General features: G+C 41.3%; 3 protein-coding genes across 4 annotated transcripts; 1 reads left to right on the top strand and 2 right to left on the bottom strand.

Moving 5' to 3' along the window:
* Positions 1–1,608: 1,608 nt before the first annotated feature.
* On the top strand, positions 1,609–15,935 carry LOC124256529. Its single transcript, XM_046690515.1, has 14 exons — positions 1,609–1,691; positions 2,133–2,172; positions 2,698–2,797; positions 5,629–5,814; positions 6,416–6,545; positions 7,897–8,038; positions 8,561–8,670; positions 9,196–9,337; positions 10,388–10,541; positions 11,351–11,475; positions 12,525–12,645; positions 13,242–13,364; positions 15,666–15,762; positions 15,846–15,935. The coding sequence occupies exons 1-14, from the start codon at positions 1,640–1,642 to the stop codon at positions 15,872–15,874; spliced, it is 1,551 nt and encodes a 516-aa protein (XP_046546471.1). The 5' UTR covers positions 1,609–1,639; the 3' UTR covers positions 15,875–15,935.
* Positions 15,936–30,934: 14,999 nt separating this feature from the next.
* Positions 30,935–50,396, bottom strand: LOC124256510 (low-density lipoprotein receptor-related protein 4-like). Its single transcript, XM_046690499.1, has 10 exons — positions 50,262–50,396; positions 43,733–43,969; positions 42,905–43,073; positions 40,503–40,630; positions 35,654–35,813; positions 34,360–34,466; positions 33,635–33,700; positions 33,180–33,278; positions 32,543–32,627; positions 30,935–31,297 (listed from the first exon to the last, which is right to left on the bottom strand). The coding sequence occupies exons 1-10, from the start codon at positions 50,326–50,328 to the stop codon at positions 31,093–31,095; spliced, it is 1,323 nt and encodes a 440-aa protein (XP_046546455.1). The 5' UTR covers positions 50,329–50,396; the 3' UTR covers positions 30,935–31,092.
* A 6,027-nt stretch (positions 50,397–56,423) lies between these two features.
* Positions 56,424–62,587, bottom strand: LOC124256569. 2 transcript variants are annotated; one of them, XR_006892962.1, is made up of 5 exons: positions 62,442–62,587; positions 60,300–60,390; positions 59,560–59,682; positions 58,068–58,220; positions 56,424–56,992 (listed from the first exon to the last, which is right to left on the bottom strand). XR_006892962.1 is itself a non-coding variant. In XM_046690553.1 (5 exons), the coding sequence occupies exons 3-5, from the start codon at positions 59,532–59,534 to the stop codon at positions 56,667–56,669; spliced, it is 489 nt and encodes a 162-aa protein (XP_046546509.1). In that variant the 5' UTR covers positions 59,535–59,682; positions 60,300–60,390; positions 62,442–62,587; the 3' UTR covers positions 56,424–56,666. The 2 variants fall into 2 exon arrangements, 1 of the variants encoding a protein (XP_046546509.1); XM_046690553.1 differs by having other exon boundaries at positions 59,525–59,682.
* Between the last annotated feature and the right edge of the window lie 59,309 nt (positions 62,588–121,896).

The raw sequence follows: 121,896 nt of genomic DNA, 5'->3' as shown, positions 1-121,896 counted from the left end.
CTGGACAGAATGGAAATAGCAGTAGCATTTTTATATCAGTTCACATGTGGTCAGATGCATTTTGGATTACACTCTCTCAGTGAAGTACAGATTCTGGGTTTCCACAAAAATGGGAATGTGACCCCTGGTAGTCGGAATGACTTAATTTGTGCCAAGCATAAATTGGCAAGGCTCCCATTGCCGAAGCCAAGAATATACGATGGCTTAGCTGGCTAGATCGCTGACTTTGTATTCTGGCGATTAGGTCTGAGAGTGTGGGTTCCAATCTCGGATGGGAATCAACACACACTTATATACACACGCACGCACGCACGCGCTAGCGCACACACACACGCACATCTCATGTTGAACTGATATCTATAAGACAGAGTTCATCACGACATATTGTTTTCATATTGTGTCATATTCCATATTCATGCATTGTATATAATGACAGTAAACAAACAATGAATACACCTTTGTGCGCGCCACGGTGAACGAGGAGATTGTACGTTCGCTTCCGTTTTATTGAACTGTGTAGGCCGAGTATGAACCAGTTGTCAGACTTCCATATTGCGGTAATCCGCGACCTCCTACCCACAGAACAGTACTTGGTCGCTTATTTTGATTAGGACTGTCACAAATATTTTATCGTATCGTGGAATACGGTGGGGTAGCCTAGAGGTTAAAGCGTTCGCTCGTCACGCCGAAGACCCGGGTTTGGTTCCCCACATAGGTACAATGTGTGAAGCCCACTTGTGGTGTCCCCCGCATGAATATTGCTGGAATATTGCTAAAAGCGGCCTAAAACCATACTCACTCACTCTTTTCGTCCATTACTAACTACCGGGTAGCTATATTGTCTGAAGGTTGGCAGTTGGATAATGACCTTAGATTTTGCACGTTTTGGGGTTGTTTAGTTTTGTTTGTTTTATTTACTTCATTGTTCAACGTCGTACTCTAGACTGACTGTAAATAATCAGGTCTGAAGCCGACAATCCAGTGATTGATATTATGAACAACAATTAATGACAAGATATCAACCGAGTAACCGAGAGTGACCAGCCGGTCCAATACGTTTCTTACAACATAGAGATAATGCTTGAGCAGAATAGATGGCTTGTGACGACTTCTAGCCCGGAATACCCATAAGCTTATGTTTAACATGAATGCGTCAATGTACTATTCATTTACAGGATAGCATTTGAATAATTGGTGAATGGCGAGTGAAAAAGGTTTTACGCCGCTTTCAGCAATATTCCAGCAATGTCACGGCGGGGGACATTAGAAATGGGCTTCACACATTGTACCCTTGTGAGGAATCGAACTTTGGTCTTGGATGTGACGAGAGAGCACTTTAATCACAAGGCTACTCTAATTAAATTTGAATTAAAACTGATGTGTTGCACATATATTTTCAATGCATTGGAACAGGGAGGGTATGCTTCTTTATGCAAATATTGACCAAGAACTGTTTTAACTTTTGGACTTTAGCACCCAGAATTGTGTAAGGTTTTTTTTTTGTACACATGTATGGTTTCCACTCAGATCTGTTAGTATAACGATCAAAGAGCACACAGATAAAGATTCTGACCATGAACTGAGAACCTCGCACCTGGTACTTCTCAAGGCACAAGTCATTGTTCTTGAAAACTCGAACATGTCTGGGTGGGCAGTGTTTGTCCTGACGGTGGTGCTTCTATGGCACAATGGTAAGGCTAATACTACTTCTTCGGCAAGAAATAACACTAAGATGAATGTTCAGGGTCCCGATCCACAAAGTGTTCGTAGATCTACGGCATTCGTAGACCTATGATAAATTATTGAATTACGAAAGGTCGTAAAGTTACGAAGTCTTTGTGGATCGGAACCCAGACAGACAGGGAAACAGTAATACGTTTGCTACGCCGCGTTGATCAGTACAACTCCTCATGGATATATTCAAGTAATTCTGACCAACCAGGTCATGAACATTATTATGTGTATACAGGTGAATCAGTAACAGGTTGTTAAATGTAATAACGAAATAACGGTGACAATGTACCACGTGACAATGATTGTAAATGTCCGTATCTATGACACTGCCAGTTATCGGTCGTGTGGTATAGGAAGGTATCTGTGGTATGATCTGTTACATGATCTCGTCTTTGCAGGTGAGTCTGCATGTATATCTTGCTCCAGCACAAGTGGACGGTATGTGTTTTTTTTTATGTGTATGTGTATGTTACAAATACGAGCAACCTTACATCTGATATATACTGATCAACGTGTGATAAGGCCACACACACACACACACACACACAGACACACACACACCACAACACAACACACACATATACATTTTACAACACGTTGAGCAGTATATATCAGATGTCAGGTGCATAAGCAATAACTATATAAAACATAGTCCAGATATATTTGTGCTGGACTCAATCTTTTATGTATATAATTTTGTGTCATATACGACGAATGGATGAATGCATGTTGTGGAGCTCAAAGATTCATAAATGGCAGAGACTGTTATACAAAAGAGTGAAATGCATACTATTATTTATGTAATCGAATAATTAGAAATTTTACATTAAAATATTCACGTTATTAGATTATCCATAACTAAACATAATGCGAAATATCCTTTCCCAACTATGGCTCCGATAAACTTTATATTACACATTTACACAATGACGGATGTTGCAAGTTATTACTATCTGCTTACAGGCGACACACCTATAGTAGCAGTACAGACCATCTCGAGAACCCGGGCCGAGGCTTTGTCAACCAGGAATTCGGCACTGCCTCCAAATTTAACCAACTCACAGTATGTACACTACTGTCATCATTGATGTTCAAATATACATCCTAGTCATGTAGGTTTCAGGTCAAGTGTGTCAATGTTCTGGTCGCCGCGAATTGCTGCAAAATTGCCGATGTGGCGTTCAGCAATACTCACTCACTCACTCATTGTTCTGGTGAAGTGTGAAAGTACAGCAATCCAGAACCACTATAAACATAAATGAGCTCATGTGCAGGACGGTGTGTTACAACTTTTTCTCAGACATTTCATCATCAGTAGTAGTTTCTCTTTTACTTCCATATTTAACCATTATGGATACAATATAGTTTTCTGAAATCAGTGCAAGGACTGTTTGATAGCTAAAATGAAATGCCCAACTTCAAAGTCTTGAGAAATAGTCTCTAACCATTGCGTCTTTATCAAAGGTACACATCATGTTCATTTATGAGATGAACATTTACAGTTAACATCTAATAATAACTTTATTTGTTGTTGACAGGTGTATTTACGTTGTGCCATTGTCAGTACAGTGCTCCTGTGCTGCTGTATCTATACCCCCTCCCACCCCAACCCCCATTGTCACACCCACACCCCCTCTCCAATTAAACAAATTGAAGGGGGTGACAACCATTATTGGCATGAGTATATTTTCAAATTTTGGGTATACAGAAACTTTGAATTGGCGCTGAAGTACCGGGTATTTGTACCCCAATTCAGATCACTAGGGTCACTTGTAGACAGGCCATAGACCAAACGCAGCTAACTTTGTCACCGGGAGAGGTGAAGGGTTAACATAATATTTATACATATCTACATGTGTTATGATTAAAATATCCCTCCTCCAATACTTATATTATGTGATATTTTGGTGGAACCGCTAGATGTATCAATAATTCGGAGGTACAGATCGAACTTGTGAGATACAGTGTTTGGTGGTCTGGAGGGGTAGGTTTGTGACCGATATATTGTATACTTTATTTATAATGAATTATGTGGTGTGTGACTACCAGGAAGGAAGTAGAATTTATTTAACTAAACTTCAAACATTGTTCCATGTTCCAGATGCGTCCATAAAGCCCCCTCTGCTGAATATATCCGACAGTCTAGCCTGTGTATACGATAGATAGATTCAGAACAGACCAGGTCTTATCTCTGCTGAATATATCCGACAGTCTAGACTGTGTATACGATAGATAGATTCAGAACAGACCAGGTCTTATCTCTGCTGAATATATCCGACAGTCTAGACTGTGTATACGATAGATAGATTCAGAACAGACCAGGTCTTATCTCTGCTGAATATATCCGACAGTCTAGACTGTGTATACGATAGATAGATTCAGAACAGACCAGGTCTTATCTCTGCTGAATATATCCGACAGTCTAGACTGTGTATACGATAGATAGATTCAGAACAGACCAGGTCTTATCTCTGCTGAATATATCCGACAGTCTAGACTGTGTATACGATAGATAGATTCAGAACAGACCAGGTCTTATCTCTGCTGAATATATCCGAGAGTCTAGTCTGTGTATACGATAGATAGATTCAGAACAGACCAGGTCTTATCTCTGCTGAATATATCCGAGAGTCTAGTCTGTGTATACGATAGATAGATTCTAGTCAGAACAGACCAGGTCTTATCTCTGCTGAATATATCCGAGAGTCTAGTCTGTGTATACGATAGATAGATTCAGAACAGACCAGGTCTTATTCTGCTGAATATATCCGAGAGAGAGTCTAGTCTGTTTTATCTTACGATAGATAGATCTCAGAACAGACCAGGTCTTATCTCTGCTGAATATATCCGAGAGTCTAGTCTGTGTATACGATAGATAGATTCAGAACAGACCAGGTCTTTTCTCTGCTGAATATATCCGAGAGTCTAGACTGTGTATACGATAGATAGATTCAGAACAGACCAGGTCTTATCTCTGCTGAATATATCCGAGAGTCTAGCCTGTGTATACGATAGATAGATTCAGAACAGACCAGGTCTTATCTCGGCTGAATATATCCGACAGTCTAGCCTGTGTATACGATAGATAGATTCAGAACAGAGCAGGTCTTATAAAGTTATAAGATTCAGACTGTTAGTGTCCTCCAGTAAAGAGAAGAGAAATAAAAATGTAAGGATTTATAGAATTAAATCTGTTATTTAAAGTAGGAATCAAGATATTTCGAGGTTAAAATGTTTGTTTTGCTAACATAGCGGAATTTACCACAGACTTCACGGGATAGATTTAGCAAATTCTCCCAATTTTCAGACTCTGTATTAACAGCTGACACCTTTAGAATACGTATTTAGGTTTTTTCAAAGATGGGAAGGGCGGTGGGGTAGCCTAGTGGTTAAAGCGTTTGCTCGTCACGCTGACGACCCGGGTTCGATTCCCCACATGGGTACAATGTGTGAAGTCCTGGTGTTCCCCGCCGTGATATTGCCGGGATAATGCTAAAAGCGGCGTAAAACTAAACTACCTCAAAGGTGGGATTTTCTTACTGCCCTATGGTGTCCAAAATTATTTTGGAAAGCTATTATAAAATGCACTAAAGCTGTACAGTGTTACAACTTACTGCGTGCCATTGTGAGGACATGACAACTAGAGACTTGTTAAACAGTCCACGTTTTTGCCCAATGGCATCTGGAGCGTTATTTGACTGGAAATAAAGACAATGACGGTAGTTTTCTCAGTACTATTGTACCTTTTCTATTTTTACGTACATGTACACATTCTGCATTTGTTTTATTTTTTCTGACAATGCTTGAGTATCATAATTCATTAATATTAATTTTTTTAGCTGCTTAAATGTCACATTGCTTGAGTTTTAATCACCGATATTTCGTCATTGTCAGGTTTCCCACCTGGAGGGTGAGCGGCAGAAGACGGGTATGACGATGGTATGGCGGACATACATCTTGGACACGTTTAGAACTTCAGCCATCAGCTCTGACTTCCTTCACAAGATCAGAGGAGATCTCACCAATCTTCACTCTGCTGGCATGACAGTCGTTATCCGATTCTGTTACACTTTCCACAAGGTAAGTCATTCCCAGTTGCTGCTAAACGTAATTAAAGGAAGGAACGCAAAGCTTTGCTACCTCAGTGAAGTTATTACTCCTTACGACCCGTGAAGATCCGGGTTAGAATCGGGCTTCAGTAACCCATGCTTGCCGTAAGAGGCGCACGGAATCGGGTGGTCAGACTCGCTGACTTGGTTGACACATGTCATCTTATCCAAACTGATCGATGATCATGCTGTTGATCAATGGATTGTCTGGTCCAGACTCGATTTTGCGCTAAATGCCATCATGGCAAAACATCGTCCCAGTACATAAGTTCTTACTTGAACAATAATCGACATGTTCTGGTAGTTCATTATTGACGTAACACTTTTAAATAAATTTAAATGGATCAAGGAATCTTTATGATATTTATCATTTACAATAGGATGAGGATATTTAATTTTGTGATTGTAGACAAATAATCTAACGTTGCCAAAATATTGATACTTACAGACTATAACAATTGACTGCATTGTCATTGTTTGGATATTATTCAATATATACAGAATATAGATATACAATATGACAGAATTAAATACATTTTCGATGTTTAGAAATTATAATCCTTACTGTACAGACTTCACATGCTCCTTATGGAGACGCCACAGAGCATCAGATCCTGCAGCACATCCAGCAGCTGAAACCAATCTTCCATGAGTTTGAAGGGGTCATTACTTCAGTGGAGGCAGGCTTTATCGGTACCTGGGGTGAGTACTCGGTATTACATCAGTTGCCGTGGACTATCGGTACCTGGGGTGAGTAATGTATCATCTGTTCGGGAATATGGTTGCGAGGAGGTGGGTTTAACGAGTACTGTATCATCTGTTCGGGAATATGTCATCAGTTGCGAGGAGGTGGGTTTAACGTGGACTATCGGTACCTGGGGTGAGTACTGTATCATCTGTTCGGGAATATGTCATCAGTTGTTCGTGGAATATGTCATCAGTTGCGTTGCGAGGAGGTGGGTTTAACGTGGACTATCAGTACTATCGGTACCTGGGGTGAGTACTGTATCATCTGTTCGGGAATATGTCATCAGTTGCGAGGAGGTGGGTTTAACGTGGATATATCTAACGGGACACCTGGGGTGAGTACTGTATCATCTGTTCGGGAATATGTCATCAGTTGCGAGGAGGTGGGTTTAACGTGGACTATCGGTACCTGGGGTGAGTACTGTATCATCTGTTCGGGAATATGACATCAGTTGCGAGGAGGTGGGTTTAACGTGGACTATCGGTACCTGGGGTGAGTACTGTATCATCTGTTTGGGAATATGTCATCAGTTGCGAGGAGGTGGGTTTAACGTGGACTATCGGTACCTGGGGTGAGTACTGTATCATCTGTTCGGGAATATGTCATCAGTTGCGAGGAGGTGGGTTTAACGTGGACTATCGGTACCTGGGGTGAGTACTGTATCATCTGTTCGGGAATATGTCATCAGTTGCGAGGAGGTGGGTTTAACGTGGACTATCGGTACCTGGGGTGAGTACTGTATCATCTGTTTCGGGAATATGTCATCAGTTGCGAGGAGGTGGGTTTAACGTGGACTATCGGTACCTGGGGTGAGTACTGTATCATCTGTTCGGGAATATGTCATCAGTTGCGAGGAGGTGGGTTTAACGCGGACTAACGTAATGTTTGGCTTGTTTAAGATTGCTGCACTTATGTTGCGAGGTGCATGCATGTGTCTGCATGCTAGTGCGTGCGGGCGGGCGTGTGTGTGCCTTACAGAGATACCATGGGTCCTCACTAAGAAATAATATACCGACCCTGAGCAGACTAATCCTTGGTTAATCCCCAAAATACCAAAATAAAAAATAACAACAAAAAAGAAAATATAACGGGATCTGAAATCGACCCACCAGCCTTGCTTGACCACGGAGATGGTCCTCCGAAGGACATATGTATAGCATACACCCAATAGATGATGCCTGTGAGGAGTGTGCACGTCAGTTGTGCAAGTTAATTTCACCTGGACCAAACATCTTATTGGTGATTGCTGAAGAAATCCTATGTAATTGTATAACCCTGTTGAATTAGTATAGATTTTTGCTGCAGGTGAGTGGTACTACACAACGTATTTTGGCGACCCAGAACATCGAAACTTCAACCTCTACCCAGGCTATGGCTACACACCCCAGCAGTGGCAAGGAAGGAAGAACGTCCTCACTGCACTTCTGGATGCTGTGCCACAGTCAATGTAACAAAATACTATCCTTTCCTGTGCAAAATAATCGTAATGCTAACAATAACAAAGCAGATCCGGAGAGTGTACGGGTTCTCCGCCGGGAGCACAGCCCTTCAGACACTCTGGGTAATGCAGATGGCTGCAGTGTTGGGGAGTCTACATATTCTCCGGAATTTCTTGGTGGGTTCGACTAGGCAGCGCGCCGTTCCTGGGAGAAGTCCCATTCGCTGTCTGGGCTGCGTGTAGAGGAGGCACGGGCCCTGAGCTGATGATGAGCCTTACCAGCCTGACTGTGCCAGGATCACCCGAACCCTCTCTGCTGCATACTATATTTAATCTGTAAAACATAAATGGATTCCTATGGCGCCTGGTATCCAACTCGAAGTTGTTCAAGGCCGCATCACAAAGACATCTGATATGCCAAGCTGCCTGTGAGGCGCTAGAAGGTTCCTCTATCAACCGTAGATATTGTTCATCTTTAAAAAATGTAATTTAGAAGTCTGCGTATGTCACATTATGTTATGAATATTCCAGTCAAGTCCAGCTGCGGTATCCGGGACAGAAGATTGCCATGTTCCATACCTCCAAGCCAATCACATATGCTGATGTCAACAAGAATCCCAAGTCTTACATAGCGAGGATAGGTCGGTAAAGCTTCATCAAACAGACTATTGTCACATATTATATGTCACTATTATCAATAAAGGGTAAATGTTTCTGTTTTCAGCGATGTCGTATCATATCAGATCATACCCGTGAAGATCCGGGTTAGAATCGGTCTTCAGTAACCCATGCCTGTCGTAAGAGGTGACTAACGGAATCGGGTGGACAGGCTGGCTGACAGATGTCATGGTATTATAATTTACGCAGATCGATGCTCATGTTGTTGATCACCGGGCTGTCTGGTCCAGACTCGATTATTTACAGACCGCCGCAATATAACATGAAGTAAGCTGAATAAGACTCACGTGTAGGAGCTTTGGGATCATAAGCCGAATGAGTAGGAACTGTAGCAGCAAAGTTGTATCTGGAGTTTGAACAGGAGCCAGAGAGACAGCATATATACATGTAGTTTAAGCGAGTTAAGGCTGAGGATCTCCCTGTTACGTCATGAGCGTAAAAGTTCCATTTTAATAGTATATATAACTGGTGTTGATATTCCTCCTCAGGCAACCACAACGATTGCTTCCTCTCAAGCGACAACGACGTGGGCACCTACCATGATGCAAGTGTTGAGAGGCCGTATCTTGCTGCAGAGTCCCGCTATCTTATTGTTGGTGGAGAAACTTGCCGAGTCACCAAAAATGACAGGCAGGAATTATTGACTCATGGTCTACTACAGACAATTCATATTATAACAACTAAAGCTGAATTTTAAAAGTTTTATACCGGCATAATGTATTTGTGTAAGGAAAGTATAAAAATCGAATATGTTGCGGATTGTGTGAAGAGAATGTTTGTAAGACCATCATGCTGAACTGTGTATGTTACAGTGATTGAAAAATAATTAAACCAAGAAATCTCTGCATAGAAGGGTTCTATTTGAACCAACAAACAACAAAGAAATGTTATATGTTAATTATTGTATCATACCATTAACTATGTTTAGACATCTGTTCAAATTATAGTGCCAATACATAATACAGCGGAAGAACAACATTCAATAACAACAGATACAATGTCGGTATAACATATAGCAGAGGTAACAGCATTAAAATCAGTGATGATATTAACTCAGCGGTCACGCTACCACTGAACTGAACTGAACTTTATTCACACAGGCTGCAAACTGCAGCATAAGAGGTACATAAACAATATTTACATTTACACAGCATCCAACATAAAAAATATATACAAACGGTATGATAGAAACAATGTGCATTGGGCAAATTACATATTGAGGTTATTTCTTGAATACAGCCATAATTAATTTAGTAAATAATTGTAAGTTTCGTAAATGTCCTAGCTTATTGGTGTTAAATAGGATATTCATTTTATACATATTTGGTCAAATATAATACTTGTGAATATATATTTTCTCACACAGGCCTAGTTTGGATATCCAGGGTGAAAACAATGGCTGGCCTCAATGTAATGTGTGAAGAAAGAGACGGGGAATTCCCCTGATACAGTATTAAATAGTTTCCAGAAATTCTACCTAGCTGGATCAATCTATGTTGTTCAGGAGGCTTCCAGATTAATCCTGACTTCAAAAGCTTCTAATGCACAGCATTTCATACCACTGTCCTCGACTGAGTATCAACACAAAACATGTCACGTAACGATAACGTTGACTTGTAACAATTTTACTGCCACAAGAATATAGTTATGAAAATCAATAGAGCGACCATATGTCTGCAGAGACCACTGTCCTACAGCCCTGTCTGAGATGAAGACATACCACTGGACGTGGCTGAACCAGGGCTTCGACAAGGATATGTACGCCATCTGGGAGAGAGAAGGTTGCTATGAAGAGGTTCACAGAAGGCTTGGTTACAGAGTACGGTTAACTCAGGTAGGAATTAGGCAGGAAGGGGGCGAGGGGGTAACTTTAAACTTTGGCACAGCTAGTTCTATCACAGTCTGTGGACAAGAAGTGTTATAAGTAATAAGTACGGGGTGGGTATGAAGAAAAGACATCTTTGCCAGTAGCCAGAACGAATGATTTTGAAAACATGAACGTAGAAAGGGCAAAACATCCTTGAATTTGCATGTTAATAATGATGTATATGCATCTGCACTGGTTACCACTCCCAGCTAGGATAGAATACAAAATACTTAGCTTGACTTACAGATGTCTTAACAACGCAGCTCCATCCTATCTCTCTAGTCTTGAAAGAGAGTATGTTCCAACCAGGACTCTGAGATCAGCCAATCAGTCGCTGCTCATCATCCCAAATGCACGTCTGAAGACATATGGGCACCGACGTTTTTCCCACTTGTCAGCTATCCTCTGGACCAATCTGCACGTGTTTCTCAAAGAATCCCCCTCAATAGCCAGCTTCCAGTCTAACTTAAAAACTTTCCTGTTCAAGAAGCACTATGACATCTAAATGAACTCCTATTGTAAATATGTATATAGTTAGCGCCATGAGCAACCACTTGGTGATTGGATATAGGGCGCTATAGAAATGGACTTATTATTATGATTATTGTTATATTTGCAGGCTTTGGTGTCTTGATTTCCGCATACTGTGTTAAATTTATACAGACTAGCTGTAAAAGTGGGGTTTACTTATATGAAATCAGGTTGAAATGTTCTAATAATTTATCGCATCCAGTTTGCTAAAGTATTCATGCTATACTGGCTCATCCCTGCTGCAGGCGACTCTTCCAGACAGCGTACAATCAGGTGCAGACTTCTGCATCCATCTAAGTGTCACAAACGACGGCTTCGCTGCCCCAGTCAAAGAGATGGACGTAACACTTGTCCTGCTTGACAAGTCCAGGTGGGCAGAGTCTATATTCTTGAAGGACCGTGGATGGTCCAGTGGTTAAAGCGTTCGCTCGTCACGCCGAAAACTTGTGTTCCATACACAATGTGTAAAACCAATTTCTGGTGTTACCCGCCGTGACATTATTTGGAATATTATTAAACTTGGCATAAAACAATACTCATTCATTCACTCTCTCACTATGTCCCAGAAAAGTAAGAAGTTTTGTTTGCATGAATATGCATGGAGTAGGACTTGCTTAACAAATTCACCATTCCAATGTTCGGAATACATCTACAAGGGTTGAAATTGAGGCTTCATGACAAACTACCAGTCAAGACTTATCTTCATGAAATAGCATATGTAGTGCCGCCCATGTGTTCTTTCTGTACAAGTACCTCGTACCACGTGACCCCGCATCTATTTCCAAACCCTTTGTAATAATACTGGACAATGGAGCAGTCAGAAAGTGCTATTGAAATAACACTTTCCTAATATGACCCCATTTTCCATCAAACAATGACTCTAAAAATACTATTATTTTGTTTTATCTTTCATCGCCACTTAAAAATATATATATATAATGTTGAGCATAACAGATACTCAAATGGAAACCGGGCTCTTAATTGGTTCACGAATTATGTTCTGTTCCATAAACAATACGTTGCCATGGAAACATATTACTGAGTTACTGAGTGTCTATTTCCGTCGCTGTTATTCACGTAATAACGAGACATCAGAAATGGGCTTCAATTGGAGTCATGTTGGGAATCGACCCGGGGCAAAACCTTTACCTGCTAGTCTACCCCTTACCACCCTCAGATTGATGAAAGTAGGAACACCTAAATATATACTGTGACAGAAATGAGACGGTGGGGTTGCCTGCTGATTGAATGCTGCAACTTTATTATTTCAAGCTGTGTAATAAGCAGGAAATTGTAATCGTATGCTTTGGTAATTTTATGAGGGTTCCAGCTATTTATGTCAGTCACCAAAGGCAGACTGAAAACAGAGATGACTGTATTACTTACCAAACTCCTAATCCACGCATTGCATTTTCCCAGGTCGAAATATTACGGTGGTCTAATCTCCAATGTGGATGTTCGACAATGGCAACCAGGCCAAGTTCACACAGTTGCTACGTCAGTCAACATCCCTACCTCCATCCCAGCTGGACAGTATAATGTAAGTGACCAGCAGCACTCAGTCTCGTCAGTCCACACCATATGACAGTCCCATGTACACAACCTAGTCCTTGCACCAGTCACCCGATTGACTGGTGCAATGACTAAAAGAGTGGAAGTTTGGGGGTTCGACCCGACCCCATCATACCAAAAGACGATAAAATGTGGTACTTGACGTTCGTCAAGGCAGTGTATTGACTGAGTTGTGTATTCGTGTTAAAAATGTGCCATGGTGTCTCAATGGGCCTGAACTGTATTCGAAATAAACTATGCTTCCCTTGAAACGTCAGCGCCAGAGAATGCCTAAAATAACTTGACAATTGCTGTAATGATCCGGGTTAGAACTGGTCTTCAGCAGCCCATGCTTGTCGTAAGAGGCGACTAACAGGATCGGGTGGTCAGGCTCGCTGACGTATTGACGAATGTCATCGTATCCCAATTGATGATCATGCTTTTGATCACAGTGTTGTCTGGCCCAGACTCGACTATTTGCAGATCTCCGCCATCTAGCTGTAATATTGGTGAGCGTGGCGTGTACCAATAAACAAACGTAAAGACAACGCGTTCGTATATGACGTTATGATTTTCATTTGACAGTTGTACCTGGCTATTGGTGACAAGATCCTGAAGCATGAGTCTGACTACTACGTCCTCCTGGCCAACAGTGGTGGAGTGCCCGTCTACAAGGAAGGTCTCAATGACCTGAAGCACACCCTTCATGTGAGTCGTTATCATTACAGAAAGTTACTTATTAGTCTAATATTCATTGATACTGTAACACTAATACAAATCAACACTGTTTGTGTGTTTGTTTATATGTTTAATCTACCACTATTCCAGCCTCATAAATATTCGCTTTTGGACAAGACAATCTGGTGACTGACAACAACGGTCAAACAGCTAGCCAAGTCACCTAGCCTGACGAAGGGAAACTTATCTTAACACTGCATCTCCGAGGGTGTTCAATTTTGATATAACACTATACAAATCTAATGTGGTAGAATACTGCTGAGGTAGGAATAATCTCCAGGACCAAGTCACTCCAGAGTGATTTCATCCTAGGATCAAATCACTCCCCTCAGGATCCCCCTTTGCAGGATAAAAACACACCCCATAGAAACCCCGAGAAACCCTTATACTTTCTGCATAATGTATTGTACTGTATAGTTCTATTTTGGATATATTGTCTTCTTTTGATATATTTTCATGTGTCAACGTTATTTCTTATTACAGGAAGTCTGTTTTCCAAATACACTCACTTTGATGAAGAAGTACCCACTTAATGTGCACTGTTGTGTTATATGACAATGGTTGACACATTGCCATTATTTTCATGTGCAACGTTTCAATTTTGTGACCGTTTCATCAAACAATGTTTCTGATCATATGTTTAAAGTAAGCAAAGAAAAAACAAGACAATGAATGTAGTCATTATGTAGTTTAAGTAAGTATATAGAGTATAACGAAACGAGTGTCCTTCCTATTTATCTGACCGACGAAAGCGAGGCCAGATAACATAGGAAGGTCCGAGTTTCGTATAAGTACTGCGAGTGTATTATATTATTACCACGCTAATTAATGATGAAAATAGCGTATTTTTGTTAATATTTTGGTTTCAAACTTTCCCATTATCAGTAAATTGCATGACGTCGCTGCAAAATGACGTCATTGGACCGATCATACCTTAACGACCGGACGGATATAATGTATCACGATGCTTACATTCATCAATGGTATTTAAGTTGTTAGAATGAATGATTCACGTGTTTAGTTATGAATGAAAATATAATTCTTGAGAGGTCATCGTCAATCAATCGTTAGTCATATTGTCGTCATGTCATCGCGAGTTGACACGTGACGTAGAAGATTGGTATCTATTCGACCACGTGGGTAATAAAACGCTTTATTACCCACGTGGTCAACGTATGGGTAGGTGCATACTAATCCCGTACGTCACACGAGTGTCGTATCGTGTTGACCTGTGTCGTAACGACTTGACCTGAGATTCTAACGATTTGATTGGATAACCGATGACCTCTCAATTAGGTCACGTTGTGACGTAACTATATTTTCATTCATAACAAACACGTGAATTCATTCATTCTACAACTTAAATGCATTGTGGGAATGTAAACATTGCGAACGTTTGCCGTGTCGCTGTTTAATTGTGAGTCGAACTGAGGCATAAAATGCGTCGAAAAACATAAACGCAATGTTTTCACCAGTGATGTTAGCCGAATGAAGCAACTGCAAACTAAGGGACGGGGTGCTATGGAGAAGTTTGATGATCGGTTCATTACATAAGCCCTACGAAACTTGACCTTCCTATACTGACCTCGCTTCGCTCGGTCAGATACCATAGGAAGGACAATCGTTTCGTATAATTCGTATGTAACGAGACCTCGTGTAGTATTCCCTATTTATTACTCGCCCGTGTAAGATACTGCAGTGTAATATTTTTACGGCAGTATTACACTAGTGTAATACCGCTAAACGTATGACGTCATAAATGGTTACAGTTATGACGTCACAATGCTAATTCCTCTGTCACAATGGCATTAGATCTTACTTGACTCGAGGAAAGATGACTCAAGTCATCACACTCTAGACAGTTTCTATCAATTTATGTTGGAGAGTAATAAACAGAATACTAAACTCGCTTCCGTGAAATACCACTTTTATTAAACTCGTGAATGATTTAGTATCAGATACCAAATCATTAACTCGTTTAATAAAACTGGTATTACACGGAAGGTCGTTTAGTATCCTCTATGTATGTGATGTCCTACCTTAGTTAAGTTATCATATTCTCCAAGGCAGATTAGGGGCGATGGAGTAGCCAAGGGGTTAAAGCGTTCGCTCGTCACGCCGAAGACCCCAGTTAGATTCCCCGCATGGGAATAATGTGTGAAGCCCATTTCTGGTGTCCCCGCCATCTGGAATATTGCTAAAAGCGCCATAAAACCCAACCCACACATTCACTGAGACAGATACCGGTACAGCCTACCTTATGTTATACAGGTGAGTGGGTCACATCATTCCGGGGGATCGTCAGCTTGCACCAGGGTGGCATCGTGGACTGCACCAAAGAAGAGCAAGTACAACCGGGTGTTCAAAGGTCAGTCACCATTTAACGTCCACGTGTCATTGTATTCCAGTCAGTAATGTGCATTTCCTAACTGTCTGCCCTTCTTCTTTCAGTGTCATCATATGCACCAATCATTGGTTGAATGAAGTTTCTTTGCCTGTTTGTGTAAAATATTTATGAGAATAAAATAACGATGTGCGTAATTTTCTTAGTCATTCTTTGTTTGCTATTGCTTGGAAGAGGTGAGGTGAGGTGAAATTGGGTTTTACGTCGCGCTGGAGAATATTTCGCTCATATGACGACGTGCATGCGTGTGTATGTGTAGGTGCGGATGCTTGTACTAGCCCAGACTTAAGCTGGTTTTATAGTGCTAGCCCACTGAGATACCATGCCGCAGTGAAGCATGAATACCCCACTCAGACACATTATACTGACTCCGAGCCGACCAGTCCTTGTTGTACCCATTAATGCCGAGCGCCAGGCAGGGACCAACAAGTACCATATTGTAACGTCTTTTGGTATGACGCGGTCGGGGATGGAACCTGCGACCTTCCGCTCCCCGGGCGAACGCTCTAACCACTACACCACGGAGGCGGTCGTTTGGAAGAGTTTTACATGTAATGTATAGAGGATAATTAATGAGGTGATTCTTATTGACCTATTCTCCATTCCTCCTCTTACTCACGATGTCAAAGGATACACTTAACATGGCATTGAATTCCCTGGCACGAATACTTTACCATCATACTTGTTAACAGAACATTGAAACTTCTCACTGGTACCAAATGTTATCATAACCCTGGATTTATCTTTACCAAGGTTATACCTCTATGTCGGATCTGTCATACCAAGGTTATACCTCCAATTCGGATCTGACATTACCAAGCTTATACCTCCACGTAGGATCTGTCATTACCAAGGTTATACCTCCACGTAGGATCTGTCATTACAAATGTATACTTCCATGTCGGATCTGTCATTAATAACGTTATACCTCCATGTCGGATCTGTCATTAACAACGTTATACTTCCATGTAGGATGGGTCATTAACAACGTTATACCTCCATGTCCGATCTGTCATTACCAAGGTTAGACCTCCATGTCGGATCTGTCATTAATAACGTTATACCTCCATGTCGGATCTGTCATTAACAACGTTATACCCCCATGTCGGATCTGTCATAACAACGTTATACTTCCATGTCGGATCTGTCATTACCAAGGTTATACCTCCACGTAGGATGGGTCATTACCAAGTTATACCCTCACGTCGGATCTGTCATTGCCAAGGTTATGCCTACATTTCGAATCTGTCATATCAAGGTTTTACCTCAATTTCGGATCTGTCATACCAAGGTTATACCTCCATGTCGGATCTGTCATTACATTTGCCTGCAAACATTTTACACGCACACGCACGTACACGTTTACAAAACGATAACGTTTCTAGTAAACCGCGATCGTTGTTATCAGGCTTCGTCTAGCTTTGTATATAGACACGCTATAGATCAGTATCTGAAACCTGATTGTTGTAAAATATGAAACCTCTTTGTTTATCTGTAACCTGACGCTTGGATCAGATCACGTTCAATTATCCTATGATCGAGGTAACTTTCATCAGTTCAAACCTTGACAAGATGTGGAAACTGTGCACCAACGGTACCGCGGTAGGTTCACCATTCAATATCGTCCTAAAGCACGTATGCATACTGTTTTCAGATTACTGCCTAGCCATTCATAAATACAATTGATAAGGCCAGACCAATTATTATGCTTAATTCAGTTAATTCTCTGTTCATCATGCTAGTCCAGCGTCATAGATACAGTTAATATATTGTTCACCACACTCGTTTCTTAAAAAACACTGTATCATTATTTCAATATTTCTTCTATATAATATGTTGTTTAGTGTGCTAGACCAATGCTTGTTTCATGAATACAGCTTCATCGTTCATTACGAGAGACTGGCTCTTCCCTCATGAATACAGTAATCTGTTTTTCACCATGCTGGACCAAAGCTCGTTTCATACATACAGTTGAACATTCCAACATTCAACCTTGTTTAGCTCTAAACATCATGGTGATACAGTATTTATCTTGTTGGAGCAACGTCAGTTGTCTTCAGAACACAATTCAGTTTTACTCGAGGCATTGTGATTTCATTGACAACTGGTTGATCTTAAAAGTTATTGAAACAATTAGATTCGTTATCGTCAGAACGTACACTGGATCTATTGAAACTGTTCTACTGTGACTGTTACTGGTTTCAGTTGGTAAAAACATCCAAAACAGAAATTCAAAACATATTTAAGAGGCTACATTTCTAAATGATTCCATTGACATTGAATTTAGATGACGTCTCCGAAACCCCGTTCCTACTCCGATGTAGGCCTTCTCCTGCTGTCTCTGACGCTGTGGTCGGTCGTTGTATACATCAGCCTCACACTGTGCAACATGACGCCTGAATATGCCATAAGTCTGCCAGGCGGTTCACGGGGTTTCGAGATGAAGGACTATTGGGTTCCTCCACCTTGGTGGGGATTGCGTTCCATATGACTGACAAAAGGTGGTCCAACCACAACGACATATGCCAATCAGAGGAGAACTTCACGGCTACACGCATGGTAACACCTGGCAACCGATCCGTCTTTCTGTACAACCATGCCCAAGAGAGAGGCAAAGCAGAGGACCCGACTAACACGTTCATGAGAACAAAGAAGATTATCAGACTGCTAAACCAAAATCGGAGATCAGTATTTATTGAAGTGGGGGCAGGGACAGGGGCCTACAGTCTTGGAGTTGGTGCCACAAAGAAACACAAAGTGGTCTCTATTGAACCATTACCTGATAACGCAAGACGTTTATGTAGAGGTATTATTGCATCTGGACTTCGATGGCGGAACTACATCGTGACAAATGCTCTTTACAGCAGCCATACGGACGTGATCTTAACACCTGACAAAACAACACCAGAAAAGTACACAATAAAATCGCTGATGACATCAAAGAAGAAAGCAAACCAAGGTATCATGTCATTCTCAATATTGCTAGACGACCTTTTGAAAAAGTTCAATATCACAGTTGCAGGACTGCGAATATCAGCAGTGCACAATCCTTACAGGATTATGAAGGGTGGTAAAGAGTTTTTTGAAAAGGTAGACGTCATATTTGTGGTGATGGAGTGGCGGAGGAGTAAGACGTTCAACGGGAAGTACATTTGCCACTTTCTGACAGACTATAGTATGTTGCCCTTCTCCAACTTGGACTTCAGTAAAGCTCTAAATATAGAGGACCACCATAAATGGCCTTCAGTTGTAACATGGATAAGAAAAGGTACTGTTTAATAAGCCATATACATCGTTGAGACAATCAAAGTTTGTGAATTGTACTAAATTATAGGCACGAATTAACACGCTATCATGGTCTATGTGTGACGGGAGGTAGGATTAGGGAGGAGATGAGACAGCTTTGAGGGAACGGGTGGAGGGTGCGGTACTGGATTCGACCAATAATAGAAGACGTGGCAAACGTCAGCAATCTCTGTCACTTGTGGTTGTACTCTTATATTTAGCAGACACAATTATATATGCCTTGGAAAGTCAGTGGTCATCGACATAATACATGTACTACACAGTAATCAGCCATCAATGACTATCTCTGAATCAATACTTAAAGATTTACAAGGCTGACACCAGGATACATTTCAACTCTCTTTCTCTTGCTCATTTGCGTACACTCAGACGCTAATATCCTGGAATACGTCGTACATATATCGAATATATCGGGAACACAAGATTAGATCAATTATGTTTCATCTGAGAATGATTAAGCTGACATCAGGTCATATAAGTAAAATCTGTTCCAAGATATTTTTTAACCCAAACCGATTAATAGTGAGTGAGTGAGTTTAGTTTTACGCCGCACTCAGCAATATTGCAGCTATATGGCGTCTGTCTGTAAATAATCGTGTCTGGAACAGACAATCCAGTGATCAGCAGCATGAGCATCGGTCTGCGCAATTGGGAACATATGACATGTGTCAACCAAGTCAGCAAGCCTGACCACCCGATCCCGTTAGTCGCCTCTTACGACAAGCATGGGTTACTGAAGATCAATATTCTAACCTGGATCTTCACGGGCCAAACCGCTTAATAGGAATAGGAAATAATGTAATATTACTAATACATTTAATGCTCAACGAATTTCGTTGTTGATTATGACGATAGTCAACACTGATAAAGCGTGATTATGCTATGAATATGTTCAACTCTGAAACAACCGAAATATTCCAATGATATATATTCCAGTGAATATTTGACAAATACACTTGGCTTAATTTCAGTGTGGTCAGTACTTGGGTACTTCAATAAGAATCAAACTAACTGTGTCGTGTGGCTTCTAGGACATTATTTAAACGCAACGATGCGTATCTTCCGACAGTACTTATGTGAGGGAGGGTGGGAGGGGTGGTATAAGTAATAAATAAGTAATTATTATGTGTTTCATTTTACCGTAGTTAAAGTTTCCATTCAGAACTTCATTTTGCTCGTAACCTGCCTGGGTAAGGTAGATCTAAAGCTAGCCTTCTGGCCCTGCAATCGACAAGCTAGCGAGTGAGTGAGTGAGTGTAGTTTTACCCCGCTTTTAGAAATATTCCAGCAATATGACGGCCAGGGAACCAGAAATGGGCTCCACACATTGTACCCATGTGAGGAATCGTCAAACTAGCGACATTCCAGTGTTCGAAACATCCGTACGCCAGAACGCCCAAGACGGGTTAACTTTGAATCAGGCGTGAAAAAAGTTTAACGGACAGGTGATTATTTTAACAATAGTGTACAGTCCGTTTGATTTCATTTGAGGCCGTTGAATTGCTCACTAGCACAAAATCTAATAAATGCAGCAAAACCAACTTTTTCACAGTTTCATGAAATCAACAGACCAACTCGGATGATTTGTCTTATAATTATGGACACACGAATTAAAAAGTTGTTTAACAAACGGTCATTATTTTGTTGTCACTTTTCGCTATTTTTGACGAGGGTGGACCACTTGCTGGTAGAACAGACAGGTGTGAGCGTTGCACTTGTGAAATTGAAATGCCACTACACACGCTTGTTGATTACCTGGTGGTTCGACATGGTAACTAGATATCACTAGCTGATCTGGCAATGTGATTTGACCAAGTTTTATATCAGTAAGTCGATTGTGCAAAAAGGGCTTATAAATTTAGACAACAGCCAAATAGATCTTGGATAAACTACAGCAGTAACTTTGGGAATAGTTTCGAGACAAGGAAACAGACAAATACATGGATCAGAATTGTGTAATCATTCAAGCATATGTGTATTGATGACGTATGTGACGCATTTATCATGGCAAACGTGGGTTCTCGAAGACAGACTATAGCCTGGAGATGGTAATATACACGCTTTCGGTGGACACGAACATGACATGACGCTGCTTCTGCGCAGCTTCTATACTCACTTGTATACTCGAATCCTTCTATTATGACCATACTTTGATAAACCTGATGATTGTCTGCAATAGTAAGCCGCACATAAACACGCGAGGCTGATACATGGCCCGTGTTTACATGTTGGGGTAAAGGTGTCCAGTGACATGATGGCAGATAGTGGTATCCATGCCTGCCTCGAGATACACTATCAGGCAAACCGTGAGGCGATATTTATCGCCAAGAGCATGGCATGTACTTGGAATGACACAACTCACACAAGGTACCAGGACACCTAATGCAGGTAAGACAACAATTTCTCAACAGAAGCTTGATTTTACAAGCGTTATATTATCCTGACGATGTTTTCACTGATTCCAAGAGAACAAATATTGGTCTGTCGAGGCGAGATGTACGAAATACAAACACCTCTGTCACATTCCTGTAGTTCAGACGATCTAATGGTGTTGAGTGTGTATTTTTCATTTCCTCCGTTTTGTCTGATTCATAGCCTTGATCATGAATTCCACCAACGGGCGTTCTCCAATTGTAACCAAAATGAATTTCGAAGGTAGAAGAGAGAGTGAGTGAGTTAAAATGTAAATTCACATCGGCAGTATTTCAGCCATATCGTGACTAAGAAAGTTGTAAATTTATAAATGAATAAAAACAAACTTATAAAGTATACTTACCTGTCTGCAAAGGACAGTAAAAGAACTAGATTATCACAGGAATACATTTAAGACTAGTACTTAAATATAAAATATTTTAACTATAAATGACAATACAATATATAAACAGGCTATAGATTGCCAACAACTGAAGGTAGATCACCTTACTAGGGTCGAAGGTAAAAGAAAACACACTAACTTACATTATATTTTCAGACACCATGCGCACCTCCGGATCCAGACTGGAGAACATTTATAACTCCTGTCAAACACGATACCGCTTGCTATTACTCCTGTTGACAGCCCTGGCCGTATTTCTCATCATTACTGCAGTGAACGAGCGATCTCGGGCATCTACCTTTACCGATGAAGCCGTGTCAATTCCATATGACCCGATATGGTCCGAGAGGTCGCAAGGCAACTGGTCAGTCCTGGGTTCTGGGATTGTGATGAAGCGTCAAAATATGATCTGGAACACCATGGACAATCTATGTGACACGAATGACACTTTCATACCGCTGAAGGTCCCCGTTGGAGGTGTCGTAGTATATGTCCACGATGAAGATGATGAAGTTGAGTATGAGCAGAAAGATAGAAAGATCTTGAAACCTATACTGAATCTCATGTGGAAGGACATTGAGACGAGTTTCATTGATATCGGTGCTAATACCGGCCTGTTCAGTCTGACCGTGGCAGCTCTTGGAAACCCCGTTGTAGCTATTGAACCTTTCCGTGACAATATTCCAAGGTTCTGTAAAGGAATTTTAGACTCGGATTTGGTAGGCAAGTGCTACATCGTGACAAACGCAATATGGGATTCGAACAGACAGGTAAAAGTGACACCAGGTTTAGGGAAGTATAATCACAATTACAAAGTAGTGAAGTCCCGCAATCGAAAAGGTGAAACAACGAACACGATTCAGCTGTGGGAGTTGCTCGATCAGTTCCCTATGAAGAAAGCAGGGATAAAGATTGGCTCTCATGACAATGTAACCAGTGTGTTGGCAGGAGCGGTGAAGCTGTTCCAAGAAGTGGAAGTTGTGTTTGTACATGTAGACTGGCTGTATGTACTCCAAAAGCAGCATGCCAAATTCGTCCTGAGTTTTCTTCAAAGCCGAGGATATATAGCGTATGGTTACTGGAAGCACTTCAAGCTGCTGGATGACCAGTCTGACACATGGCCCCAGTATGTCTTCTTTATGAAGGGTGGTGGAGACAGCCCCTTGGGTAAAAAGCAGAAACATAGGAAAAAGAAGGCAAGGAGTCAGAAAGGCAATGATGACGAGGATTACAATGAAGGCTACGATGACGACAATAACGCATCCGGTGACCACCAAAACTACATAGCCTACGATGACAACTACGACTACGGTGACTACGAAGAGTACGAGGACTACAAAGACTTCAATGACTATGATCCATACGATTATCTTTATGAGGAGGAAGATGCCCAGGATGCCAATAGTACCTCATCCGGTTCTGTTGAAGAAGAGTGGGGCATCTGGTCACGGATGATACAGTCAGAAGGTGGGAGCGTTGTTGCAGCTACAGAGTATGACGATGTTGATAACGATGACAAAGAAGATGATTCCACCTGGTGGCGCTACATTGATATAGAAGCAGAGGTAGAGGACATTGACCTCTGGCTAAAAGACGACAAAGGACATACAGGATGATGCATTTACATCGAGGCCGCTGTACAGGAATGTTCTAATACTTCAATAGCCAAATGGATTGTAATACAGTTTATATATATATATACTTCTAGTTACAGTTGCTGGTTTAATTTGCATTTCCCTCAAAAGTTCTATATTTGGTCCGATTGCCCGATATAGCAAGAATACAATGTCATGCTTTTAGCTCGCTTGGAGAATATGTTTAATAAACATGTACCAGGAAGATATTGGGTGTATTACATATGTACATGTCGAGGAGTTTTTTGTCTACATCCATCGACTAATTTATATGCCGAATGTATCGGTTTTATAAGCTCCGCGCTTTAGTTAGCGTCTGTCAGGAGAGCGGAAGATAGGTGGTTCGACCCCTTGCCCTGTCTTACCAAAATATGGTACGTGTGGCATCCTACTCAGTGTTCAAGGTTAAGGTGATGAAACAAGGAAATGGGTTGATCTGAGTAAGTATAAGTTGTCTCAGCGGTCTGTCATTGTATAAGGTGTTTCGGTTGGCCTGTACAAGCAACCACCCTCTCGATCTATGTGCGGGTTACTGTTCAAGAGGTTAAGTACAGTGAAAAGCCCAATTTCACCTCACTCCCCACATACGTCACTGGGTGGGGACTCAAAGAAGTGAGGAAAGTGCTGAACGGGTAAAGCGTATTCGAAGGAGACTGCAAGTAAACACTAACCAGAGCTGAGCTTAAAATTAACACTGGAGACTGCAATACGAGCTGTGCTTACAAACACTGACCTAAAGTAAACACGGATCAGATCAGTTGAGTTGGGCTAAAAGTAAACACTGAGTTGGGCTAACAGCTGAGCTTAACAGTAAATCAGAGTTGGGCTAACAGTTAACACTGATCAGAGTTGAGCTTAAACTAAACACTCATACGAGTTGTGCCTTAATAGTAACAGGGATCCGCCGCAGTTGGGCTAAAAGTAAACAGTGATCAGAGTTGAACTGGGCTAAAAGTAAACACTGATCAGAGTTGGGCTAAGCAGTAAACACTGATCAGAGTTGGGTTAAAGTAAACACAGTGATCAGAGTTAGGGGCTAACAGTAAACACTGATCAGAGTTAGGGCTAAAAGTGTAAACACAGATGATCAGAGTTGAGTTAGGCTAAAGTAAACACTGATCAGAGTTAGGCTAACAGTAAACACCGATCAGAGTTGGGCCAAACAGTAAACACTGATCAGAGTTGAATTGGGCTAAAAGTAAACACTGATCAGAGTTAGGCTAAAAGTAAACACTGATCAGAGTTGGGCTAACAGTAAACAGTGATCAGAGTGGGGCTAAAAGTAAACACTGATCAGAGTTGGGCTAACAGTAAACACTGATCAGAGTTGGGCTAACAGTAAACACTGATCAGAGTTGGGCTAACAGTAAACACTGATCAGAGTGGGCTTAACAGTAAACACTGATCAGAGTGGGGCTAACAGTAAACACTGATCATATACTCAGCAGCAAGAAAACGTCAGCATGAATTCAAAATTAGATAGGCACTGTAATCAAATTACAGAAATGGACATAATAAGCGGATCCAAAACATTTTTTGTGTACAATATCTTGACACATCAATGAAGAACTCAGCACAATATCAAGACATTACGTGAACGTTTGCAGTCCATTCAGACCCTTGACTCCAGTATTTAGTGTGACCACCACGAGCGGCAATAACTGCTGCACAGCATCTATGCATGGAGTGCATGGAATCGATTGATGAAGGCCATTGGCACCTGATGAAAAGGCCTGGCGCTCTAAATTTCGGCCTTGGTATCCCATTATTCAGTCTCCTCTGAATGTCATCCCAAAGATGTTCAATTGGGTTTAAATCAGGACTAAGGGCTTGCCACTGCATAATGTTGACACCGTTCTGCTGTAGGAAGTCCCGTGTAGCTCTGGCAGTATAAGCCCGGGCGTTATCATGCTGGAAAATGTTGTTCCGGTGACGTGCGAAATGTGGCATGACGTGGGGTCTGAGAGCTTGGTCGATGTAGCGCACCGCTTTGATGCCGCCTCCTCTCCATGTACAAGGACATGGTTCTGGAACACCACAGGACTCACTCTCTGGTTCAGGCATAATCACCCCATACCATGACGCCGTCACCTCCCAATGAGTCTCTTTCAATAACACATAGGTCTGAGTAACGCTGGCCACGTTGTCGCCATATTCTTGTTTTGCCATCTGCAGTTGATACGCAGTACCGACTCTCATCTGTGAACAGAACAGTTCTCCATTGCCTGTATCGCCAGTTTTGGAGTTGTAGGGCAAACTGTAGACGTTCACGCCGATGACGAGGGGTGAGGATAGGTCTACAGCAATGGGGATTCCCGCTGTTCAGACGTCGGCGTACTGTATCAGTACTGATTGGTCTTCCGTGTGTTCCCACTGTCTGGCGTGCTGTTTCGGATGCCTACATGAAGGGATTCTATACATGCTGTCGCACAACATGGCGGTCTTGTCACCCTTAGTCTGCCAGTACGGGGGCGATCATTTGAGGTGTTGGTGGCCCGGAAACGTTGCTGCAGCCTGTAGATGGTCCGAACGTTGACCTGGAAGTGATTGGCAACGGCTTGTGCAGTGTGGCCAGCTTCAAGTCTTCCTAGCGCCTGGTTCCTCTGAGCTGTCTTGTTTAGCAGCATCCTGCTGACGTTGTAATATGAATGTTTCAACCAGGTTTGGGGGGGTGAGGGGTGGGGGGCATTTTATAGGGCTGGTCCATGTGACCAGCACGTGCAGCATGAGTTGCATGAAAAACATGGAGAACACCGAGATCAGGTGGCGTTTTTGAGACCATTTCCTGGGTTCAATTCTGAGTTTGGGAAGGAATGTCTTTGCTCAGGTAAAGTTGGAGATATTGTCAAAAATATAGAATCAAAACAATAAATGAGTTTACAGTTATCCGTTTCTGCGAAGGAAAATTCCAAGCTGACGTTTCTTTTGCTGCTTAGTATATAGTTGAGACTAAAAGTAAGCTGAAGGGATGTGAAGCTGCGAATGATGAACGCTGATGGACAGGGTCGGGGGTTATTATTATTATAGGATATTTATATAGCGCACATATCCACGCACTAGTGCATGCTGAAGGCGCTTGTAGTTTTTCCCTCGATCATTGGATGTCAATATCAACTGCACATCGTATTAGCAAACTCAACTCCCTGGGGAGTATACAACTCTTCTGCCAATGGTATATTTCGATGTAACAGGAAGGAAACGCTTTACAGTCATCTCAAACTCCGCGGTAAGCAACGTGGCAGCACTATGGCACGACCGGATCGCATAATCTCGAATTCAAGATTCACCCGGTTGGCGGCCACTGGTCTGAAAACAACACACCAATGAACGTAGATGACATTTCGCGATTGTTCAATATGACAGATGCCAAATTGTCGGGGGAAACGGGGTAAATTAATAATAGATGATACCATATCCGTGCTTAAGTCACTCTTCCGTCGTCAAGCCACTCCTTACTGTAAACAATTGAGTCCAAGTCATACGTAAAAACCCATCTCATCCACAGAGTGGCAGTCAGGTCACCTCTTACATGCTTGTCTAACCCTTAAAGCAATTTCAAACAAGACACCCTATGGGCGGGGGGGGGGTGGGTTGCTAATAGTACACGCTGCCAACGTTCTGCACACTCAACTGAAACACAAAGTAATACAAGATGAGGGTGAGTATTAACACAAATGCTCCAGTAAACGACATCCAGAGAGAGTTTCTCTACGCCAATTTGGAAAAAGAACTCCTGTCTCCAGCCAGATCGAAATATGGCACACTGTCTGATGGGGTTCATAAGCAACGCTGGATATTGAATGCCCGGTAAAATTGATGTCAACCCTGCAGACTCATCTCACTTAGAAAACTTTCGGATGTCATTTCCCTTGTAATACGTACATTCAAATCCGTTATGAAACAAAAACCCAGGACATTAAACTGTGCATGGAAACTACGATAGACATATATTAGGGCCACACTGTATTGTTATCTATGTTGTACAGTAAGAATATAGTTCTGTTGGTAACCCGCGACCTCCTATCCACAGAACAGTACTTGGTCGCTTATTTTGATTAGGACTGTCACAAATATATTAACGTATCGTGGTATACCTTGTGATGACGGGGCGGTGGGGTAGCCAAGTGGTTAAAGCGTTCGCTCGTCACGCCGAAGACCCGGGTTTGATTCCCAACTTGGGTCCATTGTGTGAAGCCCATCACTGGTGTCCCCTGCCGTGATAATGCTGGAATATTGCTAAAAGTGGCATAAAACCATAAACAGTCAGTCAGCCTTGTGATGACACACCCAGGACGGGATTATAAACTAGGTCTATGGAACCATCAAAGGCTAGTGACACACGAAGCAATTTCAGTCGGACAACTTCTATCTGCAACATAAACTGCCCTGTGTGTCGCCCTTTATGACTTACTTACACCTTGTTTGTCATCAGCTTAACCGATGGCAAGAGATAAATGGATTCATATGAACACCACAAACAACAACATGATATATCATATCAAATGTAGCTTGATCTTTGTCATGAAACTGTGCTGGTGAGATCAGGGTGTCATTAAGTATGAATACATTAATACCAGAAAAAAATTACAATTTTGTTACCAATCTGTGAGAGGGCAATCGAGTACAAAATATAATGCAGAGTCAACAAGCAAGTCGGCTGTGACCAACTTTAAAGATTTCAAAAGGTGTTAAATACATCCTTTTATATAATTTCTTTTCACACATAGCGATATAAAATACGGTATTGCTATATTTCGATTATCTCTGGTCAGCAGAATTAACAATGCTTTAAATTCCTGTTCACGTTGCAATAAAGTGGAGTCGGCGCATTCGTGAATATATAACGTTAACGTCAGAGAATAGCCAGCACCGACAGTCCACCGTGAGAGATTCCATAAGGCGTAATAGCGGTGACATATACTGATGGAAACAAATGGCAGTGTTCTATTTATTTTCAGATTTCCTCCCACAGCGCTATTCAAAGCTGGTGATTAAAACTGGAGCATATTAAAGGAACGCTTGAGTGATCTTTGTGTTGGACCTGTATGCACCATTTTGAAATTATGCTGTCTGTATTTCTACTAACTGAATGGCCGCTGTCCAATTATGCATCAGCCCTGTTGAATGTGTCTGTATTCCCAGGCCCATAGTTCCTTGACTGTGATGGTAGGATATTCCTCCAAGTGTTTCCAGTCTTCCCCGATTTCTTGATAGACATATTTCCCCGAAAACTGATTCTTATGGTAGTAAAGTAGATCGATCGAAACATGAAAATGAAACACGGCGCGGGAGCTATTGTATACATTATAGGGCATGGTAAGGAACTAGTTGATAGGGAAGTGATGTTATACATGTAGATAAAGGCTGCGAAGACCCAGGTTAAATTTCTTGATACACATATTTCCCCGAAAACTGATTCTTATGGTAGTAAAGTAGATCGATCGAAACATGAAAATGAAACACGGCGCGGGAGCTATTGTATACATTATAGGGCATGGTAATGAACTAGTTGATAGGGAAGTGATGTTATACAGGGGCGGATACAGCTTTCTGAGAAAGGAGGGGTGCACACTATTGAGAAAGGTGGGGTGCACACTTCATTATCACGAGAGTTTCAATGGTCATTTTTTTTAAATTTCAGGACAAAAGGGAGGGTGCGCACCCCTGCACCCCCCTCTGGATCCGCCTATGTTATACATGTAGATAAAGGCCGCGAAGACCCAGGTTAAAATTGGTCTTCAGCAACCTACGCTTGCAAGCGACGACTGAAACGTGGTCAGACGCACCGTCTTGGTTGTACATGTCATCGTATCCCAACTACGCAGATCAATGCTCTCGATGGCAACCACTGGAGTGTCTGGTCCTGACTCCATTATTTATAGACCCTGTCACATAGATGGCATATTGCTGAGAGTGAATTAACAAACATACAAACGAATGCTGTCACTAACCATACGATATTGTCAATACTCAACTAACTGTGGAATATTTACAAAACGCAAATGTCATAATATTAACTACTGAAACAACTGACAGTTCCTATGTTGTTTCATGACTGGTCTTCATGATCGTTATGTTGCATGTCTTTGGTGCGTCCCGTTCAAACATTTGCGATCAAAGAAAACGTGACTTCTTTATCATTTGCTAGTTTAAAACTGAAAGTACAAATACACACACCATATATTTTATTTGTTTAATTAATGAACAATTCAATGAATTTGCATCAACAAAAGGCATTTATGGTTTTATGTACACTGTGACTGTCTATTCTTCATCACAAAAACATGAACTGGTATGACCTTCTATTCGCTCACACATATCGTATATTCACATTCTACACTGACATCACAATGCTGACTAGCGATGGGATTTACCTATATTCCACTCATTCCCTAACGTCACCTCTAACTCCAGAATAGACCAGCCTGCGTTTATGATGCTGATATACCCGTGAAGATCCGGGTTAGAATTGGTCTTCTGCAACCCATACTTGTCGTAAGAGGCGACTAACGGGATCGGGTGGTCAGGCTCGCTGACTTTGTTGACACATACATGTCATCGTATCCCAATTGCGTAGACCGATGCTCATGCCGTTGATCACTGGATTGTCTGGTCCAGACTCGATTATATACAGACCGCTGGCATATAGCTGGGAATATTGCTGAGTGCGGCGTAAAACTAAACTCACTCACTATAATGCTGATGTGATTACGGTAAACAATTGACAGACAGATGCAAGCTACGGACGCATCCAGCAAACCGATTCCGCACTGGATACCCGGTACCATCATAGACTAATACATCCTATTGTTGTGAAATGATCTACATGAAATCTTTGATACTATGGTTAGGTCTTTTGTGACAATGCGAGTGTTAAATTCTCGTATCCTGTGTTTAAATGTAAACGGGTTGTAGAACTTCACCCTTGACTCACCCACCCATTCCCTTTGCACTTATACAACATCAGTTTCATCAGGTCCCACGTGACCAAAGCACAGGGCAGTGGAGATACAGTATATCACATATATTCATTTGTTTCAACACAAAACGCACATCAAGTCATTTTAGAGTCAGCTTATTTTTGAGAGCTGCATTTGACTGCACAGTCTTGATTTCCTTTCTCTGGAGAAGAGACAGTGTTCTTGGAATACAGTACAGTACTGTTCGACAATACAGGCAAACCACACTTATCCGGACAAGGTTTTAGTTATAGTTCGGATAAACGAAGCATTCGTTGTAGTGTGTGTTCCGTTTCACGTAAATATCGTCCGGTTGCCGAGGTTTCCGGATAACTGAGGTCCGGGTAAGCAGAGTTCCACTGTATACAGTTTTCAACAGGAAATCAGGTTTGCATAGAAATGTATTTACATACTATTTTCAATTGCCTTCTGCAGACCTTTCTCCATGTAGAATGTAACGGGTTACCGTACACAACGTTCAAGACTCCAGGCAGCACGTCATGGTGCTCTTTCTCCTCCAGAATCCACAGAAACACCATTCCTCCGTCCTATATGTAACATACGGAGTACGTTTTCACAATCAAAATTTCTTGGCGTCTCCGATTTCATCGTAGATGGGGTCGTCCTCTTTGCATCTCTTCAGCTCGTCACATGGGACCAGATACATCTCCGAGTTGCTGTCCATGGTGGCTCCAATCTCCATGTACATGTTGTTCGTGAACGGCCCCTGACCTAGCTGACGGTCCAAGTAGCAGTACGTTTCTTGACGTTGTTCTCTTCTTCGTCTGTCAAAAGAAGGTTCAGGTATAATTAAGTATTATAGCTAAAATACGTGGAATTATCATGAAACGGCCCTCCTATTATCAGAAATTTGCAGGCCGCTGGAAATGATATTGGACCGCTCAACCTTAACGACGGGCCACTATCAGTTCTGTTGTCAAGTGACGTCATAGTGGGTGCATGCATGGGCTTACGGTTCATTCGACTTTGGCTTTGGACTGGCAGATATTCTGGGGCAAACAAGTCAAACCAACCCGAATTCCATAGCGGTAATATTGTCTTTCTTGTTGGTGCTAACCATAACAATTGCACTATTAACGTTGTTGTTGGACCAAAACCGAACACTGAAAACTGACGTTATGTCTGACATAGTTTGACATGTTACGTTTTGCAGACCATGGTCTTGTCAAAGGCCAAGGTCGAATATCGTCACGTTCTGTTGTGACGTCACTTGAATAGTTCGATGAAGTAATTGCATTCGGTCAGTCAACCCCGTCAGAAGTTGGTTTTGAGTAAACTTACAGTCAAATTCCTTCATTGTTTCTTTTTTCTTTTCAAAACAAATTCCATGTATTTTAGCAATAATAACGGTAATGCTATTTTTGAGGGCATTATAATTTGCAGAAGCCCTCGGTCTGTTTCAACTGCCCTCCTTCGTCGGGTAGTTAATGGAAGACCTAGGGCTTCTGCAAATGATAATGCCCTCAAAAAAGCATTATCCTTATACTAGGTCAATGATAATGAGTGGTACAGACTCACATTTAACAAAATGTAAGTCAAGTGTCATTAAAGAAAGAAATTATGATTACCGATTGCCTGGTTTTGAGTTGGCGCCCCTGTTTTGTATGCTGTTTTGTATAGATTTAATGGATCTGAAGACGCGTGCAACATCATTGGACTTATATAGCCAGGTTTGTCTGTCTGTCTGTCTGTCTGTGTGACTGATTGTACAAGTCTGGACAAATATCGAGAGTTTAGTACATGTCCACTGTGATACAATGCAGCATTTTAACATGGACACTTCTCACAGACGCAGAATCCGACACAGAATCTGAGACGGAAGCGGTCTTATTCTTTATACCAGTCCTTATCTAATTGGGGATGCGGCCATTGTTTGAAACATATTGTGGGGAGCATAGGCATCTGTCGTTCCAGAAGTTACTCAAGCTGAGGACGTGACTGATGTATGTAACCGCCGGTGTATGGCCAGGTGTATGGCCAGGTGTAGTGGAGGCGGATGGACTACGTACCTGAGCAGATAGAAGGTGACGAGGAAAGCGACAGCGATCAGCAGGAGCACCGACACACACCCCAGCGCCACGAACATCGTTTGCACTAAGAACAACAATACTATAGCCATGTAAACAACGTAACGACAAAGCATCGTTTGCACTGACAGCAAGAACAGCCGTGTAAACAGTGTAACAACGTAACGACAAAGCATTGTTTGCACTGGCAGCAAGAACAACCGTGTAAACAGTAAAAAACAACGTAACGACAAAGCATCGTTTGCACTTACAGCAACAACAGCCGTGTAAACAGTGTAACAACGTAACGACATCTTAATGGAAAAAATGCAAACTGACGTATTATTGTAAACTTCACACATTTCCATTGTTGTTTAATGTTCTACTTAGACATATATTCCAGCTACGTGACAGCGGTCTCAATAATCCAGTCTGTACCAGACAATCCAGTGATTGACGACGCGAGCACCTATCGATGCAAACTGGAATCGATGGCACGCTCCATATACCTCTCCAGCGAGTCTGACCACCCAATCCTACCACTCGCGTCTTACAACAAGTATGTGTTCCTGAAGACCAGTTCTCACCTGGATAACGGGAAATTGGGAAAAGGTTGTGCAGATCTAACTGAACAGCTTACCAAAAGACAAGTGTATCCCTGACTGCTCTTGGGCACGTGATTCTCCAAGTGCAGGTGTGGCCTGCTCCTCCTTGGTCACCGTAGCGTCATCCCCGGAACCTGCAATATCACCAGTCTATTAGCGGAATATCGGTGTAGCGGGGAGTAGGCACAGACTCCATTATTCCAGCTATATAACGACGGGAGACATCTGAAAGGGACTTCACATAGAGTGATCATGTTGGAAATCGAACCCAGCATTCAAAGTGACAACGAAATGCTTTAACCGATGTGCCAACCCTAAGTACAAGAGAGAATATATTCTAGCACGACTGATAAGCGTTTTAAAACCGAACTGTTCGGTTTTTAAATTACATTTAGCGGTCTTAAATCAACGATCAAGGACCGCAAAATTGAAAACAAAGTAGCTTTATCTTCTAATTCAACATTGTTGATATGATGATAGAAGCATCTACCGTTTTCCTCCATCACCTCTGTTGTTAAAGGCGCCACTGCCGTCGTGTAAGATGTTACAATCGAAACTGAAAACAAAGAGGAGAATGTAGAGGAGTATTCACATACCTTCAGGTGGGAATAAAACATATACACGTCTACAACATAAGTGATTTGCAACTTTTATGTATCAACGACGTGGAGAAAGATTTCGTCAAGGAATGTTTTGTTTAAAAGCAAACGTGACGGGTGACCAATTGCCTGCATGTGTTTTTTTTCTATACTCTATATTTACACTTTTCTTGATGTGTTCCCTGTAGGTGTATTTATGACAAAATGAAATGTTACTTACTGTATTGTGATTAAAATATTAAAAGAAGTTTTGAGGATTGACAATTTCTTTATTTCAATTTATGAGACATTTCGATGTAAATGTTAACACCGTCATCAAATACGTCATCAAATAATTCATAAACCCTCTTTTTCCCAGACCAGCTTTTAAAGATGCTCTAGAAACATTTTATTCAAAGAGTAACCTGGTCAAGCATGTCTACACCAAAAATGAGAACATACCAATTTAGCAAAAAATTTAAAACAAGGAGATATAAACAACCCCGGTACGTTTTGATGTTTGCTAACAGTCATATTTAGGATCGTGTTAGTCAAGTTAGTTGTATGACAACACCTTCTGGAAACCTTTGTCTTCCAATCGGAGTGAGCTACATCTCAGACGTTGAAGATTACGTACCTGGCTCTGAGATGTTGGAGGTGACGTGGATGCCGGCGAGGTGGGAGAAACCGTTGGACTGAAGGGAGCTGACATTTCCGCCAGATGTCGGGATGTACAGAATAGACCTGCAACATGACAGTGGTTCATTTAGGACACTGCTTTGTGGTCAACCAGAGCAATCGCATCCGGAAGAATTTTTAGATATTGCAAAAACACCTCTTACAAATAGGGACGATGAACTGTGTATGTAAAATATAATTTATACAAAAATATTTAGAATTTGTATTGTTAATAGTCTTAACATTAATATAATACGTGTCATAATCATGACATGCCAATCTGTAGACATGCAGTGACACACACACCTGGAATTCATCTTTAATACAGTCGCCCAGATCCACTTTTTACAGTACTTTTAAATCTTTTTTCCATACAGAGCAATGCCTCCACGACATTAATCTTAGAAACTCCACGTATCATTATCCACATGATCTTATGATCGAGAAGGGCAGATATTATAATATTCAAAGAGAAAACAGAGTGTGCAAATTTTGTGAACTAAATGTAAATGAAGATGAGTTCCACGTTTTGCTGGTATGTCCTTACTAAACTGATTTAAGGACAAAATATCTACCACAATATTGCTATTCAAATCCTACCATGTTTAAATTTAATTTGATAATGAACTCTAATAATACAACTTATATTCGCAAACTTGGTATGTATATCCACCATGCTTTTGAGCATAGAAAACAACGTTTGCAAACATTGTGATTGTATGCCATTATTGTTCTCATACTTGTATAACTATAGGCCTGCGGCCTCTTCAGTAATGGAATAAAGAGTTGAATAGTATCCATTAGCGTTTTACCACTTTAGCGAAATCCCGGAGCGTGGATTCAGTGTTGACAAACCAAGAACCATAGTCAGGGACAGTCCAGGGTGCCGTTGTACAAAACAACCTTAGCGCTAAGGTTACCCTAAGTCTATGTTAAGGTATGGGAGTTACGGTCACCTTAGCGCTAAGATCGCTTTGTACAACGGCACCCAGGGGCTCCTTTCACGAAGCAACCTTTACTAAGGTTAACCTTAACTCCAATTCTTTAACATTGCACTAAGGTTACCTTAGTGACTTACGATCACCTTAGTGCTTTGTGAAAGGAGGCCCTGTGCAATACGGATTTTTATGTCAGGACAGGAACCCCGTGACCCTGAAAGGCTGGCAACTTCATCCTAAACGACCTGATGCGTGATAGCTGGTGGTTATAACATGCTATGTGCGATCTGCTGGGTGCATACTGAAAAGAATTACCTTTGTTTCTGCCAGTCTGTAAAGTAGAGGCGTCCTTGGTGGTGGAAGATGTCGAAGTAGTGGGCCGTGGACTCAGACAACAGAACCGTCCGGTTCCTGCCATCGAGTAGCACGGATTCTATGACCCTCATCTTGGCGTCACACCAATACAGTCGACCATCTGTCAATAATGGACATTTGTACACTTCCAGAGCAAGAAGGTATCGCATGTCATCGATGAGTGAGTGAGTGAGTTTAGTTTTACGACGCAGTCAGCATTATTCCAGCTATATGGCGGCGGTCTGTAAATCGAGTCTGAATAAGACAATCCAGTGATCAACAGCATGAGCATCGATCTGCGCAATTGGGATCCGATGACATGTATCAACCAAGTCACTATCACTGCACAGCAGTTTCACATGATCTACAAGATATAGCATCCAACACCTTCACAATATCACAGCACATCAGTCTCACATGATCTACAAGATATAGCATCCAACACCTTCACAATATCACAGCACAGCAGTCACATGATCTACAAGATATAACATCCAACATCTTCACTATCTCAGCACATCAGTCTCACATGATCTACAAGATATAGCATCCAACACCTTCACAATATCACAGCACAGCAGTCTCACATGATCTACAAGATATAGCATCCAACACCTTCACAATATCACAGCACATCAGTCTCACATGATCTACAAGATATAACACCCAACATCTTCACTATCACAGCACATCAGTCTCACATGATCTACAAGATATAACATCCAACACCTTCACAATATCACAGCACATCAGTCTCACATGATCTACAAGATATAGCATCCAACACCTTCACAATATCACAGCACATCAGTCTCACATGATCTACAAGATATAACATCCAACATCTTCACTATCACAGCACATCAGTCTCACATGATCTACAAGATATAGCATCCAACACCTTCACAATATCACAGCACATCAGTCTCACATGATCTACAAGATATAACATCCAACACCTTCACAATATCACAGCACATCAGTCTCACATGATCGACAAGATATAACATCTAACATCTTCACTATCACAGCACATCAGTCTCAGACGATCTACAAGATATAACATCTAACACCTTCACTATCACAGCACATCAGTCTCACATGATCAACAATATATAACATCTAACACCTTTACTATCATAGCACATCAGTCTCACATGATCAACAATATATAACATCTAACATCTTCACTATCATAGCACATCAGTCTCACGTGATCTACGAGTTATAACATCTAACACCTTTACTATCACAGCACATCAGTCTCACATGATCGACAATATATAACATCTAACACCTTTACTATCACAGCACATCAGTCTCACATGATCGACAATATATAACATCTAACACCTTCACTATCACAGCACATCAGTCTCACATGATCGACAATATATAACATCCAACATCTTCACTATCACAGCACATCAGTCTCACGTGATCTACAAGATATAACATCTAACATCTTCACTATCATAGCACATCAGTCTCACGTGATCTACGAGTTATAACATCTAACACCTTTACTATCACAGCACATCAGTCTCACATGATCGACAATATATAACATCTAACACCTTTACTATCACAGCACATCAGTCTCACATGATCGACAATATATAACATCTAACACCTTTACTATCACAGCACATCAGTCTCACATGATCGACAATATATAACATCTAACACCTTTACTATCACAGCACATCAGTCTCACATGATCGACAATATATAACATCTAACACCTTCACTATCACAGCACATCAGTCTCACATGATCGACAATATATAACATCTAACATCTTCACTATCATAGCACATCAGTCTCACGTGATCTACAAGATATAACATCTAACATCTTCACTATCATAGCACATCAGTCTCACATGATCGACAAGATATAACATCTAACACCTTCACTATCACAGCACATCAGTCTCACATGATCGACAATATATAACATCTAACATCACCACAATATCACAGCACATCAGTCTGACATGATCTACAAGATATAACATCTAACACCTTCACTATCACAGCACATCGGTCTCGGACGATCTACAAGATATAACATCTAACATCTTCACAATATCACAGCACATCAGTCTCACATGATCTACAAGATATAACATCTAACATCACCACAATATCACAGCACATCAGTCTCACATGATCTACAAGATATAACATCTAACACCTTCACAATATCACAGCACATCAGTCTCACATGATCTACAAGATATAACAGCCAACATCACCACAATATCACAGCACACCAGTCTCACATGATCTACAAGATATAACATCTAACATCTTCACAATATCACAGCACATCAGTCTCACATGATCTACAAGATATAACATCTAACATCTTCACAATATCACAGCACATCAGTCTCACATGATCTACAAGATATAACAGCCAACATCTTCACAATATCACAGCACATCAGTCTCACATGATCTACAAGATATAACATCTAACATCTTCACAATATCACAGCACATCAGTCTCACATGATCTACAAGATATAACAGCCAACATCTTCACAATATCACAGCACATCAGTCTCACATGATCTACAAGATATAACATCTAACTTCACCACAATATCACAGCACATCAGTCTCACATGATCTACAAGATATAACATCTAACATCACCACAATATCACAGCACATCAGTCTCACATGATCTACAAGATATAACATCTAACATCTTCACAATATCACACGCATCAGTCTCACATGATCTACAAGATATAACATCTAACATCACCACAATATCATAGCACATCAGTCTCACATGATCTACAAGATATAACATCTAACATCACCACAATATCACAGCACATCAGTCTCACATGATCTACAAGATATAACATCTAACATCTTCACAATATCACAGCACATCAGTCTCACATGATCTACAAGATATAACATCTAACATCACCACAATATCACAGCACATCAGTCTCACATGATCTACCCGGCGGTGTTACATGATCTACCAGTATTGAACCAGCTTCTTCACTCTATCACAGCACGGCAGTATCGTATGTACATGATAACCAACATTCTCTCAGTATCTGTGTCTTACAACCAGTACAAAACAACCAATATCCCGTTTTTAAAATAGAACATCTTGAAACGATGTAATTTAAGTGGCAGTCTGAACAACCTGAAGCAAAACTTTTCTTATAAAGAATTTCCTTGGAAACATTTTCTTTATAAAATCACCCCTTCCCACCATGTCTTCTCCTCGTCAATTATCATGGCTAGGAGACACATTTGTATTTCCTGAGACTAAGTTGTATTTTTCAACAACTTCCACAGACCACCAGCAGAACCATACATACGCCCTCCCGTCCCTACGACGCCCACCATCAACCAACACCACTCCCGATTATTAATTGGTACATCACAGATTAGGCAATTCAGGAAGTATATTACCATTGTACAGCTGACACTCACATACCCCCCGACAACGTAGTGATTGCATCCATTGTCAGAGTGACACACTTTCCAGATACAATAGAAAAGTGGATGACAAATTTCCCATGAGGGCAAATCGGAAAGGGAATGTGGGGATGTGAGTGGGTCGTTACGGGCAGTGGGGATTCTGTAAGAGTGTGGGAAATGTTGAGTTGGGCTTTAATACGGATTTACAGTGCCGCGACATAAGAAATACTCATCCATGGTCTAAAGTTCAAGGGGAGGTGGGGTAGCCTAGTGGTTAAAGCGTTCACTCGTCACTCCAAAGACCCGGGTTCGATTCCCCATATGGGCACAATGTATGAAACCCATTTCTAGTGTTCCCCGCCTTGATATTGCTGGAATATTGCTAAAACCAACCTCACTTTCCCTAAAGCCCGACAACTTTATTTGGGGCTTACTGATCATAATGAGGGCAAATCTGACCAAGGGCCATTAGGTCAACGATGATTGGAAGATACAGTTTTGTGCCGTGGAACACTATGCGTTACATGCGTCACGAGCGAATGAGCTTGGTTGTACGAGCGGACCGTGCATCATGGAGCCAGCGCTAGTGGCAGTGCCACATGTTACAAATTAAGCATTATCCCATCAGTAGTAGCTTGTTTTGGGTGAAACGTAACACTGCTCACATCTGCAACCGGATTCGCTATGGTAACTCAAATGTGAAAAGGATCAGCTATGGCGTCACATGAGACATGACGTCAAATAAACATCATGATACTTGGATTACGAGTAATGATACTGCTTATCCGTAGTTACTTACACATACACATATAAAACCCAAAAGATGAAGACTTATAACAGGACGAATCACGGAATGCCTGCACACATAGTTAAAATGTAATTTGATTATGTATTCAATGAATACGTAATAGGAGAATAACGACAAACCAGTTATGAAAGTTACTTTAAACTTCTCGACTTACAGAAAATAGTAGTCTGGCTTTCTTTAGATAATGCATGTGCTGACACACTTTGACCCGGAAGAGTGCGGATGATGCATATCGCGATGTATAAATTACTCGGATTCTTACTATCGAGTGTAAGGGAAGTTCTCAGTTGTAGCGAAGGCTGTTTCCCCACGTCAATATACAGTGTAAAACTGTGTGGTTGTTTTATATTCATTTGTATATATATTTACTTATATAGCGCCAATATCCAGATCACCTGCTCAAAGGCGCTTTGTTTTTCTCTCGATCATTGGATGTCAGTCCCAAACGGCACAATGTATTATCAATCTCAACTCGCTTGGACCAGGCAATCCAGTGATTGATATCACGAGCATCGATCTATGCAATAGGGATACGTACTTTGTTTGTCCAGTGTGATTCCATTTGGCCAGATTAGGTCGGTTGCCACTAGTGTTCTCCTGTCCGAACCATCGTATCTGGCCGTCTCTATCCTTGGAGTGGTGCCCCAATCGGTCCAGTACAATTGTCTATGTAGGATATAGAAACAGGCTATACAGGTTATATTCTATTCAACGGTCACATGTTGAATGTAAGTCTGCCTACTAAGAGCTGTATAACTGTATAGCTGTTTCAGTACTATATTTCGCTCTTTCAGTGGCCTTACATATTACAGTCGTATACGGGCATTACAGTGACCTGTTACAGTGGTATATGGACATTACAGTGACCTGTTACAGTGGTATACGGGCATTACAGTGACCTGTTACAGTGGTATATAGACATTACAGTGACCTGTTACAGTGGTATATAGACATTACAGTGACCTGTTACAGTGGTATATGGGCATTACAGTGACCTGTTACAGTGGTATATGGACATTACAGTGAACTGTTACAGTGGTATATGGACATTACAGTGACCTGTTACAGTGGTATACGGGCATTACAGTGACCTGTTACAGTGGTATATAGACATTACAGTGACCTGTTACAGTGGTATACGGGCATTACAGTGACCTGTTACAGTGGTATATAGACATTACAGTGACCTGTTACAGTGGTATACGGACATTACAGTGACCTGTTACAGTGGTATACGGGCATTACAGTGACCTGTTACAGTGGTATATAGACATTACAGTGACCTGTTACAGTGGTATACGGACATTACAGTGAACTGTTACAGTGGTATATAGACATTACAGTGACCTGTTACAGTGGTATACGGGCATTACAGTGACCTGTTACAGTGGTATATAGACATTACAGTGACCTGTTACAGTGGTATACGGACATTACAGTGACCTGTTACAGTGGTATATGGACATTACAGTGACCTGTTACAGTGGTATACGGGCATTACAGTGACCTGTTACAGTGGTATATAGACATTACAGTGACCTGTTACAGTGGTATACGGGCATTACAGTGACCTGTTACAGTGGTATATGGACATTACAGTGACCTGTTACAGTGGTATATAGACATTACAGTGACCTGTTACAGTGGTATAGGGGCATTACAGTGACCTGTTACAGTGGTATATAGACATTACAGTGACCTGTTACAGTGGTATACGGGCATTACAGTGACCTGTTACAGTGGTATATGGACATTACAGTGACCTGTTACAGTGGTATACGGGCATTACAGTGACCTGTTACAGTGGCATATAGACATTACAGTGACCTGTTACAGTGGTATATAGACATTACAGTGACCTGTTACAGTGGCATATAGACATTACAGTGACCTGTTACAGTGGTATATAGACATTACAGTGACCTGTTACAGTGGTATACGGGCATTACAGTGACCTGTTACAGTGGTATATAGACATTACAGTGACCTGTTACAGTGGTATACGTGCATTACAGTGACCTGTTACAGTGGTATATGGACATTACAGTGACCTGTTACAGTGGTATATGGACATTACAGTGACCTGTTACAGTGGTATACGGGCATTACAGTGACCTGTTACAGTGGTATCATTGTCAGATTTAGTCAGTGTGCACATAATAAATTTGTCGAAGTTTGAAAAGGGAACTACTTTTTCTGGCGATGGTGTAAGTTCAAGGAGTTATATGATTAACCTTTGACCTAGAGGAACTTTGACCTGGTTTCAAGTAATGAATTTCTTTCACGAAAAAAACAGCGTAAAACGAGTTGAATTAGAATGGGGATAACTGTACTGTGTTTGACAAATTGGTGACGTATACCGATGGTTATATAGATCTAGTTGCAAATTTAACGTTATAACTAAATTTGAGACTATATAATATAACCCGGTATACGTCTCCAATTCGTCAAACACAGTACAGTTATCCCCTGAGTATTACACCGCTATTGCTGGCGTATATAGCTGTTTAGAAGGTTCATACAAGTAACGAGAATACATGGTCCCAAGGAATTAATTGGCATACATTATATCAAGAGAATAGGAAAACGATTCTTAAACGTGTATAGGTTTAAATTTCAGTCAGAGCAGTTACACAAAATACAACAATAAACTAAAATTGTATGTACGTAAAAACACTACGGGGAAATGTTCCCTAAACAGTAGAGGGGATGTGATGAGTCTTTACCGTGTTCCAGCCATCATATATACGCTAATGCCCCGAAGGATCTACCAGTATATTTCGCAAATCTTGTGATATACCGTAATATTGAAATATGGTAATTCTGTTAACGCACGGTTTAAATTTCGCATATTGACTGCGTTGAGTACGTGAAAGCAGTACGTTAATGAAAACAGAAGCAAAGTATCGAGTTACACATAGCACTGAGATGACCACTCACCGCTGTTCTGCGTACACAGTGATGGCTCTCGGCTCATGGAGATATTTGTCAATCAACACGTGACTCTCAAGGGTATCCAGGTCAACCTTAGCAATGACATCATTACCAGCATCGGTGTAAAACACCAACCTCTCTGTGACGTCAACAGCAATTCCATCTGGTGTTGCAGCTTGAAAGAAAACGATATAATTCAAAGTAAGCCATACGGGGTTTTTTAACATTAGGGCAAAAATACATGTACACCTTTCATTTTAGCAGAGGATGTTTTCCTTACTATCAGCCTCTTAGTTTTGCGACACCTCGTAAATAGAACATAAAATGCTTCTCTAAGGACACGGAAAAATTCTTATCATTAGTTAATAAAAGATAGAAGCACGAGTTGAAACGTTGCCCCGATGAACGTTGCTGATGAATCTGACGCACGAGTTCTTTTTCTTTGTTGGTGTTTAACGAAGTTAGTATGATATAAATTGCTTTGATATTCGAGGTGTCATCTTCTGAGTGAGTGAGGATGGTTTTACGCCACTTTTAGCAATATTCCAGCAATATCACGGCGGGGGACACAAGAAATGGGCTTTGAACATTGTACCCGTGTGGGGAATCGAACCCGGGCCTTCGGCGTGACGAGCGAACGCTTTAACCACTAGGCTACCCCACCGCCCCATTCATCTTCTGAAGTGGAGTCAATATTTATGCATATTTTGCGTTTCGTCGCTCATGTTTTGTGAGTAACAAACATGGCGGATAAAATTTAATGTCCGGGGGAATATATTAACTCCAGAAATTAATAGAACTGAAATAAAATAGAGCACTTCCGTTTTAACTTACAGTCGCCCAGCTGAACCAGAACCTGATCCGTCCCATCATACAGACTCGTCTGACGAATCTGTTTCAAGAAGACGTCGGTCCAGTAGAGATTGTGTCCTTTCGGATCGTAGTCAATGGCAACAGGTCGAGAGATGTTGGTGATGGGGATGGTGGAGAAGTTCATGTGCTGCATGCTGACGCTGTGGACCTTTCCAGGAACAGACCAGTCGGACACCAGGATGACGGTGTCATCTGTCCCTGAAAATGTCAACATCTTTACACCGTCTGATTGCTACATGTGAGTATGGTTTTACGCCGCTTTTAGCAATATTCCAGCAATATCACGGCGGGGCCACCAGAAATGGGCTTCACACTTTGTACCCATGTGGAGAATCGAACCCGGGTCTTCAGCGTGTGAATGCAAATAAAAATAAAACATCCCCAACTGATGGCCATATTGGAAGAACGTCGTCATGGTAATTAGAATTAATCAAAGTAAGGATATTCTCACGACAATTTAACGTTCAACCACAGTATACAAATACCTAGGGTACAAATGTGAGCTGGTCTTGCTGCTACGGTACTGAAAGTGGGTAATGTGGAAGTACAAAGAGGCAGATTACGTGCTAACTTCATATTCAACAATGTTGGCATACCATTGCCTGAAGATTCTAACAACAACTGTATGTGCATTCACAGAGCTAAAACAATTTAGTGAGTATGGTTTTACATCACCTTTAGCAATATACCAGCAATATCAGGGCGGGGGACACCAGAAATGGGCTTCACACATTGTACTCGTGGGGAATCAAACTCGAGTCTTGGGCGTGACGAGCGGACGCTTTAACCACTAGGCTACCCCACCGCCCCACCCAAAACAAACCAAAAAATTTAAAAAGGATAAGCAAGAACAAGCCAAGACAATCTTACTAACTCTTAGATATGATCATAGATATTTATGCTACATATACAGCAATATATAAAGATTTATGGCGCTGAGGGAATGATTAATTGAGCATTACCAAAAAACCACAACTTTCCAACTCGACCCATTTAAGCATCATAATTTCAAAGCTTCGACTTTGTCATTAATATATGTTTTAGACTATCATAGGAGCAGCCATAAACAATTATGTACCCTACTTTGCTTGATCAAATTGTGCTATTTAATTTGTGATAGCGGGGCACAGAAAGTACAAAATGTCATCACATCGTTTGTTCAAATTACACTACGAGCCTGTAGTATGAGGTTCACTCCAACGTGCCAACATCATTTTTGTCAGTAAGTGTCATGGTCACCGGATGTGATGTCATAGACAGGAGTTTTCTGCTCATAATCATTCGTAATTATAAATTAAAGCTCATGTTAAAATTTATATGGTGATTTTAATTGGGGTACCACAGATCCTGTTTGACCTTGTATGCTGCCGTGACCCGGAAACTCCACTCCACATGCAGGTTTCTCAGTATCTTTTATTTGAACCTTTGTTGCTACAAGGACCATCCTTTATTCTACACTGACTATGTAGATATGATACATATAATTGTTTGGTATGTTGATGATACCTCTTCACTATGTCCTACGCAATAACATCTGTAGATATCGGCGAAGACCGGCTTCAATAACAGGTGGACAAAATTTCAGATTCCAAAAAATATTCATCCTTTTCTGAATGTGATAAAATATTAGCACCTGCATAATGCATATATCGTTAAAATACTCAGTAAATATTGACAATAATAGTTTCACGTGAAATTTGGGATGTTTTAACAAAGTTTGCTTATATATTACATGTGTGGCAAAATCATACTACTGATTTCAGAACCGTTTAAATTATATGTATATTTGATTGCAATAATTAAAAACTCTTGGTTAATATTGATGATATATAGATTTGATAGTAATTGATTATTTACAAATGTTTGCAGCTTTCAGCATTTTCAGATATTTGTTGTGTAAAGTATCATTAATTAAGAATTGAATGTCACTTTGTGTGTTTGCACTGAAAATGAACGATGTCAAAGCGTTGTTCGAACACGTGTCACACGAGAGTACACCTGTAAATTGTTGTAATGTCATTCTGTTCAAGACCGTATTGTAGCATAGTTCTCAAAGTATTCCTTTAAATATTACAACAAATTCGTCGATAGGTTTGAAACTGCTTTAATAAGCATAACATTAATAAAGTTATCAAACAGAAACAAATATCAATAACAATATCATTTTAATAAACTGTCATTGTACCTATAAAACTATGACGGATTCGTTTGACCGCGTAATAATACACTGACCGACTTCGAAGTTGTGCGGCGTGGCGAATAGGAAGCAGATCTCGTTGGTGTATTCTATTTATTTGTGATTGTTTATTGTGAAATTTAATGAGCAGTTTTAAACAGATCACGGGGCAGAACCCGAAAACCGCGAGAGATTAAACTCTTGTGATAAGGAACAATGCTCGGCAATTGGAAGTCCGTTTGGTCGTGAAGAAGCGACATTGCCAAAATTGGGGTGACTTGAAACAGGATCGCTAAATTGTCATCACCAAATCCAGCAAGATCATTAGGGTTCCTTGAAACCGTAGCGGAAATTTGAAAATTAGGTCGCACTGGCTGGGACTTGTTGTCGGACGCGTTGTCAGTCAGATATTTGCAAAACTGTGCTCAGTTGGTGCTTTTTGTTACATACAAAAACAAGTGATATGTATAAATTAAAAGGAGTGTGAATGCAAATGATTTATTTTGTTTACGTCAAGCTGGACAGCGAGTATCCTGGGGAAAACCCGGAAAGTAGTTCCGGCAAAAGTTCACATGACCAAGATCGGCTCGAAAACGTTCACACACGTATGAACGATGTTTACACACGTATGAACGATTTGAAGGGTTCAAGGGAAATGAACCTTGAAATTTAGATCACATGACCGCTCTCTCAACCAACCAACGTTCGGGAATCTGTGTAAACTTCAAAGTACGAAATTATTGTAATTATTGTTGAAAACTTGACTTTTTGACATAATGATTATGTACAAGTAAACCACGACAAACAATGCGCAGATTTTTTAACTTTGTTTTTCTGAATTTTCTTTCCAAATCTAGCTGAAATATACCTAAAACTCAAATGTGATGAACTATATTTTTTCTTACCTGTATCACCATAGGATGTCTTTTGAGAATTCCTTTTTATCCTGAAGACCCGGAGTCACTTATGTTTATGAGCTCGAGGTATCAATATGTTTATCAGAAAATGTTATCATTTGGTGAAATGGCACTGGATACATACGTCATTTTGTCTGCTAAAGTATATGGAAATTATTTTACCTAAGAATTTTCTCCTGGATTATCACCAATGATATTGTATGTTTTTCGTCTAACACACTTTCCATCTATGTTACGTTCTCCTGAGGTGACTAACAGAGATATGGTCCCATTGCCTACATTGTATATCATTGCATGGGTCATAATGAAACAAAAATTGTCAAGAACTGTGTTTGAAAATGTCATACCTTGAGCACTCTTTCGTTAATCTTCTGTAAGTGTTTGATACTGTCAGTGTCACATGCATATGAAAACAAATGAAAATCTGAATACATTAGCCCAGATCAGGACATCAAAAGTTCATTTGTGCTAATCCATTACAGGGGTCAAGTTAGGAAATGATACCTTGTTGTACCTGGTGCAACCTTATGTAATAACCTTATTGTACCAGGAACAACTGGTAGCACCTGCTGCTCAATATAAAATTATATCAAATTTCGGTTTTGGTATTGATGATGATTATGAACATCATTCTAATAAATTTAATCTAGGACTGAAATGACGTGAACAGGAAACAGTCATTCAATCGCTGTCAGTGTAGTCATCAGACTCTCTGCTCCAGCCAGTTCCACGTCATTCAGTTTCCCATATTTGATAGCAAACTATCAACATGGACTGGGTGAACTTGGTTTAGATATGAGGCTGAATTATTTAACACGTCACTATTTAATTCTGGACTCACTAAAGTCCAGAAACTCTCCGCACTGTGGCTACATTCTGACAAAGGATTTGATCAAATTGAACATGCAGTTGTCATGAATATATGATGGAAAAAAACATTTTTTTCGAAAACTCAAAATTTAAACTCGCTCGCCAAAGGGCAAACAGTGGCCCATGAGCGAAAATATTTAGTCGCTCAGAGGTTGTAAATGAATGAATGTATATTTATAAGTATCATGATACAAAATTCGACTCATTTTGACTTTAATTCGACTAATTTACAGCGATATTAAAAAATCTTGCCCATGGACGAGACTATTTACTTTTGCTCAAAATACATGTTTTTCCATTGTTTTGAAGTGAGTTTAGTTTTACGCCGCACTCAGCAATATTACAGCTATATGCCGGCGGTCTGTAAATAATTAGTCTGGACCAGACAATCCAGTGATCAACGGCATGAGCATCGATCTGCGCAATTGGGAACCGATGACATGTGTCAACCAAGTCAGCGAGCCTGACCACCCGATCCCGTTAGTCGCCTTTTACGACAAGCATCGTCGCCTTTTATGACAAAAACGGGTTGCTGAAGACCTATTCTACCCCGGATCTTCACGGGTCCCATTGTTTTGGAGGTTGTGAATGAATGAAAGTATGTTCATAAGTATCATGACACGAAATCCAACTAATTTTGACTTAATTCGGCTGTTATATATATAGTTAACCAGCTCGTGTATGAATACAATTACCAATATTGTTATTATATTTCATGATCTGTTTATTAAGCCTTTGACTTGCTTTACCTGGAGTCCGGATTCTGCTTATGGGTGCATATCTACAAATATATGCCGTGTTCATTCAACTAAAACCATCGCGAGTTGGGCCACGTGTCATCTACGATTGTCAACAGCATCAGAATGTTTATCAAACGAAATAATTTACAACCTCGATAAATAATATGAGCAATGTTTAACAACAATTTTTACATTTATGTGATCAATTCAAGCAAATTCAGTTTTGCACAATAATTTTTCGGCATCAAAAAGCATATGGAGTTGTTTGTTTTACGCCGTTGCCATCATCGTTACGATTCATTCATAACTAATTAAACAGAAAGTTGCTAATTTTTAGGACATGAGGAACATAAGTGGGTTTTTTCAGAAAAGAACAAAAAATATTGATCAAATTATGAAAAATGGTTTCATTATGAAGAAAATAACAGACTGCTCACCACTCGACGTGGAGTGCCTGAGGTCAAGACACGGGTGGTTGTGTGCCGAGAAATGTGACCGAAACTTTTTTGAACTTGTAGAATTTTCTATTTGGCTATAAAATACTTAAAGTCTAGTATATATTTAGAACGATGAGCCTTTAGGCATAACTTACATAATTACAATGGTAGGTAAATTGTACTTGGTAAATAGTTATTGCAAGTTATATTTGAGGATGTCCATATGATACTTCTTTACCTTATAACACTACTTACCTGTGGAATGGGTTCGACACCAGCATTGAGAGGATTAAGAAGGTTATACGATTATATCTGTGCTTTCAACTGGGTAATAGTTAGGGAACGGGTGGGTTTGGGCAGAATATACGCACCACTTAGGAACCCAAATTTGCACAGGCAGTAACAATGTGTGTGGTCTTTGGGCTCTCCGTGCTCATACGAGAGATGTCCACACTAGACAGGCACACTAGACAGGCCAACAAGTGCACGAACGTCAGATTGCACGTACGTCTGAGTCATCTGGTAGAGGCAGTTATTGAGTTATTTAGTCTGTAGGTTTGCTACAGTGGTAACATCTAGAGTCATACATACCCCCAAGTCTGTCTTGCTGGATTGATCGACTCAACCTACCAGACGTACGAATGGATTAGGGTGTATTCCATGACCTTTGACATGAAATGCTTTGGTACATATGTTGTTCGCAAACAGGGGTGGAAGCGAAGCTGTTGCCTTAATGCCAATAATGTAATTGGTATCCTCAAGGCAAATGTTGTCAGAATGGAAATGATATCATTACTCGACAGTGATTCAACCTGGCACGAAAAGAAAATGATCCCATCTGATACTAAAAGACAGTGATTCCATCAGATGATACTAAAAGACATTCAATGATTCTATCTGATGCTAAAAGACAATGATGCTATCTGATACTAAAAGACAATTGTCCTATCTGATACTAAAAGACAATAATCCTATCTGATACTAAAAGACAATTATCTATCTGATACTAAAAGACAATTATCCTATCTGATACTAAAAGACAATTATCCTATCTGATACTAAAAGACAATTATCCAATTATCCTATCTGATACTAAAAGACAATTATCCTATCTGATACTAAAAGACAATTATCCTATCTGATACTAAATGACAACGATTTCAACGCGACAGTACAAAACTGAATCAAGGTTCAACCTGATACATACGTTCACTACAGGACATATAATTCAACCCTTACCAAAATAGATTGTTTCAACGCCATATTGTTCCTGTAAGCAAGGCTGTGATTCACGCCAATACACATCAATTCAGTCGATTCAATCAATGCCAGTGACTGCTTGATACATACCTTCAAATCTAAATCCCGGCAACAAGATCGCGATGCAAGCTCCACAGATAAGCGTCCATCCCGCCATGGTCGCAGCCCCTGACTCAGTGCAGGAGTTATGTGGCCAACTGGTGACACCACACAGGATAGACTGTGACCACTGACAACAATGGTAGCAATCTTCATTTCACTTCCTGTATGTACATTCACTGAGTTTCATATGCGATTCACATAAAAATAACATAGGAAGGTGGCATTTGAGGAAATAAACCCATGCGAACAGACCTAAAAACTCACCCCATCTTTGTCATCCTAAACACATGGTACACACTTTCGGGATTCAAACAGGCGACTGAATGGATCGGATTTCCAGGATTGGGCATGTCATCACATCCTGATGGGGTTGCTCATTATGTCAGTCACTTGATTGTCTCATCCAAACTCGATTAGTAACACCCCGCCGTCATAATCGTAAACCACTGTGACAGCTGCGTCAAACTAAGATGTGTTGTAGTGAGTGATTACGTAAATGAGCAAGGTTTTACCGTTCTTAGCAATATCACTACGTGGCGATGTTTTACAGAGTAATGGATGCTTTCAGCCTGACCCAAGATACAAACCTACATATTCCCGAAGCAGTTCCCGAATTTGACCTGTATCAAATGTGTTCACGTTCCCCATTTTGTTACAGATGAACAATTGACTTGCCTTTGCGTGTATTTGCGATGGATACCATCGTAAAGGTAGGATACACACACTTTGTAGTGGACACCTAGAATGACTATTTGGTGAGGATCATTCACAGTCAACACCTCCCCCCCCCACACACACACACACAGCAACACCACCCCCACCCCCACCCCATCCCCAATACAGTAGAAATCGTTCAATGAACTATGGAGAAGGTTTTGCAGGTATACTTAAATGAATTCATAAAATGTCACGTAGATTTAAACCCATTCCGTGTTATTCTCATTTTACAAAGACAGAGAGAAACTGCTTTGGGAACATATTTGTGCTTAACTTTATCGGTGTGTATGGTCCCACTGGCGTCTGTCCAATCAAACCGGAGCGACACAATGGCCTGTCCCACACAGCTGAAGGGCCGACATCCTATAGCAGGAACTGTGTAAGATAATTGCTTGAGGGGAGAAGAGAGTGTGGCGTCTGTTCAGGATAGACACATTTAAACTAGACTAAGAATTTCTGAATATCACTGATTAATACAAATCACGTTATGAATTAATTCATTTCAATACTAAGAAGACTGATTTGGTCAAATCACATCGCTGACACTGAACTCGAATATTGACTAGTCATATGATTACTATTGATCTACCACGTGGTCAACATTGGCTTCGAATGTCAGATAAATCCTGATGCCTGATGACTAATCTCCCTTGTCACCAAGTATAGCTGATTGTAAGGACATGCATTTTACCCAATTAGACGTTCTTTGTTTGTGTTGAACCGGAACCTCTGTTTGCTTTACATGTGTATATCTACAGGAGTATCGTCATTAGAAACCGATGTCCCTGTCATAAAACAATTTCAAGGACCCGTGAGGATACGAGTTAGAATTGGTCTTTAGTAACCCATGCTTGTCGTAAAAGGCGACTAACGGGATCGGGTGGTCAGGTTCGCTGACTTGCTGACACATGTCATCGTATCCCAATTGCCATGATCGATGATGAGTAATATTGCTGAGTGCGGTGTAAAACAACAAACAAGCCAATACATCATCCATTTCATCAGAAGTTGTCTCGTCCAGTGGAGTTTGAGTGACTGAAGAACACATGCTGCACGAAATGCACGTGGTTAAAAATAACACGACATAACGAGGCAGAAGCATGTCAGAGGCTTCAACTGACACTCTGCATGAAAGATGAGGATGTTTCGTTAGACGTCAGCCTCACATTAACACCCTACTCTCTACGACAGGATGAACCTTCGATACCTTGTTTACGACTTACCACAAACTGCCAGGAAGCTGCTGCTTGAACAGCATTTCAAATGAATTTGTTTTGCATAAATACTGAGAACAAAAAGCTTTGGCAAGTATGAAACAAGTAACTATATATATTTCATCAATTTGTCCTTGGTACACTACATGTATAACACATTACACATCACGCAACAGCTCTACACAAACTTTCAAGCCAAACCGTTATACCCCTCAAGGACGTACATATCCTGTGTTCATAATGGAACTTACATAAGACACAAGACGACAGACAAAAGAGATTTGTCAAGGGAGATGTTTAGTGTTGAGCTATAGAAGGAGAGGAAAGGTTGGTTGGTTTGTTGTTTAACCCCGGACTCGGCATTATTCCAGCTATATGACGGCGGTCTGTAAATAATCGAGTCTGGACCAGACAATCCAGTGATCAACATCATGAGCATCGATGTACGCAATTCGGATACGATGACATGTGTCAGCCAAGTCAGCGAGCCTGATAACCTCCCGATCCCGTAAGTTGCCTCTGACGACAAGCATGGGTTACTGAAGACCACTTCTAGCCCGGATCTTCAAGGAGAGGAGCATTTCCTGTGGCTGTATATCATGCTCGACACATCTGACGATCTTCAGGATCCGTGAAGATCGTGTAAGAATAGGTCTTCCGGAATGTATGATTATCGCCAGCGGAATCAAAACTTGTCGTAAAAGGACACAAAGATTTTCTTACTGGGATGTTTATGCATGTCTTTGACAGAGTAGATCGATGTTCATAACGACAGACGCTTGGATGTTAGCTTCAGACTTCATTATTTACGAAACGTTGTCATATTGCATGTTGTCATACAACTAGGACGTTCAGTGGAAGGAAAATATTTGAATGTCAGGAGAAACGTTTAGTAGAACGTGTAGACCGCCAGGGATCTTCAGCAGTGATACCGCATCTGTCCTTAGACATCCCCACAGCCGTTATCATGTACGATTTATCATCACAGAAGAGGAAAAATGGATAAGGTTGGCACTTCCACCAGTCAGCACATCCTTGTTGTGAGGATGGCATGGAGTCATCCATCAGACGACATCTTGTCAGCTTGTAGAGCTCTGTGAAGATCCCATGCCGGGAATTAGACATTTTTTTACCTACATTTACGTGGGGTTGAGCACGTTCATATTTCGTTTAAGGTGGGTTCTCACTGTGCGACTTGAAATCGCATCAGCTAGTCGCAGCCGAGTTGTAAGACATAGGACATGTTCGAATTCCTACTATAAGTAGCAAGCTCTCGACCAATCAAATCGCTTAGATCTGTGTCCACCTCTTAAATTACCATTCGTGACCAACTCGTGTTATTCCGGGACAAGCCGAATAGCTAGTTTACGGAAAGGGGCGAGTGGTGACGAATCTAAATTACATTTGTGACGTCATTCCATTGTCTGCTGCTCCATTACTTTTCAGGAATGGAGTGATGTGTACCAGTTTCAAATTTGAGCCGTCATTTTGTCATTTTGACATTTAATTTAAACAGAAATATTCCCAATACTTTGAATGTAACTTAAGTAGGGTAATATCCTCGTAACTCTCCATTCCTTAAAAATAATGTGCCTCGGCTCCATTATTGTTAAGGAATTGGGAGTTACACGGACATTACCCTCTACAGAGTGACATCATGCCAAAATTTGACTTGTCCACATGGAGAAAAAATTTCAGTGACCTTTGATCTTCCTGTTCAAACTCTCGAAAAAGCAAATTATACGCTCCAGCCGTGTGCTGAGTTGGGGGCTTCTTGACAAGAAGGACATGTACCTAAATAGCGTTATCATATAGCGAAATGACATTAAGGCCAGCGTTTCTTCTTTACCTTCTTCTCCATGTTGCCGACTCATACGTGAGAATCTCGCTAGATATTAAAGTCGTTACAATCTTTCTTGTTACTACAAGGCGTATGCTACAAGTTGTAAATACAAGTCGAACTGTGAGAACAAACCTTTAGCGAAATAAATCTCAGGATGCTGATATACAGCCAGACGCAGTGTCTTGAGTGTGTTGCATGTTTTCTTGCTGAAAAAACACACTCTTTTTTTCATGTGGTCAAGTCGTCTCGGATATTGTATGGTCGCCACATGTACACGACATATACTTGCCACAGAAAGAAACTATACAATGTTAGAATTCATGCTAAATTTGAAAATATAACAACAATGAAACGTTTCCGGTCTGTCTTCCTTATTTCTAATGCCGTGCATGTGTTTTATTTTTCCTCAACAGACCACAAATTCCCATCCAAGTGATGAATAGATGTATAAGTTTTAAGACAATCTCATCGCCACACCTCTGTCCCACCCCCTGCTAGATCATTCACAGACCACCGCCATAAAGCGGGAATATTGCTGAGTGCGGCGTAAAACTAAACTCACTCACTCACTTTTCTGGTGTAAATTGCCCTATTTATAAATCTTGTTGTAATAAACTTAGTACAATATGTTTTGGGGATGCGGTGTCTGTCAGGAACAGCTACCTGCATTTGGCATGTTCGAAGTTGAAACAAGACAGACCACTGTATGAAGATAACGACAGACAAATAACGTTGTTGACAGACGTCCAATTGCCTCACAACATTGTTTCATCAGAACGACTGTTACGAAACCATAGTATATGTACATGCGTATGTGTACATGACAGATAGGGTATATGCCAGATCGTGCATTCTATGTGCCAGGCATTGTATATGACTTCTTTATCACGCCTATCAAAACTATGGATGAAAACTATGGACGATAATGCTAAAACAACCTGGGCTTCCCATATAAGGTTGATATTTTTTTCAATACGGATTTGGTTTCTTATGGGGGCGGTGGGGTAGCCTAGTGGTTAAAGCGTTGGCTCGTCACGCCGAAGGCCCGGGTTCGATTCCCCACATGGGTACAATGTGTTAAGCCCATTTCTGGTTTTTCCCCTGCCGTGATATTGCTGGAATATTGCTAAAAGCGGCGTAAAACTAAACTCAGTCAGTCAGTAAGTTGGTTTCTTATGGATATCTCAAGACATCGGCTGTATATCCACATTCATGGAAATGTTTAAACAGAGATTTTATGACTGCTTCACTCAATACTGGAAGGCATCACTATTTTCGTCATCCAGATGTAATTACTATTCTCAGTTTAATCATCTCTCAGCGTCGAACCATATGTAACCAGTGAGCTGCTACCAAATCAACGTAAAACCATAACTCGATGCTGTAACTTCAGACTCGCAATGGAATGTGACCGTCATACAAACACCCCGTATAATGAACGTCTCTGCCTCTTTTGTCATGCTGCTGGCCTTGATAACATCAAAGGTGAACTCCATACTTTATTAGTATGTCCAAAGTATTGCCAACAAAGATCTGACTGTTTTTCCAAATCATCTGATTCAACCACCGACCACTGAAACCTTCATCCGACTACTGTCATGGGACAATATCTATATTTCAAAATCATTGAATAAATTATCTTTCACAAGTTCGCAGTATAAGAAATGGCTAACTATAAAATTAATTACAGTTTGTTCAGCTTAACCTGAGCTACTCTACATATGCATGACCCGGAAGGTTCAATGGCACAAACGGCAGATCGGGTTATCTTCATTAAATAGGGGAGCAGAGAATGTTATTAATGTTGTGTTCGTGCGAAACATGCATACATGAATCCGTTACAGAACTAACTTGTCCCGGAAAACAACACTTCTGAAAAAAACAATCATTTCATGTTTTACTGGATTGTTTATACAATCATATGCTATCTAATTTGGTTTACTAACTTTACAACATACTGATGTTAGTTACTTTCACAATCCGATTCACTCTCGCTATCACTCTCTACACCCAGTTGCTGTTGCTGCTCGCTGCCTGAAAGCCCGAATCAGAAACATTAAACCATCTTGTAGCTTCTTTTCGAAGAAAGTTAGGACATTGCTGACGATATCTCGACACTGAGATGTCAAATGGCGACATGTTGACAATCAACTGACAAAGGTGCACCCCTTCACAATAATAGACCCAACCAGTTGTGACACGGTCACGCAATGCATTAGTATTCACTTGATCAGGTCAAGCTGAACAAGCTGTAATACTAAACTATACTCGGCCTTACCCAGTATGTATTTACTTTTGCCAAATGTATGTATTATGGGCCTTGGGCCTAAATTACCGAATGTACCTGTGTGTGTCATTGTATATAACAAACAGTAAAACAGTTCGTGAGTTTATTAACACAGATTGACACAAAAACATTGATTTTGATTTTGTATGGAAATACATTCATACGTTTCAACTAAACAGCTCCACTGTTGTCTGATGCGTGCTTTACGAGTAATTCACGAATTTCTCACATCATCCAATTAACAAACCAATATAACGTTGATTGCATCGTCAATAAATGCATGCCTACTTTTTAATCGTGTACAACAGTATCTTCCAATCCCCATGGTCAAGTCATGCATGCGATATGCGTAATGTTGAATACGGTGGTGGGGAAGTCTCATCCAGATTGTCTTTATTATTGTTTATATTGCCGTCAGCAACAACTTCGTTGTATGTCGGAGGAGGGGCAGATAACTCTGCATTATTCCTGGTTGGCTCGACAACCTCTGTTGGCACCTCTGTGTCCTGAGTTTGATGCTGTGTTTCAAGTTCAATTCTGCCACTGTGGCGTTTTCTTGCACATGTTGATGAAGTTTTGTACAGAACAAAGAAGAAGAATATAATACCCACAAATATGCCAACACCGGAGAGGAACGCTGTGCGTGTGGTCTGTGAGTCTGAAAAGAGATATTGTATCATTCGTCACCACTCGCCCCTTTCCGTAAACTCCAAGATGCTATTCGGCTTGTCCCGAAATAACACGAGTTGGTCACACATGATATTTTATTATATACCCATAAACCTAGGATAGTAATACAGGGGCGCAATACAGATGACGTGGTCAAATTCCGTATTGCACCCCAGATTCCGTATTGAACTCGAAGATGTCATGGGACCAGATGTCTGCTCCCATGACATCTTGCAATTGTCGTTCAATACAAAACATCCAAATGCACAAGTGTGACGTTCTATATATGTATTTAACATACACAAAGTATACGAGGTCGTCCATATAACGACCGTGTGCATCAGGCAGTGACATGAACAAGTAGGATAAGATCGAGTAAACCCGTAACGATCTGGGTTAGAATTGGTCTTCAGCAGTCCATGCTTGTCGTACGAGGCAACTAACGGGATCGGGTGGTTGGGATCGGGGACTTGGTTGACGCATATCATCGTATCCCAATTGCATAGATCGATACTCATGATGTTGATCACTGGATTGTCTGGTCCAGACTCAATTAGTTATAGATCGCCGCCATATAGCTGGAATATTGCTGAGCGTGGTGTTAAACAACAAACAAGAACGATCGTTTCACACACTGATTATCGGGTCTAAAATTCTTTTCAAAACGCCACGATGTAAGCTATGACTGTTGTTGAATGAAGCGTTAATATTTTACTCACTCACTCATTTACTACTGTTGAGAATAGGACGACGAACGTACAGGGTGGGGACAGCAATGTAATGAATTGAAGGGTGTTAGCACTCAGAAATATTCCAGCCATGAGACCGCGGTCTGTAAATAATCTAGTCTGGACCAGACAATCTAATGATTGATATAATGAGCACCGATCTACACAAATACGATGCCATGCTTCGACAAAGTCAACCAGTCGGTCCACCCGTTCCCGATAGTCGCCTCTTACAACAACCAATTGTATCTCGTATTTTGATAGCGGTCTCAATACTAGGAGTGTAACAATAGTAATAATGCAACGAAGCAACAACGCAGTCACGACACAACTCACCTTCATAGTGGTACTTCAGCCGGAAGCCCTTACTGGTTCGTGATCCATCAGTTGTAAACCTGATTGTGATGATGGGCCCGCTGCTTGTGAATGAAGGTGTATTGAAGCCACAGAAACTCCCTAGAGACGCCACGCCCCAGTTGGTCGTGCTTCCTGATGTCACAAAACAATTACATGTATATACCACATGACATGCTTAATCTGTTCATGTTGTAGATTGATTTCTTTTATTGGCAGACATTATGAGGATGTAGCATAACAAAACAACCAAGTCACCAAGCCTGACCATCCGATCAGTATTTACTGGACATTTCACTGAGTGAACGCCACGAAACCTACAAAAAGCACCTGGACTGAACGCGATAGAACCTACCATCAAGCATCTGGACTGAACGTGTAACAACCTACAAAAAGCACCTCGACTGAACGTGTAACAACCTACCATCAAGCATCTCAACTGAACGTATAACAACCTACCATCAAGCATCTGGACTGAACGTGTAACAACCTACCATCAAGCGCCTGGACTGAACGTGTAACAACCTACCATCAAACACCTGGACTGAACGTGTAACGACCTACCATCAAGCACCTGGACTGAACGTTTAACAACCTACCATCAGGGACATGGACTGAACGTGTAACAACCTACCATCAAGCATCTGGACTGAACGTGTAACAACCTACCAACAAGCATCTGGACTGAACGTGTAACAACCTACCATCAGGGACAAGGACTGAACGTGAACAACCCTACCATCAAGCATCTGGACTGAACATGTAACAACCTACCATCAAGCATCTGGACTGAACGTGTAACAACCTACCATCAAGCATCTGTACTGAACGTGTAACAACCTACCACCAGTGACATGGACTGAACGTGTAACAACCTACCACCAGGGACATGGACTGAACGTGAACAACCCTACCATCAAGCATCTAGACTGAACGTGTAACAACCTACCATCAAGCACCTGGACTGAACGTGTAACAACCTACCATCAAGCAACTGGACTGAACGTGTAACAACCTACCATCAAGCATCTGTACTGAATGTGTTGCAACCTACCATCAAGCACCTGGACTGAACGTGTAACGACCTACCAACAAGCATCTGGACTGAACGTGTAACAACCTACCATCAAGCACCTGGACTGAACGTGTAACAACCTACCATCAAGCACCTGGACTGAACGTGTAACAACCTACCATCAAGCACCTGGACTGAACGTGTAACAACCTACCATCAAGCACCTTGACTGAATGTGTAACGACCTACCATCAAGCATCTGGACTGAACGTGTAACAACCTACCATCAAGCACCTGGACTGAACGTGTAACAACCTACCATCAAGCACCTGGACTGAACGTATAACGACCTACCATCAAGCACCTTGACTGAACGTGTAACAACCTACCATCAAGCACCTTGACTGAACGTGTAACAACCTACCATCAAGCATCGGGACTGAACGTCTATCACCCTACCATCAAGCACTTCGACGTAGTCTCCTTCACAGGTTCCCCTGCCGGTCGATGTCACTGCTGAGGATGTTCACTTTTATTTTGCTGTACTGGGGTCCGACAATTTCCCATTTACACTGTAAATTGCTGCAAAGTAAGAACGAACCGTTTTTCTCATATGTTGTCTGATGCAGATAGTTATAGAGCCTCGAACACAATGGCAAATACACATGCTGAGCGAGTGCCGTTCGGTTTTCTCTGCAAAGCAGTAATTTTCTTTGGCGAAAACTGTCATGCAAATCTTGTAAGTTTACGTATTTTATAAACCCAAAAGTATCGGTATCGCTCTACATACAAAGAATCTCAATCAGACGCATGGGAATATGCCAATAAAATGGCGGACATATTGAGTTCATGGTGGCTTCCGCTTGTTTACTCAACAGTGACCGTAATGCCTCAATTCACCTATACACATTTAAACGACCAGTCGTTTAATCTGATAGACGACAGTGATGCAAGCTTGGAAGTTTGCTTATTTGATGACTACGCACCAGCGATAATAAAGCCTACAAATATGGTCATTCACCAAGAAATGCGGCGGCCATATTGAATTTCATGTAGTTTCCACTGAAATCATCAGTAATCCTGAGGCCATAACTAAAACATACACATTTATATGAATTACTGACTGAAACTGCAGAAATCCACTTGCAACGCATCCAAATCACCCATTGCACGATCCAGTTTTAATATATTTGTCTTACTTCTTGTACCCAAGAGGGTAGCCCGGCGACGTTAGATGTTTTCCCTTCTTGGTCGCCGTCAATGTTTCATTGATGCATCCGTCCCCTTTAACTGTTGTAACATAGTATACAAACTTTACTTCAGGAAGCACATATACACACTGGTATTAACAAGATAAGGTGTATATGGTGATACTGATTGATATATACTGAACCACAAAAGAAATGTCGCACCGATAGCGGTTTCTAAAAACACACACTTTAATTCACTCTAATTAACAATCAAAACGGAGGATTGAGTTCAAACTTGACAATTATGGTTAACACATTTTCGGGAATCACATTTAGAGTTCACACAAAATCACCAAAAATGGTACCATTAAGATACCCCGAAGTCAGTATAGTGTATGGCCTCAAGGGCATCGATGAAAGCGTGGCATCGTCTGTATATGGAATGGGCACTTGGGTCCATACTCTGCGAAATGCCTGATCGAGTCCTGCCGCAGTTGTCGGCCTTTGTTGGAGGTCATTCAGTTTTCTTTGAATCTTGTCCCAAAGGTGTTCTATTGGACTTAAATCCAGACTTAGTGCAGGGTTTTGTAGGGTTCGGATGCCATGTTGTCTTAAGAAGTCTAATGTTGCTCTGGCAGTGTGGGCACGTGCGTTGAAGATGTGGAAGATGTGATTTCTGTAACGTCCAAAATGTGATAGACGTGGGGTCTTATCACTTGGTCAAAATAGCGAGCAGCTGTCACGTCATTTCCTCATCCTGGGCCAAAATTCTGGAACACCACGGTGTCAGCTAACTGGTCCAGACCGATTGCACCCCACACCATGATGCTTGGACCACAACACGAGTCTCTTTCAACAATACACTCATTGGGATACAGTTCCCCACACCTTCACCATACTCTCACTCTGCCATAGACGGTCGAAACACAATATCGACGTTCCTGAGATAAAAGCACAGTTCTCCATTGTTGATAACGCCAATTTCGATACTGAGTTGCCACTTTTGGTCGGTTTTGGCGGTGATGAGCGGTGAGGACAGGACTACGATATGATTTGTGACAGCAGAGGTACTTCCGCGTAAACATCGACGGACAATATCGGCACTGATGGGTCTGTTGTGAGTCCCAATGGTCTGGCGTGCTGTTTCCCTCGCTCTGGGGAAGCAATCGTGCAGATGGTTGGGCACAATCTGTCGGTCGCCCACAGCTTGGACGGTCTTGGACGTGAACATTAAAATGATTGTGCAGTCTGGACAACTTCCAATCGTTCCCAGACTTGGTTCCTATGATCTCTCGTAAGTCGTGGCATAGTGATTGTGTCAAAACAAAAATGATTTCAAGCGAGTTTGAGAACCGCTTTCATTGGTAGTGTGTCACGGCATGCACGTGCATTTTTATTTTCACGTATGTTATACGGAACCTTTTACCACGTCTGCCTTTTTTGGTGCGTTCGGCCGATACGCCTTTTTCATCAGAAAACACACTGATGTTGGTAATAACTGTCAATTTGGATTGAAAAACCTGTTAACAAAACGGTACAATCATAATAAAAACACCACCTTGTAAGAACAAAATTTTGAATTTGATTCTGAAAGGCGGCGTTTCTTTTGTGGTTCAGTATATATACTTTATCTCAAGAAGCACATATACAACTGGTATTAACAAGACAAGGTAAGTATGGTGCTAATGATTGATAAGTAAAGATGATTGATTGATTGATTGGTTGGTTGGTTTATGTATGGAAATTTATAAAACGTCTGTGCTGTGAAACAGAATTGTAAGGCACTTCAAGTACTTGTGCCTTACAATACCTATTCTATTTCATATTGTATTTATGTATATAACTATAAATATATATTACGTTATTTATATCGACAATACACAAATATGTAAAGTTAAAACGTTACATATAAAGACTTTGAACCTTTCACAAATCTATTTCACAGACATCTATAACTTTAGTACTCGTAATTCTAAACTCATTACAAACGTCAATGGGAGTGGAATATTTACTATCTGATCACCCCATTCAGCTACTGACATCCGCAACACCATGCTAGTGGCTTGCAACACGGTGCAGTGAGATAATATGTCATCTGCGCCTGTACAATACAAAAACTATCGATGATACGACATCATAAACATTACTTACCATTGTTGAAGCTAAACACAGATACTGCAAATGTAAAGTAAAAACGTGTCCCGAATACCATGCCCCAGTTCACAATGTGTTTGAAAATCTACAGGTGTTCGATGAAAACCCTGTGCCGCAAGTGTGTGTGAATATAATGTCGCAAGTAATTGTGAAATATACCCTGCATGACGTCCTGCTATACGTAGATCCGTGTTGTGAACACGGGAAACAGACTGTAGATAACAGGATGTCGCCTCTTAGCTGCAGTTTCATCTATGATGACAGGATATTTATACAGCGCACATATCCACGCAACTAGTATATGCTCAAGGTCCTTGAGTGATCCTTTGATCAACGAATGTCTTTTTCTGGCATTTTGTTTAACCAACACAACTCCCTGGGGAGTATTCAACTCATGCGGCCTGTTAGGCGCAGCGAGTTATCACACAGACTCATCCTCACAAGGCACCAATTTGCAGATGGGTGAACTGGGACACAAAGCAACAGTATTTTGTCCAGTGATACTGTACGTTACTATACCCGTAACTAGCTGTCTGCACGTGTTCGTGTGTCCGCCATCTGGTCACCTACTATCGAATGAGTGGGTTCTTTTATGTACACAGGGTTGTGTACTGCACACTAGGGGTTGTGACAACACTGAAAGAGCCTGCAAGTAATGTTAGCTCCAAGGTTTCTACACCCGGTAACAATTGGGGATCGCTCCAAGCACCTATCGCTTACTAGCACTGCGCTTTAGACAGCTCGCCCACCTTGCCTTGCAGTAGGATAGTTTCTTCTATGTACAATGTACACTGACGTTGGTCTATCTATATGTGGATGCCGCCAATGTTTTCATGGTTTATGTTCGAGGGAATGTTACTGTTCAGACATACAATATGTTGAATAAATCTGAACATTTGAGTGAAATTGAAGGAAAGGCGTTGATATGCAGTAGGATAGCTTCCTGTCAAATCCATATTGTTGAGTAGGTGAGTGAGTATGTTTTACGCCGCTTTTAGAAATATTCCAGCAACATCGATCACGGCGGGGGACACCAGAACAAATCCATATTAATGCATTGTAACAATTGATACAAACCCGTCGATTGTTCACTAGAATACTGGTGTCCCCGCCGTGATTTATTGTTATGTACGCAAGGCTTGAAGTTCACCGAATCAGCTTTTGTCGTTATTTAATTAGCATAAATCTGAACACAAATGCAACGTTACTGTTTCCGTGCACCTGTGTAGTTTACGGAAACTGTGTGATGAAAACAACATCGAGGACTGCATATTAACAAACGGGTTTCACGTGTAAAAAACTAGTAACAGGTGTTTCATTTGTATTCCCTATATACACAATATCAAGACCAATGGTAACGTTTCACGCAGTCAACAATGTATGCTAGTTTGTCATTAAGGTAAGATTAACAGAAACAGTATATACACATTTACTTCCAATCACAAATAGATCCACACGACATACTTTAAATTACATTAAATTCTACCATGACACTTAAGGACGATTGCTAAGACTGGGCCAAAAATACACTATATCCATTCCTCAAAATTCCAAACCTTTTCACACATAATTTCCTGTGCTTAAATCCATCAATCTATCGTTAGTCTACCATGCATCTTTGACTCGTCCTCCGCACACATCTGACAGTATTCCGTCATACTTACCTTGGTGATGATGTTATTGTCCTTGTGGCAGCAGGTTCATTGCCATCAGTAAAGCGTCAGGTTAATGTTGACATCAGGTTGTTCTCTACGTTTATGCTATATATTTGTTAAAAGCCCTCTCACCTCACCAACTATTTTGAGGCCATGCAGAGTAGGGTAAAATCCAATAAGAGGTCTCTAACTAATGGGTAAACTCTGATCTCAGGCCTCACAGTTATGATATCTATAAGGTAAATTCTTAGGCCTTTTGAAATGTAAGATTTTGATATTTACGTGTGAGATGTAATAGTCTTTATACTCGTATTATGTGGATTCTGATGTGATGATTACATGCGGACAAAATGAGTGACAGGGACGATGTTTCATACTTCACATGACTGACTAACTGACTGAGTTTGGTTTTACGCCGCTTTTAGCAATATTCCAGCAATATCACGGCGGGGACACCAGAAATGGGCTTCACTCATTGTACCCATGTGGGGATTCGAACCCGGGTCTTCGGCGTGACGAGCCAACGCTTTAACCACTAGACTACCCCACCGCCCCCATACTTCACATGAACAATGGGTTATTTCCAGTCAGCTTGATATGGAAGAAAGCCCGATGCGATGCAGACGTATATTTGTTGAGCGAAATCCTTGAGTACAGATATCGTGCGGACAAGCCTAGAAACATAATCTGAGCGGACCGGGATTCGAACCCACGATCGCAAGTCTCTAGCCTATCCTAAGTACATAACGTAACGCATATTTCACTCGAATGCTTTGCATAAGCGCGACTAACGGGATCGGGTGGTCAGGCTCGCTGACTTGGTTGACACATGCCATATCGTATGCCAGTTACGTAGATCGATGCTCATGAGGTTGAGCACTAGATCATTTACAGACCGCCGTCACTGCTGAATGTGGCGTTAAGCAACAAACAAACAACTTTTTTATCTCGACTTTCTGACTAAGCTGCCGTGGGCTAGGATTATTGCCCTTGGGCAGCCAGAGTTGTTTGTATCGGTCCGACGGTTTGCTTTTGACAAACTGAGAAACTGTACCCACGTGCAACATGACAATGCAACGTAAACGTTCAGGATACAGTCGTTAGTGACAATGGCAAATCTGGCATATAACCCCTTCCACTTGATGACCGAGGTCCGGGGCTTCAGGCCTGTTTGGGAGCTTGGTGTCTTGCCACATAAATCACTTACGGTCGAACACTGTCATATGGAGTTGTAAATACTTCGCGATACCCGCGGTTCGACACAAATGTAAATGCCAACTAAAGATACAGTATGCCGGGAAGAAACTTTTACTTCGAAACAACCGTACATGTAAGTTCGACATATGAAGGTTTGACACATCGGTGTTGTACTTTCCAGTTTGACCTCAAGACAAAATATCTCCCTATTGTTATGGATATTGTTCACTGTTGTAACAACAGTTATGTCCCCTAGATCAGAGATCAGCATTGTAGCAGTCAAGTTTGGAATTTACATGTACGTACATTTGTATGTCCAAGCATCTCCATGATGGTCTTGAGGCGTCTGATCTCCCATGTTGTTGTCTTTTTAACGTATATGTCCTTAGTAGGAACATACGTGTCGCTGTCTTCCCCAGAGAGGCCAAGGTCATGGAAGTGGACATTCTTGCTTCTGTCGAAGGGCTTTAGTCCGATGCTAAACAAATGGTTTGTGAATGAAATGAAAGACATTCTTACAGTAGTATACCCCAAGCTTTCTGAATAAGTGGCATTTAAAGACTTTCGGAAAGTCAACAGAATGACTGAAACATAGAACATGTTGACTGCACAGGCGTAGGTCTGGTTTGAGATCTGGCTTTATAAATCATCGTCAGTGTATTGTAGTACCTTTGATGGCTGATTAGTATGGTGGCTGATTAGGGCCATCGCTTTCTCGCCTTAAAATTCGGCCGCGAGAGGCGAGAAAGAGATGGACCTAATCAGCCAACATAAGTACCTCATATGCCACCGGACGAGTTAACCCTAACTTTTGTCTCCACCATGGGGTAAATGTGATGTTTGCTGCTGCTGCAGTTCGATTCATACTTAATGTCGATGGGGAACTATAGTAATATGTGGACATCACGACATGGGTTTAACATGGTGTCGCTGGGTATTATATATATATGATTCTTATCTTGAATCAAAAGAATGAACTTCACAGCCACGAACTCTCATTGCGTCATCAAACGACCAGTCATTCCAAATCCTGTAAAGAGTTACAAAACTTAATAATTACCATAATACTGCATATGTATATTTGGCTGATGAGCTTGTTTTTAATGAAACATTTTTAAGTGTTGTTTAGAACAAAACATTTTAAGCTGTGAACTCTGAGGAGACACTCTGGTTTATCTCTGAATATTCATATTAATTAAGTTTGTAAACATGGACAGGTACCTACAATACCCTTATATCTCACGGAATAAGCCAAATCCAGTACTCTAGTTCAGGTTTCTACTGACCCAAAGGAATAGATCAGACACGGTGGCTTGACCTCAAAGTTGTTGTCGTTACAGATGAGCCAGCAGACCCTCATCTCCATCTTGCCAGACGTGTACTCCAGGGGTTTCTCCCAGTCCCTGTAGAAAGCATCCTCGATAATCTCCAGGGTATATGTTCCGATAAATTTCCACTATACCCTGGATGCATCTACGAGTCGAGCCGATGATTTTATTAACACCCACCCATCCTCACCCACCGACCCCTTTGCTGGCTCCGCATTCTCACAGTAGCTGTCAGAGCACCTTTGTAAGCATGGTATTGTACAGTTTTAAAGCACATAGCAAACCTGCATTTATGAAAAAGTCTTTGTAATGTCCAAATTATACAGATTGGCCTTTTATGTTCACAAACAGTATCTCTGTTCTCAATTGTGTACTTTAAACAAAAAGTTGAACGATATATGATATTATTATCATTCTGGTCTCTTATTGGGCATGTTGAAGTGGAGCTAAAGTCTTAAGTGCCTCATTAATATGAAATTTGAAAATATGTTTGTTTTAGGCAATGAGCAATGCATCATTCTACATATTGTGGTGTTGGCAAATACTTAGTTCCCTACCAAGCCACGTGAAGAGGCTACACTTAAAATTGGATGCACTTGTTTTCTTAAAATATGAATATAAGTATGAATATTAGTATGAACCATCCAGAACTGACAAGAACATTCGATGCAATCTGAATCATGATATTTTACATGAACTAGGAGAACAACCGTTGGCGGGTTAACAAGAAAACTCATGTGAAGATCTGACTCATTATGTGAAGACAGCAAGTGAGACATAGAGGCAAGGTTGTCACAGTGTTTCAGCGCTGCAGTGGGTATGAGGCAGATGATATTATGGCATATTCCTTACCTTCATTTGAAACCGTATGACTGATTTTGTTCTTCAGTGCAATCCGATCCCTTATAGAAAGATAATTACAGAAGCAGTCACTGCGGCACCTACAGGTGCAATGACTATTGTTTCAGTTCGGGAGAGTCATGATTACTGAGTGGGCCTCACAACAAGACCGACACAACACTGTACCATTCACATGTTACATCTATTTGAGCATGCGTTGACTCATGACCCGTAATACTGTTCTCCAGTTGTGCAATCGCTTACTTTTATTACATCCTGTTAAAACACAAAGCTTTGTAGGGTGTATAACATAATGCATAGCTTAGTGAAAAATTGTCAGCTATAGTACAGTATTTCAATTTTATTTTTAGTTAATATTTCTAACATATCTTAGAGATCCTCAGTTGATCTAAAATTATAAATCTTAAGTTGTTCCCGACGACCTGGGAGTCGGTTTACACGTCAATACATTCCACTGCATTTCGTCTCGTAACCTACTTTTTCAGAACATATTACACTATTATATGCGTGTTTAAACTGAAAAACGAAAGGTGTTCCTCTTGGAAATGCATCTAGAATATTTACTCACCAATCAAATAAGTGTATATAGGACATGTCCTTTGTGTGTTGTAAATGTCTGTGTATTGTGCATGTTAAATGTAAAATTGGGAGTGGAACATTTTTAATCAAACAAATTGTGATTTCACTTGAGAAAAACAAATTGCTCTCCGGGCGACTGTTCACTATTAACAAAGTTAATACTTTAGTAATTCGTTGATGAGAAAACTAAACCTGTTTTCAGAATGGGGTAAATGCATAATTTAACTGAGAAAACAATTCACCGTTTGAGAATTGCCACTTTTATTAAACATGAACAAGAATCCTTTATTCCACCTTTATGGCGGCAGTCTGTAAATAATCGAGTCTGGACCAAACGATCCAGTGATAAACAGCATGAGCACCGATCTACGCAACTGGGATACGATGACACGTGTCAACCGAGTCAGTGAGTCTAACCATCCGCTTCAGTTAGTCGCCTCTTAGGACATGGGTAACTGAAGATGAATTCTTACCTAGATCTTCAGGGGTCCCAGTCATCAAGACAAACTGTTGCAAATTCAGGGACGTCGATTGAGAACCCTTCGGTCCAGAACATCTCATCTCAAGCATAAAATAATTGAGAGTGTGACGTCACTGTAATCTTTAGGGGCATTTGATGGTGTCGCTCATTGACTTTCGATACTGGTGTTGTCATCGGAAGATTGTTTCTATGTATTTGAGAAGGCCCTATGGAAGACCCGATCCCTTTAGTCACCTCTTACGACAAGCATGGGTTACTGAATCCGTGAAGGTCATGGTTAGAATGTGCCTTTAGTAACACATGCTTGTCGTAAGAGGCGAGTAACGGGATTGGGTGGTCAGGCTCGCTGACTTGGTTGACTAATGTCATCGGTTCCCAAATACGCAGACTTTCTGGTCCAGACTCGATTATTTACAGACCGCCGCCATATAGCTGGAATATTGCTGAGTGCGGCGTAAAACTAAACTCACTCACTTATGGGTTACTGAGAAGGAGATCAATTCTAACCAGGATCTTCACGGGTTAATGTGAATGTGACATTGCTGAGGTTACGTTCACTATCGAGGGAGCACTGCCCTTCTTCGCCACAATCTTCTCGTTTTCCAGGAGCCCGAAACTGCCGCTTGGGATGTTGCGGTGTTACGAGGATGAACTGTAATCAAATTACACCCTGCATGATCTGATGACATGAAATTTGCATATTATGCATATGCGATGGAGGATAAAGCAGTGGCGTCTGTGTACCGTGCCTGTAGATGTGGGGATGATTCGTAAGGATGTGTGGACCCTTGCAAACGTTTCACATCGTGCATTCAGTCAGAGAGGTGAGGTGAGGTGAAATTGGGTTTAACGTCGTGCTTGAGAATATTTCGCTCATATGACGACGTGCATGCGTGTGTATGTGTATGTGCGGCTGCTTGTACTAGCCCAAACTGAAGCTGGTTTTATAGTGCTAACCCACTGAGATACCACGCCGCAGTGAAGCATGAATACCCCACTCAGACACATTATACTGCCTCCGAGCCGACCAGTCCTTGTTGTACCCATTAATCCCGAGCGCCAGACAGGGACCAACAAGTACCATATTTTAACGTCTTTTTGGTATGACGCGGTCGGGGATCAAACCCGCGACCTTCCGCTCTCCGGGCGGACGCTCTAACCACTACACCACGGAGGCGGTCCATTCAGAGAGTGTATTTTGGTTCTGAGTGAATTTGTAAACAGACGAATATTCACTTAGTAGCTCAGGGGCTGGGAACGGATCTTTGTCGAATGAATCATCACGTTTACTAGAGAAAAATGTCCCTAATCGTCAGTCGATCAATGAAACCACTTGTCAAATTCATCTCACAATGGACAGAAACTGACGATATCGTTTCAGGCATGTTTGCAAGACGATACATGACACTTGTTCCATCTCTCGAGTAAATGTTCGTACATGTTCGTACAAGAGGAAACCGCACCGGCAATATTCACAGGTATCACTGATTTGTTTTGAGTCAGTTTGAATTCATGACTAAGAAAGACTGTCAACACCACCAGCTAATGGAGTCTTTGGCGGCTTCGATAAGTTCATTGCATTTATAGGCATGTAGACAAAGGAGTATCGCGAAGGAAATTTAAACAATTTATTCAGTGTGATAGAAGACGAATTTACTAACAAATACTTCTTGTCAAAGGTAGTAACGTAAAATGTTGTTACATTCAATAATATTAATAAAAAAATAATCAGAGCTTATCTGGAAAATATTTAAGCAAAAGGTAGTGAGCGAATCCTAGATATGTCATATTACCATTTTAAGCAATTCACTTTACCTAGCACGTCATTAGCCTATTTCATTGTGTATGTATAGCACGTTACATAGAAATACAGTGGCCTTAAATGTTTGAAAATACACATTTTCTTTTCAATCCAACTGTTTGCTAAAGATTTCTTTGAAGCACCAAAGCCTCATTGTTAATTGGAAGCATCAGTGTGAGCCGGGCTTTATAATGGAATACAATAGAATCTGTGTGGGAGAACTGTTATTTACTGGCCACCAGATTCACCATGAAAGCAGAGCCCCTTGGCGTGTCTCCGATGTTGTTCTTTTTTCTGAAATAGCAGAAGGATCAATATCTTAACAATCTTAACAGCCATGATTTTGTGAGTGTAATTGGTTTTACTTTTCACGGCATCTCAGTCTTATCACGGCGTGTAAGTGATCATGATCTTAGAATGGTGTCCATCGCTTCCCTTAAGTTCACAAGAACCGGTGTGGTGCTGACAAATCTAGACATATTCTCAGAGTAGATCTGCAAGCGCACGATCAGAATCTGACATAACGTCAGCGAGTGAGTTTAGTTTTACGCCGCACTCACCAATATTCCAGCTACATGGCGGCGGTCTGTAAATAATCGAGTCTGGGTCAGACAATCAAGTGATCAACTGCATGAGCATCGATGTGCACAATTTGGATATGATGACATGTGTCAACCAAATCAGCGAGACAGACCACCTGATCCGTGTGTCGCTTCTTACGACAAGCATGGATTACTGAAGATCAATTCTAACCCGGACCTTTGCGGGTTCTGACATAACGAATCGTGGGACCTGAGACAAATGGGCCGCCCATGCCCCACTTACAAGTCATAGCGTGCTATTTATGCGTACATGTTATTATATAAGATTGTATAACTGAATCATGCATATCAAGTTTAAAGGGAACTTCATATAATTACTGGAATGAGCTAGTGCAGAACCAAACACTCACTTTCCGTATTTGCAGAAGCAAACACCTGCAATGGCACCCGCAGCTAAGAGGAAGCCACCAATCACTGCTCCTATTATCCACAGTGGAAAGGGTGTAGAGGTGTCTGTGGTAGTCGCTGTACATGCAGCATCTATGTTACAGAGATATATTAACAAGTCAGCTGTCAGAGATTTAATGAGTTAAAGTGCCGATAATCCGTCTAGATCATCGTCTCGAGGTACATATAATCCTAAAGACCACTTAAATTATCACAGAAGGATCTAAATGCAAAGTCCACCGTACGACCTCGACTATATCGTGAGTATGTGTTTATAAATCACAAATCAGGATCAAATAGGGACGCTTAACGCCGCATCAGAAAAGATGACTGTATCCTGTCCCACCGATGGCGACCGTCATATGCAAATCAAGTGTTCCAGAACAAACACGGGAATATATGTTACAGGTACAGTGTAATCTGTCTATTACGGACTGGCCTGGGACCGACTCATTTGTCATGATTGTAAAGCACGCTTTAATAATAAAATAAGAATAGTTTTGCCGGGACCCAGCAGAGAGTAGTCCGGATTATGGAGAAAACCGGATTACAGAGAGGCCGGATTTGACAGATTCCACTGTAATTTATTTTCCGAAAAGCAGACACATAAGGCTGGTGCTGCTAGAATATTGCTCAACATGAAAGTTGACCATAATTTGGAAAGTCACCCCGCTAGTCATATCTCAAACTCTCCAGTGATATATTTTGCACGCTATCAGTGACAGAATGTAGAAATAGCTCGTGCTCACCATGTGCGTTCAACACTAGGGCTGCGCAATTTAACCGGTTTACCGGTATTTACCGGTTCAGACATGAAAACGATACGTATTGCGATACGCTGATCGAAAACCGTTTTTTTGACTTGCATTCGTAAAACTTTGTAACACTCGGAAATCTTCGGATATTTCTTTTTTTTATTTGTGCCAAATATTATTCACATTTTTATTTTTAATCATGAATAAAAGTTGTTATTAAAGCTTAATCAAGCATAGTGATTTTGCTGTGTATTTGCTCTATAAATCAAGCATTACCTCGATTGTAAGTAGTTTTTTGTTTAAAAATACTTCATGCAATACATATCGCAATACATGCTTTCGCATCGCAATATATCGCAATATGAAAATTCTCTGCAATACCCACCCCTATCCAACACTTACTACATGTCATATATTTCAGTATGGAAATCTTTCATTATCGTTTTCAATTTAGAAACATGTGGTCGCTCAGTTGTTGTGTAATTTGGTCCCTTGATGAGAGCATACTCATTAGCATGATGCCATTTCATAAAGTCATTTCGAACTGTACATTAGATACGCATTTTGCAGCTGAACCGACAGTTTTAGCCCCAGCAAAGACATTTTGGGTATGCATATTATTCTCTATAATGCAGCAATGCAAGGGCGTGTGGTGTCAGCTAATAAATCATCAATAGGAACTGCTAAACGGTGATGAGATTAATGCTTTTAATTTTCGTAAATATGTAATTCATACGTCATATGTTTACACACATGTCTTTAAATCTGTTAGATCGGCTACTGGATTGCCTCAAACGAGGCAGTGTTTACTATGTATTTCCTGCCTCAACAATAATCATCTCCAGCTACAAATTAATCTTGGTTGTTGCATGTTTAACCGTAAATGTATTAAATGATCGTTATTAATATTATTGTACGTCTATCTTACCGCTTTTCAGTCTCCACTTTCGGAAAGAACGGGAAGCATCACAGACGTAGCATGGGTTGTCAGGGTGACTGTTGCCATGGCTGACACACATTCCTTTGGCAATGCATGACTGGTTCTTAAATTATCCGAGATCTTCACGATTCACTATTGACCCTCGGGTACAAAGATTACCACTAGAAACACTGGTCATCATTACAGATGAACATTCTTCTAAAACTGCAAATTTGTAACTTTTCAACAGCAAGGCTTGCTAAACAGTAAAACAATATATACTAATAAACTAATCCCTGTAAGCTGACCAAACCGAAATATGAGTCTCATTCAGACAATGACCTACTTTTCAGCCGATCCGAAGTTTCTCGTGTGAAAGTGAAAAAAACCCATCACAAACAACTATGGTTACACTCAACTCCAATTCCTTGTTTCATAAGAAAACGGTATCTACCAGCAAGTGGTCCCCCTTCGTAACAAATAGCGAAAAGTGACAACAAAATAATGATCGTTTGTTAAACAACTTTTTTATTTGAGTGTCCAAAATTATCAGACAAATCATCAGAGTTGGTCTGTCGATTTCATGTGACTGTCCAAAGTTTGGTTTTGTTGCAATTATTACATTTTGTGTTAGTGAGCAATTCATCGGTCTCAAATGAAGTCAAACGGACTATACGTTCGGCGGCGGGGAAACCTTCACCTAGAGATGCCGTCACGGCACACTGAACCTGAAAGGTTACTAAGATAATCACGTAAGTGCATGTACTTTTTTTTACCAAACTGGATTTAATCTCGTTTATAACTTCCCCCTTTAGACACTTTATCAAAATAGTAGCCTGCATTTGGATTAATTATACAAGTAACGTGATACTACTGCATAAAACGATCAATTTGTGTTACAATAACGCATTTCAGGTTTCATGTATTGTTTTAAAAAAACTTGTTGTTGGTTGACGACTCATTAAGATATTCCAGCTTTGGGGCGGTGGCCTTGTAAATAACCGAGTTAAAACAAAACTGTGATCGCAAATATTTATAACCTACAAGAATAGTCGAAAAGGTTACTGATCTTTATGCGATCACATGCATACTCTGATTTCAAAGGAAGTCATGCGATGTATAATCGTCTAGCCGGCGCTCGATTGATTAACCAATAATCATCAGATGACGATTTGCGTGTGCGACTCAATAAACTGGGTTTCGGAACAGCTGAGGATCTAAACCGTTTGTTCGGATTCTGGATTTCAACATGTTTCACCTTTCAAATTCGTATATGTGTGTGTAAATGTGTACGTTCAATTATCTACTTCAGTATACAGCAGGTACGTTTCATCAATGTAGTTCAGTTAATGTAGTCAAAACAGCAACCGCCGTTGCTTTTTCAAGCAGGCTGCATTCATACCGCAATTTACCTATTACGTATCACCTTTTTTTTTAGACACCCCATTTTTCAAACAACTTAAAACAAACAAAAGACAAAGGGTAAGAAGCACAGCACTTTTCTGTTCACTTCATTGAAATGGTAACGCCACTGAAATTCACTCTGCCGCCCAAACGTTCATTTCCGGAACCGAAATTCGATGGATGCTATCGATTTTTGGCATTGGCGATGAAACGCGAACGTCGTTATACGGCGGGAAGCGTTCCGCCATGAAATTCATCATTGTAAATGACGCACGACTTTCGAATAACCAATGTACCATGACCATTCACCACGAAAGCAGGGAACCGGTTTCCTTCATTAAGCCTCTGTCCAGGTACCAACCGGCGGTTCCAGGTTCTTGTATGGTGACTGTGATGAATGTATGACGAATCGTTCGAGGGCGTCGGATTAGGTGTGTCTCCGGGTCATTCCGTCAGGATATTATTGGTGACAGGTTCAACAATCATTCTATTTGAAGGCAACATCATTCATTCCTGCTTTTCCGGATAAAGTCGCCGAAGAGCAGATGAATGGAACTCGTTTCAATTCCAAGGAATTTGTCCAAATATCAAATGGTGTTGTTCCGGATTTAAACATCCGAAACTTTTGACGAATCGTATCGTTCTCGTTATCATTTCGCTCTAAGCACCGATAATCCGTGACCGCAATCGAGCGGTTCAGGTCCCGAATTTATATTGATAGACGCGCCATAATATTGAAGATTAAAACAGCGGTCTTGGACCGCGAGTTTCATTGCGGCCATATATTCGGATTAGCGGATGTTTGTTCATTAAGGTTAATTTCGCATATAGCTGAATCATCACAATCCGATTTATTCGAATCAATGCTTGAGGAAGAATGGACGAATCATTCATTAATATCACGACATGGTGCCAGTATCCGTGAGTTATTCGAAACATGCAACGGACCGAATGGGTCCCGGTTGTCCAAGTGTTTGTTTCCGTTTCAACCGCAGTTTTGCTGGTCGAACATGAAAACCACAGTCAACTGCATGATGAATGGAATGTCTTGAACCCATTAGCTTTTCATTGAAGTTCCAACATCTATTCTAATGATTCCACGAATGCAACTATTGCATACTGTTTACTGCATCCATGGATACGAAAACCCGAACAGAAATGACTTCTGGCGAAATAACAAACAACACCTCAGAATGAGAGTCACCAAACGAGATTGAGAAGCCTACCACCAGAGAGAGAGAGAGGAGAGAGAGTAGAGAGAGAGAGGAGAGACAGTGAGAGAGAGAGAGAGAGAGAGAGAGGAGAGAGGAGGAGAGAGAGAGAGAGAGAGAGAGAGTTAGCACAGCCTCACCATCATGAGAGTAGCCAGGTCAGGAAATGTCGGGCCTGATGAGGCCATGAACGTGAGTCTGAAATCAGGCCCACCGACAAATCTGTTCTGGTCGACCCGATGAGCCCCATATGATGATGCCAAACTCAATACTATTTTAAATGACGATGACGAAGTAGTCGCCAGTTGAGGGTTCCAACATGGCCTGGCTCTACCGGGTTCGGGCAATGAAAACATTGTCATTTCTATTATTTATCTGAAACCGTATTTTACGCATTCGAAAACTTAAAATCTCGGATATTTCTTGCCAGAATTGTCTTTCCGTTTCATTGAAATAAACATTCATTTCACTTGTCGAAAAGACTTTATATTAAAAGCCTAATCAAAGCATTAGTGGATTTTGTTATGGTTTTGGTTTGATAACCGCTAATAAACGATTATAAGTAGTTTTGTCTCTCGCACATCGCAATATATCGCAATATTATTAGCCTCTGCAATACTCCACCCCTTTATTGGTGATTGGCGATTTTGTATCTGTTCGGTCAGCTCTTCACAATTCTGTGAATATATAAGCAATCGTTCGATAAAGATGTTAAAGGATAACATGAGCGTGAGTGATAAATTTCTGGGTTGGTATTCCGAGAATATTGATTACGCACTGGGGCAGTTTAAGTTGCTCCACTGCGAGTTCTAACAAGCGAATCAAGCCTTTGAAAGCATTTTATAGCATTTTGATCGAACCCATGGCATGAAGGTAATTTATCGCTGTAAAATCTGCCTTTTCGTCTGATTGGCTGTATTTTTATCCAAATCAGGTTAATCTACGCTTTTGAATTTGAACGTACCAAACACAACTCACTTTCGCTTATTTCATCTAACCGATTAAATTTAAGTAACGCCATTGCTTTAGAGGTAATTTGAAAGAGGTAGATGGAGTTCTTGCATGTTATTTTTAAGGTTTCAGGACCTGTTAATTCTCTGTATGATTTCCCCAAATCTGCGACCGCTATCTTTGTTGACACTGGTACGCCCATGTAACGGCGGCTTATCCGCATACTTGCTTATGAGAATGCTGCGGAGCCAGCAAAGGATGTAATAAAATGATCGGGCCGAGCCGGAAGATGCGTCCAGGGTATAGTGGAGATTTATCGTAACGTATACCCTGGAGATTATCGAGGATACCACAGTAGAACAGGTCTGCATACTTGCCGCAACAAGGTTGCTGTCTACAGTCTATTTCCTATGGTTGTACGGAACCGAGTCTTTGTCCATCTTCTCCAGAACGGAAAAGAGATCAAGCAACTTTTACCTGCAGTGCCAGCTGTCAACTAACTTATCTTTAACCATGTTCTCCCCAGATTGATGTATGCCAGCAAAAAGTGGCAAAGATTACAGTTTAAATTTGTTCATTTCCTTCAAAATGAGCAATTGAGAATATTGGCAAAAAAAACAAACAGTTGTAACTAAGGTGACATAACCCCAAGCCGTAAATTATCAAATCAGACTTAAAAAGTAATGAAAGTGAAGGTCGTAGTTTAAGATGAAGTTAAATGTCAACAAAAACATCTCATGATGACTAGTCAATCTCTGTTGATATCTTGTCCTGTAGCTGTTCAAACACAGAAATATTTTCAAGACTCACTTTGACCTCGACATGAATGTCATGGTGTATGAAATATGCAACAAATAGTAATAAAGTAATTGCTTATAAAAAAACATTCAAAATCCAGTGAACCGTTCTTGAGATATCTTGCTGACAATCATAACATACTGAAATCTTCAAAGTGTTTAAACATTGAACATTGAACATTATGTGAAGGTCACCAAAATCGACTGAACTCTGCGACTTCCCCATATGAAGCTTGGCGTCAAATATGAAGAAAATCCAGTGAATGGTACTTGACAGGGTATCTCGCTGACAAGGTTAACATGCAGGTCAACATGCTGAAATCTTCAAAGTATCGCCGTAACCTTGAAAATTATGTGAAGGTCACTAAAATCGTGAAGCTTGGTGTCAAATATGAAGAAAATCCAAAGAACGCTTCTTGAGATATCTCGCTGACAAGCGTAAAACGTTAAAGTCCACTTGTGACCTTTTAATTTGAAGGTGAAGGTCACCAAACCTGACTGGGACCTTTCACATATCGTGATAAACCTAGGTACCAAGTATGGAAAGAATCTATCCAACGGCTCTTAAGATATTCCAATTCGTACGTACAGACGGATGGAGCCCAGTACTATTTCCCCGTTTCGCGCTAAACGCGTGGCGGGGGATAACAGTTGAGGTGCATCATGAGAAAAAAAATACTGATTTGTTTTCAAAATTCTTAAAATGACGTGAAACGCATTACAATGCTTTAGACAAGGGAGGATAATGTGTAAATGTTCGAAAGTAGTGGGTGAATGATTGAGTTAAACCTTAACGGTGCCAATTAGTGCTTACTTACCAACACAAAATGCAGCTTCAAACACAGGCGGTATCTTCAGGTGATAAATACGAAGCGTACCACAATCCTTTACATCTATCCTGAATGTCATGGAGCATTGATCCGGGCCGTCTTTCATGCACACCTCAACTGTCTTCCGCATACCAACAAGAGGGAGCGTATCTGCGTTAAAAGAATCAACTGTGCGATTGGAAACAAAGACAGATGCGTTGCCTCTATCATGACAAAGCCCCCGCCGCTAAAGAAGAATGAAATATAATATGTTTATTATTTTTTATCGTTTGGTCACATAGAAGATTACCTTTAGTGTGATACAGTTTTAGTCATGGTCACTTCTCAGAATCGTTGAGAAATATAGTACAAATGAATGAATAGATCATGAATTTCCACTGTCATTATCAGGGTCCAAATTTACTACTCGGGTACCCAACGCCCTGCCCTGCCCTGTCCTGCCCTGATACCCGTTATATTAATTCCTGACATCACATTTGAAGACATTGGGTACAACAGTGCATGAGATACCGCGTTAACAAGTTTGAAAAGTCGTAGAAGTGTCGTGGTTACGTTGAATATAAAGTCAAGGTCACCCAAATCGATCGGTGAAACGGTATACCGCGGTATTAGCTGAACCGCGGTATTTGCCTTCGGTTCGGGTATACCTTAATGCAATAAAAATCATCATTTTACACGTTTTCGTACCGCCGTCATTTTAATAACCTTTTAAACCTTTTTCACCTAAATGTCTAAAAATCGAATCATTTTGTCAAAACCTATGCGTTTCTTTTGTTTTCTGCATTATGGTCATATCTCATATACCGAACCGAAACGGACCGAACCGAAGGCCTTGTACCGCAATACGTACCGTACCGTGGTATGAGCGTACCGTTTTACCCCTAGTAATCCCCCAATGTAGGCTGTCACCAAATATGAAGACATTGGTTTCAACAATTCATGAGATATCGCGTTAACCAGAAACGGGACGTACGTACGGATGTCGTACGGACGCTGCTGAATATATAGTCCCCCGTTCCGCTGTGGTTGGGGACAAAAAGTAGAAAAGACGGTATGTGATTCATTCCGCTGAAATGAAACAGTGAAGTAAACACGAACATATTTGTATTACATAATGTATATTGTTACAGGTGCGATAAACCAATACGATGTGATAGAGGAGCAACTCTTTATCTCCAGACATCGACGGGTTTCCAAAGAGTGGATTATTCTTCCGACTATTATGAGTGCAAATACGAGCCAATATGTGAACGTAACGTCAAACATTAACGTTTCAGTATGTGACACTTACGATATAATGGAAACATGACCCGTGTTAATTGTTTTCACAAATTGTGCCATGAATTCAATAAAGCAATAATAGCTTCATTACCTCGAACCCATAAAGGGTATGTAGTCCCGCAACGTCCATCACCAGGTGGGGGAGCACTTAACACCAGATCGTACCCTTCTTCGCCGAACAAATATTTACTTTACTGGGTTTTTTTGTCGCCCTGATGCCCGCCATGAAAACCTTTTTTTTTTATAGATTCTGAGCTTGTTACGATCATTTTTCACCTGGAAGTGTTGTGCATTCACAAGCAGAAGCAAGATAAAATGGACTGTCATCTTTACAGTATTCAGCAGGCCTAAGGGATCTGTACCGTTTATATATTTGAAATGGACACCTTTCAGGATTGTGTGTATTTTCTCATGTTTTCGTGGACCGGACCAGGTTCGTGTTTTTGTGTGACGTACACACATCTCAAGAAATTCAAGGCCGTTTGTGTCAGTTTTTAGAGTCATAACCCCTAGCATAGGTTGCGATGTGGTGTTCAAGATAGCGTCCCATAATGCACAGTGTCAAAAATTTGTTATCATTTTCAACAGTTGTCATATAATTATTCAATATTGCTAGGTCATATTTTGTTTTCTTCAAAGCATTTTCATTTTCAAAGAAATCATCGTTCATTAGGGCATCAGCAACTTCCTGGGGTAAAACAACAACATCTTTGTCATTATCACGATAAAGGCTCACTGTCTCGAGAATTAACTGAAGTCTCTATCAGGGAACTTGAACACGACCGTTGTCTGTCTTGGTGGTGTAAATATTGTATTTTCCGAGCGGCTGCACAAAGCTGTATCCGCCCCTGCTGTTTATAGAATGTTTTTCTCCAAGTGATCTGTCATTCTGTCGTCTGCGACTTTGAAGGCGTATCCTTGCCCCGTGTCATTGTTGATAACTTACTTGTGAAAGTTATCAATAAATACATTTTGTTTAAAAATTGTATGTTATTAAAATATCTTGAAAAATGTGATATGCGGTATTTTTGTACTGAAATCTAGTGTTTAATCATTAGTGTTGATAAATGTGTCAGACGGATGACGAGAGTAAGTTGTAGTAAACATTGTATCCGTTAATGAAAGAGTAGTCCCGCATATGCCGTCGTCACGTGACTGTCTCAACCGGCCTATGAATTTGCCTCTGTGGTTTACTGCACGTGTGAGGGATACATATTTCAGTGTGAAAACGTTAACGGATCTTCATATCAACGTTTATGCTCATTTAGTTATTGTTTTTGAAAGAAAAGTTATGTGATTGATAAATTTTGTCCCATCTGTTTCAAGTTGTTTTCTAACTACATTGTTTTAATCGCAGAATATAATTATGTTCTTTTATTGTTTTGCTAAACTGTACTAATCGCCAGTGGCGGAAGGGATGATATAAATCCATACAGGTATCAAAAGTACTTTAAGTCCCTATGGTCCTTAGTATGGAGGTCATTAGCCCGTTTTTGTGTATTGTTCTCTACAGAACGTCAGAGGTACAGATAAGCTGCGATTCTGCGTGAATTACCCACATAGCTTGTTTGAGTGGCATTTTAGAAGTTGAGACGTACAAAATGGAACAGGTTTTTATGGATAACAACTTCTTTCTTTCGTGAGTGCGACGTTTCGATACAGATTCTTGTAATGTTGTCAAGCAAGAGAGATACATGAAGTGGAGGAGCTGCATATTTATACTGTGTATAACAATGAAACTACATACATTGTAATTGACAAAGGAAACAACATAATTGCCATAATTGGTTAAGCAGTTAGCTGATGAAGCCAGTGAGTACACAAAGGATAGTGAATGGAAGCCAGAGATGTATAAATACAGGAGTGGTACAATGAAGAGGATGTTTATACAATAGGTGCGATGTTTATACAATAGATTGGGCTTTGTGGAGGAGTGGATCATAAGCTGATGGAATGAAGTATCCTTGGTCACGGTTGATGGTGGGCTTATGGCGTTTGATGTGAATGGCTTCGGTGAGCTTGCGTTTAGTGAAGTCCGTTTGGTTGTTGGCGAGAATGGTGAAGTCGGACCACTCTATTTGGTGATTGGGGTTTGCTTTGATGTGGTCAGAGATAGCTGATTTGGTGTCGGAGTTAGCAACAGAGGTGCGATGTTCTTTGACTCGGGTGTTGATGGGTCCACGTGCACGTCATCACTGTGGTCATAGAATTTCACATTTTAATTCATTACTCTACAAAATCGACCATGAGGGTTTGTAACGCCGCTAAAAATATTGTAAATATATGAAGGCGCTACTTCACCGACATTGTATATATGAGCCTTGATGCTTGATTTTAGCGTTACAAGCCCATGTGCATTCGAGGAGAATGGTGACGCGTATGTCGCACAGACTCGCGAGGTAACATTCGTCACCACTCGCCCTTTTCCGTAACCTCCAAGAGGAGTCGTTCCCGTCTCGACACTTGTTGTGTGCGTTAATACAACCAACCAATCAGAACGAGCGCAATGATTGCCATGCTTTGATAAAACTAATCCCCAGTGCATAAATCGGTTTTGTCATTATGTGTTTGTTCAAAGAAATCATGAAAATATATATATCGCCATATTGAAAGTTCAAAGAACGTAGCTTACAGAACTGTATTGCCTCGTGTAGATTTTAGTAAGGATAGTGCCATGGACAGTGAGAGATTCAAATACACACGCGTGCGTTTGTTGACAAAACGGCTCTCAACGGTCTAATTGAGTGCACTTCTGGCGATATTGCGGGGTTGTACGTGGAGATTGTACGTGCGCTTCACACATTTTTAGGAAATAAAATTATTAATCGCTCCGAGTTTCAGGCAGACAGAGAGACAGGTTTATTCGGTAATTTAGGCCCAAGGCCTAAAATACACATATTTGGCAAAAGTAAATACATACTGAGTAAAGCTGAATATAGTTTAGTATTAATTAATGTATATTTATTTATTCCTTATACGGCGGACTAGTGAAAGATATTTACCCAATGATTTTAAAATATGGATATTGTCCGATGACATCAGTCGGATGAAGGTTTCAGTTATAGGTGGTTGAGTCAAATGATTTGAAAAACAGTCAGATCTTAGTTTGGAATAGTATGGAATTCATCTTCTATGTAATCGTGCCCAGCAGCATGAGAAAAGAGGCAGAGACGTTCAAGATACGAGGTGTTTGTATGACGACCACATTCCACTGCGAGTCTGAAGTTACAGCACCGAAACTGGGTTATAATTTTACGTTGATTTGGAAGCAGTTCACTACTTAAGTATGGTTTGACGCTGAGAAATGATTTAAATTGTGAAAAGTAATTATAGGCTGTTTGCAGTGAAAACGTATCGATGATATGCCTGATAAGGATGTTTGTTTCATGGAAGCTGCATGAGTTTCAAAACACATATGATATCGGTATGTAATTAATCGACTTTAATCTTTAAAATTAGGCTTATATTTCCCATCTCAGGTGACTTTGTAGTCTGACTTTTTTGGGTCATTCGTATTTTTGAGTATCTGCTTTGGGATTTAATGAAGCTAAAAAAAAACATTATTTGCATATTCAATAAAACAATTCTCATTTGTGTTTAATAAACCTTATTAATTAGAAATATAAGGTGAACCGTTCGTAATAATTTCCTTAGAGTATGTCTTTAACAAATATGTGTTTCTCCTCCTTATAGTTGTATCAAAGATGTTTGATTCTTTAAAATAAATAAGTTACAAAAAATCAAACAGGGATAGCGTTATCGTTCTTGTTTAAAGTAGTTCTGATGTTCATGCGCCAATATGAAACCCTTCCAGACGGGCACGAGTCGCTATTCGTCTTGGCCCGGAATAACACGAGTTGGTCACGAATGGCGAGACAAAACAGAAAAATTGTCTGGGTGGTCTCCAAAGGGTGGAGTCTACTAATGCCTACAGTCTTAAATAAAGTTACAAATTGTACTGCCTCTACCCTTTCACTAAAGTGGTAAGTCCCACTTCATTGTGCACTAATGCCTACAGGGAATACAAAACACAGACTTTTAAATGACATTTTATAAGATTTAATTATATCATCATTTTCATTTCTTCACACAAAATTACATTACATTACATATTATTGAATTATTAAATGAGATGACATTACATTACATTCTGACCCGTGAAGATCCGGGGTAGAATAGGTCTTCAGCAACCCATGCTTGTCGTAAAAGGCGACTATGCTTGTCGTAAGAGGCGACTTACGGGATCGTGTGGTCAAGCTCGCTGACTTGGTTGACACATGTCATCGGTTCCCGATTGCGCAGATCGCTGCTCATGCTGTTGATTACTGGATTGTCTGGTCCAGACTCGATTATTTACAGACCGCCGCCATATAGCTAGAATATTGCTGAGTGCGGCGTAAACTACTACCCACATACATTTCTAAATCATTGGCATTCTATATTATATCATTAATCAACTTGAATTATTTATTTGCAGATCTCAGGAGTAGAACGTGCCTGCCGTCCATGTAGAGGGTGTCGAATTCTTGTAGGAGAGTCAGGCGGTCACTTGTGGCGAAGCAGATGATCTTGTCGTCGTCTCCGTCGTCTATGCAAAGGAAGGGCAGTGAGTCAGAAGTTTCCTTGAAGCAGTCTGGTAGATTCACCTCGCTGAACGTCTTTCGTCTCTGCTTGTAGAGTCCACTCTTCACTGAAAAGAAGGACTTTACTGTCGCTGCTTCATCTCGGTCCAGTCTTGAAAACTCTTCGTCGTAGATGGTCGGTACTGGCATTGTTTCAGTCTGCACCCGCCGCCACAGCGCACTGGCAATCTTCAGAGTTGCTTGATCTCCCTGTGTGGGGACTGATTTCGAACAAACTGTCCGACTGTGGTGCACTAACCAAGGCAGCCTCCATGAACACACTTCCAGTGCACGCAGGTCTGTCGTCGGTTGTTGAGTTTGTATCTGTAGCCATCTAGTAGTATCTGCTGTCGTCCTTTCTGTGATGTGAAGTACTCGACTTTCTTTGGGTTGGCCATGGTTAGCAATGAAGATTTTGGTTACAAGCATTTTAAAGCAATGCATTTCCTTCTCAATAAGAAAAGTCTTTCAATAAAATAAAAGTTTCCTTCTCACTTTGTTTTATCCCTCAATATGTTTTTCTATCCTTCAACCAGTGAGATGAAGCATAGCCTCTGCTAATTGCTCTTTGCCCTCTACTCCCCTAATCCCACTGTTTAACCACTGTCGAACAACACCTAATCTTGAAAATACTTGGTACTCTGACAATCAGATTTCGAGATTCATGAATGCAGGTTCTTAACATTCGTAGCCACGAGCATTGAAGCAATAGATGATACTGGTTTTGAGCTTTAGCATGTCATTTTCATGAGTGAACACAAAAATTGTCAGCTCCGTGAGAGGTTATTGTTGGACGACACAGAAAGTAAATATCAGCAATGCTCTGACATGACAATCTTGTTATGGTTTTGTTTTTGGAAGAGAGCTTTGTAAATTGAACACCGTGGAATCTACAAGGGTGATGTCATCAGGCTTTCTCTGAAATTTCAGCTTTAAATAACTGTGTATTGAACTTTGCATCTTGCGATGACAATCAGTACAACACCATGGTCTTGCCCGTGACCTCGTTCTAGATGACTATTTTCTAATTGGCTGATAATAATGTGGGCGGAGTTGAACTTGACATTGAACTGATAGACACTTGTTTTGTCGCTTGTGTAACGTCATTGCTGTGTACGATGTCATTCATTTCGTAGTGTTGTAGTTTGGTGGTGATGGTGGTGGTTGTGGTGGTGTTTTTGTTAATGGTTAACAGGCAATCTGCACAGTAATTATTGTTGCCCTTCTCATTTCTAAGAACTGGCCTCAGCATTCTTTTGTGTTTACGAAGGTATAAAAACCTACGTTTTTGTCATTCTTAATATACCACTTGTAGTTTAATATACCTTGAAGAAAGGTACAAACGTCAAACGTCACTACATCTGTATCGTAAATAAACCAGTCAGTCAGTAATAAATATATTCTGACCATATTCACATTTACTAGGAACTCACCCGACTGTCACGGAAGGCATTGTGAACAGGGCGGCATGTTTGAGATACACTGATAACTGCTGTGATCAGATGACGTATATTCAGATCAAGAATTGCACGGAATTCTTTGTGTACTTTCTGTATACTGAGTCAAAAGAAACTTCACAAAATGTAATTTGAAAAATAATGAATAATTTTTCTCTGATGATACATCTATGTATCCGAAATGGGATCCCTATCTTTCGACTCTAGAAAAACGTTAGCAAAACCCACTCAAACCCATCCATTCGTCGTGCAAATGACGTTGAGTGCCAAATCAGGTTTTGCACGTGCAGTCGATCACGTGATCTTCGCATCGAAGTTTTCTTCATATGCACGTGTTTGCATTGGCCTCAAGAATTGAAAAACACTTTTAAACCACAGTTCTAACGGTACTTGAAATGCCACGATTGTCAAATGTGCAACGTGAACGTGCCGTTGGCATGTTGCAAGCGGGAAGATCAGTTATTGACGTCGCAAGAGCAATGGGATGCAGCCGTCGTACTGTGTATGACTTGCGAGGTCGTCTACAACAAACTGGCACCACTTCTGATCGCCCAAAGGTCGGGTCGTCCACGTGTGACGTCACGAGCAGAAGACAAATCAAATCGTCCTACGTCACCTACGTGACAGATTTCTGCCGGCTACACGAACCAGGGCTGAGATGTTTAGAGGTCGACTGTCCCTCACAGACCATTCGAAATCGGTTGCGGGCTGCCAATCTCCATTCTCGACGTCCATATCGTGGGCCAATATTGACGCCGTTTCATCAACGTCAACGTCTGCTGTGGGCCCAACGTCACCTCCGATGGACCCAGAGACTGGAATCGAGTCGTCTTTAGCGATGAATCCAGGTTTACCCTCAGATTCGCGGACGGCAGGCATAGAGTCTGGAGACGACGTCGTGAACGGTATGCCCAATGTTGTGTACAGGAAGTCGACAGATTCGGGGCGGAAGTTGCATGGTGTGGGGTGCTTTCTGTGGGAACAACCGTTCCCGACTTCTGGTCATCCGTGGAAACCTCACAGCTGCTGCTTACCGCGACCAGGTGCTCACCCTGAACTCGTTCCTTTCATGGCGGCTCATGGCCCAGGTCTACAGTTCCAGCATGATAATGCTCGGCCGCATACCGCGATGTTGACACGAAATTTCCTTCAAAACGCTGGAATCAACGTCATGGACTGGCCATCGAGGTCCCCTGACCTTAATCAATAGAGCACGTTTGGGATGCACTTGGGAGAAGGCTTCGTGGTCTTAGGAACCAACCTCAGAATTTGCAGGAACTTGGCGCTGCCTTGCAAAGAGCAATGGCGCAGAATCCCCAACCACGTGTTCACAAGCATCAGGCAGTCGATGAGGAGACGGTGTTTGGCAGTGGTGAATGCGCGGGGCGGCCATACACGATATTGAACTGAGAAATTTCGCATTTTATTCTTGTGACTTGACATTCTGTATACCCATGTTTTGGAACGGCGGTGTAGCCTAATGGAACTGATTATGGCACTGTCAGTGTATCGAGTACATCACACAGATCTCAGCAATGAAATAATAACAATTTAACCATCTTACCATCTCTTGTTCTTTTATAGTGCCCTGAAGAAGAATGTGAAGTTTCTTTTTGACTCAGTATATTGACTTTTTCAAAACCCTGACATCTGGTACTGATACATTAGACTGTGTTGGAACATTATTTAAGTCACTAATAGTGATCAATTCTATAAAACACCTGTACATCGGTATGTAACATAAATTCTACATAAAAGATTATCGTACGTAACGACGATTAGCCATTACATACACACGGGCACGTAGACTCACGCGCACACGTAGGCAAACTTAGTTCAATACAATATTGTGTCATTATATCTTAAGATTATCAGATATCCATTTTATGTCGTGGACATGTTTAAATTATTGAACTTTTTTTTGTATGATTAGTCTTATATATGTTACATGTTTATATCTAATTCTCTTATTTATTTATCTATATTTATATACAATCAACACTTTTGTTATTATTGTGACATTATGTAAATGTTGAATTATTAAATGGATAATAAACGTATCTGGTTATAATTTTGCAAATGTATTCAGTTCTATTTATTGTATATCTATATGATCTATATGTTTAAAACTATTCAAAAAATGGCAATGCAGTCATTTGTTGAATATTAATATTCTAGTAAGATATTATTTTCCACAATCACACAATTCAGTATTTCTAAAAGCAGCGATGTCGGTCTCCGTGTTCCTTTTTGGCTTCACCCCCAATACACTCAATTAGCCATGATTTAGAACCTCCTCAATTTGTCTTTTCCTTCTTTGAACGTTTTGCAATCAAACGATTATCCTTTCAGGTACCCCCTTTCAATAGTGAAATTTAGGAAATACAGGACATCTGTGAATAGAAGCGAAAAACACTTTTCACATCCATAAGTCTCAGAGTCGATTGTAACATTACGACTAGGCAATCCAGTGACTTAGATCATATGATATTGTGTCAGAGCAAATAGCAATACCATGTGTCACCTGGTTCTTGAATAGTAAATGGTAATCTTGAATGGATCATGTCACTTCCAGAAATTGGAAATGCTTCCTTCATTAACTTTAAAATGGAATTATCATCGTCCAAGCTTAGATACAAACGGCTGTGTACTCTGGTTTTGGATAATGACACTTGTGGCTTTGGAAACAGTTGCAGACTTTGTTAGAACTTTAAGAAAGGTTTAATGGTTGTAGGTTACATTGCAACTTTTGACATGTTTATGCTGTTAATCAAAACTTTTCAACTGGAAGTATTTGAAGTTTAGATCAATTCATTACAAAGCAGATATTCTTAGATTTAAAACCATTACTTGGGAAAATGACTCTCAAAACGGAGGAAAACCTTTGTTCTAACAGTCAGGGAAACAGAAAAGTTCGTTGTGACCTTTGCTGAAAAAGGTGTAAGGTTTACTGTGAATCACAGTATATATATGCAAACTTAAGTCTATCTTAAACAACACAAGAAACGTTTCCAGTGATATATTTTCAAGAACATATACAAAAATTACCAATGACATTCTTTTATTTTACACCAAACCCTCATCCATGAAATGCAGGTAATGGGAGCATCAGCGCTAAGAAGAATCAATCCTGACTATCATGAGAACAGATCCCATTTTGTGTAAAGGGAAAATACACGTGGTAACAATATGAATTGAATCACTGAAACGTGTGAGTGGTACATGTCCTGCCCTACCGTGGCGCCGACCATTCACAAAATGTGACTAAAACTGATTAAATTTTTTGTCTGACGCCGCATGCAGCTTTCCTGCCATTTGATGTCGGTTTGAAAACAATCAAGTGATCAATGGGCGGAAAAATCCAGTTACATAATTGGAATCACGACTGATCAGAGATTCTAATGCTCATAAGTAAAGAATTTTTTTTAAGTCGTATTACTGAACGCACAAACTGCAGAAAACTGCACTGCTCTTTTGGCAATGGAAAGCAGGTGAATGGGGGTTGTTGGTAGATTTTCACGGCGCTTTCTTCAGCTAACTCAATTTCCTCTTATGTGTTTTCTAAAATGATATGTATCTAACCACCAATTGCCGATACTTCTAACATGCACTATGTAACAAATTCAAAAAATGATCAACAAACTACGTAGATGCATATTTTCGGTGTGATGTCTACAGAATCGTACAAGATACGAACTACAGAGAGCAAAATATAATTTTAGTTGTCCCTCTTTATGTTGTTGTAATGTGGGGATGTTGGATTGTGCAGTGGGGACTAATAGCCTACATGCACGGGCAAATTATGGTCGAATCGGACGACTGGTTGCAGAGTTACAGGTGTTTAAAATATATTTGAGGGCCAGAAACCGTTAAAAACAGCACCAAGAACACGCATTTGACACGCGAGCGGATCTCTGAAATACAACCGAGATCGCGGGATCATGTACATTCGAAATGGTTCCGGAAACGAAATAGTTCTCTCTTTAACAGAATGTAGCTCCGTCGTTCTTAGGCGTACACAGAGAGCCAACAGATTTGAATTTTTAGCATACTGCGGATTAATGAATAATAATAATCCGAACGATTACAGTGGGTCTCTTTGCCTAGTCGGCGTTAAGCAATACTCACTCACCCACCCCTTGCCTAGTGGCATGGAGACCTAAATATCCAAATTCTAAATTGCATTTAGGGACGATGTTTTGCCATGATGTCATTGGGCACCGATGTGGGAGATGGAAGTAAAGCGTTTCTAATGAAAATACTTGATTTGATAACTCTAAATTCAACTCTAAACAGTATTCTATTTTTGAATATAGGAATTAGGATATAGAATTATTTCGATGCCCAGGAATTCCGTTTGAAAGTGACTGCGGTAACCTGAGATTTCAGAAGATATAATGCACAACCGTCATTTCTGAATCACTCTCTCCCTGATCTCGCATATGAGGCAGGACGACACCATGATACATTAGATGACATCACATGCCTCCATCAACCATAAGAATTGAAGTCGTCTGAGGAGCGATTGACGAATCGGGTTTAATTTACATTTTTATTCACTTTACCCCAAAACTGTCAATCCGTTTTGTTTGTGTAACGCCGCACTTAGTAATGCTCCAGTCATGTAGCAGCGGTCTCTAAATAATCGACTCGACCAGACAACCCCGTGATCAAAAGCAGGAGCATCGATCTAGGCAATTGGGATACGATGACATGTGTCAACCAAGTCACCGAGCCTGACCAATCAATCCAGTTACTCGCCGGATGTCGAGGACTAATTCTGACCAGGATCTTCACGGGTCGGTCATTCTGTAATCTGTCACTCTTGTGAAGATGCCAGCCTGTACACATAACGACATAATTGTTTCATAAACAACCTTTTACAGTTTTGTGTATAAGAATAAGTAACAGCAGATAATTTGGGGTACCGGGTATTCACTTTCACAAACATTTTTTTAAATTTAATATTATATTACATTTACATTTGTGGTACGTCAGCATGGTATCCAGTACCATATTTATCTTTCTTTGTTGTATTTTTACCTTGGTCCCAATGATACTCTCGTCCTTCCTGCTTAAAATTTCAATTTTTGTGTAACTCCGCTCTCAGCAATATCCCAGTTATATGGCAGCAATCTGTATAAAATCGACCCAGTGATCCCGTTGGTCGCTTCTTACAAGTTTTTTTTTAAGCAGTTTGTGAGAGAGAAAAAAACTTTCCATACATTTTCGTGGGGGTGAGTGGAGGTTTGTAACAGAAGTCAGTATACAATTTATGTGTATATAGTAAAAAATCTGTAGTGTAGTGCTAGTTATAACGGCTGAAGCCGATCGTTGCATGTAGTGTAAATACAGATTGAACGCTAGAATGCTAGCTCCTGTTTTCTTTATAGACATAATCTGAACAAATGACAATTATGTGGATCAATTAGAAAAGAAAGTTTGTATTCTGAGGAGTAAACTTTATTGATGTCAGCATGTTATGTACAGTCTTACATGAAATCCATGCGCTTCGTCTTCCGAACAGCAAATTGCTCAATGGCATGGTGTGTGTTAACTGGCATGTCTCTGTAGACATGGATAAGTGCAAGTGATGACATACGGACATCATCTTCGGTAGACCGAAGGTACGTCTTGATCCTCCTCATTGCACTGTAGGATCTCTCCCTTGATGCTGATGTCACGGGCATATTGGTTAATTGCCGAAAAAATGAAGTGTATGCACGTGCCTTCAGTGCCTAATGGCAGGTACGGCACTGACGGAGCTGAAATATTAACTGTTTATGTTTTTCTATAATCATTTGATATTAGTTTGCAGCTCCAAATAATCAAAGGAAAACCAGCCTTAAAAGGATAACAGTAACCTAAAAACTAAAAGAATACAAGAAGCTTTTGTCTAGAGGTATCGGCTTCAGGAAGGATAGTTTTCTAAAACTAAGAGCACCTGGTCGTGGAAGGTCCTTTTCCTCTTGTGCTTGTCTGTGTTTTCTTAGTGTCTCCCGATAACAGTGTTATCATAACCATGTTGACGTCCAATAACACTGTTTGACATTCTTGTGCCTTGCATCCCGAAAATGAGCAACAGTAGTGCCTCTGGCAGCCTCCAACGAGCCACGGTTACATGTCCTGACTAAACAATCGAATAACTGCCACTTTGTATACCCTTACTTGCACTGATATCAACGTGCTTTTTTTAAAAAGTCGAGAGTATCATGTTGCATGTGTGACAAAGTAAATTTTCTTATCACACTCGAGATGATTGGTTGGTATTGTTTAACTCCGCACACAGCGATATCCCAGCTATATGTAAATAATCGAGTTTGGACTAGCTAATCCAAAAATCACCACCATGAGCATCGTTCTACGCAATTGGGATGCGATGGCATGAGTCCGATCCTGTTAGTCGCCTCTTAAGACAGGCATGGGGTACTGAAGATCAATTCTAACCCGTATCTTCACGGGTCACCAGAAATAGAACACACCGAAACACAATCATACAATACAACTCTATTTTACCTCTAAACGATGATTCTATATGCTATGTGAATAGTTGGACTTGGTTACGTTACATGAACGCCAAGTAAAGTTTACGTAGATATGAGGTAACATTGCATGCTCACGAAGCGCCTTGAGCAGGCAATGTGCCTGGATATGAGCGCCATATAAGCGGACTATTATTATTACATGACTATATACTGACGATACCTTTCATAATGAATAACAGTTAACAAAAGCGACAAACATTCCCCCTAATCAAAAGAGTTGACGGCACGATTTCGACCCCATCAGGTGTCCTTATCAGTAACAAACAGTTATGACAGAGCGTACTCGAGAAAAGACCCACCGGCGGGACCCGCTACAAGCACAATCAATGGCAGGCCAGTTACGTATCCGAACAAGAACAACAAGAGGTCACTCGGAACAAGTGAAAAGTGGAATTGCATGGGACATAAGTGTTTGTGTAACTGATAGGTCAAATCCGGAAATGAAGTAAACTCTTCCAAAACAAAACCTTTTGGATATAGGTCCAGGATGCTCAAACCAATGCCCGACCACACAATTAATAAGCCCTATTTTCAGCAAACAAAAAAGAGTGACAAGAGTCGCTTTTAGCAATATTCCAGCAACATCACGACGGGGGACTCCAGAAATGGGCTTCACATATTGTATCCATGTAGGGATTCGAACCCCCACCGCCCGACATTTAATGGAAGTTGCAGGAGCTGTCGATAAACGCAACAAACACACTTTCTTAAAGTAACAGACAAACCAAACAGATAGGCCTTATCAAAAAGAAAAACAACTAGCAAGATATGCATAGGTGATGTGCTATAAGATTAAACTAGAATAATAACGAATTGTTTCCGTCCTTCTTTGAAAATATATTTAGAGAAGGTGGGGTCAATCACAACACAGAGTAACCCGATGCTTACCCGTCACATAAAACCAAGGACATGCAAAAGGCACATACATCATGTGCAGGGCAACACAGTCATTAAAATCTTGAATACCCTAGATTTACCACCTTGGCGTAACCTAACGAGAAACTAACTCACCACTGGGGATATCAGGGTCCACTTCCAACAGAGGCGCTTCTCCCGGTACTAACCTGGTTCCCATTCGTAACTATTCGTGTCATTCCGGCAAGCCGGTTGGCGGCTCGTACCCTTCTCGTGACCATGTTTACGACTGGGCCTTGTCATATCGCAAGAAAAACACGGAGATGAAAGTCACTTTAAGTAAGTTTCTTATGCTGTTAACAAATATCCCCACATGGGTACAATGAGTGAAGCCTATTTCTGGTGTCCCCCGCCGTGATATTGCTGAAAGCGGCGTAAAACCAAACTCTGTCAGTCAGTCAGTTAACAAATATCAGTAACACGATAATTTATATTCACGGAAACAATAAAGAAAATCGATAATCGCATAAAAACTACTTGAACTCATTTCACATTTTACTATTTGATTGGTTTGCAATTATCGCGTACTATACAGGTACTAGTCTTCTTGTAGGTCCAACTTACTTCCGGTACCAGATTTCCGGTGACAAGTGAACATTCAAGAACCAGTTCTGGTTCCAAATTGCGCTTCCGCCAAATCTGACTTTACTAGACCGGACCTAGTGTACGTTGTTTGGACCCGGGAGTACTAGGGTCTCGCGAAATGCCGTGACATACTTACGGGCCCAAAACGCTCAAAACGTCTCGAACTCAAGAATGATGGATAAACATTCCCAATGCCATCTCGCCATGTCTGGAATATGTATTAGAGGCATGAAATTATAATATTTAATTCCATAAATAACAAGTTATAACTACATATGATTAAGAGTCAAAGATATTTATTGTACTTAAGGCCTCCGGCCCATATACAAGGAATACGAGTATATATACAGCACATGTTACAGACATTTCACAAAAAAATTACAGTTCAGATAAGATATTGCTTCTACCGCATTCTCCATAAACCATACAAGTTGGTGCTGCTCGCGCTACATTTAAAAATCTTTTACATGCTAAAAGGTGTAGTTTTTCTAGACATTCATGACGCTGAAATGCCCAAATTTTCAGACCCATAAAGCATAATCGGTTGGATTTGTGCATCAAACAATTTAAAATATATTTTCGGGGTTAAAATTCCAAAATTCTGGAAAACTGACATAACATTAATAAGAGCCTTCTTAGCACGTGATTTCAGGTCTATAACACTCTTGTTAAAGTTCATAGTATGGGAAAACAAAAGTCCGAGATAGGTATACTGATTAACAATAGATACATTTTTGACACTCAAAAACCATTTTTCTTTAGAGGCGACAGGACCACCTCTTCTAAAGATAACTATGTATGTTTTTTCAAAATTAACAAATAATTTCCATTCATTAGTATAACGTTCCAAAATATTCAGTTGGTTTTGTAGGCCGACGATAGTATCTGACACTAAAATTACATCATCGGCAAAAAGGAGGATAAAAATTTCAATCATATCTGGAAACATTTGCACACCATGTTTACCTCCATTGGAAATATCATAAAACAGTTCGCTTATAAAGAAGGAAAACAATACAGGGCTTAAAATACACCCTTGCCGAACTCCCATGGGACAGTCGAAAAAATCGGTGACATCATCACCACAACGAACACATGATTTAATATTCAAGTACATAGATTTTAAAATAGAATACATTTTCCCTTGTAAACCAGACTTTCGTAAGCAGTGCCATAATTTACAACGATCCACAGAGTCAAAAGCTTTCTTAAAGTCAACAAATGCTGCATAAAGTTTGTGTTTATTACGCGAATATTCACCGCTCAGCAACAGTAATCCAACTTGCAACTGGGCAGGATATGATCATCACACGCAATGCTGGTCTTGAGGTGTAATGTGAGATGAGAGGCAATAGGTAGCTCCCCTTATATATAGGGGATAACTGTACTGTGTTTGACGTATTGGGGACGTATACCGGTGGTTATATAGCCGCAAATTTAGTTATATCTGCGACGCGTAAGCGGTTCGGTGAACAGATTATCTACTACCTGTTACCTACACATTATAATGGAATAGTCCAAATAAAAACACAGGGACAAACTGAAGTTATATTATTTATTTTGAAAGATGGACTAAAAGACAGTAATTTGATTTTTTATTGCTGCAATATAAAAACAGTTTATTTTCTAAAACAGTTCGGTTTAACCTTCTAGTCTAACGGGAGTCGGCATCATAATATTGAAAACATAAGCTTAGCTATTAGAAATTGCGACACTGTCAAATAAAGATAAATGTGAACCTAAATATTATTCATATGGAATAAAGAAGTTATATGTTTTGCACACAATATTAAGATATTTGACGAGTGCACTTAATTACTTTAGAATAATTACTTAAAATATGACGCATCATGTCAATGTGGCCATGGATGTGAGAATGTTTTTCATTACTTCCTTGAATGTCCATTGTATACTACTCAAAGACACAAACTGTTACAATCTTTAGAAAGTATTGTTAAAATTAGAACACTGATTGGTATTAATCGTATCTTACATGACAATGCAGATGTCTCATTTACTGCAAATCAGAATGTTTTCAAATATGTACATATCTATATCTCTCCAACAAAACGTGTTCTCAGTTAACTTCTGTTGTACATACGCTATTATTGGGAGGGGGCTTTTCTATCAATAAACACAATCAAACCTCTCAGTGACAAACCTGTTTTTATTTTCGATAGTAATTGATAGTAATATCAATTTTGAGAAGAGAAATCATTTATTATTTAATCACAACAAAGTTCTATTTACCAACAATCAAACTTCTCAGTAACGAACCTGTTTCAGGCTCACCCTACTCTACTCACTAGACAGTGGACTGTTCCATTATACCCGTAGGTGTTACCCTAATTAACCTTTTAGTTCAGTGTCTGTCAATTGGGTGTCTGTCAAATGGGTGTCTGTCAATTGGGAGATAACCATATCAATGTTTCAGAGATTTAACTTAAAACGCACCTGTTAATGAAATAGAAACATGATCTTGTGTATGTCTTTTGGGGCTGATCAGGGTGACACAACTGGGTGTATTCGCGAGTTGCCACTAGGTCACCGAGCCTGACTACCAAATCTGTAAAATACCTGTGTTGTCCATGCAAAGAGATATGAGATAAGAACCAAGATATAAGTACTTATAGCTAGGCGTCTGTCAAGGCATATCGCTTAGACATGGCGTCAGATTTCACTTCAGCTTTCTGTGGGCTTTTGTTCATCATCATCGGGCTATCAAGTGGTACGTAACTTTAGTGGATTTTAATATGCCGTATAGAATGTAATTTACTCTCTCTCTCTCTCTCTCTCTCTCTCTCTCTCTCTCTCTCTCTCTCTCTCTCTCTCTCTCTCTCTCTCTCTCTCTCTCTCTCTCTCTCTCTCTCTCTCTCTCTCTCTCTCTCTCTCTCTCTCTCTCTCTCTCTCTCTCTCTCTCTCTCTCTCTCTCTCTCTCTCTCTCGTATAATTTATGTGGTTAATACCTGTTACATTAAGTTCGGAAAAGCAACAGCCTCTACTTGCAACCTGCGATAGTAAACGTTAAAAAGGACTTTACTGAGGAGGGATTAGTGCATAAATGAGCAATGCGTTTTTCAATGCGACCTTCTTTTCAACAGACCATGGCTTAATGCAAATTAGTGTGCGAGTATATTGTAGTAGATGGGACATTTTTAAATGCCGATTTTGAAATTAGATTTAGCTTCATCATAAACGATAGCTGACGTAAAAATAATAACTTTATTACTGAAACTCTTGAGGATGTAGCTTCCATGGAGTCTTACTATCACTACAGTTCACACTGTGCTGTTGTGTGCAAACACAAGCACGGCTCTTGATATGGATACGTTGATTGCTAATGTCTTCAAGTATTTTGTGCAGGAGAGCGACAGGGGTAACCGCTCTTTAGATATGACAGGGCATATCATAGAAGTAGTGCAGCCCTGGGCCTGCTATACGGGAAGGTATATGTAGTTGTAATTTATAAAAACAGGTAGGACACAAAACCAGGACACGAATTGGATAGCTTTGATAAGGGGTCCAAAAGGAGGCAGTATATGAGTTGAATGACAAGAAGATACCACCAACCTTCGGTACCATCAGGGAAGAGATCAATGATATCATTAATGTATCTAGAAAAGGTCTTATCACTGCTCTCTATGCAATAGGGTGTAGGTATGAAACAAGGGAAGATGAACGTGCAGCGTTTTGTGAAAAGTATTCAATCCTTACCCCGCAGGTCAAACTATCTCAGAAGCATTGCCGATTTTACGAGAAAACATGCTTTTCTGGATATTCTATTTCACATCCCACTGTACGCCCAGTTAGGCCGATGTAGGTTATTTCGGCATGTGCCATTTGCAATTGTCAGTTTTAGGGATACAGAGTAACAGCCTACAAACATTTTTTTTATATATTTCCGACAGTACTTAGTCCTCCGACGACTTGGTATGACTGGTACACGAGACTACCGCCTCTTCTTAAGAATGGCTTTGATCTATCTGCATCGTCAACGCCAACTGCAATGGGCACGAACTAAATGTCGGTAGCACTGGGAGAGAGTGTTCTTTACAGATGAAAGTCGGTTCATTTTGTTCAGAACAGATGGCAGAGTTTGAGTCTTTCGATGTAGAGGAGAGCAACTGGCGCCAAATGCACTCAAGAACTTCATCCGTTCCATGGAAAAGGCATCATGGTATGGGGCGGCATTTGTGGCCAGAGAACAACAAGACTGGTTATCATCCGAGGAAATGTGAATGCCCAGCGATACAGGGGTGGCGCATTGAGACCGCGGTGTCCTTTATTCAACAACAACCAAGAGGAGGTATTTTGCAGCATCGCAGGGCTCACAACGCCAGAATTGTTGGAGAATACCTGCAAGTCAACGAAATGCCTTGGCTAGCGCATTCTCCAGACATGAACCCCATTGAACATGTTTGGTGTCGTCAGCTGAGACAGCATGTACCACATCCAGATGAAACAGACTTCCTTCGACTTATTGAACAGGATGGTTGCTGATGTCATCCGCAGACTGACGACGTCAATGAGGACACGCGTGTTGTCATGTATGGATGCCCATGGTTGCCACACTCGTTGTTGATGACATGTCCCCTGACGCCCGTGTCATTATTTGACTCTTTATGCATTTTTTTAACAAACTCTGATTTTGTTTTTAATTTGGACTCCTTGACTCGTCCTTCCTACCGTCTGTCCATCCACCTGTCCGCAATGATGGGGACAGATTTTCCCCGAAACCGTTATATATAGGGAAACCAAATTTGGTATGTGTTTTCATGACATGAATCCTTGATGGAGTTTGAAAACGAAAACATTGTTACAATTTGTTACAGAGTTATGGCCCTCGTCATACGTTTCTTGACTTAGTGCATAGTATCCCCAGTGGACACCTGAAGTCCGGAACACCAATCAGTTGGCTCTGTGAACGGTGTTACGACATCCAATTTCTCATATTCTTTTCAATTCTCCTTTCACCTCTTCAAGAAGAGGAATTCTAATTCGTCTGGGCGCTGTAAGAGCAACTGGTTCATGGTTTTCTTCAAGCTTTATCTTGTATTCACCATCAAATGTTCCAAGACCTTCAAACAGCTTTGGGTACTGTTGATGAAGATCATCTGGAACAGTTAACAAAAACTTTATGTACTGTATCGATCACCTCTCTTCATGGCACATGAGAAATATCCTGTTGCACCAAGATTCATTCTTTTTAGCCCAAGGATTCTAGTTTTCGGTCTAAGAATTCTGGTTTTCAGCCCGAGGATTCTGGTTTTCGGCCCAAGGATTCTGGTTTTCGGCTCTGGTTATCAGAGTCTCTTCAAACTTCTTGAAATTCTTCTCAGAAATCAAAGAGACATCTCCTCCGCAATCAAGTTTTGATAAACTCCATTGACAGCAATAGTTGTCATCCGCAGCGTTGAGTATTTCTTGCCGTCAGTTCACCAATGAAGAATTCTTTTCCATCTTCATTTTCAGCTTCACAGCTGTCAATATCCGAAGTTATATTTCTGCAAACCTTTGTAAAAAGTCCTTTTCGCTTACACTTCCCAAACACTTCATTTCTTGCTGGGTACTTGTTCATGGCCTGGGAATTCTTGGGCAACCGGGAATTCGTGGCAAAAGTTTTAAACTGTTCAAAATTTTGGCCACGAACTCCCGATTCCAAAAATCGTAGTTAGTTCGTAACAAATTCGTAGTGCATTCTTAGGCAACGTCACTGAATCCTAACCGATTCGTAGGCATTTGTAAGTATTCTTAACTCATTCGTGGTTTCGTCAGTTCGTTTTTTGACGAGTCTATGAGTCTGTCACAAATCCCACAAATACACGCTGAAGCAAGCAAGAGCTAGCTAAGAATCAGCTACGATTGCCGGCAAATTGGGCGTTTAAGGAGTTTAACGTTGACTTCATTAGCTGCTGACGATTGTGCCACGAAATCCACAGATCAGTAAGATGCCAAGAAAAGCAAGCAAGGCCAAAGGGAGAGGGAAGAGAAGCAAGAGAACCAGGGAGCAGGGAAGAAGGCAGCACCCAATCCCCAACACACACACACACACCACCGAAAGATGTGGCGGATTCAGCAGTTCAGCCATTGGCAAGAGCACCTCTGTGGGCTGGTGTGGAAAGATCTGGCCCAGGAGATGGAGAAGGAGGTGAGGGCACTGACTACATTTTTTAGACCACATCGGAAATCATACTGGATGATGTGATACCGGTCTCCCGTAGCCAGCTGTCTGAGGGTCATGGCTAGCTTCATTCCAGTATCTGGGACTGGTCGCATGTGGGTGTTAAGTAGCTCATCAAACATATGGGGTGGCATTCTCACACAGCTGGCAAAGGCATTCTCATCTTTATCCCTCAGCTCCTGCATCAGTCTGATGCAGTGATCATATTCTGGCCTTCTACCTGGTGTCAGCCATGGTCCAGCCCATCGCCTGAGTGCTCTTCTCCTCCTTCTTTGAGGCAGTCGTCTCCTGGCGATCAGCAGCTGGTGTTGATACTGTTTTAGAGCCACTACTACTGCTGCTGTACGTTGAACATGCATTTTCGAACTGATGCCCAAACAGAGGTGACGGCCTTTATACGTACCTCCCACGAATTGTCAAGAATAGTCACGAATTAATTTATTCGTACATGATTCGTACGTTCATTCGGCGAATTCTGAACTGATTCATAATGCTCGTGCAGTATTCGTAATCGATTCTTGTATATCTTAGTGAATTCTTGACAGTATTTGTGCGATTCCAGCAGAATACCACAAATATTTGTAATTCTATTGTACCTGTATCGGAACTGAATCGTAGAGCATCACGCATTGAACCGGAAAATTTGCAGTTTAAAAAATCCTCATGAATTCTCACGAATTCTCAAATTTATCTAATCATGGCGATTCGTTGGATTCGTGATCTGCGTGGAATAGGGGCATAAATCATTCAAATCGGCGGAGCCAAGTTTCCGGTTTTCAAGTCAAACTCTTCCGGTGGCTATATTCTGGAAGATACCTGCGAATGTACTACTTCTCGCTGCTAACTTCGGGGTTAGCTACCCTAGCATTTCTTTCGCCCTATGACATGTTTCACATTTGATTCTATACAACATATTGTGTTGAATATAGCAGTTGCAACGTATTAATTCCGCAAAATCCCAAAATAACGACAGTTACTGGTATCAGAAAACACCGTAGGGACTTCATCAAAGAATGACTACAACAACATGTGCTTTTAGTCGCAGCCATCTTTAATACCAAGACACAATGCTCTCTGCAATTTGTATACCGCTAATAGGATAACCGTACTATGTTTTCTCCAGACGAGAGTTTACAAACAAACATCAATCCACGCATCAGCAATAGTCCAGGTACATGACAACCGCTTGTATATAATCAAAGAGTCTTGATAAAGCAGTCTTCATCCACAACAGCAGATCTCCGCAGGGATCTGTTCTGGGGCCCATCCTCTTCCTCCTTTACATGATATCCTTGACCGACATTTCCGACAAGTATGACACTCCTCATCATTCGTTTGCTGACGATACTCAGCTGGTAGACTCTTTTGCTCTGGATCAGATTCAACATTCCTTAGAGAAGACAGCTATCTGCACGAAGTCCATCAAATCTTGGATGTCATCTATGATGCTCAAAATGAACGATGATAAGACAGAAGCTATGCTTGTCGGCAATAAACATCGTCTGAACAAAATCACGACTGAGAAAATCACAATAGCTGATGCAGAAATTACTCTAGCTTCATCCGTGAAAGATCTTGGAGTGTTCATAGACCAGGACCTATCACTTGATGCTCAGATCAACCATCTTTCAAGGATCTGCTTCTTCCACCTGAGAGCTATCAGTAACATTCGTCATAATTTAACAACAGATGCAGCCCATACTCTCGTCAGGTCCCTCGTTCTATCTAGACTAGACTATTCAAACAGCATTCTGTTTGGACTCAGCTCTGCACACTTGACAAAACTCCAGAAAGTCCAAAACGTTGCAGCCCGCATTGTATCCCTAACATCTAAACGATCTCACATAACCCCTGTCCTAAAGTCTCTTCACTGGTTGCCCATCCAAGCCAGAATCGAATTCAAGATCTTGACCATTGTGTTCCAATGTCTACATGACCTAGCGCCTCAGTACCTCTCTGAACTCATCTCAGTGTACACACCGCCGCGACAGCTGAGATCACACCAACAGTTCCTCCTAACAACACCCCCTGTCAATCTCAAGAACTATGGTCACAGATCATTCAGCTATGCTGCTCCTTCACTGTGGAACAGTCTTCCCATAACCATCAAAACAGCAAAATCTCTTGACTTATTCAAATCTTCATTGAAGACCCATCTTTTCAGGAAATATTACGAATGACTTGCACAATTCCTGCAGTTGTTTTTTAGCTGTACACACGGGGCGCCTTGAGCATACACTAGTGTGTGGAAACGGCGCCATACAAATGGACATTATTATTAAACATAACAAAGTGAGAATTCACAATAGAAAGCAGCCTGAATATGGTTTTGGTTGACATAGTTGTATTACAAGTAAGATTACTCTCAAGTTTAAGCATGATTTTCCCGTCCTGTACAAACACGTGAACAATTATCACATGTTAAATGCATAATTCTAAATGATTCCATGGCACTTGATTGGCTAAGTTACCCAGCATGTTCGTTTCCATTTTTCCCATAAACCGAAATAAGGCCACGCCTACTAGCAGGCTACCATTTCTTGGATGCTTGATAATACTGGCCACATAACGAAACTGTGCACACAGAAAATATAAAGATAGGCAGACAGCGTATTTATACATAAATAAAGGTGTGAACATAGCAAGTATTGGAGACAATCAAACGCTCATGCAGGTGCCAGGCGACGTGACGTCATTGATGGTGGCCTAATGACTTGCAATGTGTTACTGCACGTGCAGCCTATGCAGCTGCACACAACATGTGAAACTCAGAAATTGCTGTCACTGTCGAAAGCTTGATCTTTGATCATTCAAACCTTCACAAATTCACATGAGAAGTCACATGCACATCATGCCAAGATTAACATCTGCTCAACGTCATGAAGCCATTGGTTTGGTTCGAGCAGGCATGAGCCAACAACAGGTGGCAGCACATTTCCAATGCCATCGTAACACGATATCTGCATTGGTCAGGCGTAACGACAGTAACGACGTCGCCGACCACCCACGTTCTGGGCGTCCCCGACTGACTGAGTTTTGTTTTACGCCGCTTTTAGCAATATTCCAGCAACATCACGGCGGGAGACACCAGAAATGAGCTTCACACATTGTACCCATGTGGGGATTTGAACCCGGGTCTTCGGCGTGACGAGCCAACGCTTTAACCATTAGGCTACCCCACCAGCCCGGGCGTCCCCGAGTAACGACGCCAAGACAGGAAAGATGGATTCGGGTGACTCATCTCAGAAACAGGTTCCAGACGGCAGTGACCACGTCCCAAACCATTCCCCAGGCCTTCATTTGGAAAATTTGGTAGCCTCTATGCGTCGTCGATTCACTGCTGTGCTTCACGCGCATGATGGTCATGCCCGTTATTGACTTTGTGACGTCGACGTGTGACCCCCGACTCAATTTTGAACTTCTGACGTCATCGTTACGGATATTGTTCATGTTCTTTTGACATGTTGTTGAGGCCCGATACTTCAGCTTATAAAATGTCTACATCATGTCTTCTTTTCTGTGTTGTATTCCAATTCTGAAGGAATTTTCTGTGTGCACCGTTTCTTTATGTGGCTAGTATACAATATGCAGGTCATATGTTGCAATGTTGTGTTGAATGAACACTCACAACATTATTTCATTTAATCCTATTTCATTATATATTATTAATATATTTTCGTGTTATAGGTTCCGATCCATGTAAAAGCTACATTTCGTTTCCCTATCTCGAGAAGAGAAGTACCAACTACACTCTCCCGACGGCTGATACACCACTGAACGACTTCTACATTGATGCAAGTAATGATTGGTTCGGCGAAGAAGGGTACGATCTGGTGTTAAGTGCTCCCCCAACTGGTGATGGACGTTGCGGGACTACATACCCTTTATGGGTTCGAGGTAATGAAGCTATTATTGCTTTATTGAATCCATATCACAATTTGTGAAAACAATTAAAAGCTAACGGGTCATATTTCCATTATATCGTAAATGTCATATATTGGGACTTAGGTGTTTGGCTTAAACGATGCGTTCACTTATTGCGTCGTATTAGCACTTGTAATTGTTGGAAAAATAATCTCATTGGAAACTTGTTGATGTGTGGAGATAAAGAGTAGTCTTCTATCTTATATTGGTTTATCACATCTGTAACAATAAACATACGCTACAATTAAATTCGTGTCTATTTTCACTGTTTCATTTCAGTGGAATGAATCACATACCTTCTTTTCTACGATTACTATGTTTCCAACTAAAAGAAACGATACCAAACATTTTTCAATATGTTTTTTGATTAAGCATTCCTTTTTGTATGAAAATATGCTTGAGCGTTTCCCATGATCCAAACCTAACGTATTCGATTTAAAATCTGGGAACATTTGATCAATTGAGAAAAAAGAAACGTGCACTTTGCCAAAATGATGATACACGGAATGCACGTGCAGTTCAACGTATAAAATTGCTGACTCAACACTTTGGGATCACAGCAACAAATAGCACACACAAGAAATTGACTGCAATTGAGAGAGAGTCGTTGGATGTATAGGAGATTACAGGCACATATTATCCGAGCGTACTGGTCATTCCGTGGAGCATTCCTGACATCTCAAAAGCGAACCAACAGGCTGTGGGCAATGTGGGCACAAGTCATTTTGCTTGTTTAGGAACGATTGTCGGCAGCGTGTGCACTGAAGGGTCGGTGAACGTTTGGCACAGAAGTGCATTTATCAAGTCCGAAACATTCGGAGGCGGATGTTTGTGGAGCCAATCATCCAACAACAGCCTCATGGAACCCAGCACGATTTAGGCACGATAATGCGAGACCACATATGGCAAGGTGGACTCAGAACTTCCTCGCCAACTCCAACATTCAGGTTTTACCATTAGCGGCATATTCGCTGGATATGAACCCAATCGAATCGTTATGGGACCATCTTAGAAATTGTACTGTGCCTCCAGTCAACCTCCTCACATCTTTACAAACCTGAGTGCCGTTCCACTAACAGATCGTATCTAAGATCAATCTTAGCAAGTTACGCCAAATTTTTCAATCGTTTTACCTAAAAGTTACACCCGTTCCACAAACAGATCTTCGGCCGATCGTAGCCGGTCCCGATCTTACGATCCGATCCTAGCGTAGATCGAGACTCTTTCGTGTGAGAGATAGAGAAATGCGACACAGGAGTTATCTACCTTTGCATAGTCTACCAGACAGGTTTGGAACCAAGTGTAAACGTGGAGAAAAATCCCCGAGCAAAATATTAGGGTAGTGAGCACCTTGGTTTCAGGTGCAAGTGTGTGTGAACGCTGGGTATCAGGCATAATGTGGCTGAACCTTGTTGATCAAAATAAAGAAGGCGTGACGAGGCATCCTCTGTAATGTATCTAGAATCTGTAAGTGTGACAACGTTTGGTATGGATATGCAACTTCTTTGATATTTACAACACGACGTTTCTGGGCTACATCTTGACCCTTTATCAGATGGATGACAGAATATGATTACGAGCAAAATATACAGTATGTACAGGATGACAGCGAGATAGTATACATAATTGAGATGTACAGAGATCAAGGAGATTAACCGATGTGTTTTGATGAGATGTACAGAGTCTCAATTCAGTTAGCCCTGTGCGAGGATTCTAATTTAGGTCACCAACACCGTCGTTTGTTTTCTACTTTAGATTAATCATAATTATCCTTAGAAACTATTAAATTTGGCATCTTAGAAAAGAAATACAGTTCGCTCTACCACCATGTATAGTGTAATAAAGCAAGCGTCCGAGTGCTTTAACATTATAATAGTTCAGGGCGAAAGTGTGCTTTATCAGGGCCGTAGGGAGCCCAGGGGGGCAGGGGGGCCAAGAATATTTTTACAGATTATTTTTTGTGCATCAAACTATTGATATAACACTGTTTTAACGTGGATGGTGCCCCCCTTATTAATAAAAGTTAACTACGTCCCTGTTTATTACACTATACATGATCGTAGAGCGAACTGTATTTCTTAAGTATTACACTGACTCCCTCGGCTGTGTTCCCATGACGACAGTGGTCAGACTGGCCTCACATTTGTAAGGCTTCAGTGCAGTGTTTGTTTACATCACTGAAATAAACAAATTCACTTCATGGTGGGTTTTAGGGGACGCTCACGGTGATATGTTCGCTTTTCTTCTTCACATAGAATATGAAAGCCAGCATTTTGGTTTATCTACGATTGATTTTAGCGATCCTAAGTTGGTCATGAGCAACTTAGACTTTGGATCTTAACATTACGATTGACTTGGGAAAGATTGGTTAGTGGAAAGGTATGTCGATAAGTAGTATACACAATGGGGCTACATGATCAGGTCCCCCCCAAGGGCACAATTTTAAATTAAGCTCTTGGGAAGTCCCTAATCCCGTAGCCCCATTGTGTATACTACTACTGAGATGCATGCAAGATTTGATGAAAATCGGTCAAATAGTTTCTGAAATATTGACTTTTAAGTGAGCATGGGGTCAGTTGGGAAAAAGGCTCGGACCGCCTCGGGGTTGGTTGCTCCTTCGAGCACTGTGGGCGGACGAGTCGCAGTGCGTGTGCGTGTGTCTCTCTCGGCTTGGTGTACGGGTGGCTGGCTGGCTGGCTACATTAAGCAGAAAAATAAGCATGCAAGACCGATAAAAAATCATGACGAGACACTATCATCACATGGTTGGTGATGTGTAAGGGACTGTGTCGTGAGGTACGATCATCAACTCCTCCCGGACGAATGCTCTCGGCGGCCCGTCTTTCAAATAGTACAATTTCGGTTAGCAATCTTTGATGTCGACCAGGTCGATGTTGTACGTTTACATGGACCATATCGGATCGGTGGCACGTTTTCTGCTGTCTCCCTCATCTTCATCCGGCTGGTATAAGTACCTAACGCTGACATGGTCCGGTAAAGTTTTCTCCATTTCGCGACGTGCCACCGCTGGTGACGATTCAACTGATTTCATTTTGATGGCTTCGACAGGTCTTTTGCCTACGAGTCTGGTGACTTCGTTGTTGATGACATCCACCACTCGTGGCAAGCGTACAACCGATTCTGTGTTTCTGTTTTCCTGCCAGTATTGGTGCGAGAACAGGCGTTTGGCTAGGGTGCGATTGAATCTCTCAATGATTGCTTGGCTGCGGTGAGCTCCCGCTATACCTCGTCTCACTTGGACTTTGTGCTTGGCCAGCATCTGTGACACAGCTCACATGAATTCGCGTCCGGGATCAACTTGCAACACAGCAGGTCGGCTTGGTTAACCCCTTTTCGGCGTTGAAATGTCGAATTTTCTTCTCGGGATGTACCCAGGCGACGGCAGGTAGACCTGCCAGATGGCTCATTTTTTTTAACCAGGCTTTGGCTTTCTCTTCCGAGACTTGAGCGGCTTTGGTGAGTTTCGAGATGTGCGTAAGCGTTCAATTATTCAATACGCGCGTGTGTGTGTGTGTCCATATGCGTAAGTGGTGACTCTGTTGATGGAGATCCTTCGTTTCGTTTCCATGGGTGTCAGCGAGGTCTTGTTGATTCTCAGTCTGTATATCTTGTGTCCGTCGCTTCTCAGCATGTTCATTTGGTGTTTGAACGTTTTATTCTTGAACAGGGCTTCCTTGAATCTGGTGTGCTTGATGTGTTTTTTCACCACATGTTTTTTCACACCTTTCGGATTTCGGCAGTGGCTTTCTTGATGGAATACTTCTTTGGTCTCAAGCCGATGTACTCAGTGATCGGCATGCCTGCGCATTCGTCCTTCATCTTGCCGACCACTCTTTTGTTGATTTGGCTGTGCATAAGGTGATCTTTAGGGTAGTCGCTGGTGTCGTACAGGTGCATGTGTTTCTTCATGTCCTCGTACACGTCCTTGGTGCGAATTTCCATCAGCAGGGAATCTATGTCCGTGTACAGCACTTCGCACCTGTTGACATACAGCTGTTTCAGTTCGTTGTAGTAGAAGTCGTAAATCAAGTGTTTTGGATAAGTCGAGGATGCTCATCCCCACGTAAATGGGTCTGTTGAATTTGATGTGGCTATTGTTCATGTGCAGTGCTGCCAAGTCATCGTTGAATATCTTGCTTTGGTTGAACGCCAGGCTGGCTTTAAGTTTTTCTTCCTTGCTGGATCTGACTAATTTCACGTAAACGCGTTTTTTTCAAATACTCCATTGTCTTACCAAACAGCGAGTTGTTCATGAGCTTGTACAAGTTTTTTTCGAAGTCACTCGTGGCTTGTTTTCGCAGCTTCGAGTTAACCCCAATGTATGGTTCCATCCATGGACTTCGATCGAACTGGAGCACCCTGTGTATTTTCTTGAGTTCCATTCCCAGTGACAAGTACAGCTGAAGCTTACAATAGTGAACGACATATTTTGACTTGTTCATCAAGTTCGGCACAAGTTTTTTAACGTTAGCCAGCTTGTTGTTTCCCAGCAAGTTTCGTTGATATTCAGACATCCAGTCTTGGTTCACCATCAATGGGATAGCTGTTGTGTGATTCATGTAGTTCTGCGGGATAGTCCTAGTCCACTTCAAGCACGTAGCCTTTGTTCGAATCCAGCGTGATGCTATTCACGTCAATCATCTCGGGTGAGGAGACCCATACGAATCCCCCAGTAGGGAGATACTGACTCATGGCCCAGCTGTACAGGTTGTTGGCGTCGAGATAGAGTGTGTGTTTGGTCAGTTTGCGGGGGCGGTGACCTGGAATGTATGTGTTGTTGGCTTTGGCATATTGTTTGGAGGCCATGGAAATCTCGCCTCGCAAGCCTTTTTCCACAAACAGATGCATGTCCTAATCCGTTAACAATTCCAATTTAACTCTGGTCTTTTTCAACAAGGCGTCCCAAGAGAGACCGAGTGATGAGAAATACCACGCCGGGTCCAGGACGTACTGTTCTGATCACGTTTTTCTGAATATCTCGAACATGTCGGCCAGCAGCAGCACGTCCGTTTTCAAGTACAGGTCGTGGTAATCGCCCAAATTCTTGCAGCCCAGTTTGTCCCAAACGTTAATCGCGTGTGTGTAATTGTCCGGTGTGAGGGCCGAGTCTGTCAAATTGCTGTAAAATTGGTCGATGGGAGGTAATCGCGTCTCGTCGAACTTGGACCAGTCGTCCATGTACTCAAACGATGTAGACACCCTTCCTCAGCAGGGTCGAGTCTCGGCGTCGGTGTTTGATTAGTGATGTCGAAGTCGTCAGGGTTGTTGGCGTTCACCAGACTGTGTAGAGACGACAGCAGGAACTGAACGCTATCGATAAATCTCAGACTGTCTAACGAGAACGGGATGTATTTCTCCATGTTGTTGGGGATGCAAGTTATGTCGCCGTCTACCTTCACGTAGCCTGCATGATCAGGTGAGCATTGTAACCGCGAAGATTGTGAAACACGACGGGGATTTTGATGGTTTTGGGATCGATTTTGAGCTTCAAGTTGCACACGTTGTGAGCGGCACCTCTGTACTTACCGGTGACGTGGCAGTGATCTCTCACGACATCCTCGTTCAGGGGTTCGCTGCACACATGGCAATTCTTAGCTTTCTTATGAGTTCGCCAGTCGTTTTGGGTCATGCGCATGGGGCTGATGGTGTACAACTGTTTCCTGATGATTTTCTCTCCGCGTCAGGACCTCGTCAGGAGCGTTCGTTTCCCCGTTGGATCAAACGACCACATAACTGAACCTGCAGGCTTTGTGTTCTTGCATTTTATGCGTGAAACTTTTTTCTGGGGACGGCGACGCGACTGTGTCGATGGTTTTGATGAGGGCTTGGTAGTCGGGCGTTTGATGTTTGTGGTTGAAGAATTTTAGCATGTTTTTCTTTTCGTCGGGCATGTCTATTCAGAGGGCTGTCCCTCCCACGCCAGGCACCTTTCGCAGAAGTGTTTCTTTTCCTTATGCTTCGATTGATCGTACAACAGTCTGTTGAAATATTAATCGACGTCCATCCTCCAGCCTCTCAGATACTTACCTACGGCGTGCTTCGTCTGCACGAACCGTAGTTCAACAGGTTTGTGTTCCTCCAGCATTTCGACGAGATCGGCTTTCCTCATGCGCGAATAACCTGTGAGCCCATGCTCCTTTGCTTGGAGTTGTTTCAATGTGGATTGAGGAGGTTCGTCAACGATGCTGAGCAATGTCAACAGCTGAGATTTCCTCAAACGGGAGTAACCGATCACTCCGCGTTTTTGGGGAATCCTTTTCAGTTCTCGAAAGGTAATCATCGTTGCTATATCAATGTGTGAAAACATTTTTCTAAATGAAAAATAATTATATTCAGATGCGAAGTCAAATCTCTAATAGGGTTTTGAGTTTCGCTATGTTCAGAAGCAAAGTCAAATCTCTAATAGGGTTTTCATCACTATGTTCGGCTGCGAGTTAATATCTCTAGTACTTTGTTGGTGTGCAAAATATATGTCTCGCTGTTAAATGTTAGCAGCCCCGTCAATACGTTGGATAGTTAAACTTTCAACCGACTTTTTAAAAACAGCGTTTTTCGACATGCACGTTAGATTTTTATTCTGAGCAGTCGGTTGCGTTCGTCGAGGAAGTCTTTTTTCATCAAGCAGATGAGATGGTCTCGTACCACGTCCGCTCCTTGGGCTTTGCAACGATGATAATGGCATTTCACGCCTTTACTGCATACTTCGCACCTGTAATTCACGAAACCCTTTCGTATGGACATCATGTGTATGCCACAATATTCGGTGGCGCATTTCCTGCCACAGGTTTCGGTTTTTCCTAGCAGCAGATACTTGCAGTGAAAAGGTGCACATCTTCCCATCTTTATATATATATATATGTACACATAAATATATTTTAGTCTAATTGTTTGGCTATCAACATGGTCGCCACTATCAACATGGTTGTCGGCTGTTTGAGAACCATTTTTGTTAAGCGAGCGTAACGTACGGTTAGTCCGGCGACCACGGCGGTGTGATATGCATCGTTGACGAATGTTTTTCATTCAGATGACATCTTGTGTATATAAAATATATAAAAATATTTTTTAAGCAAAAATTATAACATAACTGCGTCGTCTGCTGTTGCGGTGGTTGTTGCTTGTTATTATTATATAGCAGCATAATGACGACCACGCTTAATCCCAGTGCCATGGCGGCAACAATCAACGGAGTGTAATGGGTATTATTATTTTTGTGATGCTTGGCTAAAGCACCTTTTCTACCGGTGGCGACTTTTTAGGATTCTTGGTGACTAGTCGTATTGGTGTCATCGTTGTTGCTTTGCCATGATGATCGCTGTGGTCATCGGAGCCAAAAACATGCCATATCTGCGTGGTTGATGAACGGATCTTTCTCGAGATCTTCCCACAGGTAAAGTCGACGTTCCAGTGGAATGGGAAAGAAGTACGGCGTAGACCTGCGTTATGACAGACCATATGGTTTTTGTCATTTCGCCACCGAATCTGACTTCGTATCTCGCGTATAGCTTGTCGATTTCTTCGGCTGGCATTTTGTGAATTTTATCAGGAGTGTGTTCGCCCCCACCCAATTATTGTTTGGTTTTGCTGCTGACCCTGAGCACCACCAGTCTCTCCCGCTTGTCGTTTTTATTACTATTATCATCATCCATTGTTTGAGCATTTGTAACGATTTTTAAGTCTAATAAAATAAAATGCGATGTACGCGAAACACAGCGAGATGAAAGTCAAGTTGCACAACGATAGTTTCAAACATCGTTTTGCCCGAGTTATGGTAGAATTTGCTTGAATTTTGCTAGGATTTTGCTTAAACCAGCAGACTTTATACGCAGCGGGTTGGTCGGTTTTCAACAGGAGTTTGGCGTGTTTCATTTCGGCGAGCTGTTTCTTCACTCGTTCTCGTTCTTGTTTGCTCGAGATCAGGTCGTTTTCTTGCAAGCAGTCCTCGAACGAATCACTGTCCTTGCAGTGAAACAGGGCGACCCATCGCGTCTGTTCCCATAAATGTTTCAGCACTGAGTTGAATTTCTGCGTCAGAACCCAAACGCTGTGTTTCATGTGTCGTCCTGAGAAGGCCAGGTAGGACAGAGCATCTCGTTTTTTAACCATCTCCTTGTTGGCGCTGCAGTCGTCCAGGATGAACAGCGTTGATTCACCTTTCAGCTTGTCGTGCTAAGCGTGCAGCCAGTCCTGCAGGCGAATTCCCGGATCGATTCTGTGCACGTCCGGGTCCGTCATCACCCACGGTCTCTCCGTGTATGTCTTGTTCACCCATAAAGTGGGCCAGAGAATGACGATGTCGTTGAACACGTCATGATAGTAACCTTCCAGAATGTCTAGCATGAATGCCGTCTTGCCGCATCCCGTCTGACTGCACATAATGTCACAGTGGGGATCCTGAGGTAAATCAATAAATCGCTTGCTCGAATCTTCCATTGTCTATATTGAGTTGCGCGTCCATAATCACATACAAATATAAAATTTAACTTGCCGGATGGATTTTGCTCCTTCTTGGTGATTTGGATGGTGATCCCCTCGCTGCTGTTGTTGATGCGACGTCCTCTGCCGTGTAGTCTGTTGTCATCCATGGTACCTACTGAGCATCATGTAGGTGAAACCCAGGTCTTTGACGACGTCGTTGACTTCAGACGAGTGTCGCTTGATGGCCGGTAGTTTTTTTATCTTGTCCCACTGCTGATGTTCGCTGTTTCTTAGAAACGGCTCGTATTCCACCACGGGAATGATCAAGATGCCTTTCATCGATCGAGCCGGCACGGTCAGGTTGATGTCCCACAATGTGTCGCTCTTATCTTGACAATTGTCCAACTTTTGATCGCCAGTGGTTATCATGATTTCGTTGTTGTAGCCCACCACTCTGTTCACCCTCAGTTGCATGTCCCATGCCAAACACATAGTCGACTTTCGAACGGGCATATTCCAGTGTGTGTTCATAGCATTAGATGGCACTCGGTTGATCGACAAGTCTAGCAATTGCATCCTCAACGTTAGCCACACACTGTTTCTGCGCAAAGTAAGCCGTCCCTTCACGACCCACGATGCTGGAACGCGTTTGCGTCTGAGCGCCCAGCACGGCCCACATGAATCGTTCAATCTGAACACACCGGCATGAGTAAACCCTTTCGAAGTGTCCAACATATATACTTTCCAATCGTCTTCGTCAATAACGCCCTCAACCAAATAACTAACAGCTACTACAGTGTGTGCTCGCTCAACGAAGAAATATTGAAACCCGAGGGAGCCGAACTCAAACTGAACGACTTGAACGACACAGTCGTGTTAGCCAAAAACGAAAAAAACGACTTCAGACTCAGTCGGCCGTTAGCTAAAACGCTCGGGTTTACGTCGAATGACATACCACCGGAAACTACAGTGACCAGCACGAAATTACTCGTTCCGTATCGCGAACTAGGCATTCACATCGATCGGCTGAGCACGACCGGAAACGTTTAAAGCGAACGACCTTTGACCCTGGTGAGAGCCGTGTCAGTGAAAAAGGAAAAGTACAACGATTAGAACCGATCGTTTTCGTGGTGGCAGCAACAAAAATTAATCCGAGGCAACATCACAGAAAATTGAAAATTTCAGTTTTAGACGTTAAACACGATCCCAAAAGAATAGGATATCTCAGCGCGACGCTGCACATACGGCAATGACGGAGTCTCATGGTCCAGGAACACGCATTCTAAAATGCGCCTACATAGCGATCTCCGACCTCGGGGACACGTGCGGATTCGATGAACACAGAGTCAACGGCAAACTGTACACCTTGCAACTGAAAAACAACATTTGCAAACGCGTCGAACTGCCGAAGGAGCGGTCAATAACACTCGGTACGACCTGATACACAACGACAAGGACAAATGGACGATAACCCCAGCCTTCTGCAGCAGGCTGTTCCACCTGGACAACGTCGAGACCACGGCCGTCTCCAGAAACATGCAGTACACTGGGCCAAACAACAACAATACCAAGTTTGCTCCGTTTATGTGCAGGTGAATGTTAACACCTACACAAGTCTGCAGGGAGTCACCGTGACCGTGGAAGACTCAATATCGCTCACCCAAATTTTCCTACTCAACAACATACATCTCATGGGATTGAAGTGCACGTCCGAGGAATTATCTGATAACCAATTGAAAACCATTTCGTAATACATTATATATAAACAAGATGAACCATCATCCCAACGTAACGTTATCTGATCTCGGGGACACGCGGGGATTCGATCTGCCCGGCGAGGAAAACACCTTGTACGCCATGCGCTTACAAGATAACGTGTACAAACGACGAGAAGTCATCATCGAATCTCAGTTGAACTGGATTATTAACCTGGTCCTGACCTGCCCCTATCTTATCATGGATAATAATGATGGTGGTGTCTCACTAAAAAAATAACGGGATACTGCTGGGGAGGTTCGATCCTGGAAGATTAACGTGGACGAGCGTAGCGCCATTACCAGATCAAACGGCTAACATGTTAGTCCCCAATGAGAAAAAAAGCAGCATTATTTCTAACGTATGAATATTTGCTACTACCACCGAGATCTGCACCCGAGGCGGCTCCACTCAGGCTCGCGCCCCAAGCTTCGACGCTCACCTTGGCGACCCTCCTACTCGTGTATAAGTGTGATACAAGGTTCTACTCTTATTATCGAAGTATTTCTTGGAGATGCCCCAGGAGTGGATATAAACCTTCTGCATGGGTTGAAAATACGCTGGCATGATCGCCATCAACAAAAACGTTGTCATATTGGCATACAACCAGGAAGAACCCCCACCGCAAGCCTAAATATTATGATTTTTCAAAAGGATTTCATTAACCTCCAGAACATATTTCTATACAAAAACGTGTACCTCATCAGCTTAAACTATATTCATTAAACATTGACTGAGGACCAATTAAATACTATTTTATAAAAAGAGTATATATACAGAATGGGACTGTAACCGGTCGTACATGAAGTGGCAAAAACACTGGAAACCATAGACAGGTTTCTTTTGCGACAGATATGCGAGATCAAACAACAACTAGAACGTGAACGCAATACACGGTTGGCATTACAGAAAAAATGTCACAGGGCCGTCAATTCCGTGGATGGTGTTGACAGCGCTTTGATTCCAGTCAGCATGGGAATACGCCTAGCGAATGTCGGGTTATTATCCACCATCGTGGCAGCACCCATGGTGCTAGGCATCGAAAGAACAGCCGGAGTGACAGGGTTGTTGGTGCTTAAGTACGTGTCTCGCAGACTGCAACGTAAAGCATTGAAACACAACGAAATTAGAATTCTAGCCAAAGCGAGGTTAAACACGATAGACGATCATTTTTCCACCGTGCTCACCGACTCTAAAATCTCTGAGGAAGAGTTTCGTTTGGTGCTATCAGAAATCGCAAAATATCACAGAATGAAACAAGAGATTCGGACCAAGTCTCGTAAAAACGCCGTCATTTGCGAAGACGAGAAAAAACATAGAACAAGGGAAGCAACAGGCCCGACAAGCCTTCATTACAAAAACCCAAAAATCATAGGAGATTCACAATAAACTGTTTCGTGGACATCAACATAACATAACCAGCCATCTCAGCGAGCTGTAGGTAAATAGCCCAGCCGAGACAATCAGCGACTCGCCCACAGTGCTCACTCAATGCTACCGAGACAGCAGCGAGGCGACCCGGGGGAACTGCCGAGAGATGTGGTATGATTTAGTGGAAATCAACATAACGTTGCCAGCCAGCCAGCCAGCCAGCTGTACAAGCCGAACTAAACCAACACACACGCACGCACGCACGCACGCACGCACGCACGCACGTACGCACGCACACACACACACACTGCGACTTGCCAACAGCGGTCGCTCGGTGATACCGAGACGACGACCCGGGAAACTGTCGAGAGATGCGTTTCATTCACATTCAGACATCAGTAGCCTCGCTAGTCAGGGGGCCGTGCATCATCATAGCCGATACGAGAGACACGCACACACACACACTTATACTCGTCCACGGCGCTCGCTCAAAGCAACCCCCGAGACGGTAGCGAGGTGATGACTGCCGAGACCTGCGTTTCATTCAGCTAAAAAATTTCTCGCCTCGCTAATATATAACAAGTAAGACAATACCTTGGATTGTCAGACTTTCTCCAGACCGCCCCATGCTCACTAAAAAGTGATTATTTCCTAAACTATTTGACCGATTTTCGTGAAATTTTGCATGTATTTCGGCATTGGGAACACTCTCGATGACTTCATTAGATTAATTAAGACTTAATAACGACAAAAAGTTTGACATATTGCCTTTTACCGACCGACCCCATGCTCAGAAACTATTCGACCGATTTTCATCAAATTTTACATGCAACTCAGTAGTAGTATACACAATGGGGCTTACGGGATTAGGGACTTCCCAAGGGCTCAATTTAAAAATTGACCTGGTCCCGTAGCTCCATTGTGTATACTACTCGATCTTAACGTCAAGCTAAGATTGGCGTAGGGCTAAGATCGGTTAGTGGAAAGGCACCCTGTCCTAATGATTGTGAAAGATTGATCGAATCATTTATGTACACGTATAGGCGGATACAGAAATTTTAAGGGGTGTGTGGGTCAGGGGGCTCTGCCATTGCAAAACATTAACTTCAATGTGGTCTTTAGTCATTTTCAAAAGGGGATCTAACCCTGACCAACCCCACCCACCCTCTGGATCCGCCACTGACACGTGTTATTGAACAAAATTCTGAGATGAAATATACCGATCGAAAATGTCTGTATCAATGTTTTTTCTTTGGTGTCCTTTCAAACACATAATATCATTTTTTTAAACATTAGTTTACTACTGATACCTTTAACGCAGATACGCTCCCTTTTGGTGGTATGCACAAGACAGTTGAGGTGTGCATGAAAGACGGCACGGATCAATGTTCCATGACATTCAGGATAGATGTAAAGGATTGTGGTACGCTTCGTATTTATCAACTGAAGAAACCGCCTGTGTTTGAAGCTGCATTTTGTGTTGGTAAGTAAGCACTAATTGGCACCGTTAAGTTTATACTCGGTCATTTACAACTTTCAGTTGTTGGCATTCTATAGCCAGTGTTTTACATTGTATCGTACTCTGTAGTTAAAATGTTTTAGATTTAATTACTAGTTTTAAAGGCGAAGAAATAGTGAACGGTTTCAAAGCTCTGCTCCGGAAACCATGAAGGTCCAGGTTAGAATATTGATCTTCAGTAACCCATGTTTGTCATAAGAGGAGACTAACAGGATCAGATGGTCAGGCTCACTGACTTGATTGACACATGTCATCGGTACCCAATTGTGCAGATCGATGCTCATGCTGTTGATCACTGGATTGTCTTGTCCAGACTCGAGTATTTACAGACCGCCGCCATATAGCTGAAATATTGCTGAGTGCGGTGTAAAACTAAACTCATTCACACACTACTAGTTTTAAATTTATACCTGTGATAATCTAGCTGTTTTACTGTCCTTCGTTGACAGGATTTTAATGTTTACTGTCAATTACTCTAAATCTATCATTTCTTCACAATATGGCTGAAATATTGTCGATGTGACTTAAAATAATAACTCACTCACTCATTTGCTCATTCACTCACTACTTTCGAGCACGTACGCATTATTCCCTCCTTTATCTAAGGATTGTAATTGATTATCCGTCATTTTAACAATTCTGAAAACAAATCATTTTTTCTCAAGAAGCGCCCAAATTGTTTTTCTAATATTCTCAGTTGCTCTTTTTTAAGTAAATAACAAAATTTAAACAGCTGTCATTGAACACTTTCTACTGGCTTCCGTCGATGTCGGGAGAACATGGTTAGCAACCTTTTTGTGTATCAACAGTTGCTGTTCTAAAATCTCTACCTGTGATGATCCGGGCTAGAATTGGGCCTCGGCAACCCATGCTTTTCATAAGTGGTTACTAACGGGATCGGGTGGTTCGGCTCGCTCAATTGGTTGACATACGTCATCGTATCCTTGTGCTGTTGATCACTGGATTGTCTGGTCCAGACTCTATTATTTACAGACCGCCGCCATATAGCTGGAATATTGCTAAGTGCAGCGTTAAGCAACAAACCAACCAACCAAACCTAAAATCTCTCCGTCAGTCTGGTGACAATGGTAAACACTCTGCTGATTCAGCTGTTAAACTCACATACAATGACTGATTGTTTGTCAAAATAAGACTGAGGGAAATGAAGTGCAAGCATGCGAAAGGTTCCCAAAAGTGACATGTATGCAGACCCGTTCTACTGTGAAAGACAAGACAAAATATATGCCTCATATTCAGAGTAAAATGGGTTGATCAATCTTCGGTGAGAAGCCAGCCCAAGCAAGATCTGCTGTGAAAGTCGATACATCACATCAACAAGTTTCTTGAGTCCTGCTCCGGGTCACATCAGAGAAGAGCTTTCTGACGATGTTCAGCAAAGCTTTACTGTGATCGGTGTTACAATTGCTTCTATCACCATTGTTTTTGTACAGGATGTTGCTGTGCTTTAAGCCTTGTGTCATCTGTTCCTCTTCCCAACAATGACTGGCTCAGCAATACCTTCTTTCCACACTCAGGACAGATACCCTTGAGCAAACTTATCATCAACAGGGGCTGATACTATACACTATACTAAATACACACTAAACAAGAATACAATCATATAAAAATTAAATATAATACATATAAATCCTTATTTACAGATGGGTCCAAGGATGGTGGCGCGGTTGCTTGTGCCACTGTCCTTGGATCCAGAACAATATCTTCTCGATTACCAAATAACACCTCTATTTTCACAGCAAACGCTAACGCCATATTAACAGCGCATAAATATATTATAAAAACAACCTAAATGTAAACAATATATAATATTTTCAGACTCTCTTTCCTGCCTTCAGGCTATTAAACATCTTTCTTGCAAACATCCACTTTTAATAGAAATAATTGAATTATACAACGAGCTTGCTACTGGCCAATACGACATCGTCCTCTGTTGGTTACCCAGCCATGTTAGAATCTCTGCTAACACAATGGCCGATTTTGCTGCTACGGCAGCACTCAACAAATCTGTGACACACTTCTTAATCCATACTCTGTTTATAAATCTAACATCAGATCTTATATCCGTGATCTGATGCAGAAGAAGTGGGACACCCAAGTAGGTATAAATACATTACATCAAATAAAACCCTATATTGGTTACACCTACTTTGGTTGTCAGTCCAGATTTGAAGAGGTCATCATACGACGATGTCGTATTGGCCATACAAGATATGCACATTAATATTTGCTTAAAGGTGTTGATCCTCCGTTTTGCATCCCTTGTGATGAAAGAATCACGGTCAAGCATGCACTGACTGTATTGATTTTTCCATCACAAGGGATAAATATTTCAATGTCAAAACATTGAAGGAACTTGTTTATAATGTTGATTATCATTTAAAAATTGAATTTTTAAAGGCAATAAAATTATTAGATACATTTTGAATAATATGTTTTGTAAATAGTGTTACGGTTAATAATTTGCCTAGACAAAAGGTTTAAGAGTCCCCTTTGAACCAAAAACATAGAACACAGACAAGTCTAAAATATTCAATAATATATTGAGCAAACAATGAGCAAACTACACTGAATGACAATACAGATATCTACTACAATGCAATTGAGTCACAAATCTAAAAAAGACTCCACGGCATGACGAAAGTCGTAAATAAAGTGGCTGCACATTTCCACTGCCACCAGAACACCATTTCTGCACTGGTGAGACGCTAAGAACACAAATGACGTCATCGATCGGCCACGTTCTGGACGTCCACGTGTAGGAACGCCAAGACAGGACAGATGGATAAGGGTGCCCCATCTTCGCCACAGGTTTCAGACTGCAGTGATGACTGCCCGAACCATCCCAGGACTTCGCCGTATCCACCCCAACACAGTTCGACAACGTTAACGTCATCACGGGATCAGACCACAACGTCCCGCCATAAGGCCTATCCTGACACAACGTCATCGACAAGCTCGCCGAATATGGTGCCGAAATCATGTCCGCAGACCCTTGTTTTGGTGGAGAAATGTCGGATTTACAGATGAGTCGAGGTTTAACATTTCCCATAGTGATGGACGTCAACGTGCCTATAGACGCGTGGGAGAAAGTTATGCACAGGCCTGTGTCTTGTAGAGGAATCGCTTTGGTGGTGGTTCCGTGATGATTTGGGGTGGAATAACAGCACGCCAAAGAACTCCTTTGGTGATTGTTCAGGGCAACTTAACTGGTGTGGGCTACAGGGATCAGATTCTTCGACCTGTGGCAATTCCTTTTTCTGCAACGTCATGGCCCTGGGTTAACATTCCAACAGGACAATGACCGCGCTCACACGGTAAGGGTTGCTATGGATTTCTTGCAACACCACAACGTTGACTTTCTGCCTTGGCCTGCACGCCGTCTTCCTCATCCGCCAGATAACGTCCTTGACCTTGCAACAGAACTTGAGAGAATCTGGCGTAACATCCCACAAGCCTTCCTTGCACGTTTGATAGGCTCTATGCGTCGTCGATGCACTGCTGTTCTCAATGCTGATGGTGGACATACCCGTTATTGAGCTTGTGACATGGTCGTTTGACCCCTGTCCCGCTTGTGGACTCGTGACGTCATTGTGATTGACTTTTCAATTGAAATTCTCCCGACTTATTATCGTCTCATGATTCTTCCATTAAAGTTTATATGTACCTTTGACATTGTTATCGTACTTATCAACTGGGATAATATTTTGACAATGCACAGTTTCTTTATGTGGCTAGTATACATTTACGACCTGGAAAGTGCATCATCACAAACATTGTCTTTGCCTTTAATATGCCTAATCACAAGATTGAACCCTTACAAAGAGAAACTCCATCTCATAAGTCGTTGATTCTTGTTCTTCATTTTGTGAAGAAAAGTCAAGGAAGTGTAATCAGTAAACACTTCAATTGGAAAGGTAGTGGCACCTAGGTACACTTCAAAACGCTGCAAAGCTAGCACAAGGCCTAATGTCTCTTTCTTAGTGGTAGAATAATTTATTTGATGCTTATCAATAACAAACTGGGTGTTCAATAACTGAATATTCCTCTTGAATCAGGACAGTGCCTGCATTTACATCACTTGCATCAATTTGTAACTTAAATGCTCTCTTTAAGGTTGGTAAGTAGTGATACAACATCTGAGAATTTTTTACAAAAAATTCCATAATAGACTGCCATACCCAAGAATCTCATGAGTTCTCTCTAAGACTGAAGTACTGGAAAATGTACAATAGCTTCAACCTTAGCATGAACTACAGCATGCCCTACAAATTCAACGTGTCACTTCCCAAATTCACACTTTGCGAGATTCACAGTCAATTTTGCTTCAGACAGTCTTTCAAAGAAAGCATGAGTTCCCTTCAGATGGTGTTCCCACTCCATGTTGTAATTGATGACAACATCCATGTAAGCTTCGACACTATCAAGACCAGATGTGACATTGTTGACGAGTCTCTGGAACGTTGCTGGTTTTAAAGGAGCGGTGGTGATTTTCTGATTTGATTTTCCAACAATTTGGCAAAAGTGCCAAAATTTTCTCACAAGTTTTGTTTTCATCCAGATGACCTGCCATGGGACTTTCACGTACCAATGAAAGTACATGCTTTCGAAATAATTTTGGTACCCCAATTTGATATAATTTCCATTCATACTGCGCGGGAACGTCCGGCGACCTATATTTCCACATCAGAACACCATCCTTGAAGTAATAACAAACGGAAATCTTGCTAACCTCCTCAAAATAAACAGCCTTACTATAGTAGAGCAGATAAGTGCAAAAATAGTTCACTTAATCATGCAAGCATGCAATTAGGCACAAATGTTCATTGGAGTCCACTCTTCCAAAAAAGGGCATTAGCCACACAAAAATCCAAGATTGCTACCATTTTCAAGATGGCCGCCGTCTACACTAAAAATTACTTATAATTACTTTGTAAGTTGTAACTACTTCAAGTAAAACAACTTATTTCATTTTTATGACAAAATAATTTTGTTTTTATTACAATATCAAAACAATACATCAATCAAATGTCAGTTTTAGCAAACAACAGTTGAAATTGTACCTGGACTGATCACTGTACC

This window comes from Haliotis rubra, unplaced genomic scaffold (assembly GCF_003918875.1).
Source record: "Haliotis rubra isolate DU_JTF1 unplaced genomic scaffold, ASM391887v1 Scf63, whole genome shotgun sequence".
NCBI lineage: Eukaryota > Metazoa > Mollusca > Gastropoda > Lepetellida > Haliotidae > Haliotis > Haliotis rubra.
The sequence above is the reverse complement of the archived record's forward strand: the minus strand, read 5'-3'. Positions and strand labels throughout refer to the sequence as shown.

Coding starts and splice junctions, on each gene's coding strand:
- LOC124256529 (XM_046690515.1), top strand. CDS start 1,640: ATGTCTGGGTGGGCAGTGTTTGTCCTGACGGTGGTGCTTCTATGGCAC. Junction 8,039..8,560: donor GATGCTGTGCCACAGTCAAT/GTAACAAAATAC, acceptor TGAATATTCCAG/TCAAGTCCAGCTGCGGTATC. Junction 8,671..9,195: donor GTCTTACATAGCGAGGATAG/GTCGGTAAAGCT, acceptor ATTCCTCCTCAG/GCAACCACAACGATTGCTTC.
- LOC124256510 (XM_046690499.1), bottom strand. CDS start 50,328: ATGGCGGGATGGACGCTTATCTGTGGAGCTTGCATCGCGATCTTGTTG. Junction 43,970..50,261: donor GCCGGGATTTAGATTTGAAG/GTATGTATCAAG, acceptor TGACATTTTCAG/GGACAGATGACACCGTCATC. Junction 35,814..40,502: donor AATCACACTGGACAAACAAA/GTACGTATCCCT, acceptor CATTATTGACAG/ATGGTCGACTGTATTGGTGT.
- LOC124256569 (XM_046690553.1), bottom strand. Junction 56,993..58,067: donor GCTGAAGTACCACTATGAAG/GTGAGTTGTGTC, acceptor ATCTCTTTTCAG/ACTCACAGACCACACGCACA.